The 144,179-nt window shown below is 42.7% G+C and overlaps 1 protein-coding gene across 1 annotated transcript; it reads left to right on the plus strand.

Annotated features, from left to right (window-relative positions):
- Positions 1-621: 621 nt before the first annotated feature.
- LOC142657470 (phosphatidylinositol polyphosphate 5-phosphatase type IV-like) lies at positions 622-118,001 on the plus strand. The gene is made up of 3 exons (XM_075832504.1): positions 622-1,098; positions 1,471-1,562; positions 117,848-118,001. Exons 1-3 carry the CDS (start codon positions 784-786, stop codon positions 117,999-118,001), a joined length of 561 nt encoding a protein of 186 aa, XP_075688619.1. The 5' UTR covers positions 622-783.
- Positions 118,002-144,179: the final 26,178 nt, after the last annotated feature.

The following is a 144,179-nucleotide window of genomic DNA, read 5'->3' on the forward strand; positions in this document are numbered from 1 at the left end:
GTAAATTGATAAAGCAACCTCAAAAAAAAGGGAATGTGAATGTCCTGCAGCCCTGAGAACTTATTATTGGAACCCTTCAGTTTATAACAGGAGTAATTCACATAATAAATATTTACTAGGGAATTACTAATTATGTATTTGAGGTTTTCTATTTGTGTAAAATACACAATTCTTATTATTATTAATAATAATAATTACTAGTATAAAAATGTTAGGGAAGTGATTTCTTAAGAACAGCCCTGACCCCCTGAATCCTGTATCCTCAAAAGCAATTGTCATTTTTCATTAATATATATATATGTAAATATAAAATGTAATAATGTCTATAACAAATTACAGAGGTTCTAAATTATAGTTAGTATCTCATATAAAAATTACATAAACCCCCGAAATGTCATACCGTATGGTCAATTCAACAACCAATGCATTGTTCCAACATCCAAACCCCAAGCAATGTCATTCACAGGGGGTCCAAACCCCAAGACCCCAAGCAATGTGATCTTCAACCACTTCTGATTGTCCAGATCATGTACTTGGAATACCCCTTTTATAACTAATTTCTCCAGCTGGTTTCCTTTAAGTTTTCCCTAACTATTTCTTTTTCTGGTCATTCTAGATCTTGCTGTTGGATTGACACTGTTGGATTACTGTGTTGCTTTTATGGTCAGCGATTTGTCCTATTTTCAGAGAACTAGAGGCGATTAGTTAAATTCAATCTTTACTGTCGCCTGGTTTTCTACCACGGACATTGGTGCAGTTTTGCACCCGGGTTATTAAACAACCATGCCCTTTTGGAAAAAAACAAAAAAATATCATGTCTCTCAGATTCCAGATAAAGGAAATCTGATGAAAGAGATACCAACTATGGAGGAGCCTAACATCTCGCTCCAGAAGTTTTCTATCATCAAAGATATGCCAGCCGAAAAATGCAGCGATCCAAGTCACAGCAAACCTTGTGACATTGGCTCAAAGAACGCCAAGAAGAGCGCAATCAGGAGCTTGGGCAGCAGCGCTGTGATTGGCGCTAAAGAACTGGATCGCTGTTTCCCAAATAGACGGCTGAGATTATATGTTGCCACCTGGAATATGGAGGGAAAGGTGAGAAGTAATGTACAATATCTATTGTGACCCATCAGTGTGTCTGATCTAAAGTTGGATAAATTGGGTCAGTAATCATGTCTCTTTAGTTTGTAGTGGGATATCACATAGACATATTATATACTACCCTAGGCCCAAATTTTCTAAACATTTGGGCCAATCAATCTTGCTGCACACACTGCAAACTGTCAAAATAATAACCTATGTCTTTTGAATGGCAATGCGTCTGATCCTAAGATTGCAGCCCTAGCCATAGTCTATAAAGACTAAAATCCAATTCGATCAGATATAATTTTTTGTAGGTGATATAGAAGATGTCAGTTTGGTTGGTACTCTGTGTATACATTATTAATATCTTCATATTTTGAGCAGGAGTTCCCACAAAATCTAGAGGATCTGCTGTTGCCATCAGATGACACCAAAGATATTTACGTAATTGGCGTTCAAGAAGGATGTCCAAACAGGTAAGTCTTCTCAGGTTGTCTTACAACAGTCTATATCTGCAGATGGACTACAGGTCGACTGATTGAAATTCTCTCTTGACCTACTACTTATTGTAGGATCGCTCCTTAGTTTTCCTATTTAGCCCCAGAGGTTATAATATTGATTGTTTAATAGATGAGTTGAGTATTTTAATCTGGAGTAATTTATTAATATGTAAACTTGAAATTGTGTCTTCTTGTAGACGGGAATGGGAGATAAAATTACAGGAGACGCTTGGTCCACACTACGTGCTATACCATTCATCCGGGCTCGGAGTCCTGTATCTCACCATCTTTATTCGACGGGAACTGATCTGGTTCTGCTCAGGTAAGATTCACTTTCTAACATTTACATAATAAGTTCTAATTGAAGTCATTAGTTGGAACTTCTTATTTAGTCATTAGAACTAGATGTCTGAGATCTTGACTCTCAGATTCTTGACTGTGAAGTACTGGAGATCTTGGAGATCAATCCACAGTTACAAAGTGTGAAATGATGTTGTAGTAATATCTCCAGAGTTTTAGAGGAATCTATCTCTGTTTCATTGTTGCATGTTGTACCATTAACCACTGACCCTTCTTCTTGTGTTTAATTTCATATACAGAGGTAGAGCACACCCATGTAACAACCAGGCTATTCCACCATGTCAAAACTAAAGGAGCCTTGGGTGTTGCCTTCACCGTCTTTGGGACATCTTTCCTTTTTATTAATTCCCATATGAGATGTAAGTATGTCTGTTTTTAATATATGACTATCTACAGTGTTATTGTGTATAAAAATATCTGCTGTTTAATAATAAGCTGGAATATATGAGATGATATGAAAAGATCTGTACTATTAATGTTTTGGTGTAAAATTAAAAGCTCTTACTCATTTGGTCAAACTTCTTCTAATCTATCAAACTTATACTATTTAATGAGAGACAAGTAATGGAAGGATTAACGGCCTAATGTCCTCTACAGACTGGTATAGAAATACATTATCCTCTGTCATGAAAATGATTGTGTCTTAGATTTACAGTAACAGAAATATCAGTGTGTCTGGTGTACAGAGTGCGGACCCAGATCATGGAACTCCACCAGTCACATCTTCTAAAATGTCAATAGAAATCCTATTAAAATAAATACTATTTGTAGAAAATTAATTGTTGAGGGAACATTCAGACTACACACCCCAAGAAGTAGATATGATACCTAGATAATATAAGATAAAGAAACCTATTGTCAAAGAAAACTTAAAGAGGCTCTGTCACCAGATTTTGCAACCCCTATCTGCTATTGCAGCAGATAGGCGCTGCAATGTAGATTACAGTAATGTTTTTATTTTAAAAAAACGAGCATTTTTGGCCAAGTTATGACCATTTTTGTAGTTATGCAAATGAGGCTTGCAAAAGTCCAAGTGGGTGTGTTTAAAAGTAAAAGTCCAAGTGGGCGTGTATTATGTGCGTACATCGGGGCGTTTTTAATACTTTTACTAGCTGGGCGTTCTGATGAGAAGTATCATCCACTTCTCTTCAGAACGCCCAGCTTCTGGCAGATCACGCTGTGACGTCACTCACAGGTCCTGCATCGTGTCAGACGAGCGAGGACACATCGGCACCAGAGGCTACAGTTGATTCTGCAGCAGCCATCAGCGTTTGCAGGTAAGTAGCTACATCGACTTACCTGCTAACGCCGATGCTGCTGCAGAATCAACTGTAGCCTCTGGTGCCGATGTGTCCTCGCTCGTCTGACACGATGCAGGACCTGTGAGTGACGTCACAGATCTGCACTGCCAGAAGCTGGGCGTTCTGAGGAGAAGTGTATGATACTTCTCATCAGAGCGCCCAGCTAGTAAAAGTATTAAAAACGCCCCGATGTACGCACATAATACACGCCCACTTGGACTTTTACTTTTAAACACACCCACTTGGACTTTTGCAAGCCTCATTTGCATAACTACAAAAATGGTCATAACTTGGCCAAAAATGCTCGTTTTTTAAAAATAAAAACGTTACTGTAATCTACATTGCAGCGCCTATCTGCTGCAATAGCAGATAGGGGTTGCAAAATCTGGTGACAGAGCCTCTTTAAATATGGTGGTTGACCTAAATTCCAGCAGGTCACATTTACTGATATGTATATTTTTGTTGGCAGTTGGGGCAGTCTACAAGAGGATCCAGGACTATAAAACTATCACTGAGGGTCTCCGTCTGCCTCAAATTATTCCGGAAAGAATCAACTCCAATGCCTGTGAGCATTACTTATGTGGTTGAACCTATCGATTCCTTTATCTCTCTATTTATCTCCATTGAGTCTAATGCAGTCACGTGGTCTAATTGTGTCCTGTGTTTATCTCATTCTACAGTGGACGTCACCAGCCGCTTTGATCGAGTTTTTTGGTTTGGGGACCTTAATTTTCAACTGAAAGAGGACAGAAAAAACGTGGAATCTCTTCTGAAGAACATTAAAGGAAGAGATATGTCCAGTCTCCTCAAACACGACCATCTGAATGACGCCAAGAACAACGGTACATTTACTAGTAGACAGATCTCTATCACTCCTCAGCCTGTATTATTACCACATACACCTCAATAGATCAATACAAATTACTGTCATGATGGTTGATATGTTCCCCACATTCTTATATAGTCCTACATCTCTTGCGCATGTTTTTAATACTGACATGTTTTTTTTGTCTTTTAACTTAAGGGTCCATATTTGTAGGGTTTAAGGAGCACACCATTGAATTCCTTCCTACATATAAGTTCGACATTGGCACAGACACCTACGATACATCAGAAAAGCAGAGAGTCCCATCATATACGGTAAGATATCTTATTTCCAGGTCTACAGAGCTAAAGAAAGAATACATTTCATGAATAGATTTTCATATAATAAATCCCCTCGCCCAAGGTAATGAATTGTTATTATAGATGGAGGAATAATTCTTACGAACAAAGTGTCCAGGCAATTTAATTGTAGTGAGTTTCTCATCGTCTCCCAGTGTAATATGTCTTTGCCTAGCATGGCTCAAAGATACTTATTTCATTAAATCTGTGTGACCAAGTCAAACCTTAAATGCAACAAAGTCTCAAAATTTATATTACTTAAATAAAATATGTTCAGTCTATGATGCTATGAGTTTTATAAATAAATGATAATATGAATGCACTGATGATATTTGTTATTTTTATGACCTCTACAGGACAGGGTGTTGTTTAAAAGCCAATATGAGGGAGATGTGCGAGTCCTGAAATACGACTCTTGCCCTGTTTTGAAGACCTCAGACCACCGACCCGTTTTTGGCATCTTCGAAGTAAAGCTCAGACCTGGTTCAGATAAGTAAGTCATGATTTCCTCCATGTTGTTGGTATGATCCTTTCAGTAGCCGCCATTACTACATGGGCCTTATAGCCAGAGCTCACACTTTGGGGCAGGTGGCTGTATACCTGGGTGACAGTACTGGAGTAATCTAGGATGTGAAACAAAACAATTATTTTTGTGGTTACCTGCTAACATTATCATATGTCTTACATCAATGTATTTCTCATTCCAGCATCCCATTGGCTGGTGGACGCTTTGACCGCAAGATCTATTTGAAGGGCATTTGGAGGAAAGGACAAAAAAAGTAGCTGCGTCTGTTCATGTCCTTACAGCACATAAGGTGAGAGCATTGTACTTGTCTATTATGTTTGCTGTGAGAATGTTCTTCCATCTCTTAAGTCTTCCTCTGTATCAGTAATTTATTTTATCAACCAACATAAAGAAATTGTAAATAAGTCATTCTATCTTCTAGTTCAATTTTCTTGTATTCAGATATTTATTTAATTTCTAAATGAAGGTTATGGGTTTTAGAAGAAAACTGTAAGCATGTATGTAGTATAATAGATTGGTGGGAATTCATTAAGACTGACGTTTCATACACCGGTCTTAATATAAAAAAACTTGGAGTAAAATGTGCCTAATTTATTAAAAGGCCCACACCTTAATAATTAATAATCCATGTTATTATGATAAATGTGTCGGCCGCTGGTGGCTCTGCTCCTTCAGCTACTCTCTGTCCACTGTTTAGAAAAGTGCCGTAAGCGGCAGAAACTACATGATAGATACAAGGAACATTGTTATTGATGTAAGACATTACTTGGCATCTTGCAGGACTCCTAAGGAACATTTACCATCTCAGGTGCATAAAATAATGATTCTACCTTTGTGAACATCAGGAAGTTCCTGTAACATCCTGAACAGCGCAGCTTTAGATCAAAGCCATTGCTTGGATCAACCATCTTCAAGGTTTGTAGTGTAACCGCCAGGATCAAATAGGAAAATCCGCAATAAAACATCTATATTTTGTGCCTGCTAAGAAACACACATTAGTAGAGCATTAATTGCAAATATTTCTCTTGCAGCATAAACATAAATTCCGCAGTATATCTGGCGAGAACTGCGCTCCCTGTGACCGGAGGAGCCGCCATCATTGCTGATAGAAAGGTAAGTTCCTCTAGATATGTCCCCTCTATATTTGGTAAGCAGCCTGAATAATGAATATCTAATAGGATTGTGTGCTTCTCCCCCCAGAACAAGTCAGCAGATACAAACAGACCATCAACATCAATGCCAATAACAACCGAGGGCAGAACCCGCCATCTTACAAGTATTCCAATGGCGAGACTTAAAATTTTCTACATCTGTCACAGAAGAGATATCAGTGTGGTTACCGGGGCATCAATGTCACCCAGAAGACCAGGCCCAGAACAGCAGAACATGTCATCTCTTCCTGTGTCTCTGGAATACAGATTTCCCACCCCTTACTGATACTACATTATATACTGTGACATCTTCCATTGTTTTTGCAGGATCTTGTTTAACATCATCTTTACCATTATATATTTTGATCCACAAAAACCTTAAATAAATCTTTAATATCAATCCATAAGTGTGACTGGTATTTATTAGTGTGTTCAGTGCTACAACTTACCACAGTGTATACAATTCACTTATCCGACCCTTCAGAGCGCTATTTGTGTGACATCGCGTTTAATCCAGTGGTAGGTGACAGGACATTGTATCATATGTACACAATACAGAGAGTATGGAACGTGCCGCCCTATGTACTGGATTAGATCCTGTGTTGGACAAAAAGTGACAGGAGGGCATTCACTCACTGCAGCCAGCAGAGACACGTGTGAGCGCCCCCTGCGAACGTCGATTTCAGTTATATCTCTTAGCCTTTGACAAAATGAAGGCAAAAAAGAAGAGAAATAATTTAGAGAAAGAAGGAGAGAAGGAGGAGAGAAAAGAAGGAGAACAAAAAGAGAAGAATGGTGGAGATGATGGCCAGAAGAAGCCAAGTAAAGCTAAGAAACCAAGAGTCATCCGGTTGTTAGCTCGCCTACAAAAAACCTGGGCGAGAATTGCTGGACATAAGGGGAGGAGGACTTCCATCCAAAAAAAGACAAGTTCAGAACTCCCAGGACCCAGCGGCATGGTGGACAGCAAAGTCAACTTGTCATCTAAAGAAAAGCAGGATGACATGGAGGAAAATAAAAACATCAAGACTGCTGACAAGGAGACAGAACTGGAGACAGAGAATTTTGGGGGACAGCATATTCTCGAAGAATACCAACAAATTCATGACCTGATCCACAGCTTGGAAGACCTGTATATCCAGTACTATGGTGGGCACGATGACATGGAGGAAAATCAAAGCATCAAGACCGATGACAAGGAGACAGAAACTGGTGACAGACAGTTTTGGAGAACAACATATACTAGAAGAACACCAACAAATTCATGACCTGATCCACAGCTTGGAAGACCTGTACATCCAGTACTATGGTGGACATGATGACATCGAGAAAAATCAAAGCATCAAGACCGATGACAAGGAGACAGAACTGGTGACAAACAGTTTTGGGGAACAGGAAATACTAAAAGGAGGAAAAGGAAAGGCAGGTATAAATAGACAGAGGGCGGGAGCTAGCTGAGTCTGGCCAGGCTGCGATAGGCTCTCCCACTCCTAAGCCTGCCAGCCTGAGTGGTGGAAGCTGGAGTCAGTCTCAGAGAGATAGACTCAGGTGAAGACTGATTACCTAAGGAAGTTAACCCTGAAGCTGTGCCTGGCAGATCCTTTACAGTACCCCTCCTTTTATGAGGGGCCACCGGACCCTTTCTAAGCGGACCTGGTTTACTGGGGAAACAAAGGTGGAACTTCCTGACCAATACCCCAGCGTGAACATCCCGGGCGGGTACCCAAGTCCTCTCCTCAGGCCCGTATCCTCTCCAATGGACCAGGTACTGGAGGGAGCCTTGGACCATCTTGCTGTCCACAATCTTGGCCACCTGAATTCCACCCCCTCAGGGGTGAGAACGGGAACAGGAGGTTTCCTCGAGGGAGCCAAGGACGGGGAGCAGCGTTTAAGGAGGGAGGCATGAAACACGTCATGTATACGAAAAGATGGGGGTAACTCCAGCCGGAAGGAGACAGGATTGAGGACTTCAATGACCTTATACGGCCCAATAAACTGGGGAGCAAACTTCTTGGACGGGACCTTAAGACGCAAGTTCCTAGATGATAATCACACCAGATCCCCGACCATAAACAAGGGGTTAGCAGAACGTTTTCTATCAGCCTGAGTTTTTTGTACGCTCTCGGTTCTTCTGAACCTGGGCCCAGACTGTGCACAGTTCCCGATGAACGACCTCTACCTCGGGATTGTTGGAACTACCAGGTGAAACGGAGGAGAACCGTGGATTAAACCCAAAATTACAGAAAAAGGGGGAGACCCCTGACGAGTTACTGACCCGGTTATTAAGGGAAAATTCAGCGAGGGGAATGAATGAGACCCAATCATATTGACAGTCAGAGATAAAGCACCTTAAATATTGTTCTAGAGATTGATTAGTCCTCTCAGTTTGGCCATTGGTTTCAGGATGGAAAGCAGAGGAGAAGGACAGATCAATCTCCAACTTCTTACAGAAAGCTCTCCAAAACAAAGAAACAAATTGTACCCCTCTGTCCGAAACAATATTGACAGGGACCCCATGGAGATGCAGGATGTGTTTGACAAACAAGGTAGCTAACGTCTTGGCGTTGGGTAGTTTCTTGAGGGGCACAAAGTGGCACATCTTACTGAAGCGGTCTACTACCACCCACACCACCGACTTGACTTGGGATGGAGGCAAATCGGTGATAAAATCCATGGAGATATGTGTCCAAGGTCTCTGGGGAATGGGCAACAAACGTAGTAAGCCCTGCTGGTCGGGACCTGGGAGTCTTGGACCTAGCACAAACCTCACAAGCGGCGACGTAGGCCTTAACGTCTTTAGGCAAGCCAGGCCACCAATAGTTTATGGCAATGAGGTGTTTGGTACCCAGGATGCCTGGATGACCAGATAGTGCGGAGTCATGATTTTCCCTAAGTACCCTTAGCCGGCATTGCAGGGGAACAAACAGCTTGTCCTCAGGAAGGTTCCCGGGGGCTGAACCTTGATCAGCTGCAATTTCAGAGACTAAATCAGAATCAATAGAACAAAATGATTATACCGGGAGGCAAAATACAAGCAGGATCTTCCTCCGAAGGAGGGCTGGCCATGAAGCTACGCGACAGTGCATCAGCCTTAATATTTTTAGACCCAGCCCTATAGGTAACTAAAAAGTTGAATCTGGTAAAAAATAGCGCCCATCGAGCTCGTCTCGGGTTTAGCCTCCGGGCAGATTCTAGGAAAACCAGATTCTTGTGGTCGGTAAGGACCGTTACCTGGTGCCTAGCCCACTCCAGGAAGTGGCGCCACTCTTCAAATGCCCATTTAATGGCTAAGAGTTTGCAGTTGCCAATATCATAGTTACTCTCAGTGGGCGAAAACTTCCTGGAGAAGTAGGCACAGGGGCGGCGATGGGTGAGGGACCTGGTACCCTGGGACAAGACAGCCCCCACTCCCACCTCGGATGCGTCAACTTCCACGATAAATGGCTCCATTTGGTTGGGCTGAACCAGCACTGGGGCCGAGATAAAGCACTTCTTAAGGACCTCAAAAGCCTGGACAGCCTCTGGAGACCAGTGGAGGAGATCAGCACCTTTGCGAGTGAGGTCCGTAAGAGGCTTAGCGATGACCAAGAAGTTAGCAATGAATCTCCTGTAATAATTAGCGAACCCCAAAAAACACTGTAACGCCTTAAGGGAGGCAGGTTGGACCCATTCTGCCACTGCCTGAACCTTGGCGGGGTCCATGCGGAATTCATGAGGAGTGAGGATTTGACCCAAAAATGGTATCTCCTGTACCCCAAACACACATTTTTTGGTTTTTGCAAACAGTTTGTTTTCCCGAAGGACCTGGAGCACCTTCCTGACATGCTCAATGTGGGAGGGCCAGTCCTTGGAAAACACCAGTATGTCATCAAGGTACACTACAAGAAATATCCCCAGGTAATCTCTCAAAATCTCATTTATGAAATTCTGGAAGACCGTCGGCGCATTACACAACCCAAAGGGCATGACGAGGTATTCGAAATGACCTTCGGGCGTGTTAAACGCAGTCTTCCACTCATCCCCCTCTTTGATGCGGATAAGGTTATACGCCCCCCGTAAATCAAACTTAGAGAACCATTGGGCCCCCTGAACCTGATTAAAGAGATCAGGAATCAAAGGAAGGGGATACTGGTTCCTTACAGTGACCTTATTCAGGTTACGGTAGTCAATGCATGGCCTAAGACCACCATACTTCTTCCCTACGAAGAAGAAGCCAGCACCTACCGGAGAAGTAGAGGGGCGAATGTAACCCTTGGCCAGGCATTCCTGGATATACTCTCTCATGGCTTCACGTTCGGGACAAGAAAGATTAAATATCCTACCCTTAGGAAGCTTAGCTCCTGGTACCAATTCGATAGCGCAATCGTATTCTCTATGAGGAGGTAACACTTCGGAGGCCTCCTTAGAGAAAACATCAGCGAAGTCCCGAACAAACTCAGGTAGCGTGTTCACCTCCTCAGGGGGAGAAATAGAATTAACAGAAAAACATGACGTCAAACATTCATTACCCCATTTGGTAAGCTCCCCAGTATTCCAGTCAAACGTGGGATTATGCAACTGCAACCAGGGAAGGCCTAAAACCAAATCGGACGATAATCCCTGCATCAACAGTACAGAGCACTGCTCCAAATGCATGGAGCCAACAAGGAGTTCAAAAGCAGGGGTATGCTGTGTAAAATAACCATTAGCAAGAGGAGTGGAGTCGATACCCACTACCGGGACAGGTTTAGGCAAATCAATCAAAGGCATAGCAAGAGACATAGCAAATTCCACAGACATGATATTAGCAGAGGACCCTGAATCCACGAAGGCGCTGCCGGTAGCAGACCTACCACCAAAAGAGACCTGAAAGGGAAGCAAGATCTTATTACGTTTCATATTTACGGGAAATACCTGTGCGCCCAAGTGACCTCCCCGATGATCACTTAGGCGCGGAAGTTCTCCGGCTGCATTCTTACGCTTAGGACAGTTGTTCACTTGATGCTTGTCATCCCCACAGTAGAAGCAGAGACCATTCTTCCTGCGGAAATCTCTACGTTGTTGGGGGGACACGAAGGCCCCGACTTGCATAGGTACCTCTGAGTCTTCCGGGGAAGAACGAAGCAACGGAACCTCGGGAGGCATCATGGGGGAGTCGGAGGAGAAAACACATAAACGTTCGCGTTGTCGTTCCCTGAGACGTCGGTCAAGTCGTACCGCTAAAGCCATAACCTGGTCTAGGGAGTCAGAAGAGGGATAGCTAACTAGCATGTCTTTCAGGGCATTCGACAGACCCAACCTAAACTTGCACCTTAAGGCAGGGTCATTCCACCGAGAAGCTACGCACCACTTCCTAAAGTCAGAACAATACTCCTCAACAGGTCTCTTACCCTGACGTAAGGTCACCAGCTGACTCTCGGCAAAGGCAGTCTTGTCAGTCTCGTCATAAATGAGTCCGAGAGCAGAAAAGAAAAGATCAACGGAGGAAAGTTCAGGGGCGTCAGGAGCCAAGGAGAAGGCCCATTCTTGGGGCCCGTCCTGGAGCCGGGACATAATTATACCCACTCGCTGGCTCTCAGAACCTGAGGAGTGGGGCTTTAAGCGAAAGTAAAGCCTGCAACTCTCCCGAAAGGAGAGAAAAGCCCTCCGGTCCCCTGAGAACCGGTCGGGCAACTTGAGGTGAGGTTCAGGAGTTGAGGTGAGGGGAACCACCAAGGTAGCCTCAGGCTGGTTGACCTTCTGAGCCAGGGCCTGGACCTGTAGGGAGAGACCCTGCATTTGCTGAGCCAGGGTCTCAAGGGGGTCCATAGTAGTGTCAGGGACCAGGGTAGACTAGGTATATGGGCTTGTGATTATGTAATGATAGGGGTAGGGAAACGGACAAGTGAGCCCTAATCTACCCGCCACTCTGTCCCTGCCTACTTGCAACGACCCGCCCTAGGCGACGGGGTACAACTGGGTGGCGGTCCCTACGCTCAGTAAGTGCACGAGACAAAACATACAAGGGAATATAAAGCAAAGGGAAAGGGGCAGTTGCCCACGGCAACACCGTGAGCAACAGAGTGGTGAACGAGCCAAGTCAAACCAGGAGAGCACGAGGTACCAAACGCAGAGCAGAAGAATAGTCAGAAAGCCAGGGTCAGAATGGAGCAGGATCAAATTGTTAGGAGCTGTAGCTGGGCCAGGAAACCACACGGAAAGAATCACAAGCAAGGAGGAAAAGGAAAGGCAGGTATAAATAGACAGAGGGCGGGAGCTAGCTGAGTCTGGCCAGGCTGCGATAGGCTCTCCCACTCCTAAGCCTGCCAGCCTGAGTGGTGGAAGCTGGAGTCAGTCTCAGAGAGATAGACTCAGGTGAAGACTGATTACCTAAGGAAGTTAACCCTGAAGCTGTGCCTGGCAGATCCTTTACAAAAAAACTTTCCTCTTGATTAGAGATGAGCGAACCGGGACAACCGAACCCGGTTTCGGTCCGAACTTCCGGAAAAGTTCGGTTCGCAGCGAATCCGAACTTCACCGGGTTCGGCCGAACCCGTTTTGACCGAACCCGGTCAAAAATATTATACAAATCGGCAGCCACTTGTCTCTATCAATCACTGATAGAGAAAAGAGGCTGCTGAGTAAAAATAAAATAAAAAGCATTTCATACGTACCTGGTCGTTGTCTTGCGGACGAGTCCCTCTTCTTCCTCCAGTCCGACCTTCTTTTCTGACGCGGCAGCCTGTGATTGGCTGCAGAGGCCTCTGCAGCCCGTGATTGGCTGCAGAGGCCTCTGCAGCCCGTGATTGGCTGCAGAGGCCTCTGCAGCCCGTGATTGGCTGCAGCGCTCACATGGGCTGCATCGTCATCAAGGAATGTCGGGCCGGATGTCGCGAGGGACGCGTCACCAAGGCAACGGCCAGGAGACCGGACTGGAGGAAGCAGGGAGTTCCCGGTAAGTATGAACGTCTTTTTTTTTTACAGGTACTCTATATTGTGATCGGTAGTCACTGTCCAGGGTGCTGACACAGTTACTGCCGATCAGTTAACTCTTTTAGCACCCTGAAGAGTGACTATTTACTGACGTCGCCTAGCAACGCATTGGTAATGACGGGTGCACACATGTAGCCACCCGTCATTACGGGGCCTCATGCACACGACCGTAAAAACACCCGTTATTAAGGGTCGTAATTACGACCCGAAATAGCGGGCCCATAGACTTCTGTTAGCCACGGGTACCTTCCCGTTTTCTCACGGGAAGGTGCCCGTGCCGTTAAAAAGATAGAACATGTTCTATTTTTTTATTTTACGGGTCGTGCTCGTAATTACGACTCGTAATTACGAGCACGGCCAGCCACGGGCAGCCGGACGCTTTTACGAGCCGTGCTGTCATTATAAGGGTATGTTCACACGACAGCGTCCGTTACGGCTGAAATTACGGGGATGTTTCCGCCTGAAAACATCCCCGTAATTTCAGCCGTTACGGCATATGCAGGCGCTTGAACGCCGCGTCCATTACGGACGTAATTGGCGCTGCTATTAATTGGAGTCAATGAATAACGGCTCCAATTACGGCCAAAGAAGTGACAGTTCACTTCTTTGACGCAAGCGTCTATTTACGCGCCGTCATTTGACAGCGGTGCGTAAATTACGCCTCGTGTGAACAGACAAACGTCTGCCCATTGCTTTCAATGGGCAGATGTTTTTTGTCAGCGCTATCGAGGCGCTATTTTTGGACGTAATTCGGGGCAAAAACGCCCGAATTACGTTCGTAATTAGTGCGTGTGAACATACCCTGTGTTCACACGCACTAATTACGGATGTAATTCGGGATTTTTTGCCCCGAATTACGCCCGAAAATAGCGCCTCGATAGCGCTGACAAACATCTGCCCATTGAAAGCAATGGGCAGACGTTTGTCTGTTCACACGAGGCGTAATTTACGCGCCACTGTCAAATGACGGCGCGTAAATAGACGCCCGCGTCAAAGAAGTGAACTGTCACTTCTTTGGCCGTAATTGGAGCCGTTATTCATTGACTCCAATGAATAGCAGCGCCAATTACGTCCGTAATGGACGCGGCGTTCAAGCGCCTGCACATGCCGTTACGGCTGAAATTACGGGGATGTTTTCAGGCGGAAACATCCCCGTAATTTCAGCCGTTACGGACGCTGTCGTGTGAACATACCCTAAATTTTATAGCAGCATGGCCCGTAAAATAGAAAAATAGAACATGTTCTATTTTTTTAACGGCACGGGCACCTTCCCGTGAGAAAACGGGAAGGTACCCGTGGGTAACAGAAGTCTATGAGCCCGTTATTGCGGGTCGTAATTACGACCCGCAATAACGGGTGTTTTTACGGTCGTGTGCATAATGGGAGCACGGCTTGGAAAAACGACCGGCTGCCTGTGGCCGGCCGTGCTCCTCTCCTGAAATACTCTGTGCTGCCTTAAACTCTGAGGACAGGTCAGGATCCTGTTTCTTTTAAATGCTGCTAGGGAACCCGCTCGATCCACTATATAAGGCTGCGCTACAGTGCAGCATTTAAAAGAAACAGGATCCTGACCTGTCCACAGAGTTTAAGGCAGCACAGAGTATTTCAGGAGATGAGCGTGCAGATTCAGTGCTGCTGTGAACTCTGCTCTTACCATTACGTAGCTCTCAGTCTGTTACCTCTCCTCCACTCCTGTCCTCAAGAACACCTTCACATGATTGGCAAGTCACCACGTAATGGTAAGAGCAGAGTTCACAGCAGCACAGAGTATTTCAGGAGATGAGCGTGCGGATCTTGTGCGGGGTGGTGACTTGCCAATCATGTGAAGGTGTTATTGAGGACAGGAGTGGAGGAGAAGTAACAGACTGAGCTACGTAATGGTAAGAGCAAAGTCCACAACAGCACAGAATCTGCACGCTCCTCTCCTGAAATATTCTGTGCTGCTGTGAACTCTGCTCTTACCATTACGTAGCTCTCAGTCTGTTACCTCTCCTCCACTCCTGTCCTCAAGAACACCTTCACATGATTGGCAAGTCACCACTGCGCACAAGATCTGCACGCTCATCTCCTGAAATACTCTGTGCTGCTGTGAACTCTGCCCTTACCGTTACGTGGTGACTTGCCAATCATGAAGGTGTTATTGAGGACAGTAGTGGAGGAGAGGTAACAGACTGAGAGCTACGTAATGGTAAGAGCAGAGTTCACAGCAGCACTGAATCTGCACGCTCATCTCCTGAAATACTCTGTGCTGCCTTAAACTCTATGGACAGGTCAGGATCCTGTTTCTTTTAAATGCTGCACTATAGCGCAGCCTTATATAGTGGATCGAGCGGGTTCCCCAGCAGCATTTAAAAGAAACAGTGTGTGTGTTTGGGTATGTGTCTTTGTCTGTTTTTGTTTTTATATGTGTGTTTGTGTATATATGGGTGTGTTTGTGTATATGTGTTTGTGTATATATGTGTGTGTATATATGGGTGTATGTGTATATGTTTGTGTGTAGATGTTTGTGTGTGTGTGTTTTTGTATATGTGTGTGTTTGTGTATATGTGTGTATATGGGTGTGTGTTTATGTGTGTGTTTGTGTATATATGGGTGTGTTTGTGTATATATATGGGTGTATTTGTATATATGTTTGTGTGTAGATGTTTGTGTGTGTGTGTGTGTGTGTGTGTGTGTGTGTTTTTGTATATGTGTGTGTTTGTGTATATATGGGTGTGTTTGTTTATATGTGTGTATATGTGTTTGTGTATATGTGTGTGTTTGTGTATGGTTGTTTGTGTGTGTGTGCGTGTATATATGTGTGTAGGTGAGTAGAAGTATTGTTATTGTTCACATTGATAACTGTTTTTTTATGTTGTTGCAGATTTTGATGTACCGATTGGACTACATCTTCAATTCGTTTGACTACTGCGTAGATCTACGTTTTTTCAAATTTTAATAAAATGGTTAACGAGGGTTTTGTTGGGGATTTCTTATTTCAATAAAAAAGAATTGTCTTTGTGTTTTTTTTTAAACTTTATTAGTGCCTAGATAATGGCAGTTGGCTGATTGACAGCGTCCATTATTAAGGCGGTACTTAGTGTTAGCCGGTGCAGAGGCTAGCACTAACCACCCATTATTACCCCGGTACCCACCACCACCAGGGGTGCCGGGAAGAGCTTGGTACGATCCAGTACCCGACCATCTGTTGTGATGGTCGGGTACTGGGGCGGCCGTAGGCTGGTATTATGAGGCTGGGAAGGGCCAAAAACAGTGGACCTTCCCACCCTTGTAATGCTAGGCTGCTGCTGCTGTGTTGTATCGGGCTGGTTATAAAAATGGGGGGGACCCCACGTCGTTTTTTTTTTTTATTTAACAATAGACGTTGGGTCCCCCACATTTTTAATAACCAGCCATATACAAGGCCGCAGCAGTCCGGCATTACATGGGTGGGAAGGGCCACTGGTTTTGTCCATTCCCAGGCTAATAACACTGTGTTGTATGTGGCTGGTTATGATAAATTGGGTGGAACCCCATGTCTTTTTTAAAAATAAAAAAATAAAAATAATTAAAAAAAAATGACGTGGGGGTACCCCCCACTTTTATAACCAGCCAGATACAACACAGCAGCAGCAGCCTAGCATTACAAGGGTGGGAAGGTCCACTGTTTTTGGCCCTTCCCAGCCTCATAATACCAGCCTGCGGCCGCCCCAGAGCCCGACCATCACAACAGATGGTCGGGTACTGGATCGTACCTGGCTCTTCCCGGCACCCCTGGTGGTGGTGGGTACCGGGGTAATAATGGTGGTTAGTGTTATACTCTGCACCGGCTAACACTAAGCCTTGCCTTAGTAATGGATGTTGTCACTCAGACAGAGGCCATTACTAAAGTGGTAGTAATAAAATTTGAAAAGACAAAGATATAGATAAAATATTTTATTGAAATAAATCACCCCCAACACAACCCTCATTAACCATTTTATTGTAGAAAAAAAAACCGTCATCGAAGTAGTCCTCGAAACCGACGTAGTCCAAACACCAAACCTGTAAAAAAAATAAAAAATGAAATAAAACATGTCGTAGGCTTAGATTCAGTTTAATGTGTGATACTGACTGTTATACCATGTATAGAAGCCTGCCACGAAGTTGACTTAGATACAGGGCGCCAGCAGACAGTATCATACATGGCCATACAGACATATATACAAACAAACATACATGCAAACATACATACATACATGCATACACACACACATGAAACCATACATACAAACATGCAAAGATACATACATACATATATACAAGCATGCACAAATATACATGCAAACATAAATACATGCAAACATAATTACATACATGCACATATATATAAACATACATGCAAAAATAAAAACATGCAAACATACATGACAACATACATACATACATACAAACATGTATACATACATGCCAACATACATGACAACATACATACATGACAACATACATACATACATACATACATACATGCAAATATACATTCATGCAAACATACATAAATGCAAACATACATACATACATACATGCAAATATATACATGCAAATATACATACAAACATGCACATATATACATACATGACAACATACATACATGACGACATACATACATTAATGCAAACATACATACATACATACATACATACATGCAAACATACATAAAATGCAAACATACATACATTCATGCAAACATACATACATACATGCAAATATATACATGCAAATATACATGCACATATATACATACATGTCAACATACATACATACATGCAAACATACACACATGCAAACATACATACATGCAAATATATACATGCAAATATACATACAAACATACATGCACATATATACATACATACATGACAACATACATACATACATACATACATTCATGCAAACATACATACATGCAAACATACATACATACATGCAAATATATACATGCAAATATACATACAAACATGCACATATATACATACATGACACCATACATACATGACAACATACATACATGCAAACATACATTCATGCAAACATACATACATGCAAACATACATACATACATGCAAATATATACATGCAAATATACATACACACATGCACATATATACATACATGCCAACATACATGCACATATATACATACATACATGACAACATACAACATACATGCCAAAAAAATAAATAATACGTTCATACTTACTTTCCTCCTGTCCGGCCTCCAGCGATGACGTTTCATCCATGTCGCCGCTGCAGCCTGTGATTGGCTGCAGAGGCGGTCACGTGGGATGAAGCGTCATCCTGACGTGCGTGACCGCCACTACAGCCTGTGATTGGCTGCAGCGGCGAAAGGGATGAAACGTCATCGCTGGAGGCCGGACTGGAGGAAAGTAAGTACGAACGTATAATTTTTATTTTTTTATTGCATTAAATTGTATTTTCCGCGCGCCGAGCTTGTACTGTCAAGGTTGCTGAAAGAGTTAGTGCAGCCCATTAACTCTATCAGCACCCGAGACAGTAGCATGCTCGGTGCACGTAAGTGACAGGTTCGGTCCGAACTAGTTCGGTCCGAATCAAACTTTTTTGTGAAATTCGGCGAACTAGCCGAACCGAACTTTTGAAAAGTTCGCTCATCTCTACTCTTGATACTCCCATAATACAATTCATCTCAGCAGAAGTGGTCTGTGGCACAGAGTTCCTGCATAACAAAGGCATTCTACACCGGGACCTGAAGATGGAAAACATCCTTCTGACCACAGACAGCCATGTCAAAATAACTGAAGCAAGGAAGAAGAAGAGGAGTATTGGGTCCAGCGCTGCGTGTAGTTAAAAGCGGAAGCAAATTCCAAGTTTAATGGTTCTTGATTTAAAAGATAGTCCAGAAGTATAAAGTCCAGGTGTGAAGGTAAGCGGGCGGTGATGTCCTCAGAGCCTACGCGTTTCGGACGCTTCTGCGTCCTTAGTCTTGGCTGTAAAGACATTACAGCCAAGACTAAGGACGCAGAAGCGTCCGAAACGCGTAGGCTCTGAGGACATCACCGCCCGCTTACCTTCACACCTGGACTTTATACTTCTGGACTATCTTTTAAATCAAGAACCATTAAACTTGGAATTTGCTTCCGCTTTTAACTACACGCAGCGCTGGACCCAATACTCCTCTTCTTCTTCCTTGCTTCAGACCGTGTGCCGACACGAGGATCCGGGCGCTATTGTGACACAACCCACAGTGTCAGGTGAGCTGGAGGATTCCTCCCCCCTCTTCTCAAAATAACTGACTTTGGCCTTGCTGTAACAGGCGTGTATAAGAAGACCACAGAAACATGTAAAGGTACACCTGGATACGCAGCCCCAGAAATGGTGAAAGACAAGGCACATGGACGAGGGGTAGATTATTTTGCAATTGGTTTTATTCTTTATCAATTGTTTACAGGAGAGACAGCTTTTCGTGGAAAACATCCCAGAGAAATTGAGTGCTCTGTCCTCTACCATGCTCCACCCTACCCAAAGTATCTAACACCTGACCAAGTAAACATCTTAGAAGGGCTGCTGTGTAAAGATCAGTTTCAGCGGCTGGGAGTAAAAGGAGACATCAAGAAACATCGATTTTTCTCAAGTATCAATTGGGAAAATGTGGATGCCAGGAAAATGGCACCACCAGCGAGCCTGATGGCAGTTTCTGTTGACCTGAATGTTAACCAAACTCTGGAATATACTGAAATGCCAAATAGAATAAGAACCAAAGACCAGAAGATCTTCAATAAATTCAGCTTTGTGTGCCCAGAGTGGTCAAAGCACTATCATCCTGTCATCACTCAGACCAGAACTTGGATGGCCAAACCGTTTACCAAGCGGTCATTCAGGAAGAACAAAAAGTAACTGGTCAATGGAAAAAGCTAGTGGATGGCCAGATCAAACCAGCAGAACTAAATCTCCATCTACAAATTCCTACTACATTCCATAACCTACCTGATACCATGAAATAGCTCCTGTAATAGACAGCACTGCCACCACTAACACCAGTGGATTAGGCAATGCCTACAAAACTCCATGAAGCCATCTGTCAATATCCTCGTCCTATAGATCCAACCTGTGCATCCACTCAGTAGACTCGGCGAGCTTGCATCTTGCAGAACCCACCCACGATTCTATTTAGACACTCAACCACCGGATGAGACAACTCTTTGAAGAGGAATTTCATCTTTACCGGACTGTGACAAACTTACCAAGCTTCCACCACTGAACATCCAAGTAGATTTGAGCACCAACGATCCAGGGATATATTCCGATCGCCATATTTGGGATCAGGAAGGAATTTTTTCCCCTTATACAAGGACAAGCCAACAAGTAGTCCTCAGGGGTTATTTTTCGCCTTCCTCTGGATCACCATAGCAAGTAATTAAGAGGTTGAAATTGAAGGACTTCTTTCAACCATACTTGCTATGTAACCAACTGGACAACTCATCTACCAATGTGGTGGCAAAGACAAACAGAAGGAAGCTGCTAAGATAGAAAGCAGCTCCTTCTCCTACCGATAATGGTCAGACAGTAGGATGCTGAAGAAACAGAAAACAAAACACCTCCTACTGACCATAGACACATAGAAGGACGCTGCTGAGACAGAAAGCAGCTCCTTCTCCTACCGACAATGGTCACCACGGAAGAAAGCTGTGTTGACAAAAAACAGCTCCTTTTCCAATCGACCATAGACACACAGAAGGAAGCTGCTCAAATAGAAAGCAGCTCCTTCACTTACCGACCATAAGCAGATAGAAGGAAACTGCTAAAAAAGAAGACAGCTCCTTCACCTACTGCCCATAGACAAAACTTCATCTTCAGTCTTTATTTTTCTTGATTGTGTGATGGTAAGATCTATAATGCATAATTAAATAAAAATGAAAAAAAAATAAAAAAAGTGCCAGGAGATGTAAAATATTGATATATTTGATAGTTGTTTCAATTTCAGCTCCATAAAATGTAATGTTGGGCGGAGACAATCACATTAAGCAGGGAAGCCGCTAGGGTGACACAATCCCCACAGATCTCAGATTGGACAAACGGGCAGGATGAGAGCTGCCAGTTGAGATTGCCAGTTAGGGCAGAAGTTACAAAGTGACTGATCAACCAAAAATACTTTGTATTGCTAGCCTGAATGGCGTATCGCTAGCTCAGCATTTCATATGAGAACAAAGACCCTCTGCAGCACAAGTTTAAGTTGAGACTGAACCATAGCAAACACATTGTCCCATTCTCACAAGTTAAATCAGAAACCGCCTAGTATAAAGCCTATTTATTAGTGAAACCGTCAAGCTTATGTACTAAATATTATAACCGAGAAGACTGTGCCTCTGTTGGAGTAAAGTTCTGTTCAGCATCTTATACCTGTGTCGTCTGAAGTTCTTGCTGTGCAATTTCCTCTGCGGGGCAGTAACCATCCTAAACCCCCTCCCACCTGTTACATTTGTCCATACTAAAGTCCATTACTCCATTGAAGTCGCCAATTAGTAGCAGTGGATAATCTGCAAGGGCTTTTTATCAATAAACTCCTGTACCACACCCAAGACATAAGAATTAAAGGGTGGCGGTAAATAAATTGAGACAATGATACATTGAAGATTTTGTATTGTACAGTCCAGGAGCACAAACTTTCCTTCTTTTTCTTCCCAATATGTATGGCAGGCTAATTTGCAGTTAGGGTATGTTCACACGCAAACTCAAAAACGTCTGAAAATACAGAGCTGTTTTCAAGGGAAAACAGCTCCTGATTTTCAAACGTTTTTTAAGCCACTTGCGATTTTCGCTGCGTTTTTCGCTGCGTTTTTTATGGCCGTATTTGGAGCTGTTTTCAATGGAGTCTATGTAAATGGCTCCAAAAACGTCCCAAGAAGTGACCTGCACTTCTTCTTCGCTGCCGTTTTTTTACGCGGCCATTTTTCAAAAAGGCTGCGTTAAAAAAAACGGCCCGTCGGAACAGAACGCCGTTTTCCCTATTGAAATAAATGGGCAGATGTTTGAAGAAGAGGACTTACTCCTAAAGCAAAGCAGGGATGAGTTAATGCTCCGTCCAACAAACAAAAGAAGCTGGTGTGCCACCCATGCCGCATTGCGCCATTATTTGTGTAATGTTTGAAAGAGATTGTGCCTCTTTTTTGTAGAGTAGTGTTTACATCCCCTTGTGTATGTTTATACACCACTGGTCAGTAAAGAATTTGTTGTTTGCATTACTTGGGTCTACTGTATTTTATTGCTTGCGACTAACCCTGCGGTCCTTGCCGGTACTTGGCCTTACATAGGGATACATTCTATCAGGGGCGTAGCTAGAGGCTCATGGGCCCCGATGCAAAAATTATTACTGGGCCCCCCCCCCCGCAAACTTCTCATGGCCGACGGTCCGCTTTCAGCTGCATCGCTGGGTCTCCTAAGTGACCCAACAATGCAGCACTAGCAGCCGGGGCGTCACTAAGGCTGGGTTCACACACCCTATTTACGGACGTAATTCGGGCGTTTTAGCATTGAATTACGTCCGAAAATGCGGCTCAAAAGCGTCGGCAAACATCTGCCCATTCATTTGAATGGGTCTTACGATGTTCTGTGCCGACGGTCATTTTTTTTTACGCGCCGCTGTCAAAAGGCGGCGCGTAAAAAAGTGCCTGTCACTTCTTCAGACGTAAATGGAGCCGTTTTCCATGGACTCCATGGAAAACCAGCTTCAATTACTTCCGTAATGGACGCAGCAAAAGACGCCTGCACATGCCATTACGGCTGAAATTACGGTGCTGTTTTCTCCTGAAAACAGCACAGTAATTTCAGCCGTAACGGACGCTGCCGTGTGAACATACCCTCAGGGCTTAAAATGTCCGGGAAATAGCCCCAATACATATGTGTCCGCCCAAAAAAAAGTGTGTATATGAGATAGCATAGCATATCTATAGCACTACGACCCTATAAACTATGGATAGGATTAGATACAGTGGCTGAGCAGACAGTATCACACATGATAGGATTAGATACAGTGGCTCAGAAGGCAGTATCACACATGATAGGATTAGATACACAGCTCAGCAGACAGTATCACACATGATAGGATTAGATACAGTGGCCCAGCAGACAGTATCACACATGATAGGATTAGATACAGTGGCTCAGCAGACAGTACCACACATGATAGGATTAGACACAGTGGCTCAGCAGACAGTATCACACATGATAGGATTAGATACAGTGGCTCAGCAGACAGTACCACACATGATAGGATTAGATACAGTGGCTCAGCAGACAGTATCACACATGATAGGATTAGATACAGTGGCTCAGCAGACAGTATCACACATGATTGGATTAGATATAGGGCCCAGCAGACAGTATAATACATGATTGGATTAGATACACAGCTCAGCAGACTGTATCACACATGATAGGATTAGATACAGGGCTCAGCTCGCTGACATTGCGGCTCCAGCGCTGGACCCAGGATAGGTAAGAATAATAATTTTGCTTCTTTATGTGTTACTGATTATTTTTGTGTGTTTGTGTTTTTTTTACAGGTTCGGTTGTTGGACTTCGGATACGAGGACTTCAATGACAGCGTTTTTTTTATTCTCAATAAAATGGTTAATGAGGGTTGTGTTTTTTTATTTCAATAAAATATTTTTTCTATGTGCTTGTATCTTTTTAAACTTTATTATCACCGCCTTAGTAATGGCCGCTGGCTGATTGACAACCTCCATTACTAAGGCGAGACTTAATGTTAGCCGGTGCAGAGGCTACACTAACCCCCATTATTACCCCGGTACACACCGCCACCAGGGGTACTGGGAAGAGCCGGGTACAAACCAGTACCCGACCATCTGTAGTGACGGGCAGGCACCGGGGTGGCCGCAGGCTGGTAGTATTAGGCTGGGGAAGGCCAAAAACAGTGACCCTTCCCACCCTTGTAATGCTGCCTGCTGCTGCTGTGTTGTATCTGGCTGGTTATGAAAATTGGGGGGGGGACCCGACATCGTTCTTTCCAATTATTTTTTTTTTTTTTTTTTTTTTAAATGACGTGGGGTCCCCCCCATTTTCATAACCAGCCAGATACAATAAAGCAGCAGCAGCAGGCCGCATTACCAGGATGGGAAGGGCCACTGTTTTTGGCCTTTCCCCTCCTGATAATACCAGCCTGCGGCCACCCCAGTGGCCGACCATCACTACAGATGGTCAGGTACTGGATCATACCCGGCTCTTCCCAGCACCCCTGGTGGCGGTGGGTACCGGGGTAATAAAGGGGGTTAGTGTTAGCCTCTGCATCCGCTAACACTAAGCCCCGCCTTAGCAATGGATGCTGTCAATCAGCCGGCGGCCATTACTAAGGCGGTAGTAATATAGTTTAAAAAAAAACCACAAAGACATAGAAAAAATATTTTATTGAAATAAAAAAAAAAAACACACAACCCTCATTAACCATTTTATTAATAAAAAAAAAGCTGTCATCGAAGTAGTCCTGGAATCCGACGTAGTCCAACGACCGAACCTGTAAGAAAACACACAAAAAATGATTAGTAACACATGTGTTAGGGTATGTGCACACACACTAATTACGTCCGTAATTGACGGACGTATTTCGGCCACAAGTACCGGACCGAACACAGTGCAGGGAGCCGGGCTCCTAGCATCATACTTATGTACGACGCTAGGAGTCCCTGCCTCGCTGCCGGACAACTGTCCCGTACTGAAAACATGTTTACAGTATGGGACAGTTGTCCTGCAGCGAGCCAGGGACACCTAGCATCGTACATAAGTATGATGCTAGGAGCCCGGCTCCCTGCACTGTGTTCGGTCCGGTACTTGCGGCCGAAATACGTCCGTCAATTACGGACGTAATTAGTGTCTGTGCACATACCCTAAGGCTTAGATACAGGGCCCATGTGTGATATTGTCTGTGGGACCCTGTATTTAAGCCTACCACAAGGTAGGCTTAGATACAGGGTCCAGCAGACAGTAATCTTATACAGTATAAGATTACTATGTGCTGGGGCCCTGTATCTAAACCTACAGTGTGGTAGGCTTAGATAAAGGGCCCAGCAGACAGGATCACGCATGGGCCATGTATCTAAGCCTACCATGTGATTGGCTTAGATACAGGGCCCAGCAGACAGGATCACACAATCTGTGATCCTGTCTCATGGGCCCCCTAAGCCTTCTACATCGTAGTCTTAGGGGTTGTGCAGTCCCTAAACATTGATGGCCTATCCACAGGATAGGCCATCAATAGCTGATGTGTCGCCCGGGACCCGCAAATCAGCTGTTTTGAAGGGGCCGCAGCACTCGTACGAGAGCTGCTTCCCCTTCATTTCACTACTCGCCCACACTGTGAATCGCCGACACCGATTCACAGTGTGACCGGAATGAAGTGACAGGAATGAAGGGGAGCAGTGACAGGAATGAAGGGGAGCAGCTCTCGTACGAGTGCTGCGGCCCCTTCAAAACAGCTGATTGGCGGGTCCCGGTAGTCAGACCCCGCCAGTCAGGGCTAACCTTACCTTCCTCTTCGGCCGCGGCGGGAGTTCTGTCGTCTCGATGCTGTGCGCTGCGCACAGCGCTTGACGTCAGGACCTCCGCTGCGATCCGGAACCAGGAAGGTAAGTAAAGTATGTTACTATAGTAACAGGGGCCCGCGGCCCGAGTTACTATAGTAACTTTTTATTGATGTGGTGCGGGGGGCCATGGGCCCCCCTGGCTTCGGGGCCCGGTCGCAATTGCGACCGCTGCGACCCCTATAGCTACGCCAGTGCATTCTATAGACAAGATGAATGCTAACACTCAATTGCTATTTAGGCTGGGACTTCACAGAGACTGATTGATTTTAATTGATCTTATTTTTAAATTCTATTACTTATTTAAGGGTTGCATGCAACTCCATGTATAGCTTTGTACTGCGGCTGTTGATTTGTAGCTAAAATCAATTAGTTGCATGCCAATGCGTTTCCATGATGGCCTTATTTTCACATTTCCAGGAAAAGTAACAGAAGACCATCACAACACAGAGTTCTGAGTAAAGATGCTCCATATCATAAGGCTGACAGGTCCGCCTTAAAATGGGTAAATCACAGGTGACGTCTTTTCTGATTGTAGACTTTCTCTTTCCATTTTATCTCCACCCAGCCAGGACCGCTATTATGACTTCTACTGACATAACATTACAGAGTTTGCTGCTGAGATATCTTTAGATCTTCACTTCTGCAGCCATCTTCAGCTTCTAGAGCAACGTAAAGAATTCAGACCACAAAATAGACCCCTTAATTCATGCAGACCAGACCACCAAATAAATTTAGACACCAGCCTAAACCCCTATATAAATTCAGACCCTAGACCAGACCCCAGAACAGACCCAATTAACTGCAGACCCCAGGCAAGACTCCAAAATGTAAACCCCAAAACAGAGTAAATAAAATGAATGCAGACCCTAGACCAGACATCTAAATAATGTCAGACCTCAGACCAGACCCCTCAATTAATTGCAGACCACAGACCAGACCGTTAAATTCAGACCCCAAACCAGAGTAAAGAAAATGGATTTAGATACCTGACCAAGACCTCTAAATAAATTCAAATTCCAGAACAGACCCTTAAATTCATGCAGATCCCAGATAAATGAGTTGGTCGATTGCAAGCAGCTTGTAATGAGGGCGAGCCGTATAACCTCCATTTCCAGCTTATAAACTGATTATCTTATTAAGTTGGTTGCCTGTTTCTTTATATTAACTGTTTAGGGGCTCACTGTTAATGTATATTTGTGTATCTGTTGAGTTTCACTGTATAGAAGGTTTTGTCTTACAGGTTGGCAGGAGGACAGGCCGCAGTTCCCAGTGGCACTGTCTTATGTGCGGTGCTGTCACTGTACATAGCAATGAGAGGCTGCTGGACAGTGACAGGGGAGGTACAGGGGGTTTGGAAAGAAAGAGCCTGGTGCTGGCTGGGATCAGAGTGTAACGTCACTGATGCGCTGCGCCACCATGAAGTCAGGTGAGACGGTGAGAGTCAATAACAAAGCAGAAAATAAGCTAACAAAATGACCTCTTATGGTCTGTAGGCTGATAGAGAAGGCCTATCCTACGTAGGGGTAGGCCTATAAGTGTAGGCTGTCACTGAAACATGCGTGGCTGAAGAGTACCGTTAGCCTAGAGTGGTTCGCTCTGAGGAGTCTACTGGGGCTGTGAGAATAGTCAGCCTGGCATGGGAACCAGTGGTCAGTAGAGCAGTACTGTGCTCAAACCCAGGAGAGGCTGTAACTAGGTCCTGATTAGGATAAAGAATGTTCCATGTATTAGAGGGCCGCTTAGATAGCTGCAGTGATGAATGGTTGCCCTGCAGCAGGGGCGTAACTAGGAAAGACTGGGCCCCATAGCAAACTTTTGACTGGGGCCCCCCCTCTGCTGGGTATCACACAACCCCCCCCCCCCCTTGTAGATAGTGCCTCCCTATAGATTCCACCACACAGCGCCCCCCTATAGATAGCACCATACACAGCCCCTGCAGATAACGCCATACAGCCCCCCTGTAGATAACGCCATACAGACTCCCTCTGTAGATAACGCCATACAGCCCCCCTGTAGATAACGCCATACAGCCCCCCTGTAGATAACGCCATACAGCCCCCCCTGTAGATAACGCTATATAGCCCCCCCCCCCCAAAAAAAAACGTCCTATAGTTTGTCCTACAAAAGACATGCATCCCCTATCCACAGGATAGGGGATACATGTGTGATCACTGGCAGCGATAAGGAGAACGGGGGACCGAAAGTCCCCCGAAGTTCTCCATGACTAACCTCGGACTTCCGGCGTCTGCGCAGTTCAATAAAAATGAAAGGAGCGCTGGTCACGCATGCGCACAAGCGCGACCGGCGCTCCATTCATTTCTACGGAGCTGCCGACACAGACCCCGGAAGTCCGAGGTTTGTCATGGAGAACTTAGGGGGGACTTTCGGTCCCCCGTTCTCCTCATCGCTGCCAGCGATCACACATGTATCCCCTATCCTGTGGATAGGGGATACATGTCTTATGTAGGAACAACCCCTTCAGTGGCGTCGCGCTGTAGCAGCCATAGCGGCTGCTAGCGGAGCCTGCGGCCATGGGAGGGGGCCGTGCCGGCGGGTGGCACGGGCCCCCTCATGCTGCAGGCCCTGTAGAAGTCACTACGGCTGCTATAGCGGTAGTTACGCCACTGCGTATAAGTTTGTACGGCGTAAAACTACAGCTCCCAGCATGGCCGGAACAATGGTAAGGATATGCTGGGAGATGCGGTTTCACAAAAAAAATCCTATCACCATCATCTCGCTGCAGATCATACAGTGACTACATTACTGATTAGAGGCAGAATAAACATTTACATTAAGTGACTCACCGGTGACGTCTCAGATTCTAGTTCTTTTCTTCTCCCTCCGGTTCAGACATCTATGATGGATTTCTCCCGGCCATGACCCATTTCTGCAGTTTTCCGTTTAGATGTCTTCAGCTTCTCACTTTTAAAACATTTCTGCACCTATAAAACGAAGTTAAAATTCTCAACACATCTAAATATAACTGTCACAAACACACAACATGTCCCCTGTAGATAGTGACCTACATAGAAGCCCCTGTAGATAGTGCCCACATATGGACTCCAGAGCTGCAAGGCAATAGTGCTAACCACTGAGCCACCGTGCTGCCCTACATATAGCTTCCCCTATAGTTAGTGCTCCACGTATAGCCCACCTCTGTAGATAGTGTCTCACATATAGCTCCCCCTGTATATAGTGTCCCACATATAGCCCACCCCTGTAGACTGTGCACTACATATAGCCACCCTGTTGCTAGTGCCCCACAGGTAACCCACCCCTGTATATAGTGTCCCACATATAGACCCCCCTGTATATAGTGTCCCACATATAGACCCCCCTGTATATAGTGGCCCACATATAGACCCCCCTGTATATAGTGGCCCACATATAGAGCCCCCTGTATATAATGGCCCACATATAGAGCCCCCTGTATATAGTGGCCCACACCCCCACATATAGACCCCCCTGTATATAATGGCCCACATATAGAGCCCCCTGTATATAATGGCCCACACCCCCACATATAGACCCCCCTGTAGCTACTGCCCCACATATAGACCCCCTATATATAATAGCCCACATAAAGATGACACCCCCCCCCCCCATAGATAATGCCATTCACATTTTTATGAGGGGAAAAAAAAAAAAAACTTGACATACTCACATTCTCCGGTTCCCACGCTGTTCACTGGCGATGCAGACATGCTCTCTTCTGAGCATGTCTGCAGGAGCTGAACGAGCGTCCTCCAATGACGCTGATTGGCGGGGCAGAATGACTTGCCCCGCCAATCAGCACCTTCCAAGCATGGAAGCGGCGCGATGATGTCATCGCGCCGCTAGCCAATCAGTGTCATTGTAAGGCACTGGATGGTCAGGCACGGAACATGCCCGGCCATTCATGTATTTGGCTGCCGCTAGCACTGGGGCCCCCTCCGGTGCTAGCGACACCTACAGGCATGAGATGGCCTGTGTAAGGCTCGGCGTCGCGGGCCCCACAGTAGCGACGCTACCGCTGTAGTAGCCATAACGGCTGCTAGCGGCGCCACCGGGCCCCCTCAAGCCCCGGGCCCCGTAGCAGCCGCTACTGCTGCTACCGCGGTAGTTACGCCACTGCCCTGCAGGCCTGAGATGTGGCCTAGTAGTACACTCCTGAATTGTACTGGACTGGGTGCAGTAGTCACTAGGACGAGTGGTGTGGTAGGAGCCCTTCAGCGTCAGGACCCTAGTAAGAGTGCATAGGAGCAGATATTTAATATAGTAAAAAGTATTAAAACTTATAAAACCCACTGTGTCAGTTGTATCGGGGCAGCCCCCTTCATCAGGAATACTATGTTTCACAGCATTGAAACAATTTAAATGTCTCTATATTATATAAACAAACCTTTCTACGTTTACTCACGCAATACCGGAAGTGACGTTCCGAACTCTAAGGCCCTGTTCACACAGAGTGTTTTTGCAGGCAGAAAAATTTTGAGGCAGACTTTGACCTGCCTGCGATTTGCGCAGCATTTACCATTGCGTTTTTCGCCCGTGGCCACTGCGTGCCGGGTGCAAAAAACACTGTGAAAAACACTTTCTCTGCCTCTCATTGATTTCAATGGGAGGTCAGAGGCGGAACAGCGAGCCGCTAAAAGCTGCAGCAGAAAAGAAACGCCTCCGCCTTCCATTGAAATTAATAGAAGACAGTTTCGGCCGTTTTTTGGTGCTGATTCCAATGCGGTTTCCGTGTCAAAATCAGCATAAAAAAACTCAGTGTGATCTGGGCCTAAATCTCTTTATACTTCCTATAATGGACATATCTCTCTATGGCAGATGTTTCGGAACAGGTTCTTTCTCGCTCTTTTACCCTTTCTATTCCTCTTAGGGTATGTTCACACGGCGGGGGTCCGTAACGGCTGAAATTACGGGGATGTTTCAGCCTGAAAACATCCCCGTAAATTCAGCCGTACCGGCATGTGCAGGCGCTTGAACGCCGCGTCAATTACGGCCGTAATTAGCGCTGCTATTCATTGGAGTCAATGAATAGCGGCTCCAATTACGCCCCAAGAAGTGACAGGTCACTTCTTCTACGCGGGCGTCTATTTACGCGCCGTCATTTGACAGCGGCGCGTAAATATACGCCTCGTGTGAACAGACAAACGTCTGCCCATTGCTTTCAATGGGCAGATGTTTGTCAGCGCTATTGAGGCGCTATTTTCAGACGTAATTCGGGGCAAAAACGCCCGAATTACGTCCGTAAATAGGCCGTGTGAACATACCCTAATACTTCATCCCAATTACATTATTTAATACAGGGAATTTCTTATATTTCTTTTTCCATGCAAAAATACATATATTAATAAAATAGGATAAAAACAACCAATATGAATCTATGGGGAATAGTAAAGACTCATTTACTTTACTCGTTCTTAAACTCTACTATTATTCGCAAACCCCATTCCTTTCTTTAGTATTTCTTATTTTTTGGATAGGATGGTGCGACTATATAATTTATTATCCTTGGTCTTTTTACGATCATTTGTGGGGACCTTCTTACTTCATCTTTCAAAAACAGATCACTTAATAGTATTTCCCAATTTCTCTTTAGGATTCTTTTAATTTCTTCAATATTACCATTATATTTAGCAAAATAATGTCAGTCCAAATTTATATTTCTCTTTTTTCCATCTTGCTTTTTTACAAGGTATAACTTTTCCCTGTTCCTTGTTATCTAGGCAGTCTTTCTGTTTCATTTTTGACACCTTTTTCTTTACTCCCTCTATAATATTTTTTTTGCTATTTTTTATCCTTCTGTCTGCCTGATATAACCTCCTTTGACTTATACAGTATCAGCATCCCCATGATATGCTGAGAGTATATTTCCAAGTTTCTATACCACTTATTTGTGAAATAAAAGTAAACCAATATATATATTAGTCCATAATGGACAAGATTGTGGTATGCGACGTGAGCATTTACCGATGCATATGCCAATTGTGCACTGCAAATGCAGTGTGAATGGACCTTTAGACAACCTACTTACACAACCCCTCAGTTGGCTAAAGCAGAAAGCCAGTGTAAGGAGCGACTCTACCTTTGCAGGACTTTTCATATTTGTGTCTTACACTGACGGCCCATTTGCTGTCCGATTCCCCCATTGATAACAGCAGATTGTGGTAGAAGCTCGACAGAAGGCCCCCTGTGGTTAGCACATTGCTGAGGTTGTCCTTAACCCCTTCCCGCTCTGCTCATTACTATTACAACGAGCTGAGCACATTGTTCGTGCTCAGCTCAGTAATAGTATGGTACCGCTGAAATCCAGCGCCATTCCCAACCACCGACACATTTATGAGCTGTGATAACTGCTGTATCGTCGTACAACAGTTATCACAGCTCATACCTCCGGGACCGATCGCAGTGGTTTACGCCGATTTACCCCTTAAATGCAGCGGTCAATAGCGATCACCACACTTAAGGGGTTACAACGCCATTGGCGACCTTGCGACGCAATCGCAGGGTGCCGATGGTTGCTATGGTAACCGGAGGCCTAACAATAGCCACCGGGTCTGACATCTACAGAAGGTGATTACATAAGTATTGCAGGATATTATAACAGAAATCGGACAGTTGGACCTTTGGGGTCCTGTGGTGGTGGTGGTGGTTATTTGTTGTTGCTGTATCTTGGACTGTTTATGGGTCAGTTTAGTGGTGCTTTTTACTCCATGTGTCCTTAGGACATGTTTATTATGTCATTACGAACTTGAGGTTTGTGTCCCATATTTTTTGTGAAGGCTTTTTCTTTAGTAGTGTATCCAGCCTTATAGGGGATCTTGTTCCCAGTAAAATATGTTTTTGTCCCACTTGGGAAATCTCTTGACTAGCCTAAGTAGAGTCATGTGCTATTTTACCTTTTATTTCCCTTTTCCACCCATCCACCAAATAAGGACACGTGACAACCGAGGTTGGATGTGAAATGGCCACAGCAGCCGTTTATTAATTTACATTATTTTTTAAATACAATTTAATCCGAAACATTCGGATAACTACTTTAGGAATTCGACCAGAGAATTCCTCCTATAATTCACATGACCCAACATGGGTCAGAATCATAAATAACAATCAACATTTTAACACTAAACAGAGCAGGGGAAGTCCTTGAAGCCATTTTTTACAGATTTTACATTTAAGTTAGCCATCTGCAAACCACCAACAACTATTTACCTCCAGCCGTAAACTAGCTCGGAGGCACAGCTCACCTCTGCAGATGGCTCCAACCATAAGAAGAACACTTCAAAGGGATAACACCCTATGAAGTCTTCAAATGATATACCTTTTTGGGGGACGCATGCCCCGATGATACCTCCCCACCATTTTGTACTGACCAACCTCAAGGACTCCCCCCGCCAGCCGCCATGACACCTAGACCTACTCCAAAGAAAAGAGAAACACAAGTTACGCAAGCATACATCATAAGCACAAGAAAATAGACAAACGCACAAAAAACAAACCCAATCCCAAAAGACACAACCCAATTCAGGGCGGAAGGGTGGGAGCTAACCTTTTTACCTGTTATTCCTCCCGCAACTTCCGGCTCAATGCTAAAAACAGCGGGAGGAACAGATACCGAACCCCAACCCCAACCCCAACCCCAACCTTCTGCATGGAATACAATAAATAACCGCAAATAGGGGAACCGCTAGGGCCGACGCACAAAAAATCGTCAAGATAATGTATTAACGAATCCACCCCAGCTACGCCCTTCGTCACCCATTCCACAAAGCTACTAAATGCCTCGAAGTATGCGCAAGAAAGGGAGTACCCCATTGGAAGACACCTATCGACATAAAACCCCCCGTTCCAGAAGCAACCCAACAGCCGTTGGCTCTCCGGATGGACCAGCAGCAAGCGAAAAGCCACCTGAATGTCACTTTTTGCCAACAACGCCCCAGGCCCCGCCTCACGCACTAACACCACCGCTTTGTCAAATGACGTGTAAACAACCGAGCATAAATCGTGATCTATCCCATCATTTACCGACGACCCCTGCGAAAAGACAAATGCTGAATCAAACTGAATTTATGGGGCTCCCGCTTCGGCACAATTCCCAAGGGGGATACCACTAGATTTTCTATCGGCGGCTCGACAAAAGGCCCGACCATGCGACCCAACGAAACTTCCTTCAAAAGTTTTTGCAAAACGACCGCCGAGTGCAAATAAGCTGACTTAAGATTGCGCCGTGTAAGCGGAACCTCATACGGAGGAGGGGGAATAACAAAACCAAACAAAAACTCCTCATAAATTAACTTGGCTGCAACCCTATTCGGATATTCATTTAGATACGGGGCCATCCTTTCCACCCTCACCGGCGACAGCCCCTTGACCAACGGAGGAGGACTGAGTGTCTGACCGCTTCCCTTTTCGCATACATTTTGCAGCCCCATGCGAGGAGCCGTTGCACTCCGAACAGACATGCTTAAATTTACAAGTGGCCCCGAACTTGGCCATCATTGAATTGCCAGCAGAACCCGAGTTTTGACCCAGAGCCCTGTCCGGACTGACTAGACTGACCTCCTTGGCCAACGCTCCCGAGAAAGGACTGCTTAACCGGGGCCGTCACCCGCAACCAAAGCGCAATATCTTTCTGATCCCACCGAATCGCCGGCCGGACCGCCTTCCGCTGGCGAAACTGCTCATCATACCGCAACCACACCTGACCCCCGTACGCCCGATGAGCCTCCCCGATGGCATCGAAATAACAAAACAACGCCGAGCAATTTTCAGGTGCCTTTTCCCCAATCACACTCGCCAAAATAGCAAAAGCTTGCGACCAATTCACGAACGTCTGCGGCCTATACTGCCGACGCTCCTTTTCCTCCTTCTTACTCTCATCCCGCTTGCCCTTATCCAAGTTGAACTTCGCAAGTGGCAGAAGGGAAAAAATTTCCACGTACTCGTCCTTACAAATCCGTTCCCGAACCTCCTGTTTAAGGTGGGCCCCTAAAGGACCCTCAAAACAGACGTAAACCTCGCCCCGAGCACGATCATCAAGCCGAATTCTATCCCTGTCCTTCTGCGCCTCGGTTTGAACAGACACTGCCACTGCTTCCTTGGATGCCCCCGAAACTTCCCCAACCAGGGACCGTGACTGTACATCACGAGGACCTTCCCAGACCACCGCCGGGGACCCCGCCGGAACTACAGGTGCCGCAGCCCTATCTAAGCGCCCGACTAACTTGCGCAAACAACCCACTAAATCCGATAAGCCATCTCGCCCGGCAACACCACTGCCGACAGCCGATACTTCCGCGCTCGCTGCCCCACCCCCAAAACCCGACATGAAAATTGCTGGATACGGCAAAGTAGGAGTTACGCACTCACCAGGCTGCCCAGGCGCTGTATTCCCACCAGCCGGAAAATTCTGACCGCGCTGCGACTCGTCCAGCTCTCCATCTTCCAGATCCTCTCTGGCTGACGACTGGCACTCGCACCAACATCTCCGACACGGGGACCCTGGCATGCTGACAGAGGGGCCGGCAACCTGCCGCCCGACCGCAGGGACCCAGACTTCCGACCGGACCTGTTGCCTCGTCGTCGTCGCTGATCTTGGCGTCCTCACCGAAGACCTCAAGGAAGCCTGCCCCATGGCCGGCACATCACCATGCGGGGCGGCCGTGGACTGCACCCTGGAAACTGCATATAAAGGCGGTGGCGTAACAGGGAGCCCAGCCTGCGACTCCCTGTGAACCGCCGAGCCCCGTCGCGGCTGGGGATTCCTGCCAGGACGCAGGCCCTGGGAGGAGGCGGCCGTCCCAGCAGCCTGGCCTGCAGCGTCCTTAGAAGGGCTCCCCCTGTGACGCCGAGCCCACGGGACCACATCCGGACTCAACCATTCAGGTGGGCGGGACCGCTAGGAGCGGCGGGGTGACCGAGCCTGAGCAACCGCCGCTCCCGATGACGCCCTCTTCTTTATTTCAGCAGGGGCAGCAATAAGCAACTCTCCCCCCACCGCCATGTCATCAGCGCCAGAAAGGGGGGAGGGGAGCGCATCCGGGCTAGCAGCCGACACAGAGCGCCGATCTAGGCGCGAAGACTGGCCCGCCTGATGGATACTGGCCAGCGCTGCCACCGTCTCCTCCAGCCACCCCGGACCGTGGAACTCAGCTGCCGCGCGCAGCTGATCAAGCATGCTTACTGGAGACGCCATACTTGCAGGTAAGCAGGGCAGTGGGAGCTAACTTTTTTACCTGTTATTCCTCCTGCTGCTTCAGGCTCAATGTCGAAAACAGCGGGAGGAACAGATACCGAACCCCAACTCCTGCCATCTCCATCTCCTCCCTCTCCCTGCCTCCACTAACCCTTTCCCCCCTCATTGGCTAACCTTCCCTCCTATGGCAGTTATGGAGGCTTTCCCTTAAGCCCTCCGTGCTGCCGTCCAGCCTCATCTTTACTTTGTGACTATTGCCTGATCAAACCGAGTTGTGATACATTGTTTGCACCATATAAATAACTATATATTTGATGTTGTGTATTTTCTGACCACCACTGCAATCCTTTGTTTTAGATGATTTTAACTGTTTTTATGAGATTATATTATTTTGTCTGTATTTATTGCAATAATAAAGATATTTTGTTATTGACCATGTGTCGTTTTGCTATATGGTTTTGTGGTATACATTTGTAGCTATCTGACAGGTATAATACGCTGCAATACATAAGTATTGTAGGATATTATAACAGCGATCGGACAGTTGGATATTCAAGTCCCTAGTGAGACGGAAAAAAAAGTAAATAAAAAGTTAAAAAAAATGTTATACAAAAATAAAAAAGTAAGAATTTAAAGTAATAAATTTAAAACTCACCCTTTTTCCATTATCAACAACTTAATTATTAGAAAAAATAATAAACTATACAGAATTGGTATTGCCGCATCCGTAATGGCCTGAACTATATAAATATTATGTAATTTATCCAATGCAGTGAATGCCATAAAAATAAATAATAAAAAAACGATACCAGAATTGCTATGTTTTTGGTCACCTAAGAATAAAAAGTGATCAAAAAGTTGCATGTATCCAAAAATGGTACCACCAAAAAAACATATAGCTCGTCTTGCAAAAAACATGCCCTCATACAGCTCTGTCGACCAAAAATTTTCTTTAAAGTTGTGGTTCTCAGATTGTGGCAACAGAAAAAATACATTCTTTTTACAAAATAAATGTTATTGTGCAAATAGTTGTAAAACATAAAAAACAATATAAATTTGGTATCACCAGAATCGTACTGACCCACAGAATAAAGTAAATATGTCAATTATAGTACACGGTGAACGCTGTAAAAAAAAAAAAAAGGATAAAAACAATAGCAGAATTGCTGTTTTTTGTCACCACGCTTCTCAAAAAATAGAATAAAAAATGATCAAGAAGTTGCATGTATCCAAAAATGGTGCCGATAAAAACTACAGATTGTCCCGCAAAAAACAAGCCCTCACACCGCTCTGTCACAAAAAAAAAGTTATGGCTCTCAGAATATGGCGACACAAAATGTGCAGAGTGCGATCCAAAAGGGGGATAAGATCGGGCACCATTTGTCAGTGCGACACAGGCCACAGAACTGCGGATTATTATTTATTTATCGCATTATTATATCCTCTTATTATGTACTGATGTACTCCGCACAGTTTACATATGCCCCCAGATTATAAACTGAAATACCAGCAAAACCCCAAACAGAAAAATTACCAAGCAAAATCTGTGCTTCATAAGCCAAATGGCGCTCCCTCCATTCTGAACCCTTCAGTGTGCCCAAACAGCAGTTTACATCCACATATATGGAATCGCCATACCCGGGAGAACCCGCTTAACAGTTTATGATGTATTTGTCTTCAGGGGCACAATATGGGTATAACATATCGTGCACTTAAATGGCATATCAGCGGAAAATCCACTGCACATTTTTCTAGTAAAAATAGTAGTATTGGTTCATACGCACTGCACCCTTTAATAAATGCCTTGAGGGGTATATTTTAAAAAATGGGGTCACTTCTTGGAAGTTTTTGTTTTACTATTTGACCTCAGAGCCCTGCAATTGGGGACAAATGCTATGGAAAAATCACTAAAATAGACCTCAAATGCGCATGGTGCTCTTTCACTCCTTTAATCTAACACCAATCCAGCAAAATCTGCGCTCCTACAGACAAATGACGCTCCTTCTCTTCAGAGCCCTGCCGTGTGCCCAAACAGCTGTTTAGGGCCACATATGGGATATTGCTGTACTCAGGAGAAATTGAGTAAAAAATTGTGTGGTGTTTTTTTCTCCAATTACCCCTTGTAAAAATAAAACATTTAGAGCTAAAACAGGATTATAATGGAATTTCTTAAAAAAATAAAAAATAAAAAATAAAAAAATATATATATATTTGTAAATTTCACCTCCAAAATGTTAACTAGTAACTATTTTGTGTTGTATTACTATCTGTCTTACAAGCAGATACACTCAAATTTAGAAAAATCTAAAATTTTCAAAAATGTCTCTAAATGTAGGTGTTTTTCACAAATAAACACTAAAGGTATTGACCAAATTTTACTACTAACATAAAGTACAATGTGTCACGAGAAAAAATTCTCAGAATCGCTTGGATAAAAGAATAGCATTCCAAAGTTATTACCAGCTAAAGTGACACAGGTCAGATTTGAAAAATGGTGTCTGAGCCTTAAGGCCCAAACTAGGCTGCACCATTAAGGGGTTAAAGTGGTTTTACATCTTATAAAGTGGGGGGAATACAATTAGGATTTGTCATCACTTTCTGATCGTGGAGTTCTGACTGCCATGACTACTTGATGTTTAGTAAAGCCAATCCCTGTCTTTACAGTTTACCAAATGTGCCATCAATGGTCTTAGAAATGACCCAGATGAAGAGACTATGAAGGAATTCTTCGGTTCTCTTGACTATAAATGCAGCAGAGATTGTGGTATCCATAAAAATATAATGCAGCCATTTTTAATGAATACATATGGATGTTGGCCTTCTACCCTCTCTGGGAGGCTTATGATATGTATAATTTACGCTGCATTCGTTCACATCAGGTATGACCATCTTGTCTCAGGATGTCTAGATCGATTCTTACCACCTCTATTACCTTTCCAGGACATGGTACATGAGGTAATGGCTGCCCACAGCTGTTCTGATGCCTATTACAAGCTGGTAGGGGAATTGTGAAGCAGTATGTATTCAGGATTGTAAGGAGTAAGAGGGCTGAGCACAGGAGATGCAGCATGTAGCGTGTTCTTACTGGTGCAGAGTCACATCCTCTAATGGGGGTCTTTAGGGTTTATTAAAATTCAAAACTAAAATTATATATTTTAAGATAATATAAATGATTTCCCCCATGTCACACAGACAGAAATGATCATTTATCCCCTATAAAGAATTCATCAGAGAACGTTCCCATTAAAAACTTCAATTTTATTATTTTCAATAAAAAAATACTCTATACAGTAAAGCAATTGATGAAAACACCCGGAAAAATTACAGATCACACTAAACTTTTCTAGAGGTACAAATCATACAATATCATCAAATTCATATTCCCAATGGTAAAGCCATACTGATATATGTAAATTATGGGTGTGGTCATAAAAGCAGCTCAAACCGGTTATAGCTATTGTGATGTCACAGAGCTTGGGTATACACAATGATGTTGGTCACAGAGCTGTCACTATCAGTTGGATGTGACCGGTAAGTTCTCTATCAATGCTACTACATCTGTACTTCACATTAATTAATTTGTTTTATTAGGAACATTGAATTATTCCATCTCAAGAAGATATTGTGTGATAGTGGTAGTAATATGGTATTAGTATTAGTGTGCAATTAAATTGCTCAAGTATCTTAGATTTGCAGGGTAAGTGGCCAAAATTTGAGCTCCCTTATTATCATTATGTTTACCACTTGTAAAAGAGAAATTTCAATATGCTCATATTAGAGGACTGTATATTAGGGGACTATAATTCCTTATATTATTTAGGTTCACCAGAAATAATTACAATTTAATTCAATTCTGAATTTTGATCAATTGATATAAAAATTATTAGTGGGGAATTGATACTGGTCTGGGGCTACTTATCATGGTTTGGGCTAGGCCCTTTATTTCCAGTGAATGGTAATGTAAAGACTACTTAGACCATTGCATGCTTCCGACTTTGTGGGACTAGTTTGGTAAAGACCCTTCCCTGTTTCTGTATGACGTTGCCCCTTTGCACAAAGCAAGGTCCATAAAGACATGGAGTGATAAGTTTGGTGTGGAGGAACTTGACACTCTGCACAGAGCCCTGACCCCAACATCAGAGCCTGAACTCACAAATGCTCTTTTAATTAAATGGGCAAAAATTCCAACAAACACGCTACAAAATCTTGCGGAAAGCCTTGTCAGAAGAAGTTATAGCCACAAAAGGGGGCCCAACTTCATATTAACATCCATGGCTTTGTAATGGGAAGTACCACAAGCTTATAATGGTGTAAAGAGTCAGCTGTCCACATCTTTTGGCCACATAGTGTATTTTGGGCTTATGTATTGTGATGTCACTACTATTAAAAATAATGATAAATCCATATTGAAATATGCAAATTAAGGGTGAGGTCATAAAAGCAGCTCACCCCGGGTATAGCTATTGTGATGTCACCGAGCGTGGGTGTATACTATGGTGCTGGCCACAGAGCTGTCACTCATCAGTTGGATGTGACCGGTAAGTACTCTATCAGCGCTACGTCTCTAGATGAGTCTCACCTATCAGTTTCTTTATGAATATTTTATTCTTAGGCATAATTCTGCTGTGTCTGCCATTTAAAGTTTAGTTTATATTTGGAATAGTTATACTAATATACTAAGAAGTTGCTAAGTGGCAATATGGCGGCCTGTGACTTCTGCTCCAGAGACAGAATGCAGCTTGCAGACAAAAATTGCCATCTGTATTCTGCTGGTAAATTGATAAAGCAACCTCAAAGAAAGGGAATGTGAATGTCCTGCAGCCCTGAGAACTTATTATTGGAACCCTTCAGTTTATAACAGGAGTAATTCACGTAATAAATATTTACTAGGGAATTACTAATTATGTATTTGAGGTTTTCTATTTGTGTAAAATACACAATTATTATTATTATTAATAATAATAATAATTACTAATATAAAAATGTTAGGGAAGTGATTTCTTAAGAACAGCCCTGACCCTGTAATCCTGTATCCTCAAAAGCAATTGTCATTTTTCATTAATATATATATATATATATATATATATATATATATATATATATATATATATATATATATATATATATATATATATATATATATATAACATGTAATAATGTCTATAACAAATTACAGAGGTTCTAAATTATAGTTAGTATCTCATATAAAAATTACATAAACCCCGGAAATGTCATACCGTATGGTCAATTCAACAACCAATACATTGTTCCAAAATCCAAACCCCAAGCAATGTCATTCACAGGGGGTTCAAACCCCAAGACCCCAAGCAATGTGATCTTCAAACACTTCTGATTGTCCAGTTCCTGTACTTGGAATACCCCTTTTAGAACTAATTTCTCCAGCTAGTTTTCTTTAAGTTTTCCCTAACTATTTCTTTTTCTGGTCATTCTAGATCTTGCTGTTGGATTGACACTGTTGGATTACTGTGTTGCTTTTATGGTCAGCGATTTGTCCTATTTTCAGAGAACTAGAGGCGATTAGTTAAATTAAATCTTTACTGTCGCCTGGTTTTCTACCACGGACATTGGTGCAGTTTTGCACCCGGGTTATTAACCAACCATGCCCTTTTGGAAAAAATCAAAAAAATATCATGTCTCTCAGATTCCTGATAAAGGAAATCTGATGAAAGAGATACCAACTATGGAGGAGCCTAACATCTCGCTCCAGAAGTTTTCCAACATCAAAGATATGCCAGCCGAAAAATGCAGCGATCCAAGTCACAGCAAACCTTGTGACATTGGCTCAAAGAACGCCAAGAAGAGCGCAATTAGGAGCTTTGGCAGCAGCGCTGTGATTGGCGCTAAAGAACTGGATCGCTGTTTCCCAAATAGACGGCTGAGATTATACGTTGCCACCTGGAATATGGAGGGAAAGGTGAAAAGTAATATACAATATCTATTGTGAACCATGAGTGTATCTGATCTAAGGCTATGTTCACACAGAGTGTTTTGCCAAGTTTTTTGACGTGGAAACCGCATCGCAAAACTCGGCAAAAACGGCCCGAAAATGCCTCCCATTGATTTCAATGGGAGGCATCGGCGTCTTTTTCCCGCGAGCAGTAAAACTTCCTCGCGGTAAAAAGAAGCGACATGCCCTATCTTCGGGCGCTTCCGCCTCTGACCTCCCATTGACTTCAATAGGAGGCAGAGATAGCGTATTTCGCTGTGTTTTATGCCCGCGGCGCTCAATGGCCGCGTGCGAAAAATGCAGCGAAAAACTCTGCGAAAATCGGCGTGCAGGGATAGGAAAATCTGCCTAAAACTTCCAAACTGAATTTTGAGGCAGATATTCCTCCTGCAAAATACTCCGTGTGAACATAGCCTAAAGTTGGATACATTTGTAGTTGGATATGAGATAGACATATTATAAACTACCCTAGGCCCAAATTTTCTAAACATTTGGGCCAATCAATGTTGCTGCACACACTGCAAACTGTCAAACTAATAATCTATGTCTTTTGAATGGTAATGCCTCTGATCCTAAGACTGCAGCACTGGCCATAGTCTATAAAGACTAAAATCCAATTCGATCAGATATAATTTTTTGTAGGTGATATAGAAGATGTCAGTTTGGTTGGTGCTCTGTGTATACATTATTAATATCTTCATATTTTGAGCAGGAGTTCCCACAAAATCTAGAGGATCTGCTGTTGCCATCAGATGACACCAAAGACATTTACGTAATTGGCGTTCAGGAAGGATGTCCAAACAGGTAAGTCTTCTTAGGTTGTCTTACAACAGTCTTTGTCTGCAGATGGACTACAGGTCGGCTGATTGAAATTCTCTCTTGACCTACTACTTATTGTAGGATCACTCCTAAATTTTCCTATTTAACCCCAGAGGTTATAATATTGATTATTTAATAAATGAGTTCAATATTTTAATCTGGAGTAATTTATTAATATGTAAACTTGAAATTGTGTCTTCTTGTAGACGGGAATGGGAGATAAAATTACAGGAGACGCTAGGTCCACACTACGTGCTATACCATTCATCCGGGCTCGGAGTCCTGTATCTCACCATCTTTATTCGACGGGAACTGATCTGGTTCTGCTCAGGTAAGATTCACTTTCTTACATTTACATAATAAGTCCTAATTGAAGTCATTAGTTTGAACTTATTATTTAGTCATTAGAACTAGATGTCTAAGAACCCAACTCTCAGATTCTTCACTGTGGAGTATTGGAGATCTGATAGTTTACTCCACAGGTTACAAAGTGTGAAATGGTGTTGTAGTAATATTTCCAGCGTTTAATAGGAAACTATCTCTGTTTCATTGTTGCATGTTGTACTATTAACCACTAACCCTTCTTCTTGTGTTTCATTTCTTATACAGAGGTAGAGCACACCCATGTAACAACCAGGCTATTCCACCATGTCAAAACTAAAGGAGCCTTGGGTGTTGCCTTCACCGTCTTTGGGACATCATTCCTGTTTATTAATTCCCATATGAGATGTAAGTGTTTTTAATATATGACTATGTACAGTGTTATTGTGTATAAAAGTGCTGCTGTTTAATAATAATAAGCTGGAATATATGAGATGACATGAAAAGATTTGTACTATTGATGTTTTGGTGTAAAATTAAAAGTTCTTCCTCATTTGGTCAAACTTCTTCTAATCCATCAAACTTATTCTATATAATGAGAGAATAATAGTGGAAGGATAAACGGCCTAATGTCCTCTACAGACTGCTATAGAAATACATTATCCTCTGTCATGAAAATGATTGTGTCTTAGATTTACAGTAACAGAAATATCAGTGTGTCTGGTGTACAGAGTGCGGACCCAGATCATGGAACTCCACCAGTCTCATCATCTAAAATGTCAATAGAAATCCAATTAATATAAATACTATTTGTAAAAAATTGATTGTTGAGGGAACATTCAGAATACACAGCCCAAGAAGTAGATATGATACCTACATAATATAAGATAAAGAAACCTATTGTCAAAGAAAACTTAAATATGGTGGTTGTCCTAAATTCCAGGAGGTCACATTTACTGATATGTAGATTTTTGTTGGCAGTTGGGGCAGTCTACAAGAGGATCCAGGACTATAAAACTATCACTGAGGGTCTCCGTCTGCCTCAAATTATTCCGGAAAGAATAAACTCCAATGCCTGTGAGTATTACTTATGTGGTTGAACCTATCGATTCCTTTATCTCTCTATTTATCTCCATTGACTCTAATGCAGTCACGTGGTCTAATTGTGTCCTGTGTTTATCTCATTCTACAGTGGACGTCACCAGCCGCTTTGATCGAGTTTTTTGGTTTGGGGACCTCAATTTTCAACTGAAAGAGGACAGAAAAAACGTGGAATCTCTTCTGAAGAACATTAAAGGAAGAGATATGTCCAGTCTCCTCAAACATGACATTCTGAATGAAGCCAAGAACAACGGTACATTTACTAGTAGACAGATCTCTATCACTCCTCAGCCTGTATTATTACCACATACACCTTGACAGATCAATACAAATCACTGTCATGATGGTTCATATGTTCTCCACATTCTTATATAGTCCTACATCTCTTGCACATGTTTTTAATACTGACATGTTTTTTTTTCTTTTAACTTAAGGGTCCATATTTGTAGGGTTTAAGGAGCACACCATTGAATTCCTTCCTACATATAAGTTCGACATTGGCACAGACACCTACGATACATCAGAAAAGCAGAGAGTCCCATCATATACGGTAAGATATCTTATTTCCAGGTCTACAGAGCTAAAGAAAGAATACATTTCATGAATAGATTTTCATATAATAAATCCCCTCGCCCAAGGTAATAAATTGTTATTATAGATGGAGGAATAATTCTTAAGAACAAAGCATCCAGTCCATTTTACTTGTAGTGAGTTTGTCATCGTCTCCCAGTGTAATATGTCTTCGCCTAGCATGGCTCAAAGATACTTATTTCATTAAATCTGTGTGACCAAGTCAAACCTTAAATGCAAGAAAGTCTTAAAATTTATATTTCTTAAAGAAAATAGGCCGAAATGTTCAGTCTATGATGCTATGAGGTTTATAAATAAATTATAATATGATTGCACTGATGATATTTGTTATTTTTATAACCTCTACAGGACAGGGTGTTGTTTAAAAGCCAATATGAGGGAGATGTGCGAGTCCTGAAATACGACTCTTGCCCTGTTTTGAAGACCTCAGACCACCGACCCGTTTTTGGTATCTTTGAAGTAAAGCTCAGACCTGGTTCAGATAAGTAAGTCATGATTTCCTCCATGTTGTTGGTATGATCCTTTCAGTAGCCGCCATTACTACATGGGCCTTATAGCCAGAGCTCACATTTTGGGGCAGGTGGCTGTATACCTGGGTGACAGTACTGGAGTAATCTAGGATGTGAAACAAAACAATTATTTTTGTGGTTACCTGCTAACATTATCATATGTCTTACATCAATGTATTTCTCATTCCAGCATCCCATTGGCTGGTGGACGCTTTGACCGCAAGATCTATTTGAAGGGCATTAGGAGGTTAGGACAAAAAAAGTAGCTGCGTCTGTTCATGTCCTTACAGCACATAAGGTGAGAGCATTGTACTTGTCTATTATGTTTGCTGTGAGAATGTTCTTCCATCTCTTAAGTCTTCCTCTGTATCAGTAATTTATTTTATCAACCAACATAAAGAAATTGTAAATAAGTCATTCTATCTTCTAGTTCAATTTTCTTGTATTCAGATATTTATTTAATTTCTAAATGAAGGTTATGGGTTTTAGAAGAAAACTGTAAGCATGTATGTAGTATAATAGATTGGTGGGAATTCATTAAGACTGACGTTTCATACACCGGTCTTAATATAAAAAAACTTGGAGTAAAATGTGCCTAATTTATTAAAAGGCCCACACCTTAATAACTAATAATCCATGTTATTATGATAAATGTGTCGGCCGCTGGTGGTTCTGCTGCTTCAGCTACTCTCTGTCCACTTTTTTAGAAAAGTGCCGTAAGCGGCAGAAACTACATGATAGATACAAGGAACATTGTTATTGATGTAAGACATTACTTGGCATCTTGCAGGACTCCTAAGGAACATTTACCATCTCAGGTGCATAAAACATTGATTCCACCTTTGTGAACATCAGAAAGTTCCTGTAACATCCTGAACAGCGCAGCTTTAGATCAAAGCCATTGCTTGGATCAACCATCTTCAAGGTTTGTAGCGTAACCCCTAGGATCAAATAGGAAAATCCACAATAAAACCTCTTCTAGATTTTGTGACTGCCAAGAAACACACATTAGTAGAGCATTAATAGCAAATATTTCTTTTGCAGCATAAACATCAATTCCGCAGTATATCTGGCGAGAACTGCGCTCCCTGTGACCGGAGGAGCCGCCATCGTTGCTGATAGAAAGGTAAGTTCCTCTAGATATGTCCCCTCTATATTTGGTAAGCAGCCTGAATAATGAATATCTAATAGGATTGTGTGCTTCTCCCCCCAGAAAAAGTCAGCAGATACAAACAGACCATCAACATCAATGCCAATAACAACCGAGGGCAGAACCCGCCATCTTACAAGTATTCCAATGGCGAGACTTAAAATTTTCTACATCTGTCACAGAAGAGACATCAGTGTGGTTACCGGTGCATCAATGTTACCCAGAAGACCAGGCCCAGAACAGGAGAACATGTCATCTCTTCCTGTGTCTCTGGAATACAGATTTCCCACCACTTACTGATACTACATTATATACTGTGACATCTTCCATTGTTTTTGCTGGATCTTGTATAACATCATCTTTACCATTATATATTTTGATCCACAAAAACCTTAAATAAATCTTTAACATCAATCCATAAGTGTGACTGGTATTTATTAGTGTGTTCAGTGCCCGGCTACAACTTACCACAGTGTATACAATTCACTTATCCGACCCTTCACAGCGCTATTTGTGTGACATCGCGTTTAATCCAGTGGTAGGTGACAGGACATTGTATCATATGTACACAATACAGAGAGTATGGAACGTGCCGCCATATGTAATGGATTAGATCCTGTGTTGGACAAAAAGTGACAGGAGATGTAAAATATTGATATATTTGATAGTCGTTTAAATTTCAGTTCCATAAAATGTAATGTTGGGCTCTCTTTACAAGTGGAGACAATCACATTAAGCAGGGAAGCCGCTAGGGTGACACAATCCCCACAGATCTCAGATTGGACAAATGGGCAGAATGAGAGCTGCCAGTTGAGATTGCCAGTTAGGGCAGAAGTTACAAAGTGACTGATCAACCAAAAATACTTTGTATTGCTAGCCTGAATGGCGTATCGCTAGCTCAGCATTTCATATGAGAACAAAGACCCTCTGCAGCACAAGTTTAAGTTGAGACTGAACCATAGCAAACACATTGTCCCATTCTCACAAGTTAAATCAGAAACCGCCAAGTATAGAGCCTATTTATTAGTGAAACCGTCAAGCTTATGTACTAAATATTATAACCGTGAAGACTGTGCCTCTGTTGGAGTAAAGTTCTGTTCAGCATCTTATACCTGTGTCGTCTGAAGTTCTTGCTGTGCAATTTCCTCTGCGGGGCAGTAACCATCCTAAACCCCCTCCCACCTGTTACATTTGTCCATACTAAAGTCCATTACTCCATTGAAGTCGCCAATTAGTAGCAGTGGATAATCTGCAAGGGCTTTTTATCAATAAACTCCTGTACCACACCCAAGACATAAGAATTAAAGGGTGGCGGTAAATAAATTGAGACAATGATACATTGAAGATTTTGTATTGTACAGTCCAGGAGCACAAACTTTCCTTATTTTTCTTCCCAATATGTATGGCAGGTTAATTTGCAGTTAGGGTATGTTCACATGCAAACTCAAAAACGTCTGAAGATACAGAGCTGTTTTCAAGGGAAAACAGCTCCTGATTTTCAAACGTTTTTTAAGCCACTTGCAATTTTCGCTGCGTTTTTCGCTGCGTTTTTTACGCCCGTATTTGGAACTGTTTTCAATAGAGTCTATGTAAATGGCTCCAAAAACGTCCCAAGAAGTGACCTGCGCTTCTTTTTCGCTGCCATTTTTAAAAAAAACGGCCCGTCGAAACAGAACGCCGTTTTTCCTATTGAAATAAATGGGCAGATGTTTGAAGAAGAGGACTTACTCCTAAAGCGAAGCAGGGATGAGTTAAAGCTCCGTCCAACAAACAAAAGAAGCTGGTGTGCCACCCATGCCGCATTGCGCCATTATTTGTGTAATGTTTGAAAGAGATTGTGCCTCTTTTTTGTAGAGTAGTGCTTACATCCCCTTGTGTATGTTTATATACCACTGGTCAGTAAAGAATTTGTTGTTTGAATTACTTGGGTCTACTGTATTTTATTGCTTGCGACTAACCCTGCGGTCCTTGCCGGTACTTGGCCTTACATAGGGATACATTCTATAGACAAGATGAATGCTAACACTCAATTGCTATTTAGGCTGGGACTTCACAGAGACTGGTTGATTTTAATTGATCTTATTTTTAAATTCTATTACTTATTTAAGGGTTACATGCAACTCAATGTATAGCTTTGTACTGCGGCTGTTGATTTGTAGCTAAAAATCAATTCGTTGCATGCCAATGCGTTTCCATGATGGCCTTATTTTCACATTTCCAGGAAAAATAACAGAAGACCATCACAACACAGAGTTCTGAGTAAAGATGCTCCATATCATAAGGCTGACAGGTCCGCCTTAAAATGGGTAAATCACAGGTGACGTCTTTTCTGATTGTAGACTTTCTCTTTCCATTTTATCTCCACCCAGCCAGGACCGCTATGATGACTTCTCCTGACATAACATTACAGAGTTTGCTGCTGAGATATCTTTAGTTGTTCACTTCTGCAGCCATCTTCAGCTTCTAGAGCAACGTAAAGAATTCAGACAACAAAATAGACCCCTTCATTCATGCAGACCCCAGACCAGACCACCAAATAAATTTAGACACCAGCCTAAACCCCTATATAAATTCAGACCCTAGACCAGACCCCAGAACAGACCCAATTAACTGCAGACCCCAGGCAAGACTCCAAAATGTAAACCCCAAAACAGAGTAAATAAAATTAGACCAGACATCTAAATAATGTCAGACCTCAGACCAGACCCCTCAATTAATTGCAGACCACAGACCAGACCGTTAAATTCAGACCCCAAATCAGAGTAAAGAAAATGGATTTAGATACCTGACCAAGACCTCTAAATAAATTCAAATCCCAGAACAGACCCTTAAATTCATGCAGATCCCAGATACATGAGTTGGTCGATTGCAAGCAGCTTGTAATGAGGGCGAGCCGTATAACCTCCATTTCCAGCTTATAAACTTGGTTGCCTGTTTCTTTATATTAACTGTTTAGGTGCTCACTGTTAATGTATATTTGTGTATCTGTTGTGTTTCACTGCATAGAAGGTTTTGTCTTACAGGTTGGCAGGAGGACAGGCTGCAGTTCCCAGTGGCACTGTCTTATGTGCGGTGCTGTCACTGTACATAGCAATGAGAGGCTGCTGGACAGTGACAGGGGAGGTACAGGGGGTTTGGAAAGAAAGAGCCTGGTGCTGGCTGGGATCAGAGTGTAATGGCAGTGATGCGCTGCGCCATCATGAAGTCAGGTGAGACGATGAGAGTCAATAACAAAGCAGAAAATAAGCTAACAAAATGACCTCTTATGGTCTGTAGGCTGATAGAGAAGGCCTATCCTACGTAGGGGTAGGCCTATAAGTGTAGGCTGTCACTGAAACATGCGTGGCTGAAGAGTACCGTCAGCCTAGAGTGGTTCGCTCTGAGGAGTCTACTGGGGCTGTGAGAATAGTCAGCCTGGCATGGGAACCAGTGGTCAGTAGAGCAGTACTGTGCTCAAACCCAGGAGAGGCTGTAACTAGGTCCTGATTAGGATAAAGAACGTTCCATGTATTAGAGGGCCGCTTAGATAGCTGCAGTGATGAATGGTTGCCCTGCAGGCCTGAGATGTGGCCTAGTAGTACACTCCTGAATTGTACTGGACTGGGTGCAGTAGTCACTAGGACGAGTGGTGTGGTAGGAGCCCTTCAGCGTCAGGACCCTAGTAAGAGTGCATAGGAGCAGATATTTAATATAGTAAAAAGTATTAAAACTTATAAAACCCACTGTGTCAGTTGTATCGGGGCAGCCCCCTTCATCAGGAATACTATGTTTCACAGCATTGAAACAATTTAAATGTCTCTATATTATATAAACAAACCTTTCTACGTTTACTCACGCAATACCAGAAGTGACGTTCCGAACTCTAAGGCCCTGTTCACACAGAGTGTTTTTGCAGGCAGAAAAATTTTGAGGCAGACTTTGACCTGCCTGCGATTTGCGCAGCATTTACCATTGCATTTTTCGCCCGTGGCCACTGCGTGCCGGGTGCAAAAAACACTGTGAAAAACACTTTCTCTGCCTCTCATTGATTTCAATGGGAGGTCAGAGGCGGAACAGCGAGCCGCTAAAAGCTGCAGCAGAAAAGAAACGCCTCCGCCTTCCATTGAAATTAATAGAAGACAGTTTCGGCCGTTTTTTGGTGCTGATTCCAATGCGGTTTCCGTGTCAAAATCAGCATAAAAAAACTCAGTGTGATCTGGGCCTAAATCTCTTTATACTTCCTATAATGGACATATCTCTCTATGGCAGATGTTTCGGAAGAGGTTCTTTCTCGCTCTTTTACCCTTTCTATTCCTCTAATACTTCATCCCAATTACATTATTTAATACAGGGAATTTCTTATATTTCTTTTTCCATGCAAAAATACATATATTAATAAAATAGGATAAAAACAACCAATATGAATCTATGGGGAATAGTAAAGACTCGTTTACTTTACTCGTTCTTAAACTCTACTATTATTCGCAAACCCTATTCCTTTCTTTAGTATTTCTTATATTTTGGATAGGATGGTGCGACTATATCATTTATTATCCTTGGTCTTTTTACGATCATTTGTGGGGACCTTCTTACTTCATCTTTCAAAAACAGATCACTTAATAGTATTTCCCAATTTCTCTTTAGGATTCTTTTAATTTCTTCAATATTACCATTATATTTAGCAAAATAATGTCAGTCCAAATTTATCTTTCTCTTTTTTCCATCTTGCTTTTTTACAAGGTATAACTTTTCCCTGTTCCTTGTTATCTAGGCAGTCTTTCTGTTTGGTTTTTTACACCTTTTTCTTTACTCCCTCTATAATATTTTTTTTGCTATTTTTTATCCTTCTGTCTGCCTGATATAACCTCCTTTGACTTATACAGTATCAGCATCCCCATGATATGCTGAGAGTATGTTTCCAAGTTTCTATACCACTTATTTGTGAAATAAAAGTAAACCAATATATATATTAGTCCATAATGGACAAGATTGTGGTATGCGACGTGAGCATTTACCGATGCATATGCCAATTGTGCACTGCAAATGCAGTGTGAATGGACCTTTAGACAACCTACTTACACAACCCCTCAGTTGGCTAAAGCAGAAAGCCAGTGTAAGGAGCGACTCTACCTTTGCAGGACTTTTCATATTTGTGTCTTACACTGACGGCCCATTTGCTGTCCTATTCCCCCATTGATAACAGCAGATTGTGGTAGAAGCTCGACAGAAGGCCCCCTGTGGTTAGCACATTGCTGAGATTGTCCTTAACCCCTTCCCGCTCTGCTCATTACTATTACAACGAGCTGAGCACATTGTTCGTGCTCAGCTCAGTAATAGTATGGTACCGCTGAAATCCAGCGCCATTCCCAACCACCGACACATTTATGAGCTGTGATAACTGCTGTATCGTCGTACAACAGTTATCACAGCTCATACCTCCGGGACCGATCGCAGTGGTTTACGCCGATTTACCCCTTAAATGCAGCGGTCAATAGCGATCACCACACTTAAGGGGTTACAACGCCATTGGCGACCTTGCGACGCAATCGCAGGGTGCCGATGGTTGCTATGGTAACCGGAGGCCTAACAATAGCCACCGGGTCTGACATCTACAGAAGGTGATTACATAAGTATTGCAGGATATTATAACAGAAATCGGACAGTTGGACCTTTGGGGTCCTGTGGTGGTGGTGGTTATTTGTTGTTGCTGTATCTTGGACCGTTTATGGGTCAGTTTAGTGGTGCTTTTTACTCCATGTGTCCTTAGGACATGTTTATTATGTCATTACGAACTTGAGGTTTGTGTCCCATATTTTTTGTGAAGTCTTTTTCTTTAGTAGTGTATCCAGCCTTATAGGGGATCTTGTTCCCAGTAAAATATGTTTTTGTCCCACTTGGGAAATCTCTTGACTAGCCTAAGTAGAGTCATGTGCTATTTTACCTTTTATTCCCCTTTTCCACCCATCCACCAAATAAGGACACGTGACAACCGAGGTTGGATGTGAAATGGCCACAGCAGCCGTTTATTAATTTACATTATTTTTGAAATACAATTTAATCCGAAACATTCGGATAACTACTTTAGGAATTCGACCAGAGAATTCCTCCTATAATTCACATGACCCAACATGGGTCAGAATCATAAATAACAATCAACATTTTAACACTAAATAGAGCAGGGGAAGTCCTTGAAGCCATTTTTTACCGATTTTACATTTAAGTTAGCCATCTGCAAACCACCAACAACTATTTACCTCCAGCCGTAAACTAGCTCGGAGGCACAGCTCACCTCTGCAGATGGCTCCAACCATAAGAAGACCACTTCAAAGGGATAACACCCTATGAAGTCTTCAAATGATATACCTTTTTGGGGGACGCATGCCCCGATGATACCTCCCCACCATTTTGTACTGACCAACCTCAAGGACTCCCCCCGCCAGCCGCCATGACACCTAGACCTACTCCAAAGAAAAGAGAAACACAAGTTACGCAAGCATACATCATAAGCACAAGAAAATAGACAAACGCACAAAAAACAAACCCAATCCCAAAAGACACAACCCAATTCAGGGCGGAAGGGTGGGAGCTAACCTTTTTACCTGTTATTCCTCCCGCAACTTCCGGCTCAATGCTAAAAACAGCGGGAGGAACAGATACCGAACCCCAACTCCTCCCCTCTCCATCTCCTCCCTCTCCCTGCCTCCACTAACCCTTTCCCCCCTGATTGGCTAACCTTCCCTCCTACGGCAGTCATGGAGGCTTTCCCTTAAGCCCTCCGTGCTGCCGTCCAGCCTCGTCTTGACTGGCCTGAGTAGAGTCATGTGCTATTTTACCTTTTATTCCCCTTTTCCACCCATCCACCAAATAAGGACACGTGACAACCGAGGTTGGATGTGAAATGGCCACAGCAGCCGTTTATTAATCTACATTATTTTTGAAATACAATTTAATCCGAAACATTCGGATAACTACTTAAGGAATTCGACCAGAGAATTCTTCCTATAATTCACATGACCCAACATGGGTCAGAATCATAAATAACAATCAACATTTTAACACTAAACAGAGCAGGGGAAGTCCTTGAAGCCATTTTTTACCGATTTTCCTTTTAAGTTAGCCATCTGCAAACCACCAACAACTATTTACATCCATTCGTAAACCAGCTCGGAGGCTCCAACCACCAGAAGACCACTTCAAATGGAAAAACACCCTATGAAGTCTTCAAATTATATACCTTTTTGGGGGACGCATACCCCCGATGCGACCCCCCCCACCATTTTGTACTGACAAACCTCAAGGACTCCCCCCACCACAGCGAAACAGGCATTGACCACCTTAAGCCTGTGAGTCCCTCCAAACCACCACCGCCCTCTCAATTCCTTCTGCTAAGGACAGGCTCCACAAATCAATTCCAACCTCGGTCAAATGTACTCCATCACTCCGCCAATATCTTCCAACTCCTGACTCCAAATCCCTGTGTCGAACACAAATGCCCCCGTTCTTGGCAACAAAACGTGACACCGCCCGGTTTACTTTGATGCAGGCTTTATTAACCCTCTCCACTGATCTTGCCAAGCGCCAAAACTTCCTCGGAACTATGTTCGACCAAACTATAACTAAGCGTAGATAAGACACCCATAAGCGTAACAAATCGTGTTTTATATCCCGCACTAACTCACGAAAAGGGCGCACACCTAGATCGTCCCCCCCCCCCCCCCACATGTAAAGCCAGAACCTCCGGACCCTATCTAACTGAGAGTATGTTTGAAACTCGGTCAATACCCAGCTCCATAACATACCTCGGAATCCCAGCCAATGTAAAACCGCATCTTGCCGCGGAATGCGAAGCTGACGGCCATCTGGGCGAACGTCCGCCCGCAGTGCCCCCCAGTGCACATAAGAGTGTCCTAAAAGCCAAACTAAGCAGGGGCGATGATCTGAAATGAAAGGACAAGCAAACGCACATGTAAGCCATCAAAGCACAAGTTACAAACTCACAACAAATGAGGGCGCACGTAAGTCCTAAACCTATTGGACTTCCAACTGTCAATGCGACGCACACCCTCGTCATCCAACCCCCAACGCCCAGCTTCAGTAGCAGCGCCGATCCTAAACGTGTGAGACGAGTAATACTCATACCCAACTCCGACCTCAGCCAAGCATTTTTTAAATACAGCACCAAATTGATACCTGGACAAAAACGAGCCATTCTCATGACGGAGCAATGGCGACTCAGGCACCCCACCCCGTAGCTTGAAAGCAACCATACAAGCAACCGGACACATCGCCGACCCCGGGAGGGCAAACAACACTATCCGCTTACCCCGTCCTACTTGATCAGTCTTGGACCGCCACAAAAACAACTCGAGTCTATCCCCATATAGACCCACATCCGCCTGTCGCAATTCCCCAGCCCTCACCGCACTAGGAGAAACCAACTCACCAATTCTGAGTGCTCCAAAAAACGCTAGAGAAAAAGCCAATTGAAGCAACTCTACCTCATAAGGCGAATTACAAACAGCCCCCAGCGATGCGCCCAACGAACCAAGAAGGGTAAAAGACATGGGTCGCCTCTGATCTGCTTCAGCCCTGCCGCGATGCAAACCCTTCAAAGCTTGCCTTACCAAAAAATTCTTGGACACATCCTGAAAACCCCGTAATTTAAATCCAAACGCCAACCCAGCAACGAAACGATTCACCTTAGCCAGAGAAAACCCCGCCTCCCAAGCATCCCAAAACCAGTATAACAATGCCACCAACCTGTCTTGATCCGTGCTGACGTTACCCAACACTCTTACCCACTCCTCCCACTGCTGCCAACAAGCCGAATAAGTACTCCAAGTCGCACTAGCCAACGACTGTTCGATCAACCGTTCCACGGGACCGAAACCAGATCCCATAGATGTCCCGGGCAAGCCAAACCGAACAGCTCCGATCCCGGTGCCAATTGACAAAATCGATCCCACTGCGAGCGAGAAAGAGCATCAGCGATACAATTGTAAACCCCCGGTACATGCACCGCAACCATTCACGTGTTTAAGGACAAGCACACCAAGACTAAGTGACGCAACAACTGAACCACAGGCGGAGAAGATGCCGATACGTTATTAATCGCTAACACCACTCCCATGTTATCGCGGTGGAAACTAATGTTTTTATCCCTGAGCCTGTCCCCCCAAATGGTCACCACAACCACGATGGGGAACAGCTCGAGCAGGGCCATATTCCGTGTAAGACCACTGATCACCCAGCTGTCCGGCCAGTCCCCCGCACACCATTGACCTCCTGCATACGCACCAAAACCACCAGACCCCGCCACGTCAGTAAACAGCTCCAACTCGCTCATATCCTGTACCGGCGACATCCACAACAATCTACCATTATATTGCCCGGGAAACGCGTCCCAGACCTGCAGATCCGCCCTGTGTTCCACCCCAATCCTCACGAAATTATGGGATGCCCGGATACCCGCCATCGCTGCCGCCAATCACCTACTAAAAACTCTACCCATTGGTATAATCCGACAGGCAAAGTTCAACTTCCCCAGCAGAGACTGGAGATCGCGCAAAGTGATCTTCTTCAATCGGCAGGCACGCCTCACCTCTTGACGCAATGACAGTAATTTATCCTCAGGAAGCCTGCACTCGAATTGCACTCGAATTGCATTGCAACCGAATCAATTTAGATCCCTAAAAAACAGATGGTAGGGACAGGGCCCTCAGTTTTACCAGGCGCCAGAGGAATTCCAAAATCCGTCGCAACCTTCTGCAAGGAATACAATAAATAACCGCAAATAGGGGAACCGCTAGGGCCGACGCACAAAAAATCGTCAAGATAATGTATTAACGAATCCACCCCAGCTACGCCCTTCGTCACCCATTCCACAAAGCTACTAAATGCCTCGAAGTATGCGCAAGAAAGGGAGTACCCCATTGGAAGACACCTATCGACATGAAACCCCCCGTTCCAGAAGCAACCCAACAGCCGTTGGCTCGCCGGATGGACCAGCAGCAAGCGAAAAGCCGCCTGAATGTCACTTTTTGCCAACAACGCCCCAGGCCCCGCCTCACGCAATAACACCACCGCTTTGTCAAATGACGTGTAAACAACCGAGCATAAATCGTGATCTGTCCCATCATTTACCGACGACCCCTGCGAAAAGACAAATGCTGAATCAAACTGAATTTATGGGGCTCCCGCTTCGGCACAATTCCCAAGGGGGATACCACTAGATTCTCTATCGGCGGCTCGACAAAAGGCCCGACCATGCGACCCAACGAAACTTCCTTCAAAAGTTTTTGCAAAACGACCGCCGAGTGCAAATAAGCTGACTTAAGATTGCGCCGTGTAAGCGGAACCTCATACGGAGGAGGGGGAATAACAAAACCAAACAAAAACTCCTCATAAATTAACTTGGCTGCAACCCTATTCGGATATTCATTTAGATACGGGGCCATCCTTTCCACCCTCACCGGCGACAGCCCCTTGACCAACGGAGGAGGACTGAGTGTCTGACCGCTTCCCTTTTCGCATACATTTTGCAGCCCCATGCGAGGAGCCGTTGCACTCCGAACAGACATGCTTAAATTTACAAGTGGCCCCGAACTTACACTGGCCATCATTGAATTGCCAGCAGAACCCGAGTTTTGACCCAGAGCCCTGTCCGGACTGACTAGACTGACCTCCTTGGCCAACGCTCCCGAGAAAGGACTGCTTAACCGGGGCCGTCACCCGCAACCAAAGCGCAATATCTTTCTGATCCCACCGAATCGCCGGCCGGACCGCCTTCCGCTGGCGAAACTGCTCATCATACCGCAACCACACCTGACCCCCGTACGCCCGATGAGCCTCCCCGATGGCATTGAAATAACAAAACAACGCCGAGCAATTTTCAGGTGCCTTTTCCCCAATCACACTCGCCAAAATAGCAAAAGCTTGCGACCAATTCACGAACGTCTGCGGGATAAGCCTATACTGCCGACGCTCCTCTTCCTCCTTCTTACTCTCATCCCGCTTGCCCTTATCCAAGTTGAACTTCGCAAGTGGCAGAAGGGAAAAAATTTCCACGTACTCGTCCTTACAAATCCGTTCCCGAACCTCCTGTTTAAGGTGGGCCCCTAAAGGACCCTCAAAACAGACGTAAACCTCGCCCCGAGCACGATCATCAAGCCGAATTCTATCCCTGTCCTTCTGCGCCTCGGTTTGAACAGACACTGCCACTGCTTCCTTGGATGCCCCCGAAACTTCCCCAACCAGGGACCGTGACTGTACATCACGAGGACCTTCCCAGACCACCGCCGGGGAACCCGCCGGAACTACAGGTGCCGCAGCCCTATCTAAGCGCCCGACTAACTTGCGCAAACAACCCACTAAATCCGATAAGCCATCTCGCCCGGCAACACCACTGCCGACAGCCGATACTTCCGCGCTCGCTGCCCCACACCCAAAACCCGACATGAAAATTGCTGGATACGGCAAAGTAGGAGTTACGCACTCACCAGGCTGCCCAGGCGCTGTATTCCCACCAGCCGGAAAATTCTGACCGCGCTGCGACTCGTCCAGCTCTCCATCTTCCAGATCCTCTCTGGCTGACGACTGGCACTCGCACCAACATCTCCGACACGGGGACCCTGGCATGCTGACAGAGGGGCCGGCAACCTGCCGCCCGACCGCAGGGACCCAGACTTCCGACCGGACCTGTTGCCTCATCGTCGTCGCTGATCTTGGCGTCCTCACCGAAGACCTCAAGGAAGCCTGCCCCATGGCCGGCACATCACCATGCGGGGCGGCCGTGGACTGCACCCTGGACACTGCATATAAAGGCGGTGGCGTAACAGGGAGCCCAGCCTGCGACTCCCTGTGAACCGCCGAGCCCCGTCGCGGCTGGGGATTCCTGCCAGGACGCAGGCCCTGGGAGGAGGCGGCCGTCCCAGCAGCCTGGCCTGCAGCGTCCTTAGAAGGGCTCCCCCTGTGACGCCGAGCCCACGGGACCACATCCGGACTCAACCATTCAGGTGGGCGGGACCGCTGGGAGCGGCGGGGTGACCGAGCCTGAGCAACCGCCGCTCCCGATGACGCCCTCTGCTTTATTTCAGCAGGGGCAGCAATAAGCAACTCTCCCCCCACCGCCATGTCATCAGCGCCAGAAAGGGGGGAGGGGAGCGCATCCGGGCTAGCAGCCGACACAGAGCGCCGATCTAGGCGTGAAGACTGGCCCGCCTGATGGATACTGGCCAGCGCTGCCACCGTCTCCTCCAGCCACCCCGGACCGTGGAACTCAGCTGCCGCGCGCAGCTGATCAAGCATGCTTACTGGAGACGCCATACTTGCAGGTAAGCAGGGCAGTGGGAGCTAACTTTTTTACCTGTTATTCCTCCTGCTGCTTCAGGCTCAATGTCGAAAACAGCGGGAGGAACAGATACCGAACCCCAACTCCTGCCATCTCCATCTCCTCCCTCTCCCTGCCTCCACTAACTCTTTCCCCCCTCATTGGCTAACCTTCCCTCCTATGGCAGTCATGGAGGCTTTCCCTTAAGCCCTCCGTGCTGCCGTCCAGCCTCATCTTTACTTTGTGACTATTGCCTGATCAAACCGAGTTGTGATACATTGTTTGCACCATATAAATAACTATATATTTGATGTTGTGTATTTTCTGACCACCACTGCAATCCTTTGTTTTAGATGATTTTAACTGTTTTTATGAGATTATATTATTTTGTCTGTATTTATTGCAATAATAAAGATATTTTGTTATTGACCATGTGTCGTTTTGCTATATGGTTTTGTGGTATACATTTGTAGCTATCTGACAGGTATAATACGCTGCAATACATAAGTATTGTAGGATATTATAACAGCGATCGGACAGTTGGATATTCAAGTCCCTAGTGAGACGGAAAAAAAAGTAAATAAAAAGTTAAAAAAAATGTTATACAAAAATAAAAAAGTAAGAATTTAAAGTAATACATTTAAAACTCACCCTTTTTCCATTATCAACAACTTAATTATTAGAAAAAATAATAAACTATACAGAATTGGTATTGCCGCATCCGTAATGGCCTGAACTATATAAATATTATGTAATTTATCCAATGCAGTGAATGCCATAAAAATAAATAATAAAAAAACGATACCAGAATTGCTATGTTTTTGGTCACCTAAGAATAAAAAGTGATCAAAAAGTTGCATGTATCCAAAAATGGTACCACCAAAAAAACATATAGCTCGTCTTGCAAAAAACAAGCCCTCATACAGCTCTGTCGACCAAAAATTTTCTTTAAAGTTGTGGTTCTCAGATTGTGGCAACAGAAAAAATACATTCTTTTTACAAAATAAATGTTATTGTGCAAATAGTTGTAAAACATAAAAAAGCAATATAAATTTTGTATCACCAGAATCGTACTGACCCACAGAATAAAGTAAATATGTCAATTATAGTACACGGTGAACGCTGTAAAAAAAAAAAAAAAGGATAAAAACAATAGCAGAATTGCTGTTTTTTGTCACCACGCTTCTCAAAAAATAGAATAAAAAATTATCAAGAAGTTGCATGTATCCAAAAATGGTGCCGATAAAAACTACAGATTGTCCCGCAAAAAACAAGCCCTCACACCGCTCTGTCACAAAAAAAAGTTATGGCTCTCAGAATATGGCGACACAAAATGTGCAGAGTGCGATCCAAAAGGGGGATAAGATCGGGCACCATTTATCAGTGCGACACAGGCCACAGAACTGCGGATTATTATTTATTTATTGCATTATTATATCCTCTTATTATGTACTGATGTACTCCGCACAGTTTACATATGCCCCCAGATTATAAACTGAAATACCAGCAAAACCCCAAACAGAAAAATTACCAAGCAAAATCTGTGCTTCATAAGCCAAATGGCGCTCCCTCCATTCTGAACCCTTCAGTGTGCCCAAACAGCAGTTTACATCCACATATATGGAATCGCCATACCCGGGAGAACCCGCTTAACAGTTTATGATGTATTTGTCTTCAGGGGCACAATATGGGTATAACATATCGTGCACTTAAATGGCATATCAGCGGAAAATCCACTGCACATTTTTCTAGTAAAAATAGTAGTATTGGTTCATACGCACTGCACCCTTTAATAAATGCCTCGAGGGGTATATTTTAAAAAATGGGGTCACTTTTTCGAAGTTTTTGTTTTACTATTTGACCTCAGAGCCCTGTAATTGGGGACAAATGCTATGGAAAAATTACTAAAATAGACCTCAAATGCGCATGGTGCTCTTTCACTCCTTTAATCTAACACCAATCCAGCAAAATCTGCGCTCCTACAGACAAATGACGCTCCTTCTCTTCAGAGCCCTGCCGTGTGCCCAAACAGCTGTTTAGGGCCACATATGGGATATTGCTGTACTCAGGAGAAATTGAGTAAAAAATTGTGTGGTGTTTTTTTCTCCAATTACCCCTTGTAAAAATAAAACATTTAGAGCTAAAACAGCATTGTTTTGGGAAAAATGTAATTTGTCATTTTCACTGCCTAATTCTAATAAAATCTATGAAACAGCTGTGGGGTCAAACTATTCACTACCCCCCTAAGTGAATGCCTTGAGGGTTTTATTTTCCAAAATGGAGTCACTTCTCAAAAGGTTTTTACGGTACTGGTACCTAAGGAACTCTGCAAATACGACTTGCCACCTTTAAACAAAACCAGCAAAATCTGCATGCCAAACGGTGCTCCTGCCATTCTGAGCCCTACCGTGTGTCCAAACAGCAGTTTATGACAACATATGGGGTATTATCGTACTTGAGAGAACTTGATTTACAAATGTTGGTGTTCTTTTTCTCTTTCATTCTTTGTGAAAATGAAAAAAAATCGGAGCTGAAACTACTTTTTGTGTGAAAAATGTTTAGATTTTAATTTCTATGACCTAATTTCAATAAATTCAGCAGAACACCTGTAGTGTTAAAATGCTCACTATACCCATAGATTAATTCCTTGGGAGTGTAGTCCCGAAATGGCGTCTTTTTGGGGATGTTTCCTATGTTTTGGCACCACAAGACCTCTTCAAACATGACAGGGTGCCTAAAATATATTGTAATAAAAAGGAGGCCCCAAAAACCTAGTAGGTGTTCCTGAGGCCTGTGCTTCAGTCCACCAGGGCCACATGTGGGACATTTTTAAAAGCTGCAGAATCTGAACAATAAATATTGAGCTGAGTTTCGCTGCTAAAACCTTCTGTGTTACAGAAATAAAATGGATTATAATGGAATTTCTTAAAAAAATAAAAAATAAAAAAATATATATATATTTGTAAATTTCACCTCCAAAATGTTAACTAGTAACTATTTTGTGTTGTATTACTATCTGTCTTACAAGCAGATACACTCAAATTTAGAAAAATCTAAAATTTTCAAAAATGTCTCTAAATGTAGGTGTTTTTCACAAACAAACACTAAAGGTATTGACCAAATTTTACTACTAACATAAAGTACAATGTGTCACGAGAAAAAATTCTCAGAATCGCTTGGATAAAAGAATAGCATTCCAAAGTTATTACCAGCTAAAGTGACACAGGTCAGATTTGAAAAATGGTGTCTGAGCCTTAAGGCCCAAACTAGGCTGCATCATTAAGGGGTTAAAGTGGTTTTACATCTTATAAAGTGGGGGGAATACAATTAGGATTTGTCATCACTTTCTGATCGTGGAGTTCTGACTGCCATGACTACTTGATGTTTAGTAAAGCCAATCCCTGTCTTTACAGTTTACCAAATGTGCCATCAATGGTCTTAGAAATGACCCAGATGAAGAGACTATGAAGGAATTCTTCGGTTCTCTTGACTATAAATGCAGCAGAGATTATGGTATCCATAAAAATATAATGCAGCCATTTTTAATGAATACATATGGATGTTGGCCTTCTACCCTCTCTGGGAGGCTTATGATATGTATAATTTACGCTGCATTCGTTCACATCAGGTATGACCATCTTGTCTCAGGATGTCTAGATCGATTCTTACCACCTCTATTACCTTTCCAGGACATGGTACATGAGGTAATGGCTGCCCACAGCTGTTCTGATGCCTATTACAAGCTGGTAGGGGAATTGTGAAGCAGTATGTATTCAGGATTGTAAGGAGTAAGAGGGCTGAGCACAGGAGATGCAGCATGTAGCGTGTTCTTACTGGTGCAGAGTCACATCCTCTAATGGGGGTCTTTAGGGTTTATTAAAATTCAAAACTAAAATTATATATTTTAAGATAATATAAATGATTTCCCCCATGTCACACAGACAGAAATGATCATTTATCCCCTATAAAGAATTCATCAGAGAACGTTCCCATTAAAAACTTCAATTTTATTATTTTCAATAAAAAAATACTCTATACAGTAAAGCAATTGATGAAAACACCCGGAAAAATTACAGATCACACTAAACTTTTCTAGAGGTACAAATCATACAATATCATCAAATTCATATTCCCAATGGTAAAGCCATACTGATATATGTAAATTATGGGTGTGGTCATAAAAGCAGCTCAAACCGGTTATAGCTATTGTGATGTCACAGAGCTTGGGTATACACAATGATGTTGGTCACAGAGCTGTCACTATCAGTTGGATGTGACCGGTAAGTAATCTATCAATGCTACTACATCTGTACTTCACATTAATTAATTTGTTTTATTAGGAACATTGAATTATTCCATCTCAAGAAGATATTGTGTGATAGTGGTAGTAATATGGTATTAGTATTAGTGTGCAATTAAATTGCTCAAGTATCTTAGATTTGCAGGGTAAGTGGCCAAAATTTGAGCTCCCTTATTATCATTATGTTTACCACTTGTAAAAGAGAAATTTCAATATGCTCATATTAGAGGACTGTATATTAGGGGACTATAATTCCTTATATTATTTAGGTTCACCAGAAATAATTACAATTTAATTCAATTCTGAATTTTGATCAATTGATATAAAAATTATTAGTGGGGAATTGATACTGGTCTGGGGCTACTTATCATGGTTTGGGCTAGGCCCTTTATTTCCAGTGAATGGTAATGTAAAGACTACTTAGACCATTGCATGCTTCCGACTTTGTGGGACTAGTTTGGTAAAGACCCTTCCCTGTTTCTGTATGACGTTGCCCCTTTGCACAAAGCAAGGTCCATAAAGACATGGAGTGATAAGTTTGGTGTGGAGGAACTTGACACTCTGCACAGAGCCCTGACCCCAACATCAGAGCCTGAACTCACAAATGCTCTTTTAATTAAATGGGCAAAAATTCCAACAAACACGCTACAAAATCTTGCGGAAAGCCTTGTCAGAAGAAGTTATAGCCACAAAAGGGGGCCCAACTTCATATTAACATCCATGGCTTTGTAATGGGAAGTACCACAAGCTTATAATGGTGTAAAGGGTCAGCTGTCCACATCTTTTGGCCACATAGTGTATTTTGGGCTTATGTATTGTGATGTCACTACTATTAAAAATAATGATAAATCCATATTGAAATATGCAAATTAAGGGTGAGGTCATAAAAGCAGCTCACCCCGGGTATAGCTATTGTGATGTCACCGAGCGTGGGTGTATACTATGGTGCTGGCCACAGAGCTGTCACTCATCAGTTGGATGTGACCGGTAAGTACTCTATCAGCGCTACGTCTCTAGATGAGTCTCACCTATCAGTTTCTTTATGAATATTTTATTCTTAGGCATAATTCTGCTGTGTCTGCCATTTAAAGTTTAGTTTATATTTGGAATAGTTATACTAATATACTAAGAAGTTGCTAAGTGGCAATATGGCGGCCTGTGACTTCTGCTCCAGAGACAGAATGCAGCTTGCAGACAAAAATTGCCATCTGTATTCTGCTGGTAAATTGATAAAGCAACCTCAAAGAAAGGGAATCTGAATGTCCTGCAGCCCTGAGAACGTATTATTGGAACCCTTCAGTTTATAACAGGAGTAATTCACGTAATAAATATTTACTAGGGAATTACTAATTATGTATTTGAGGTTTTCTATTTGTGTAAAATACACAATTATTATTATTATTATTAATAATAATAATAATTACTAATATAAAAATGTTAGGGAAGTGATTTCTTAAGAACAGCCCTGACCCCGTAATCCTGTATCCTCAAAAGCAATTGTCATTTTTCATTAATATATATATATATATATATATATATATATATATATATATATATATATATATAACATGTAATAATGTCTATAACAAACTACAAAGGTTCTAAATTATAGTTAGTATCTCATATAAAAATTACATAAACCCCGGAAATGTCATACCGTATGGTCAATTCAACAACCAATACATTGTTCCAAAATCCAAACCCCAAGCAATGTCATTCACAGGGGGTCCAAACCCCAAGACCCCAAGCAATGTGATCTTCAAACACTTCTGATTGTCCAGTTCCTGTACTTGGAATACCCCTTTTATAACTAATTTCTCCAGCTAGTTTTCTTTAAGTTTTCCCTAACTATTTCTTTTTCTGGTCATTCTAGATCTTGCTGTTGGATTGACACTGTTGGATTACTGTGTTGCTTTTATGGTCAGCGATTTGTCCTATTTTCAGAGAACTAGAGGCGATTAGTTAAATTAAATCTTTACTGTCGCCTGGTTTTCTACCACGGACATTGGTGCAGTTTTGCACCCGGGTTATTAACCAACCATGCCCTTTTGGAAAAAATCAAAAAAATATCATGTCTCTCAGATTCCTGATAAAGGAAATCTGATGAAAGAGATACCAACTATGGAGGAGCCTAACATCTCGCTCCAGAAGTTTTCCAACATCAAAGATATGCCAGCCGAAAAATGCAGCGATCCAAGTCACAGCAAACCTTGTGACATTGGCTCAAAGAACGCCAAGAAGAGCACAATTAGGAGCTTTGGCAGCAGCGCTGTGATTGGCGCTAAAGAACTGGATCGCTGTTTCCCAAATAGACGGCTGAGATTATACGTTGCCACCTGGAATATGGAGGGAAAGGTGAAAAGTAATATACAATATCTATTGTGAACCATGAGTGTATCTGATCTAAGGCTATGTTCACACAGAGTGTTTTGCCAAGTTTTTTGACGTGGAAACCGCATCGCAAAACTCGGCAAAAACGGCCCGAAAATGCCTCCCATTGATTTCAATGGGAGGCATCGGCGTCTTTTTCCCGCGAGCAGTAAAACTTCCTCGCGGTAAAAAGAAGCGACATGCCCTATCTTCGGGCGCTTCCGCCTCTGACCTCCCATTGACTTCAATAGGAGGCAGAGATAGCGTATTTCGCTGTGTTTTATGCCTCAACGGCCGCGAGCGAAAAATGCAGCGAAAAACTCTGCGAAAATCGGCGTGCAGGGATAGGAAAATCTGCCTAAAACTTCCAAACTGAATTTTGAGGCAGATATTCCTCCTGCAAAATACTCCGTGTGACAATAGCCTAAAGTTGGATACATTTGTAGTTGGATATGAGATAGACATATTATAAACTACCCTAGGCCCAAATTTTCGAAACATTTGGGCCAATCAATGTTGCTGCACACACTGCAAACTGTCAAACTAATAATCTATGTCTTTTGAATGGTAATGCCTCTGATCCTAAGACTGCAGCACTGGCCATAGTCTATAAAGACTAAAATCCAATTCGATCAGATATAATTTTTTGTAGGTGATATAGAAGATGTCAGTTTGGTTGGTGCTCTGTGTATACATTATTAATATCTTCATATTTTGAGCAGGAGTTCCCACAAAATCTAGAGGATCTGCTGTTGCCATCAGATGACACCAAAGACATTTACGTAATTGGCGTTCAGGAAGGATGTCCAAACAGGTAAGTCTTCTTAGGTTGTCTTACAACAGTCTTTGTCTGCAGATGGACTACAGGTCGGCTGATTGAAATTCTCTCTTGACCTACTACTTATTGTAGGATCACTCCTAAATTTTCCTATTTAACCCCAGAGGTTATAATATTGATTATTTAATAAATGAGTTCAATATTTTAATCTGGAGTAATTTATTAATATGTAAACTTGAAATTGTGTCTTCTTGTAGACGGGAATGGGAGATAAAATTACAGGAGACGCTAGGTCCACACTTCGTGCTATACCATTCATCCGGGCTCGGAGTCCTGTATCTCACCATCTTTATTCGACGGGAACTGATCTGGTTCTGCTCAGGTAAGATTCACTTTCTTACATTTACATAATAAGTCCTAATTGAAGTCATTAGTTTGAACTTATTATATAGTCATTAGAACTAGATGTCTAAGAACCCAACTCTCAGATTCTTCACTGTGGAGTATTGGAGATCTGATAGTTTACTCCACAGTTACAAAGTGTGAAATGGTGTTGTAGTAATATTTCCAGCGTTTAATAGGAAACTATCTCTGTTTCATTGTTGCATGTTGTACTATTAACCACTAACCCTTCTTCTTGTGTTTCATTTCTTATACAGAGGTAGAGCACACCCATGTAACAACCAGGCTATTCCACCATGTCAAAACTAAAGGAGCCTTGGGTGTTGCCTTCACCGTCTTTGGGACATCATTCCTGTTTATTAATTCCCATATGAGATGTAAGTGTTTTTAATATATGACTATGTACAGTGTTATTGTGTATAAAAGTGCTGCTGTTTAATAATAATAAGCTGGAATATATGAGATGACATGAAAAGATTTGTACTATTGATGTTTTGGTGTAAAATTAAAAGTTCTTCCTCATTTGGTCAAACTTCTTCTAATCCATCAAACTTATTCTATATAATGAGAGAATAATAGTGGAAGGATAAACGGCCTAATGTCCTCTACAGACTGCTATAGAAATACATTATCCTCTGTCATGAAAATGATTGTGTCTTAGATTTACAGTAACAGAAATATCAGTGTGTCTGGTGTACAGAGTGCGGACCCAGATCATGGAACTCCACCAGTCTCATCATCTAAAATGTCAATAGAAATCCAATTAATATAAATACTATTTGTAAAAAATTGATTGTTGAGGGAACATTCAGAATACACAGCCCAAGAAGTAGATATGATACCTACATAATATAAGATAAAGAAACCTATTGTCAAAGAAAACTTAAATATGGTGGTTGTCCTAAATTCCAGGAGGTCACATTTACTGATATGTAGATTTTTGTTGGCAGTTGGGGCAGTCTACAAGAGGATCCAGGACTATAAAACTATCACTGAGGGTCTCCGTCTGCCTCAAATTATTCCGGAAAGAATAAACTCCAATGCCTGTGAGTATTACTTATGTGGTTGAACCTATCGATTCCTTTATCTCTCTATTTATCTCCATTGACTCTAATGCAGTCACGTGGTCTAATTGTGTCCTGTGTTTATCTCATTCTACAGTGGACATCACCAGCCGCTTTGATCGAGTTTTTTGGTTTGGGGACCTCAATTTTCAACTGAAAGAGGACAGAAAAAACGTGGAATCTCTTCTGAAGAACATTAAAGGAAGAGATATGTCCAGTCTCCTCAAACATGACATTCTGAATGAAGCCAAGAACAACGGTACATTTACTAGTAGACAGATCTCTATCACTCCTCAGCCTGTATTATTACCACATACACCTTGACAGATCAATACAAATCACTGTCATGATGGTTCATATGTTCTCCACATTCTTATATAGTCCTACATCTCTTGCACATGTTTTTAATACTGACATGTTTTTTTTTCTTTTAACTTAAGGGTCCATATTTGTAGGGTTTAAGGAGCACACCATTGAATTCCTTCCTACATATAAGTTCGACATTGGCACAGACACCTACGATACATCAGAAAAGCAGAGAGTCCCATCATATACGGTAAGATATCTTATTTCCAGGTCTACAGAGCTAAAGAAAGAATACATTTCATGAATAGATTTTCATATAATAAATCCCCTCGCCCAAGGTAATAAATTGTTATTATAGATGGAGGAATAATTCTTAAGAACAAAGCATCCAGTCCATTTTACTTGTAGTGAGTTTGTCATCGTCTCCCAGTGTAATATGTCTTCGCCTAGCATGGCTCAAAGATACTTATTTCATTAAATCTGTGTGACCAAGTCAAACCTTAAATGCAAGAAAGTCTTAAAATTTATATTTCTTAAAGAAAATAGGCAGAAATGTTCAGTCTATGATGCTATGAGGTTTATAAATAAATTATAATATGATTGCACTGATGATATTTGTTATTTTTATAACCTCTACAGGACAGGGTGTTGTTTAAAAGCCAATATGAGGGAGATGTGCGAGTCCTGAAATACGACTCTTGCCCTGTTTTGAAGACCTCAGACCACCGACCCGTTTTTGGTATCTTTGAAGTAAAGCTCAGACCTGGTTCAGATAAGTAAGTCATGATTTCCTCCATGTTGTTGGTATGATCCTTTCAGTAGCCGCCATTACTACATGGGCCTTATAGCCAGAGCTCACACTTTGGGGCAGGTGGCTGTATACCTGGGTGACAGTACTGGAGTAATCTAGGATGTGAAACAAAACAATTATTTTTGTGGTTACCTGCTAACATTATCATATGTCTTACATCAATGTATTTCTCATTCCAGCATCCCATTGGCTGGTGGACGCTTTGACCGCAAGATCTATTTGAAGGGCATTAGGAGGTTAGGACAAAAAAAGTAGCTGCGTCTGTTCATGTCCTTACAGCACATAAGGTGAGAGCATTGTACTTGTCTATTATGTTTGCTGTGAGAATGTTCTTCCATCTCTTAAGTCTTCCTCTGTATCAGTAATTTATTTTATCAACCAACATAAAGAAATTGTAAATAAGTCATTCTATCTTCTAGTTCAATTTTCTTGTATTCAGATATTTATTTAATTTCTAAATGAAGGTTATGGGTTTTAGAAGAAAACTGTAAGCATGTATGTAGTATAATAGATTGGTGGGAATTCATTAAGACTGACGTTTCATACACCGGTCTTAATATAAAAAAACTTGGAGTAAAATGTGCCTAATTTATTAAAAGGCCCACACCTTAATAACTAATAATCCATGTTATTATGATAAATGTGTCGGCCGCTGGTGGTTCTGCTGCTTCAGCTACTCTCTGTCCACTTTTTTAGAAAAGTGCCGTAAGCGGCAGAAACTACATGATAGATACAAGGAACATTGTTATTGATGTAAGACATTACTTGGCATCTTGCAGGACTCCTAAGGAACATTTACCATCTCAGGTGCATAAAACATTGATTCCACCTTTGTGAACATCAGAAAGTTCCTGTAACATCCTGAACAGCGCAGCTTTAGATCAAAGTCATTGCTTGGATCAACCATCTTCAAGGTTTGTAGCGTAACCCCTAGGATCAAATAGGAAAATCCACAATAAAACCTCTTCTAGATTTTGTGACTGCCAAGAAACACACATTAGTAGAGCATTAATAGCAAATATTTCTCTTGCAGCATAAACATCAATTCCGCAGTATATCTGGCGAGAACTGCGCTCCCTGTGACCGGAGGAGCCGCCATCGTTGCTGATAGAAAGGTACGTTCCTCTAGATATGTCCCCTCTATATTTGGTAAGCAGCCTGAATAATGAATATCTAATAGGATTGTGTGCTTCTCCCCCCAGAAAAAGTCAGCAGATACAAACAGACCATCAACATCAATGCCAATAACAACCGAGGGCAGAACCCGCCATCTTACAAGTATTCCAATGGCGAGACTTAAAATTTTCTACATCTGTCACAGAAGAGACATCAGTGTGGTTACCGGTGCATCAATGTTACCCAGAAGACCAGGCCCAGAACAGGAGAACATGTCATCTCTTCCTGTGTCTCTGGAATACAGATTTCCCACCACTTACTGATACTACATTATATACTGTGACATCTTCCATTGTTTTTGCTGGATCTTGTATAACATCATCTTTACCATTATATATTTTGATCCACAAAAACCTTAAATAAATCTTTAACATCAATCCATAAGTGTGACTGGTATTTATTAGTGTGTTCAGTGCCCGGCTACAACTTACCACAGTGTATACAATTCACTTATCCGACCCTTCACAGCGCTATTTGTGTGACATCGCGTTTAATCCAGTGGTAGGTGACAGGACATTGTATCATATGTACACAATACAGAGAGTATGGAACATGCCGCCATATGTACTGGATTAGATCCTGTGTTGGACAAAAAGTGACAGGAGATGTAAAATATTGATATATTTGATAGTCGTTTAAATTTCAGTTCCATAAAATGTAATGTTGGGCTCTCTTTACAAGCGGAGACAATCACATTAAGCAGGGAAGCCGCTAGGGTGACACAATCCCCACAGATCTCAGATTGGACAAACGGGCAGGATGAGAGCTGCCAGTTGAGATTGCCAGTTAGGGCAGAAGTTACAAAGTGACTGATCAACCAAAAATACTTTGTATTGCTAGCCTGAATGGCGTATCGCTAGCTCAGCATTTCATATGAGAACAAAGACCCTCTGCAGCACAAGTTTAAGTTGAGACTGAACCATAGCAAACACATTGTCCCATTCTCACAAGTTAAATCAGAAACCGCCAAGTATAGAGCCTATTTATTAGTGAAACCGTCAAGCTTATGTACTAAATATTATAACCGTGAAGACTGTGCCTCTGTTGGAGTAAAGTTCTGTTCAGCATCTTATACCTGTGTCGTCTGAAGTTCTTGCTGTGCAATTTCCTCTGCGGGGCAGTAACCATCCTAAACCCCCTCCCACCTGTTACATTTGTCCATACTAAAGTCCATTACTCCATTGAAGTCGCCAATTAGTAGCAGTGGATAATCTGCAAGGGCTTTTTATCAATAAACTCCTGTACCACACCCAAGACATAAGAATTAAGGGGTGGCGGTAAATAAATTGAGACAATGATACATTGAAGATTTTGTATTGTACAGTCCAGGAGCACAAACTTTCCTTCTTTTTCTTCCCAATATGTATGGCAGGTTAATTTGCAGTTAGGGTATGTTCACATGCAAACTCAAAAACGTCTGAAGATACGGAGCTGTTTTCAAGGGAAAACAGCTCCTGATTTTCAAACGTTTTTTAAGCCACTTGCAATTTTCGCTGCGTTTTTCGCTGCGTTTTTTACGCCCGTATTTGGAACTGTTTTCAATAGAGTCTATGTAAATGGCTCCAAAAACGTCCCAAGAAGTGACCTGCGCTTCTTTTTCGCTGCCATTTTTCAAAAAAACGGCCCGTCGAAACAGAACGCCGTTTTTCCTATTGAAATAAATGGGCAGATGTTTGAAGAAGAGGACTTACTCCTAAAGCGAAGCAGGGATGAGTTAAAGCTCCGTCCAACAAACAAAAGAAGCTGGTGTGCCACCCATGCCGCATTGCGCCATTATTTGTGTAATGTTTGAAAGAGATTGTGCCTCTTTTTTGTAGAGTAGTGTTTACATCCCCTTGTGTATGTTTATATACCACTGGTCAGTAAAGAATTTGTTGTTTGAATTACTTGGGTCTACTGTATTTTATTGCTTGCGACTAACCCTGCGGTCCTTGCCGGTACTTGGCCTTACATAGGGATACATTCTATAGACAAGATGAATGCTAACACTCAATTGCTATTTAGGCTGGGACTTCACAGAGACTGGTTGATTTTAATTGATCTTATTTTTAAATTCTATTACTTATTTAAGGGTTACATGCAACTCAATGTATAGCTTTGTACTGCGGCTGTTGATTTGTAGCTAAAAATCAATTAGTTGCATGCCAATGCGTTTCCATGATGGCCTTATTTTCACATTTCCAGGAAAAATAACAGAAGACCATCACAACACAGAGTTCTGAGTAAAGATGCTCCATATCATAAGGCTGACAGGTCCGCCTTAAAATGGGTAACTCACAGGTGACGTCTTTTCTGATTGTAGACTTTCTCTTTCCATTTTATCTCCACCCAGCCAGGACCGCTATGATGACTTCTCCTGACATAACATTACAGAGTTTGCTGCTGAGATATCTTTAGTTGTTCACTTCTGCAGCCATCTTCAGCTTCTAGAGCAACGTAAAGAATTCAGACAACAAAATAGACCCCTTCATTCATGCAGACCCCAGACCAGACCACCAAATAAATTTAGACACCAGCCTAAACCCCTATATAAATTCAGACCCTAGACCAGACCCCAGAACAGACCCAATTAACTGCAGACCCCAGGCAAGACTCCAAAATGTAAACCCCAAAACAGAGTAAATAAAATTAGACCAGACATCTAAATAATGTCAGACCTCAGACCAGACCCCTCAATTAATTGCAGACCACAGACCAGACCGTTAAATTCAGACCCTAAATCAGAGTAAAGAAAATGGATTTAGATACCTGACCAAGACCTCTAAATAAATTCAAATCCCAGAACAGACCTTTAAATTCATGCAGATCCCAGATACATGAGTTGGTCGATTGCAAGCAGCTTGTAATGAGGGCGAGCCGTATAACCTCCATTTCCAGCTTATAAACTGATTATGTTATTAAGTTGGTTGCCTGTTTCTTTATATTAACTGTTTAGGTGCTCACTGTTAATGTATATTTGTGTATCTGTTGTGTTTCACTGTATAGAAGGTTTTGTCTTACAGGTTGGCAGGAGGACAGGCCGCAGTTCCCAGTGGCACTGTCTTATGTGCGGTGCTGTCACTGTACATAGCAATGAGAGGCTGCTGGACAGTGACAGGGGAGGTACAGGGGGTTTGGAAAGAAAGAGCCTGGTGCTGGCTGGGATCAGAGTGTAATGGCAGTGATGCGCTGCGCCATCATGAAGTCAGGTGAGACGATGAGAGTCAATAACAAAGCAGAAAATAAGCTAACAAAATGACCTCTTATGGTCTGTAGGCTGATAGAGAAGGCCTATCCTACGTAGGGGTAGGCCTATAAGTGTAGGCTGTCACTGAAACATGCGTGGCTGAAGAGTACCGTCAGCCTAGAGTGGTTCGCTCTGAGGAGTCTACTGGGGCTGTGAGAATAGTCAGCCTGGCATGGGAACCAGTGGTCAGTAGAGCAGTACTGTGCTCAAACCCAGGAGAGGCTGTAACTAGGTCCTGATTAGGATAAAGAACGTTCCATGTATTAGAGGGCCGCTTAGATAGCTGCAGTGATGAATGGTTGCCCTGCAGGCCTGAGATGTGGCCTAGTAGTACACTCCTGAATTGTACTGGACTGGGTGCAGTAGTCACTAGGACGAGTGGTGTGGTAGGAGCCCTTCAGCGTCAGGACCCTAGTAAGAGTGCATAGGAGCAGATATTTAATATAGTAAAAAGTATTAAAACTTATAAAACCCACTGTGTCAGTTGTATCGGGGCAGCCCCCTTCATCAGGAATACTATGTTTCACAGCATTGAAACAATTTAAATGTCTCTATATTATATAAAGAAACCTTTCTACGTTTACTCACGCAATACCAGAAGTGACGTTCCGAACTCTAAGGCCCTGTTCACACAGAGTGTTTTTGCAGGCAGAAAAATTTGAGGCAGACTTTGACCTGCCTGCGATTTGCGCAGCATTTACCATTGCGTTTTTCGCCCGTGGCCACTGCGCGCCGCGTGCAAAAAACACTGTGAAAAACACTTTCTCTGCCTCTCATTGATTTCAATGGGAGGTCAGAGGCGGAACAGCGAGCCGCTAAAAGCTGCAGCAGAAAAGAAACGCCTCCGCCTTCCATTGAAATTAATAGAAGACAGTTTCGGCCGTTTTTTGGTGCTGATTCCAATGCGGTTTCCGTGTCAAAATCAGCATAAAAAAACTCAGTGTGATCTGGGCCTAAATCTCTTTATACTTCCTATAATGGACATATCTCTCTATGGCAGATGTTTCGGAAGAGGTTCTTTCTCGCTCTTTTACCCTTTCTATTCCTCTAATACTTCATCCCAATTACATTATTTAATACAGGGAATTTCTTATATTTCTTTTTCCATGCAAAAAGACATATATTAATAAAATAGGATAAAAACAACCAATATGAATCTATGGGGAATAGTAAAGACTCATTTACTTTACTCGTTCTTAAACTCTACTATTATTCGCAAACCCTATTCCTTTCTTTAGTATTTCTTATATTTTGGATAGGATGGTGCGACTATATCATTTATTATCCTTGGTCTTTTTCCGATCATTTGTGGGGACCTTCTTACTTCATCTTTCAAAAACAGATCACTTAATAGTATTTCCCAATTTCTCTTTAGGATTCTTTTAATTTCTTCAATATTACCATTATATTTAGCAAAATAATGTCAGTCCAAATTTATCTTTCTCTTTTTTCCATCTTGCTTTTTTACAAGGTATAACTTTTCCCTGTTCCTTGTTATCTAGGCAGTCTTTCTGTTTCGTTTTTTACACCTTTTTCTTTACTCCCTCTATAATATTTTTTTTGCTATTTTTTATCCTTCTGTCTGCCTGATATAACCTCCTTTGACTTATACAGTATCAGCATCCCCATGATATGCTGAGAGTATGTTTCCAAGTTTCTATACCACTTATTTGTGAAATAAAAGTAAACCAATATATATATTAGTCCATAATGGACAAGATTGTGGTATGCGACGTGAGCATTTACCGATGCATATGCCAATTGTGCACTGCAAATGCAGTGTGAATGGACCTTTAGACAACCTACTTACACAACCCCTCAGTTGGCTAAAGCAGAAAGCCAGTGTAAGGAGCGACTCTACCTTTGCAGGACTTTTCATATTTGTGTCTTACACTGACGGCCCACTTGCTGTCCAATTCCCCCATTGATAACAGCAGATTGTGGTAGAAGCTAGACAGAAGGCCCCCTGTGGTTAGCACATTGCTGAGGTTGTCCTTAACCCCTTCCCGCTCTGCTCATTACTATTACAACGAGCTGAGCACATTGTTCGTGCTCAGCTCAGTAATAGTATGGTACCGCTGAAATCCAGCGCCATTCCCAACCACCGACACATTTATGAGCTGTGATAACTGCTGTATCGTCGTACAACAGTTATCACAGCTCATACCTCCGGGACCGATCGCAGTGGTTTACGCCGATTTACCCCTTAAATGCAGCGGTCAATAGCGATCACCACACTTAAGGGGTTACAACGCCATTGGCGACCTTGCGACGCAATCGCAGGGTGCCGATGGTTGCTATGGTAACCGGAGGCCTAACAATAGCCACCGGGTCTGACATCTACAGAAGGTGATTACATAAGTATTGCAGGATATTATAACAGAAATCGGACAGTTGGACCTTTGGGGTCCTGTGGTGGTGGTGGTGGTTATTTGTTGTTGCTGTATCTTGGACCGTTTATGGGTCAGTTTAGTGGTGCTTTTTACTCCATGTGTCCTTAGGACATGTTTATTATGTCATTACGAACTTGAGGTTTGTGTCCCATATTTTTTGTGAAGGCTTTTTCTTTAGTAGTGTATCCAGCCTTATAGGGGATCTTGTTCCCAGTAAAATATGTTTTTGTCCCACTTGGGAAATCTCTTGACTAGCCTAAGTAGAGTCATGTGCTATTTTACCTTTTATTCCCCTTTTCCACCCATCCACCAAATAAGGACACGTGACAACCGAGGTTGGATGTGAAATGGCCACAGCAGCCGTTTATTAATTTACATTATTTTTGAAATACAATTTAATCCGAAACATTCGGATAACTACTTTAGGAATTCGACCAGAGAATTCCTCCTATAATTCACATGACCCAACATGGGTCAGAATCATAAATAACAATCAACATTTTAACACTAAATAGAGCAGGGGAAGTCCTTGAAGCCATTTTTTACCGATTTTACATTTAAGTTAGCCATCTGCAAACCACCAACAACTATTTACCTCCAGCCGTAAACTAGCTCGGAGGCACAGCTCACCTCTGCAGATGGCTCCAACCATAAGAAGACCACTTCAAAGGGATAACACCCTATGAAGTCTTCAAATGATATACCTTTTTGGGGGACGCATGCCCCGATGATACCTCCCCACCATTTTGTACTGACCAACCTCAAGGACTCCCCCCGCCAGCCGCCATGACACCTAGACCTACTCCAAAGAAAAGAGAAACACAAGTTACGCAAGCATACATCATAAGCACAAGAAAATAGACAAACGCACAAAAAACAAACCCAATCCCAAAAGACACAACCCAATTCAGGGCAGAAGGGTGGGAGCTAACCTTTTTACCTGTTATTCCTCCCGCAACTTCCGGCTCAATGCTAAAAACAGCGGGAGGAACAGATACCGAACCCCAACTCCTCCCCTCTCCATCTCCTCCCTCTCCCTGCCTCCACTAACCCTTTCCCCCCTGATTGGCTAACCTTCCCTCCTATGGCAGTCATGGAGGCTTTCCCTTAAGCCCTCCGTGCTGCCGTCCAGCCTCGTCTTGACTGGCCTGAGTAGAGTCATGTGCTATTTTACCTTTTATTCCCCTTTTCCACCCATCCACCAAATAAGGACACGTGACAACCGAGGTTGGATGTGAAATGGCCACAGCAGCCGTTTATTAATCTACATTATTTTTGAAATACAATTTAATCCGAAACATTCGGATAACTACTTAAGGAATTCGACCAGAGAATTCTTCCTATAATTCACATGACCCAACATAGGTCAGAATCATAAATAACAATCAACATTTTAACACTAAACAGAGCAGGGGAAGTCCTTGAAGCCATTTTTTACCGATTTTCCTTTTAAGTTAGCCATCTGCAAACCACCAACAACTATTTACCTCCATTCGTAAACCAGCTCGGAGGCTCCAACCACCAGAAGACCACTTCAAATGGAAAAACACCCTATGAAGTCTTCAAATTATATACCTTTTTGGGGGACGCATACCCCCGATGCGACCCCCCCCACCATTTTGTACTGACAAACCTCAAGGACTCCCCCCACCACAGCGAAACAGGCATTGACCACCTTAAGCCTGTGAGTCCCTCCAAACCACCACCGCCCTCTCAATTCCTTCTGCTAAGGACAGGCTCCACAAATCAATTCCAACCTCGGTCAAATGTACTCCATCACTCCGCCAATATCTTCCAACTCCTGACTCCAAATCCCTGTGTCGAACACAAATGCCCCCGTTCTTGGCAACAAAACGTGACACCGCCCGGTTTACTTTGATGCAGGCTTTATTAACCCTCTCCACTGATCTTGCCAAGCGCCAAAACTTCCTCGGAACTATGTTCGACCAAACTATAACTAAGTGTAGATAAGACACCCATAAGCGTAACAAATCGTGTTTTATATCCCGCACTAACTCACGAAAAGGGCGCACACCTAGATCGTTCCCCCCCCCCCACATGTAAAGCCAGAACCTCCGGACCCTATCTAACTGAGAGTATGTTTGAAACTCGGTCAATACCCAGCTCCATAACATACCTCGGAATCCCAGCCGATGTAAAACCGCATCTTGCCGCGGAATACGAAGCTGACGGCCATCTGGGCGAACGTCCGCCCGCAGTGCCCCCCAGTGCACATAAGAGTGTCCTAAAAGCCAAACTAAGCAGGGGCGATGATCTGAAATGAAAGGACAAGCAAACGCACATGTAAGCCATCAAAGCACAAGTTACAAACTCACAACAAATGAGGGCGCACGTAAGTCCTAAACCTATTGGACTTCCAACGGTCAATGCGACGCACACCCTCGTCATCCAACCCCCAACGCCCAGCTTCAGTAGCAGCGCCGATCCTAAATGTGTGAGACGAGTAATACTCATACCCAACTCCGACCTCAGCCAAGCATTTTTTAAATACAGCACCAAATTGATACCTGGACAAAAACGAGCCATTCTCATGACGGAGCAATGGCGACTCAGGCACCCCACCCCGTAGCTTGAAAGCAACCATACAAGCAACCGGACACATCGCCGACCCCGGGAGGGCAAACAACACTATCCGCTTACCCCGTCCTACTTGATCAGTCTTGGACCGCCACAAAAACAACTCGAGTCTATCCCCATATAGACCCACATCCGCCTGTCGCAATTCCCCAGCCCTCACCGCACTAGGAGAAACCAACTCACCAATTCTGAGTGCTCCAAAAAACGCTAGAGAAAAAGCCAATTGAAGCAACTCTACCTCATAAGGCGAATTACAAACAGCCCCCAGCGATGCGCCCAACGAACCAAGAAGGGTAAAAGACATGGGTCGCCTCTGATCTGCTTCAGCCCTGCCGCGATGCAAACCCTTCAAAGCTTGCCTTACCAAAAAATTCTTGGACACATCCTGAAAACCCCGTAATTTAAATCCAAACGCCAACCCAGCAACGAAACGATTCACCTTAGCCAGAGAAAACCCCGCCTCCCAAGCATCCCCCAACCAGCATAACAATGCCACCAACCTGTCTTGATCCGTGCTGACGTTACCCAACACTCTTTCCCACTCCTCCCACTGCTGCCAACAAGCCGAATAAGTACTCCAAGTCGCACTAGCCAACGACTGTTCGATCAACCGTTCCACGGGACCGAAACCAGATCCCATAGATGTCCCGGGCAAGCCAAACCGAACAGCTCCGATCCCGGTGCCAATTGACAAAATCGATCCCACTGCGAGCGAGAAAGAGCATCAGCGATACAATTGTAAACCCCCGGTACATGCACCGCAACCATCCACGTGTTTAAGGACAAGCACACCAAGACTAAGTGACGCAACAACTGAACCACAGGCGGAGAAGATGCCGATACGTTATTAATCGCTAACACCACTCCCATGTTATCGCGGTGGAAACTAATGTTTTTATCCCTGAGCCTGTCCCCCCAAATGGTCACCACAACCACGATGGGGAACAGCTCGAGCAGGGCCATATTCCGTGTAAGACCACTGATCACCCAGCTGTCCGGCCAGTCCCCCGCACACCATTGACCTCCTGCATACGCACCAAAACCACCAGACCCCGCCACGTCAGTAAACAGCTCCAACTCGCTCATATCCTGTACCGGCGACATCCACAACAATCTACCATTATATTGCCCGGGAAACGCGTCCCAGACCTGCAGATCCGCCCTGTGTTCCACCCCAATCCTCACGAAATTATGGGATGCCCGGATACCCGCCATCGCTGCCGCCAATCGCCTACTAAAAACTCTACCCATTGGTATAATCCGAGAGGCAAAGTTCAACTTCCCCAGCAGAGACTGGAGATCGCGCAAAGTGATCTTCTTCAATCGGCAGGTACGCCTCACCTCTTGACGCAATGACAGTAATTTATCCTCAGGAAGCCTGCACTCGAATTGCACTCGAATTGCATTGCAACCGAATCAATTTAGATCCCTAAAAAACAGATGGTAGGGACAGGGCCCTCAGTTTTACCAGGCGCCAGAGGAATTCCAAAATCCGTCGCAACCTTCTGCAAGGAATACAATAAATAACTGCAAATAGGGGAACCGCTAGGGCCGACGCACAAAAAATCGTCAAGATAATGTATTAACGAATCCACCCCAGCTACGCCCTTCGTCACCCATTCCACAAAGCTACTAAATGCCTCGAAGTATGCGCAAGAAAGGGAGTACCCCATTGGAAGACACCTATCGACATAAAACCCCCCGTTCCAGAAGCAACCCAACAGCCGTTGGCTCGCCGGATGGACCAGCAGCAAGCGAAAAGCCGCCTGAATGTCACTTTTTGCCAACAACGCCCCAGGCCCCGCCTCACGCACTAACACCACCGCTTTGTCAAATGACGTGTAAACAACCGAGCATAAATCGTGATCTATCCCATCATTTACCGACGACCCCTGCGAAAAGACAAATGCTGAATCAAACTGAATTTATGGGGCTCCCGCTTCGGCACAATTCCCAAGGGGGATACCACTAGATTCTCTATCGGCGGCTCGACAAAAGGCCCGACCATGCGACCCAACGAAACTTCCTTCAAAAGTTTTTGCAAAACGACCGCCGAGTGCAAATAAGCTGACTTAAGATTGCGCCGTGTAAGCGGAACCTCATACGGAGGAGGGGGAATAACAAAACCAAACAAAAACTCCTCATAAATTAACTTGGCTGCAACCCTATTCGGATATTCATTTAGATACGGGGCCATCCTTTCCACCCTCACCGGCGACAGCCCCTTGACCAACGGAGGAGGACTGAGTGTCTGACCGCTTCCCTTTTCGCATACATTTTGCAGCCCCATGCGAGGAGCCGTTGCACTCCGAACAGACATGCTTAAATTTACAAGTGGCCCCGAACTTACACTGGCCATCATTGAATTGCCAGCAGAACCCGAGTTTTGACCCAGAGCCCTGTCCGGACTGACTAGACTGACCTCCTTGGCCAACGCTCCCGAGAAAGGACTGCTTAACCGGGGCCGTCACCCGCAACCAAAGCGCAATATCTTTCTGATCCCACCGAATCGCCGGCCGGACCGCCTTCCGCTGGCGAAACTGCTCATCATACCGCAACCACACCTGACCCCCGTACGCCCGATGAGCCTCCCCGATGGCATTGAAATAACAAAACAACGCCGAGCAATTTTCAGGTGCCTTTTCCCCAATCACACTCGCCAAAATAGCAAAAGCTTGCGACCAATTCACGAACGTCTGCGGGATAAGCCTATACTGCCGACGCTCCTCTTCCTCCTTCTTACTCTCATCCCGCTTGCCCTTATCCAAGTTGAACTTCGCAAGTGGCAGAAGGGAAAAAATTTCCACGTACTCGTCCTTACAAATCCGTTCCCGAACCTCCTGTTTAAGGTGGGCCCCTAAAGGACCCTCAAAACAGACGTAAACCTCGCCCCGAGCACGATCATCAAGCCGAATTCTATCCCTGTCCTTCTGCGCCTCGGTTTGAACAGACACTGCCACTGCTTCCTTGGATGCCCCCGAAACTTCCCCAACCAGGGACCGTGACTGTACATCACGAGGACCTTCCCAGACCACCGCCGGGGAACCCGCCGGAACTACAGGTGCCGCAGCCCTATCTAAGCGCCCGACTAACTTGCGCAAACAACCCACTAAATCCGATAAGCCATCTCGCCCGGCAACACAACTGCCGACAGCCGATACTTCCGCGCTCGCTGCCCCACACCCAAAACCCGACATGAAAATTGCTGGATACGGCAAAGTAGGAGTTACGCACTCACCAGGCTGCCCAGGCGCTGTATTCCCACCAGCCGGAAAATTCTGACCGCGCTGCGACTCGTCCAGCTCTCCATCTTCCAGATCCTCTCTGGCTGACGACTGGCACTCGCACCAACATCTCCGACACGGGGACCCTGGCATGCTGACAGAGGGGCCGGCAACCTGCCGCCCGACCGCAGGGACCCAGACTTCCGACCGGACCTGTGGCCTCATCGTCGTCGCTGATCTTGGCGTCCTCACCGAAGACCTCAAGGAAGCCTGCCCCATGGCCGGCACATCACCATGCGGGGCGGCCGTGGACTGCACCCTGGACACTGCATATAAAGGCGGTGGCGTAACAGGGAGCCCAGCCTGCGACTCCCTGTGAACCGCCGAGCCCCGTCGCGGCTGGGGATTCCTGCCAGGACGCAGGCCCTGGGAGGAGGCGGCCGTCCCAGCAGCCTGGCCTGCAGCGTCCTTAGAAGGGCTCCCCCTGTGACGCCGAGCCCACGGGACCACATCCGGACTCAACCATTCAGGTGGGCGGGACCGCTGGGAGCGGCGGGGTGACCGAGCCTGAGCAACCGCCGCTCCCGATGACGCCCTCTGCTTTATTTCAGCAGGGGCAGCAATAAGCAACTCTCCCCCCACCGCCATGTCATCAGCGCCAGAAAGGGGGGAGGGGAGCGCATCCGGGCTAGCAGCCGACACAGAGCGCCGATCTAGGCGCGAAGACTGGCCCGCCTGATGGATACTGGCCAGCGCTGCCACCGTCTCCTCCAGCCACCCCGGACCGTGGAACTCAGCTGCCGCGCGCAGCTGATCAAGCATGTTTACTGGAGACGCCATACTTGCAGGTAAGCAGGGCAGTGGGAGCTAACTTTTTTACCTGTTATTCCTCCTGCTGCTTCAGGCTCAATGTCGAAAACAGCGGGAGGAACAGATACCGAACCCCAACTCCTGCCATCTCCATCTCCTCCCTCTCCCTGCCTCCACTAACTCTTTCCCCCCTCATTGGCTAACCTTCCCTCCTATGGCAGTCATGGAGGCTTTCCCTTAAGCCCTCCGTGCTGCCGTCCAGCCTCATCTTTACTTTGTGACTATTGCCTGATCAAACCGAGTTGTGATACATTGTTTGCACCATATAAATAACTATATATTTGATGTTGTGTATTTTCTGACCACCACTGCAATCCTTTGTTTTAGATGATTTTAACTGTTTTTATGAGATTATATTATTTTGTCTGTATTTATTGCAATAATAAAGATATTTTGTTATTGACCATGTGTCGTTTTGCTATATGGTTTTGTGGTATACATTTGTAGCTATCTGACAGGTATAATACGCTGCAATACATAAGTATTGTAGGATATTATAACAGCGATCGGACAGTTGGATATTCAAGTCCCTAGTGAGACGGAAAAAAAAAGTAAATAAAAAGTTAAAAAAAATGTTATACAAAAATAAAAAAGTAAGAATTTAAAGTAATAAATTTAAAACTCACCCTTTTTCCATTATCAACAACTTAATTATTAGAAAAAATAATAAACTATACAGAATTGGTATTGCCGCATCCGTAATGGCCTGAACTATATAAATATTATGTAATTTATCCAATGCAGTGAATGCCATAAAAATAAATAATAAAAAAACGATACCAGAATTGCTATGTTTTTGGTCACCTAAGAATAAAAAGTGATCAAAAAGTTGCATGTATCCAAAAATGGTACCACCAAAAAAACATATAGCTCGTCTTGCAAAAAACAAGCCCTCATACAGCTCTGTCGACCAAAAATTTTCTTTAAAGTTGTGGTTCTCAGATTGTGGCAACAGAAAAAATACATTCTTTTTACAAAATAAATGTTATTGTGCAAATAGTTGTAAAACATAAAAAAGCAATATAAATTTGGTATCACCAGAATCGTACTGACCCACAGAATAAAGTAAATATGTCAATTATAGTACACGGTGAACGCTGTAAAAAAAAAAAAAAAGGATAAAAACAATAGCAGAATTGCTGTTTTTTGTCACCACGCTTCTCAAAAAATAGAATAAAAAATTATCAAGAAGTTGCATGTATCCAAAAATGGTGCCGATAAAAACTACAGATTGTCCCGCAAAAAACAAGCCCTCACACCGCTCTGTCACAAAAAAAAAGTTATGGCTCTCAGAATATGGCGACACAAAATGTGCAGAGTGCGATCCAAAAGGGGGATAAGATCGGGCACCATTTATCAGTGCGACACAGGCCACAGAACTGCGGATTATTATTTATTTATCGCATTATTATATCCTCTTATTATGTACTGATGTACTCCGCACAGTTTACATATGCCCCCAGATTATAAACTGAAATACCAGCAAAACCCCAAACAGAAAAATTACCAAGCAAAATCTGTGCTTCATAAGCCAAATGGCGCTCCCTCCATTCTGAACCCTTCAGTGTGCCCAAACAGCAGTTTACATCCACATATATGGAATCGCCATACCCGGGAGAACCCGCTTAACAGTTTATGATGTATTTGTCTTCAGGGGCACAATATGGGTATAACATATCGTGCACTTAAATGGCATATCAGCGGAAAATCCACTGCACATTTTTCTAGTAAAAATAGTAGTATTGGTTCATACGCACTGCACCCTTTAATAAATGCCTTGAGGGGTATATTTTAAAAAATGGGGTCACTTCTTGGAAGTTTTTGTTTTACTATTTGACCTCAGAGCCCTGCAATTGGGGACAAATGCTATGGAAAAATCACTAAAATAGACCTCAAATGCGCATGGTGCTCTTTCACTCCTTTAATCTAACACCAATCCAGCAAAATCTGCGCTCCTACAGACAAATGATGCTCCTTCTCTTCAGAGCCCTGCCGTGTGCCCAAACAGCTGTTTAGGGCCACATATGGGATATTGCTGTACTCAGGAGAAATTGAGTAAAAAATTGTGTGGTGTTTTTTTCTCCAATTACCCCTTGTAAAAATAAAACATTTAGAGCTAAAACAGCATTGTTTTGGGAAAAATTTAATTTGTCATTTTCACTGCCTAATTCTAATAAAATCTATGAAACAGCTGTGGGGTCAAACTATTCACTACCCCCCTAAGTGAATGCGTTGAGGGTTTTATTTTCCAAAATGGAGTCACTTCTCAAGAGGTTTTTACGGTACTGGTACCTAAGGAACTCTGCAAATACGACTTGCCACCTTTAAACAAAACCAGCAAAATCTGCATGCCAAACGGTGCTCCTGCCATTCTGAGCCCTACCGTGTGTCCAAACAGCAGTTTATGACAACATATGGGGTATTATCGTACTTGAGAGAACTTGATTTACAAATGTTGGTGTTCTTTTTCTCTTTTTTTCTCTTTTCTCTTTCTGAAACTACTTTTTGTGTGAAAAATGTTTAGATTTTAATTTCTATGACCTAATTTCAATAAATTCAGCAGAACACCTGTAGTGTTAAAATGCTCACTATACCCATAGATTAATTCCTTGGGAGTGTAGTCCCGAAATGGCGTCTTTTTGGGGATGTTTCCTATGTTTTGGCACCACAAGACCTCTTCAAACATGACAGGGTGCCTAAAATATATTGTAATAACAAGGAGGCCCCAAAAACCTAGTAGGTGTTCCTGAGGCCTGTGCTTCAGTCCACCAGGGCCACATGTGGGACATTTTTAAAAGCTGCAGAATCTGAACAATAAATATTGAGCTGAGTTTCGCTGCTAAAACCTTCTGTGTTACAGAAATAAAATGGATTATAATGGAATTTCTTAAAAAAATAAAAAATAAATATATATATATATTTGTAAATTTCACCTCCAAAATGTTAACTAGTAACTATTTTGTGTTGTATTACTATCTGTCTTACAAGCAGATACACTCAAATTTAGAAAAATCTAAAATTTTCAAAAATGTCTCTAAATGTAGGTGTTTTTCACAAATAAACACTAAAGGTATTGACCAAATTTTACTACTAACATAAAGTACAATGTGTCACGAGAAAAAATTCTCAGAATCGCTTGGATAAAAGAATAGCATTCCAAAGTTATTACCAGCTAAAGTGACACAGGTCAGATTTGAAAAATGGTGTCTGAGCCTTAAGGCCCAAACTAGGCTGCATCATTAAGGGGTTAAAGTGGTTTTACATCTTATAAAGTGGGGGGAATACAATTAGGATTTGTCATCACTTTCTGATCGTGGAGTTCTGACTGCCATGACTACTTGATGTTTAGTAAAGCCAATCCCTGTCTTTACAGTTTACCAAATGTGCCATCAATGGTCTTAGAAATGACCCAGATGAAGAGACTATGAAGGAATTCTTCGGTTCTCTTGACTATAAATGCAGCAGAGATTATGGTATCCATAAAAATATAATGCAGCCATTTTTAATGAATACATATGGATGTTGGCCTTCTACCCTCTCTGGGAGGCTTATGATATGTATAATTTACGCTGCATTCGTTCACATCAGGTATGACCATCTTGTCTCAGGATGTCTAGATCGATTCTTACCACCTCTATTACCTTTCCAGGACATGGTACATGAGGTAATGGCTGCCCACAGCTGTTCTGATGCCTATTACAAGCTGTTAGGGGAATTGTGAAGCAGTATGTATTCAGGATTGTAAGGAGTAAGAGGGCTGAGCACAGGAGATGCAGCATGTAGCGTGTTCTTACTGGTGCAGAGTCACATCCTCTAATGGGGGTCTTTAGGGTTTATTAAAATTCAAAACTAAAATTATATATTTTAAGATAATATAAATGATTTCCCCCATGTCACACAGACAGAAATGATCATTTATCCCCTATAAAGAATTCATCAGAGAACGTTCCCATTAAAAACTTCAATTTTATTATTTTCAATAAAAAAATACTCTATACAGTAAAGCAATTGATGAAAACACCCGGAAAAATGACAGATCACACTAAACTTTTCTAGAGGTACAAATCATACAATATCATCAAATTCATATTCCCAATGGTAAAGCCATACTGATATATGTAAATTATGGGTGTGGTCATAAAAGCAGCTCAAACCGGTTATAGATATTGTGATGTCACAGAGCTTGGGTATACACAATGATGTTGGTCACAGAGCTGTCACTATCAGTTGGATGTGACCGGTAAGTTCTCTATCAATGCTACATCTGTACTTCACATTAATTAATTTGTTTTATTAGGAACATTGAATTATTCCATCTCAAGAAGATATTGTGTGATAGTGGTAGTAATATGGTATTAGTATTAGTGTGCAATTAAATTGCTCAAGTATCTTAGATTTGCAGGGTAAGTGGCCAAAATTTGAGCTCCCTTATTATCATTATGTCTACCACTTGTAAAAGAGAAATTTCCATATGCTCATATTAGAGGACTGTATATTAGGGGACTATAATTCCTTATATTATTTAGGTTCACCAGAAATAATTACAATTTAATTCAATTCTGAATTTTGATCAATTGATATAAAAATTATTAGTGGGGAATTGATACTGGTCTGGGGCTACTTATCATGGTTTGGGCTAGGCCCTTTATTTCCAGTGAATGGTAATGTAAAGACTACTTAGACCATTGCATGCTTCCGACTTTGTGGGACTAGTTTGGTAAAGACCCTTCCCTGTTTCTGTATGACGTTGCCCCTTTGCACAAAGCAAGGTCCATAAAGACATGGAGTGATAAGTTTGGTGTGGAGGAACTTGACACTCTGCACAGAGCCCTGACCCCAACATCAGAGCCTGAACTCACAAATGCTCTTTTAATTAAATGGGCAAAAATTCCAACAAACACGCTACAAAATCTTGTGGAAAGCCTTGTCAGAAGAAGTTATAGCCACAAAAGGGGGCCCAACTTCATATTAACATTCATGGCTTTGTAATGGGAAGTACCACAAGCTTATAATGGTGTAAAGAGTCAGCTGTCCACATAGTGTATTTTGGGCTTATGTATTGTGATGTCACTACTATTAAAAATAATGATAAATCCATATTGAAATATGCAAATTAAGGGTGAGGTCATAAAAGCAGCTCACCCCGGGTATAGCTATTGTGATGTCACCGAGCGTGGGTGTATACTATGGTGCTGGCCACAGAGCTGTCACTCATCAGTTGGATGTGACCGGTAAGTACTCTATCAGCGCTACGTCTCTAGATGAGTCTCACCTATCAGTTTCTTTATGAATATTTTATTCTTAGGCATAATTCTGCTGTGTCTGCCATTTAAAGTTTAGTTTATATTTGGAATAGTTATACTAATATACTAAGAAGTTGCTAAGTGGCAATATGGCGGCCTGTGACTTCTGCTCCAGAGACAGAATGCAGCTTGCAGACAAAAATTGCCATCTGTATTCTGCTGGTAAATTGATAAAGCAACCTCAAAGAAAGGGAATGTGAATGTCCTGCAGCCCTGAGAACTTATTATTGGAACCCTTCAGTTTATAACAGGAGTAATTCACGTAATAAATATTTACTAGGGAATTACTGATTATGTATTTGAGGTTTTCCTATTTGTGTAAAATACACAATTATTATTATTATTATTAATAATAATAATAATAATAATTACTAATATAAAAATGTTAGGGAAGTGATTTCTTAAGAACAGCCCTGACCCCGTAATCCTGTATCCTCAAAAGCAATTGTCATTTTTCATTAATATATATATATATATATATATATATATATATATATATATATATATATATATATATATATATATAACATGTAATAATGTCTATAACAAATTACAGAGGTTCTAAATTATAGTTAGTATCTCATATAAAAATTACATAAACCCCGGAAATGTCATACCGTATGGTCAATTCAACAACCAATACATTGTTCCAAAATCCAAACCCCAAGCAATGTCATTCACAGGGGGTCCAAACCCCAAGACCCCAAGCAATGTGATCTTCAAACACTTCTGATTGTCCAGTTCCTGTACTTGGAATACCCCTTTTATAACTAATTTCTCCAGCTAGTTTTCTTTAAGTTTTCCCTAACTATTTCTTTTTCTGGTCATTCTAGATCTTGCTGTTGGATTGACACTGTTGGATTACTGTGTTGCTTTTATGGTCAGCGATTTGTCCTATTTTCAGAGAACTAGAAGCGATTAGTTAAATTCAATCTTTACTGTCGCCTGGTTTTCTACCACGGACATTGGTGCAGTTTTGCACCCGGGTTATTAACCAACCATGCCCTTTTGGAAAAAATCAAAAAAATATCATGTCTCTCAGATTCCTGATAAAGGAAATCTGATGAAAGAGATACCAACTATGGAGGAGCCTAACATCTCGCTCCAGAAGTTTTCCAACATCAAAGATATGCCAGCCGAAAAATGCAGCGATCCAAGTCACAGCAAACCTTGTGACATTGGCTCAAAGAACGCCATGAAGAGCGCAATTAGGAGCTTTGGCAGCAGCGCTGTGATTGGCGCTAAAGAACTGGATCGCTGTTTCCCAAATAGAAGGCTGAGATTATACGTTGCCACCTGGAATATGGAGGGAAAGGTGAGAAGTAATATACAATATCTATTGTGAACCATGAGTGTATCTGATCTAAGGCTATGTTCACACAGAGTGTTTTGCCAAGTTTTTTGACGTGGAAACCGCGTCGCAAAACTCGGCAAAAACGGCCCGAAAATGCCTCCCATTGATTTCAATGGGAGGTGTCGGCGTCGTTTTCCCGCGAGCAGTAAAACTTCCTCGCGGTAAAAAGAAGCGACATGCCCTATCTTCGGGCGCTTCCGCCTCTGACCTCCCATTGACTTCAATAGGAGGCAGAGATAGCGTATTTCGCTGTGTTTTATGCCCGCGGCGCTCAATGGCCGCGGGCGAAAAACGCCGCGAAAAACTCTGCGAAAATCGGCGTGCAGGGATAGGAAAATCTGCCTAAAACTTCCAAACTGAATTTTGAGGCAGATATTCCTCCTGCAAAATACTCCGTGTGAACATAGCCTAAAGTTGGATAAATTTGTAGTTGGATATGAGATAGACATATTATATACTACCCTAGGCCCAAATTTTCTAAACATTTGGGCCAATCAATGTTGCTGCACACACTGCAAACTGTCAAACTAATAATCTATGTCTTTGGAATGGTAATGCCTCTGATCCTAAGACTGCAGCACTGGCCATAGTCTATAAAGACTAAAATCCAATTCGATCAGATATAATTTTTTGTAGGTGATACAGAAGATGTCAGTTTGGTTGGTGCTCTGTGTATACATTATTAATATCTTCATATTTTGAGCAGGAGTTCCCACAAAATCTAGAGGATCTGCTGTTGCCATCAGATGACACCAAAGACATTTACGTAATTGGCGTTCAGGAAGGATGTCCAAACAGGTAAGTCTTCTTAGGTTGTCTTACAACAGTCTTTGTCTGCAGATGGACTACAGGTCGGCTGATTGAAATTCTCTCTTGACCTACTACTTATTGTAAGATCACTCCTAAATTTTCCTATTTAACCCCAGAGGTTATAATATTGATTATTTAATAAATGAGTTCAATATTTTAATCTGGAGTAATTTATTAATATGTAAACTTGAAATTGTGTCTTCTTGTAGACGGGAATGGGAGATAAAATTACAGGAGACGCTTGGTCCACACTACGTGCTATACCATTCATCCGGGCTCGGAGTTCTGTATCTCACCATCTTTATTCGACGGGAACTGATCTGGTTCTGCTCAGGTAAGATTCACTTTCTTACATTTACATAATAAGTCTTAATTGAAGTCATTAGTTTGAACTTATTATTTAGTCATTAGAACTAGATGTCTAAGAACCCAACTCTCAGATTCTTCACTGTGGAGTATTGGAGATCTGATAGTTTACTCCACAGTTACAAAGTGTGAAATGGTGTTGTAGTAATATTTCCAGCGTTTAATAGGAAACTATCTCTGTTTCATTGTTGCATGTTGTACTATTAACCACTAACCCTTCTTCTTGTGTTTCATTTCTTATACAGAGGTAGAGCACACCCATGTAACAACCAGGCTATTCCACCATGTCAAAACGAAAGGAGCCTTGGGTGTTGCCTTCACCGTCTTTGGGACATCATTCCTGTTTATTAATTCCCATATGAGATGTAAGTATGTCTGTTTTTAATATATGACTATGTACAGTGTTATTGTGTATAAAAGTGCTGCTGTTTAATAATAATAAGCTGGAATATATGAGATGACATGAAAAGATTTGTACTATTGATGTTTTGGTGTAAAATTAAAAGTTCTTCCTCATTTGGTCAAACTTCTTCTAATCCATCAAACTTATTCTATATAATGAGAGAATAATAGTGGAAGGATAAACGGCCTAATGTCCTCTACAGACTGCTATAGAAATACATTATCCTCTGTCATGAAAATGATTGTGTCTTAGATTTACAGTAACAGAAATATCAGTGTGTCTGGTGTACAGAGTGCGGACCCAGATCATGGAACTCCACCAGTCTCATCATCTAAAATGTCAATAGAAATCCAATTAATATAAATACTATTTGTAAAAAATTGATTGTTGAGGGAACATTCAGAATACACAGCCCAAGAAGTAGATATGATACCTACATAATATAAGATAAAGAAACCTATTGTCAAAGAAAACTTAAATATGGTGGTTGTCCTAAATTCCAGGAGGTCACATTTACTGATATGTATATTTTTGTTGGCAGTTGGGGCAGTCTACAAGAGGATCCAGGACTATAAAACTATCACTGAGGGTCTCCGTCTGCCTCAAATTATTCCGGAAAGAATAAACTCCAATGCCTGTGAGTATTACTTATGTGGTTGAACCTATCGATTCCTTTATCTCTCTATTTATCTCCATTGACTCTAATGCAGTCACGTGGTCTAATTGTGTCCTGTGTTTATCTCATTCTACAGTGGACGTCACCAGCCGCTTTGATCGAGTTTTTTGGTTTGGGGACCTCAATTTTCAACTGAAAGAGGACAGAAAAAACGTGGAATCTCTTCTGAAGAACATTAAAGGAAGAGATATGTCCAGTCTCCTCAAACATGACATTCTGAATGAAGCCAAGAACAACGGTACATTTACTAGTAGACAGATCTCTATAACTCCTCAGCCTGTATTATTACCACATACACCTCGACAGATCAATACAAATCACTGTCATGATGGTTCATATGTTCTCCACATTCTTATATAGTCCTACATCTCTTGCACATGTTTTTAATACTGACATGTTTTTTTTTCTTTTAACTTAAGGGTCCATATTTGTAGGGTTTAAGGAGCACACCATTGAATTCCTTCCTACATATAAGTTCGACATTGGCACAGACACCTACGATACATCAGAAAAGCAGAGAGTCCCATCATATACGGTAAGATATCTTATTTCCAGGTCTACAGAGCTAAAGAAAGACTACATTTCATGAATAGATTTTCATATAATAAATCCCCTCCCCCAAGGTAATGAATTGTTATTATAGATGGAGGAATAATTCTTAAGAACAAAGCATCCAGTCCATTTTACTTGTAGTGAGTTTGTCATCGTCTCCCAGTGTAATATGTCTTCGCCTAGCATGGCTCAAAGATACTTATTTCATTAAATCTGTGTGACCAAGTCAAACCTTAAATGCAAGAAAGTCTTAAAATTTATATTTCTTAAAGAAAATAGGCCGAAATGTTCAGTCTATGATGCTATGAGGTTTATAAATAAATTATAATATGATTGCACTGATGATATTTGTTATTTTTATGACCTCTACAGGACAGGGTGTTGTTTAAAAGCCAATATGAGGGAGATGTGCGAGTCCTGAAATACGACTCTTGCCCTGTTTTGAAGACCTCAGACCACCGACCCGTTTTTGGTATCTTTGAAGTAAAGCTCAGACCTGGTTCAGATAAGTAAGTCATGATTTCCTCCATGTTGTTGGTATGATCCTTTCAGTAGCCGCCATTACTACATGGGCCTTATAGCCAGAGCTCACACTTTGGGGCAGGTGGCTGTATACCTGGGTGACAGTACTGGAGTAATCTAGGATGTGAAACAAAACAATTATTTTTGTGGTTACCTGCTAACATTATCATATGTCTTACATCAATGTATTTCTCATTCCAGCATCCCATTGGCTGGTGGACGCTTTGACCGCAAGATCTATTTGAAGGGCATTAGGAGGTTAGGACAAAAAAAGTAGCTGCGTCTGTTCATGTCCTTACAGCACATAAGGTGAGAGCATTGTACTTGTCTATTATGTTTGCTGTGAGAATGTTCTTCCATCTCTTAAGTCTTCCTCTGTATCAGTAATTTATTTTATCAACCAACATAAAGAAATTGTAAATAAGTCATTCTATCTTCTAGTTCAATTTTCTTGTATTCAGATATTTATTTAATTTCTAAATGAAGGTTTTGGGTTTTAGAAGAAAACTGTAAGCGTGTATGTAGTATAATAGATTGGTGGGAATTCATTAAGACTGACGTTTCATACACCGGTCTTAATATAAAAAAACTTGGAGTAAAATGTGCCTAATTTATTAGAAGGCCCACACCTTATTAACTAATAATCCATGTTATTATGATAAATGTGTCGGCCGCTGGTGGCTCTGCTCCTTCAGCTACTCTCTGTCCACTGTTTAGAAAAGTGCCGTAAGCGGCAGAAACGACATGATTAGATACAAGGAAAATTGTTATTGATGTAAGACATTACTTGACATCTTGCAGGACTCCTAAGGAACATTTACCATCTTAGGTGCATAAAACAATGATTCTACCTTTGTGAACATCAGAAAGTTCCTGTAACATCCTGAACAGCGCAGCTTTAGATCAAACCCATCGCTTGGATCAATCATCTTCAAGGTTTGTAGCGTAACCCCTAGGATCAAATAGGAAAATCCACAATAAAACCTCTTCTAGATTTTGTGACTGCCAAGAAACACACATTAGTAGAGCATTAATAGCAAATATTTCTTTTGCAGCATAAACATCAATTCCGCAGTATATCTGGCGAGAACTGCGCTCCCTGTGACCGGAGGAGCCGCCATCGTTGCTGATAGAAAGGTAAGTTCCTCTAGATATGTCCCCTCTATATTTGGTAAGCAGCCTGAATAATGAATATCTAATAGGATTGTGTGCTTCTCCCCCCAGAACAAGTCAGCAGATACAAACAGACCATCAACATCAATGCCAATAACAACCGAGGGCAGAACCCGCCATCTTACAAGTATTCCAATGGCGAGACTTAAAATTTTCTACATCTGTCACAGAAGAGACATCAGTGTGGTTACCGGTGCATCAATGTTACCCAGAAGACCAGGCCCAGAACAGGAGAACATGTCATCTCTTCCTGTGTCTCTGGAATACAGATTTCCCACCACTTACTGATACTACATTATATACTGTGACATCTTCCATTGTTTTTGCTGGATCTTGTATAACATCATCTTTACCATTATATATTTTGATCCACAAAAACCTTAAATAAATCTTTAACATTAATCCATAAGTGTGACTGGTATTTATAGTGTGTTCAGTGCCTGGCTACAACTTACCACAGTGTATACAATTCACTTATCCGACCCTTCACAGCGCTATTTGTGTGACATTGCGTTTAATCCAGTGGTAGGTGACAGGACATTGTATCATATGTACACAATACAGAGAGTATGGAACGTGCCGCCATATGTACTGGATTAGATCCTGTGTTGGACAAAAAGTGACAGGAGATGTAAAATATTGATATATTTGATAGTTGTTTAAATTTCAGTTACATAAAATGTAATGTTGGGCTCTCTTTACAAGCGGAGACAATCACATTAAGCAGGGAAGCCGCTAGGGTGACACAATCCCCACAGATCTCAGATTGGACAAACGGGCAGGATGAGAGCTGCCAGTTGAGATTGCCAGTTAGGGCAGAAGTTACAAAGTGACTGATCAACCAAAAATACTTTGTATTGCTAGCCTGAATGGCGTATCGCTAGCTCAGCATTTCATATGAGAACAAAGACCCTCTGCAGCACAAGTTTAAGTTGAGACTGAACCATAGCAAACACATTGTCCCATTCTCACAAGTTAAATCAGAAACCGCCAAGTATAGAGCCTATTTATTAGTGAAACCGTCAAGCTTATGTACTAAATATTATAACCGTGAAGACTGTGCCTCTGTTGGAGTAAAGTTCTGTTCAGCATCTTATACCTGTGTCGTCTGAAGTTCTTGCTGTGCAATTTCCTCTGTGGGGCAGTAACCATCCTAAACCCCCTCCCACCTGTTACATTTGTCCATACTAAAGTCCATTACTCCATTGAAGTCGCCAATTAGTAGCAGTGGATAATCTGCAAGGGCTTTTTATCAATAAACTCCTGTACCACACCCAAGACATAAGAATTAAAGGGTGGCGGTAAATAAATTGAGACAATGATACATTGAAGATTTTGTATTGTACAGTCCAGGAGCACAAACTTTCCTTATTTTTCTTCCCAATATGTATGGCAGGTTAATTTGCAGTTAGGGTATGTTCACATGCAAACTCAAAAACGTCTGAAGATACGGAGCTGTTTTCAAGGGAAAACAGCTCCTGATTTTCAAACGTTTTTTAAGCCACTTGCAATTTTCGCTGCGTTTTTCGCTGCGTTTTTTACGCCAGTATTTGGAACTGTTTTCAATAGAGTCTATGTAAATGGCTCCAAAAACGTCCCAAGAAGTGACCTGCGCTTCTTTTTCGCTGCCATTTTTAAAAAAAACGGCCCGTCGAAACAGAACGCCGTTTTTCCTATTGAAATAAATGGGCAGATGTTTGAAGAAGAGGACTTACTCCTAAAGCGAAGCAGGGATGAGTTAAAGCTCCGTCCAACAAACAAAAGAAGCTGGTGTGCCACCCATGCCGCATTGCGCCATTATTTGTGTAATGTTTGAAAGAGATTGTGCCTCTTTTTTGTAGAGTAGTGTTTACATCCCCTTGTGTATGTTTATATACCACTGGTCAGTAAAGAATTTGTTGTTTGAATTACTTGGGTCTACTGTATTTTATTGCTTGCGACTAACCCTGCGGTCCTTGCCGGTACTTGGCCTTACATAGGGATACATTCTATAGACAAGATGAATGCTAACACTCAATTGCTATTTAGGCTGGGACTTCACAGAGACTGGTTGATTTTAATTGATCTTATTTTTAAATTCTATTACTTATTTAACCCCTTAAGGACGCAGCCTAGTTTTGGCCTTAAGGCTCAGAGCCCATTTTTCAAATCTGACATATTTCACTTTATGTGGTAATAACGTCGGAATGCTTAAACCTACCCAAGCGATTCTGAGATTATTTTCTCGTGACACATTGGGCTTCATGTTCGTGGTAAAATTTGGTCGATATATTCAGTGTTTATTGGTGAAAAATTGCAAAATGTAGAGAAAATTTTGAAAAAATTGCATTTTTCAGAATTTAAATGCATCTGCTTGTAAAACAGACGGTTATACCACCCAAAATAGTTACTAGTTCACATTTCCCATATGTCTACTTTGGATTGGCATCGTTTTTTGAACATTATTTTATTTTTCTTGGACGTTACAAGGCTTAGAACATAAACAGCAATTTCTCATATTTTTAAGAAAATTTCAAAAGCCTTTTTTTTAAGGTACCTCTTGAGTTCTGAAGTGGCTTTGTGGGGCCTATGTACTAGAAACCCTGATAAAACACCCCATTTTAAAAACTAGACCCCTCAAAGTATTCAAAACAGCAGTTAGAAAGTTTTTTAACCCTTCAGGCATTTCACAGGAATTAAAGCAAAGTGGAGGTGAAATTTGCAAATTTCATTTTTCTTGCTGAATTTCAATTTTATTCATTTTTTTTTCTGTAACAGAGAAGGTTTTACCAGAGAAACAATACTAAATATGTATTGTGCAGATTCCGCAGTTTTTAGAAATGTCCCACATGTGGCCCTACTGCGCTCGTGGACTAAAACACAAGCCCTAGAAGCAAAGAAGCACCTAGTGCATTTTGAGTCCTCTTTTTTATTAGAATATATTTTAGACAGCATGCCAGGTTTGAAGAGGTGTTGAGGTGCCAAAACAGTAGGAATCTCCCAAAAGGGACCCCATTTTGGAAACTACACCCCTCAAGGAATTCATTTAGGGTTGTTGTTACCATTTTGACCGCACAGTTATTTCACAGCACGTATTTGAATTGGGCTCTGAAATGAAAAAAATTTCATTTTTCCCAATAAAATGTCATTTGTGATCAAAATTTCTTATTTTCACAGGGAACAAAATACCCCATTTTGTTGCCCAATTTGTCCTTAGTGTGGCAATACCCCATTTGTGGTGATAAACTGCCGTTTGGGCCCATGGGAGGGCTCAGAAGGAAAGGAGCGCTATATGTTTGTTGGAGTCCAGATTTTGTTGGATTGGTTTTCGGGTGCCATGTCGCATTTGCAGAGCCTCAGAGGTATCAAAGCAATGGAAACCCACCAAAAGTGACCCCATTTTGGAAACTACACCCCTCAAGGAATTCATTTATGGTTGTTGTTAGCATTTTGACCACACAGTTTTTTCACAGCACCTATTTCAATTGGGCTGTGACATTAAAAAAATGACATTTTTTCCAATAAGATGTAATTTTTTACCAAAATTTCTTATTTTCACAGGGAACAAAATACTCAATTTTGTTGCCCAATTTCTCCTGAGTGCATCAATACCCCATTTGTGGCAATAAACTGCCGTTTGGGCCCATGGGAGGCCTCAGAAGGGAAGGAGCGCTGTGTGTTCTTTGGAGTACAGATTTTGCTGGATTGGTTTTCGGGTGCCATGTCGCATTTGCAGAGCCCCAGAGGTATCAAAGCAATAGAAACCAATCACAAATGACCCCATTTTGGAAACTACACCCCTCAAGGAATTCATTTATGGGTGTTGTGACCATTTTGACCCCATAGTTTTTTCACAGAACTTATTTGAATTGGGCTGGGAATGAAAACAAAATTATTTTTTTCAAATAATATGTAGTTTTGGCTGAAAATTTCTTATTTTCACAAGAAACAAAATACCCCATTCTGTTGCGCAATTTGTCCTGAGTGCGGCAATACCCCATTTGTTGTGATAAACTGCCGTTTGGGCCCATGGGAGGGCTCAGAAGGAAAGGACCACCATTTGGCCTACTGGGGATTTTCTAGTGCGAAGTCATGTATGCAGAAGCCCCTGAGGTACCAGTACAGTTGAAACCCGCAAGAAGTGACCCCGTTTTAATAACTACACCCTTAAGGCATTCATCTAGAGGTGTAGTGAGCATTTTGACCGGAGACCTACACCCCATAAACTGTAATGTGGGTTCTCCCGGGTATGGCAATACCCTACATGTGGCTGTTATCAGCTGCCTGGACACACAGCAGGGCCCAGAGGGGAAAGACGAGGGGGGATAAGCTGTGCGGAGTGCATCAGGGTAAGTAAAATTGGGGTAAATTATAAACCAAGGGATGTATGATAAATTTTAAAACACTTTCATACAGAGCTCAGGTTATTCGGGACACGTGTCACATTGATATATTGTGTCCTCCCTTATCCCCCTCTTATAGCAGACTTTGCGCCTCTTTTGACTTTTTCCCTTCTTGCCAGTTTGGGGAACTTCTCCTGGAAAGTGTTGCCCTGGTACGATGCGTGTGGGCTCGCTTCCAGAAGTACTGGGTGCCCCCCCTTCTTGGTCCCTAAAGATTAGGTTCTTGATAATCACCTCTTGAAATTCCAGGAAAGTTCCCGTCTGGCCTGCACATCGACGTAGCATGTACACATTGTACAATGCCATCTGTATGATGTGCCCGGCCAGCTTCTTATACCACACCGCATGGCGCTGTAGGGCTTCAGGGCTTGATCTTACAAGTCCATCCCTCCCATGTACCTATTGTAGTCCAGGATGCAGTCTGGTTTGGGGGTGGCCTTTCCTTCATATATCCTAAACCTGTAGGTATACCCTGATGCACTCTCACAGCTTATACATCTTCACGCCATACCTTGCCCTCTTACCCGGCAGGTACTGGTGGAATTGAACCCTCCCTTTAAAATGTACCAAGGACTCATCAATAGAAATACACTTCTCGGGGGTGTATGCTTGGGAAAACCGGGCACTGGAACGGTCTAATAGGGGTCTCCGTTTATACAAACTGTCAAAACTGGGGTCATCTCGGGGTGGGCACGGCTCATTATCAGTATAATGTAAGAAGCAAAGTATTGCCTCATTTATTTATTTTTTTAGGTTACAGTTCAGTTCTGAAGTTGCTTTGAGGGGCCCATATATTAGAAACCCCTATCAAATACCCCATTTTAGAAACTAGACCCCTCAAAGTATTCACAACAGCATTTAGAAAGTTTATGAACCCTTTAGGTGTTTCACAGAAATTTAGAGCAAAGTAGAGGTGAAATTTACATATTTTTTTTGTCAGTAAATCCTCTTTATACCATTTTTTTTATAACACAAAAGGATTTATCAGAGAAACGCAACTTAATACGTATTGCCCAGATTCTGCAGTTTTGAGAAATATCCCACATGTGGCCCTCGGGCGGTAATGGACTGAAGCACCGGCCTCCGAAGCAAAGGAGCACCTAGTGGATTTTGAGCCCTCCTTTTTATTAGGCACCATGTCCGGTTTGAAGAGGTCTTGTGGTGCCAAAACATTGGGAACCCCCCAAAAGTGACCCCAATTTGGAAACTAGACCCCTTGAGGAATCCATTGTAGTTTTCTTGCGGTGCATGCGGCTTTTTGATCAGTTTTTATTCTATTTTTAGGTGGCGTGGTGACTAAAAAACAGCAATTGTACTATTGTTTTTTTATTCTATTTTTTTTACAGCGTTCACCGTGCGCTATAAATGACATTCACTTTATTCTGCGGGGCGATACGATTATGGCGATACCAGATGTTTATAGGTTTTTTTTATGTCTTATGGCGTTTGCACAATAAAATACGTTTTGTAAACAATCATTCACTTTTTGTGTTGCCTTATTCTAAGAGACATAACGGTTTTATTTTTCAATCAATAAAGCCGTGCGAGGACTTATTTTTTGCGTAACGAACTGTAGTTTCGATCAATACCATTTTTCGGTACATGCGACTTTTTGATCTCTTTTTATTCCATTTTTTGGGAGGTGAAGTGACCAAAGAATTGTGATTGTGGTTCGGTTTATTATTATTTTATTTTACGGCGTTCACCGTGCGGGATAAATAATGAAATAATTTTGTAGATCAGGCCGTTACGGACGCGGCGATACCAATTATGTATAGTTTATTTGTTTGTTTATATATTTCTATTAATAATAAAGGACTGATAAGGGAAAAGGGGGGATTTTTACTTTTAATACTTTTAAATCTTTTATTTTCTTATTTTTACACAACTTTTTTTAACTTTTTTTTAACTTTATTACTTTGTCCCACTAGGGGACATGAAGGCAGGAGGCCCTGATCGCTATTCTAATACACTGCACTACATGCGTAGTGCAGTGTATTAGAACTGTCAGCTACTCACTGACAGCAAGCATAGTGGGTCCTGACGTTGTCAGGACCCACTAGGCTTCCGTCTATGGCATAGCCGGACACCATCGCCGGCCGCTATCGCGTAGCAGGCCGGCGATGGCAGCTTAACCCCTAAAAAGCCGCGATCTCTATAGAACGCGGCTTTTAAGGGGTTAATCAGCGGGGACACAGCGATCGGTCCCCGCTGTAGGAGCTGTGACAGCTGCTGAACAACACAGCAGCTGTCACAGCTCCTGTATGTGTCGGGAGGACGGCCGAAACGGCCGTTACTCCCGAGACGTACTATTACGGCATGGAGCGCGAACGATACAGCTGCCATGACGTAATAGTACGTCAAGGAGCGGGAAGGGGTTAAGGGTTACATGCAACTCAATGTATAGCTTTGTACTGAGGCTGTTGATTTGTAGCTAAAAATCAATTAGTTGCATGCCAATGCGTTTCCATGATGGCCTTATTTTCACATTTCCAGGAAAAATAACAGAAGACCATCACAACACAGAGTTCTGAGTAAAGATGCTCCATATCATAAGGCTGACAGGTCCGCCTTAAAATGGGTAAATCACAGGTGACGTCTTTTCTGATTGTAGACTTTCTCTTTCCATTTTATCTCCACCCAGCCAGGACCGCTATGATGACTTCTCCTGACATAACATTACAGAGTTTGCTGCTGAGATATCTTTAGTTGTTCACTTCTGCAGCCATCTTCAGCTTCTAGAGCAACGTAAAGAATTCAGACAACAAAATAGACCCCTTCATTCATGCAGACCCCAGACCAGACCACCAAATAAATTTAGACACCAGCCTAAACCCCTATATAAATTCAGACCCTAGACCAGACCCCAGAACAGACCCAATTAACTGCAGACCCCAGGCAAGACTCCAAAATGTAAACCCCAAAACAGAGTAAATAAAATTAGACCAGACATCTAAATAATGTCAGACCTCAGACCAGACCCCTCAATTAATTGCAGACCACAGACCAGACCGTTAAATTCAGACCCCAAATCAGAGTAAAGAAAATGGATTTAGATACCTGACCAAGACCTCTAAATAAATTCAAATCCCAGAACAGACCCTTAAATTCATGCAGATCCCAGATACATGAGTTGGTCGATTGCAAGCAGCTTGTAATGAGGGCGAGCCGTATAACCTCCATTTCCAGCTTATAAACTGATTATGTTATTAAGTTGGTTGCCTGTTTCTTTATATTAACTGTTTAGGTGCTCACTGTTAATGTATATTTGTGTATCTGTTGTGTTTCACTGTATAGAAGGTTTTGTCTTACAGGTTGGCAGGAGGACAGGCCGCAGTTCCCAGTGGCACTGTCTTATGTGCGGTGCTGTCACTGTACATAGCAATGAGAGGCTGCTGGACAGTGACAGGGGAGGTACAGGGGGTTTGGAAAGAAAGAGCCTGGTGCTGGCTGGGATCAGAGTGTAATGGCAGTGATGCGCTGCGCCATCATGAAGTCAGGTGAGACGATGAGAGTCAATAACAAAGCAGAAAATAAGCTAACAAAATGACCTCTTATGGTCTGTAGGCTGATAGAGAAGGCCTATCCTACGTAGGGGTAGGCCTATAAGTGTAGGCTGTCACTGAAACATGCGTGGCTGAAGAGTACCGTCAGCCTAGAGTGGTTCGCTCTGAGGAGTCTACTGGGGCTGTGAGAATAGTCAGCCTGGCATGGGAACCAGTGGTCAGTAGAGCAGTACTGTGCTCAAACCCAGGAGAGGCTGTAACTAGGTACTGATTAGGATAAAGAACGTTCCATGTATTAGAGGGCCGCTTAGATAGCTGCAGTGATGAATGGTTGCCCTGCAGGCCTGAGATGTGGCCTAGTAGTACACTCCTGAATTGTACTGGACTGGGTGCAGTAGTCACTAGGACGAGTGGTGTGGTAGGAGCCCTTCAGCGTCAGGACCCTAGTAAGAGTGCATAGGAGCAGATATTTAATATAGTAAAAAGTATTAAAACTTATAAAACCCACTGTGTCAGTTGTATCGGGGCAGCCCCTTTCATCAGGAATACTATGTTTCACAGCATTGAAACAATTTAAATGTCTCTATATTATATAAACAAACCTTTCTACGTTTACTCACGCAATACCGGAAGTGACGTTCCGAACTCTAAGGCCCTGTTCACACAGAGTGTTTTTGCAGGCAGAAAAATTTTGAGGCAGACTTTGACCTGCCTGCGATTTGCGCAGCATTTACCATTGCGTTTTTCGCCCGTGGCCACTGCGCGCCGCGTGCAAAAAACACTGTGAAAAACACTTTCTCTGCCTCTCATTGATTTCAATGGGAGGTCAGAGGCGGAACAGCGAGCCGCTAAAAGCTGCAGCAGAAAAGAAACGCCTCCGCCTTCCATTGAAATTAATAGAAGACAGTTTCGGCCGTTTTTTGGTGCTGATTCCAATGCGGTTTCCGTGTCAAAATCAGCATAAAAAAACTCAGTGTGATCTGGGCCTAAATCTCTTTATACTTCCTATAATGGACATATCTCTCTATGGCAGATGTTTCGGAAGAGGTTCTTTCTCGCTCTTTTACCCTTTCTATTCCTCTAATACTTCATCCCAATTACATTATTTAATACAGGGAATTTCTTATATTTCTTTTTCCATGCAAAAATACATATATTAATAAAATAGGATAAAAACAACCAATATGAATCTATGGGGAATAGTAAAGACTCTTTTACTTTACTCGTTCTTAAACTCTACTATTATTCGCAAACCCTATTCCTTTCTTTAGTATTTCTTATATTTTGGATAGGATGGTGCGACTATATCATTTATTATCCTTGGTCTTTTTACGATCATTTGTGGGGACCTTCTTACTTCATCTTTCAAAAACAGATCACTTAATAGTATTTCCCAATTTCTCTTTAGGATTCTTTTAATTTCTTCAATATTACCATTATATTTAGCAAAATAATGTCAGTCCAAATTTATCTTTCTCTTTTTTCCATCTTGCTTTTTTACAAGGTATAACTTTTCCCTGTTCCTTGTTATCTAGGCAGTCTTTCTGTTTCGTTTTTTACACCTTTTTCTTTACTCCCTCTATAATATTTTTTTTGCTATTTTTTATCCTTCTGTCTGCCTGATATAACCTCCTTTGACTTATACAGTATCAGCATCCCCATGATATACTGAGAGTATGTTTCCAAGTTTCTATACCACTTATTTGTGAAATAAAAGTAAACCAATATATATATTAGTCCATAATGGACAAGATTGTGGTATGCGACGTGAGCATTTACCGATGCATATGCCAATTGTGCACTGCAAATGCAGTGTGAATGGACCTTTAGACAACCTACTTACACAACCCCTCAGTTGGCTAAAGCAGAAAGCCAGTGTAAGGAGCGACTCTACCTTTGCAGGACTTTTCATATTTGTGTCTTACACTGACGGCCCATTTGCTGTCCGATTCCCCCATTGATAACAGCAGATTGTGGTAGAAGCTTGACAGAAGGCCCCCTGTGGTTAGCACATTGCTGAGGTTGTCCTTAACCCCTTCCCGCTCTGCTCATTACTATTACAACGAGCTGAGCACATTGTTCGTGCTCAGCTCAGTAATAGTATGGTACCGCTGAAATCCAGCGCCATTCCCAACCACGACACATTTATGAGCTGTGATAACTGCTGTATCGTCGTACAGCAGTTATCACAGCTCATCCCTCCGGGACCGATCGCAGTGGTTTACGCCGATTTACCCCTTAAATGCAGCGGTCAATAGCGATCATCACACTTAAGGGGTTACAACGCCAGTGGCGATCTTGCGACGCAATCGCAGGGTGCCGATGGTTGCTATGGTAACCGGAGGCCTAACAATAGCCACCGGGTCTGACATCTACAGAAGGTGATTACATAAGTATTGCAGGATATTATAACAGAAATCGGACAGTTGGACCTTTGGGGTCCTGTGGTGGTGGTGGTTATTTGTTGTTGCTGTATCTTGGACCGTTTATGGGTCAGTTTAGTGGTGCTTTTTACTCCATGTGTCCTTAGGACATGTTTATTATGTCATTACGAACTTGAGGTTTGTGTCCCATATTTTTTGTGAAGGCTTTTTCTTTAGTAGTGTATCCAGCCTTATAGGGGATCTTGTTCCCATTAAAATATGTTTTTGTCCCACTTGGGAAATCTCTTGACTGGCCTAAGTAGAGTCATGTGCTATTTTACCTTTTATTCCCCTTTTCCACCCATCCACCAAATAAGGACACGTGACAACCGAGGTTGGATGTGAAATGGCCACAGCAGCCGTTTATTAATTTACATTATTTTTTAAATACAATTTAATCCGAAACATTCGGATAACTACTTTAGGAATTCGACCAGAGAATTCCTCCTATAATTCACATGACCCAACATGGGTCAGAATCATAAATAACAATCAACATTTTAACACTAAACAGAGCAGGGGAAGTCATTGAAGCCATTTTTTACCGATTTTACATTTAAGTTAGCCATCTGCAAACCACCAACAACTATTTACCTCCAGCCGTAAACTAGCTCGGAGGCACAGCTCACCTCTGCAGATGGCTCCAACCATAAGAAGACCACTTCAAAGGGATAACACCCTATGAAGTCTTCAAATGATATACCTTTTTGGGGGACGCATACCCCGATGCAACCTCCCCACCATTTTGTACTGACCAACCTCAAGGACTCCCCTCGCCAGCCGCCATGACACCTAGACCTACTCCAAAGAAAAGAGAAACACAAGTTACGCAAGCATACATCATAAGCACAAGAAAATAGACAAACGCACAAAAAACAAACCCAATCCCAAAAGACACAACCCAATTCAGAGCGGAAGGGTGGGAGCTAACTTTTTTACCTGTTATTCCTCCCGCTACTTCCGGCTCAATGCTAAAAACAGCGGGAGGAACAGATACCGAACCCCAACTCCTCCCCTCTCCATCTCCTCCCTCCCCCTGCCTCCACTAACCCTTTCCCCCCTGATTGGCTAACCTTCCCTCCTATGGCAGTCATGGAGGCTTTCCCTTAAGCCCTCCGTGCTGCCGTCCAGCCTCGTCTTGACTGGCCTGAGTAGAGTCATGTGCTATTTTACCTTTTATTCCCCTTTTCCACCCATCCACCAAATAAGGACACGTGACAACCGAGGTTGGATGTGAAATGGCCACAGCAGCCGTTTATTAATCTACATTATTTTTGAAATACAATTTAATCCGAAACATTCGGATAACTACTTAAGGAATTCGACCAGAGAATTCCTCCTATAATTCACATGACCCAACATAGGTCAGAAACATAAATAACAATCAACATTTTAACACTAAACAGAGCAGGGGAAGTCCTTGAAGCCATTTTTTACCGATTTTCCTTTTAAGTTAGCCATCTGCAAACCACCAACAACTATTTACCTCCATTCGTAAACCAGCTCGGAGGCACCGCTCACCTCTGCAGATGGCTCCAACCACCAGAAGACCACTTCAAATGGAAAAACACCCTATGAAGTCTCCCCACCATTTTGTACTGACAAACCTCAAGGACTCCCCCCCCAACAAAACGTGACACCGCCCGGTTTACTTTGATGCAGGCTTTATTAACCCTCTCCACTGATCTTGCCAAGCGCCAAAACTTCCTCGGAACTATGTCCGACCAAACTATAACTAAGCGTAGATAAGACGCCCATAAGCACAACAAATCGTGTTTTATATCCCGCACTAACTCACGAAAAGGGCGCACACCTAGATCGTTCCCCCCCCCACATGTAAAGCCAGAACCTCCGGAACCCTATCTAACTGAGAGTATGTTTGAAACTCGGTCAATACCCGGCTCCATAACATACCTCAGAATCCCAGCCAATGTAAAACCGCATCTTGCCGCGGAATGCGAAGCTGACGGCCATCTGGGCGAACGTCCGCCCGCAGTGCCCCCCAGTGCACATAAGAGTGTCCTAAAAGCCAAACTAAGCAGGGGCGATGATCTGAAATGAAAGGATAAGCAAACGCACATGTAAGCCATCAAAACACAAGTTACAAACTCACAACAAATGAGGGCGCACGTAAGTCCTAAACCTATTGGACTTCCAACGGTCAATGCGACGCACACCCTCGTCATCCAACCCCCAACGCCCAGCTTCAGTAGCAGCGCCGATCCTAAACGTGTGAGACGAGTAATACTCATACCCAACTCCGACCTCAGGCAAGCATTTTTTAAATACAGCACCAAATTGATACCTGGACAAAAACGAGCCATTCTCATGACGGAGCAATGGCGACTCAGGCACCCCACCCCGTGGCTTGAAAGAAACCTTACAAGCAACCGGACACATCGCCGACCCCGGGAGGGCAAACAACACTATCCGCTTACCCCGTCCTACTTGATCAGTCTTGGACCGCCACAAAAACAACTCGAGTCTATCCCCATATAGACCCACATCCGCCTGTCGCAATCCCCCAGCCCTCACCGCACTAGGAGAAACCAACTCACCAATTCTGAGTGCTCCAAAAAACGCTAGAGAAAAAGTCAAACGAAACAACTCTACCTCATAAGGCGAATTACAAACAGCCCCCAGCGATGCGCCCAACGAACCAAGAAGGGTAAAAGACATGGGTCGCCTCTGATCTGCTTCAGCCCTGCCGCGATGCAAACCCTTCAAAGCTTGCCTGACCAAAAAATTCTTGGACACATCCTGAAAACCCCGTAATTTAAATCCAAACGCCAACCCAGCAACGAAACGATTCACCTTAGCCAGAGAAAACCCCGCCTCCCAAGCATCCCCCAACCAGTATAACAATGCCACCAACCTGTCTTGATCCGTGCTGACGTTACCCAACACTCTTACCCACTCCTCCCACTGCTGCCAACAAGCCAAATAAGTACTCCAAGTCGCACTAGCCAACGACTGTTCGATCAACCGTTCCACGGGACCGAAACCAGATCCCATAGATGTCCCGGGCAAGCCAAACCGAACAGCTCCGCTCCCGGTGCCAATTAACACAATCGATTCCACTGCGAGCGAGAAAGAGCATCAGCGATACAATTGTAAACCCCCGATACATGCACCGCAACCATCCACGTGTTTAAGGACAAGCACACCAAGACTAAGTGACGCAACAACTGAACCACAGGCGGAGAAGATGCCGATACGTTATTAATCGCTAACACCACTCCCATGTTATCGCGGTGGAAACTAATGTTTTTATCCCTGAGCCTGTCCCCCCAAATGGTCACCGCAACCACGTTGGGGAACAGCTCGAGCAGGGCCAGATTCCGTGTAAGACCACTGATCACCCAGCTGTCCGGCCAGTCCCCCGCACACCATTGACCTCCTGCATACGCACCAAAACCACCAGACCCCGCCGCGTCAGTAAACAGCTCCAACTCGCTCATATCCTGTACCGGCGACACCCACAACAATCTACCATTATATTGCCCGGGAAACGCGTCCCAGACCTGCAGATCCGCCCTGTGTTCCACCCCAATCCTCACGAAATGATGGGATGCCCGGATACCCGCCGTCGCTGCCGCCAATCGCCTACTAAAAACTCTACCCATTGGTATAATCCGACAGGCAAAGTTCAACTTCCCCAGCAGAGACTGGAGATCGCGCAAAGTGATCTTCTTCAATCGGCAGGCACGCCTCACCTCTTGACGCAATGACAGTAATTTATCCTCAGGAAGCCTGCACTCGAATTGCACTCGAATTGCATTGCAACCGAATCAATTTCGATCCCTAAAAAACAGATGGTAGGGACAGGGCCCTCAGTTTTTCCAGGCGCCAGAGGAATTCCAAAATCCGTCGCAACCTTCTGCAAGGAATACAATAAATAACCGCAAATAGGGGAACCGCTAGGGCCGACGCACAAAAAATCGTCAAGATAATGTATTAACGAATCCACCCCAGCTACGCCCTTCGTCACCCATTCCACAAAGCTACTAAATGCCTCGAAGTATGCGCAAGAAAGGGAGCACCCCATTGGAAGACACCTATCGACATAAAACCCCCCATTCCAGAAGCAACCCAACCGCCTTTGGCTCTCCGGATGGACCAGCAGCAAGCTAAAAGCCGCTTGAATGTCACTTTTTGCCAACAACGCCCCAGGCCCTGCCTCACGCACTAACACCACCGCTTTGTCAAATGACGTGTAAACAACCGAGCATAAATCGTGATCTATCCCATCATTTACCGACGACCTCTGGGAAAAGACAAATGCTGAATCAAACTGAATTTATGGGGCTCCCGCTTCGGCACAATTCCCAAGGGGGATAGCACTAGATTCTCTATAGGCGGCTCGACAAAAGGCCCGCCCATGCGACCCAACGAAACTTCCTTCAAAAGTTTTTTCAAAACGACCGCCGAGTGCAAATAAGCTGACTTAAGATTGCGCCGTGTAAGCGGAACCTCATACGGAGGAGGGGGAATAACAAAACCAAACAAAAACCCCTCATAAATTAACTTGGCTGCAACCCTATTCGGATATTCATTTAGATACGGGGCCATCCTTTCCACCCTCACCGGCGACAGCCACTTGACCAACGGAGGAGGACTGAGTGTCTGACGCTTCCCTTTTCGCATACATTTTGCAGCCCCATGCGAGGAGCCGTTGCACTCCGAATAGACATGCTTAAATTTACAAGTGGCCCCGAACTTACACTGGCCATCATTGAATTGCCAGCAGAACCCGAGTTTTGACCCAGAGCCCTGTCCGGACTGACTAGACTGACCTCCTTGGCCAATGCTCCCGAGAAAGGACTGCTTAACCGGGGCCGTCACCCGCAACCAAAGCGCAATATCTTTCTGATCCCACCGAATCGCCGGCCGGACCGCCTTCCGCTGGCGAAACTGCTCATCATACCGCAACCACACCTGACCCCCGTATGCCCGATGAGCCTCCCCGATGGCATCGAAATAACAAAACAACGCCGAGCAATTTTCAGGTGCCTTTTCCCCAATCACACTCGCCAAAATAGCAAAAGCTTGCGACCAATTCACGAACGTCTGCGGGATAAGCCTATACTGCCGACGCTCCTCTTCCTCCTTCTTACTCTCATCCCGCTTGCCCTTATCCAAGTTGAACTTCGCAAGTGGCAGAAGGGAAAAAATTTCCACGTACTCATCCTTACAAATCCGTTCCCGAACCTCCTGTTTAAGGTGGGCCCCTAAAGGACCCTCAAAACAGACGTAAACCTCGCCCCGAGCACGATCATCAAGCCGAATTCTATCCCTGTCCTTCTGCGCCTCGGTTTTAACAGACACTGCCACTGCTTCCTTGGATGCCCCCGAAACTTCCCCAACCAGGGACCGTGACTGTACATCACGAGGACCTTCCCAGACCACCGCCGGGGACCCCGCCGGAACTACAGGTGCCGCTGCCCTATCTAAGCGCCCGACTAACTTGCGCAAACAACCCACTAAATCCGATAAGCCATCTCGCCCGGCAACACCACTACCGACAGCCGATACTTCCGCGCTCGCTGCCCCACCCCCAAAACCTGACATGAAAATTGCTGGATACGGCAAAGTAGGAGTTACGCACTCACCAGGCTGCCCAGGCGCTGTATTCCCGCCAGCCGGAAAATTCTGACCGCGCTGCGACTCGTCCAGCTCTCCATCTTCCAGATCCTCTCTCGCTGACGACTGGCACTCGCACCAACATCTCCGACACGGGGACCCTGGCATGCTGACAGACAGGCCGGCAACCTGCCGCCCGACCGCAGGGACCCAGACTTCCGACAGGACCTGTTGCCTCGTCGTCGTCGCTGATCTTGGTGTCCTCACCGAAGACCTCAAGGAAGCCTGCCCCATGGCCGGCACATCACCATGCGGGGCGGCCGTGGACTGCACCCTGGACACTGCATATAAAGGCGGTGGCGTAACAGGGAGCCCAGCCTGCGACTCCCTGTGAACCGCCGAGCCCCGTCGCGGCTGGGGATTCCTGCCAGGACGCAGGCCCTGGGAGGAGGCGGCCGTCCCAGCAGCCTGGCCTGCAGCGTCCTTAGAAGGGCTCCCCCTGTGACGCCGAGCCCGCGGGACCACATCCGGACTCAACCATTCAGGTGGGCGGGACCGCTGGGAGCGGCGGGGTGACCGAGCCTGAGCAACCGCCGCTCCCGTTGACGCCCTCTGCTTTATTTCAGCAGGGGCAGCAATAAGCAACTCTCCCCCCACCGCCATGTCATCAGCGCCAGAAAGGGGGGAGGGGAGCGCATCCGGGCTAGCAGCCGACACAGAGCGCCGATCTATGCGCGAAGACTGGCCCACCTGATGGATACTGGCCAGCGCTGCCACCGTCTCCTCCAGGCACCCCGGACCGTGGAACTCAGCTGCCGCGCGCAGCTGATCAAGCATGCTGACTGGAGACGCCATACTTGCAGGTAAGCAGGGCAGTGGGAGCTAACTTTTTTACCTGTTATTCCTCCCGCTGCTTCAGGCTCAATGTCGAAAACAGCGGGAGGAAAAGATACCGAACCCCAACTCCTGCCCTCTCCATCTCCTCCCTCTCCCTGCCTCCACTAACCCTTTCCCCCCTGATTGGCTAACCTTCCCTCCTATGGCAGTCATGGAGGCTTTCCCTTAAGCCCTCCGTGCTACCGTCCAGCCTCATCTTTACTTTGTGGCTATTGCCTGATCAAACCGAGTTGTGATACATTGTTTGCACCATATAAATAACTATATATTTGATGTTGTGTATTTTCTGACCACCACTGCAATCCTTTGTTTTAGATGATTTTATCTGTTTTTATGAGATTATATTATTTTGTCTGTATTTATTGCAATAATAAAGATATTTTGTTATTGACCATGTGTCGTTTTGCTATACAGAATTGGTATTGCCGCATCCGTAATGGCCTGAACTATATAAATATTATGTAATTTATCCAATGCAGTGAATGCCATAAAAATAAATAATAAAAAAACGATACCAGAATTGCTATGTTTTTGGTCACCTAAGAATAAAAAGTGATCAAAAAGTTGCATGTATCCAAAAATGGTACCAATAAAAAAACATATAGCTCGTCTTGCAAAAAACAAGCCCTCATACAGCTCTGTCGACCAAAAATTTTCTTTAAAGTTGTGGTTCTCAGATTGTGGCAACAGAAAAAATACATTCTTTTTACAAAATAAATGTTATTGTGCAAATAGTTGTAAAACATAAAAAAGAAATATAAATTTGGTATCACCAGAATCGTACTGACCCACAGAATAAAGTAAATATGTCAATTATAGTACACGGTAAACGCTGTAAAAAAAAAAAAAGGATAAAAACAATAGCAAAATTGCTATTTTTTGTCACCACGCTTCTCAAAAAATAGAATAAAAAATGATCAAGAAGTTGCATGTATCCAAAAATGGTGCCGATAAAAACTACAGATTGTCCCGCAAAAAACAAGCCCTCACACCGCTCTGTCACAAAAAAAAAGTTATGGCTCTCAGAATATGGCGACACAAAATGTGCAGAGTGCGATCCAAAAGGGGGATAAGATCGGGCACCATTTATCAGTGCGACACAGGCCACAGAACTGCGGATTATTATTTATTTATCGCATTATTATATCCTCTTATTATGTACTGATGTACTCCGCACAGTTTACATATGCCCCCAGATTATAAACTGAAATAAATGGCCTATTTGTACATTCAGGGACAAACCAATTGAAAAACTGGTAACCAGAAACAATTGGTTTAAATAAAAAACCAAGTAATGAACTTGGTGCATTGACCTATGAAATCATAAGTCTATCCTATAGAGAGAGGTCAATTAACACACAGTATATTAGAAACATGAAACAACTTTATTGCACATAAATACACAGGATATATCAATAAAAGTTAGAACCATGCAATGCAAAACGTGTCCTGCAGGTTGAAGCAACATATGGGGAGACATAATGACATATAATATAAAAACCAGGGCAATATGATATATGTATAATAAATATGTTCACCTGAAATGATAGTATTGCCATATAGCTACCTGGAATGATTGTATATAAATGCGATGATACAAGCTAAGGCCAAAATGTATGGCCATATATCAGCTTACCCATGTGTAGTTGCTCCTGCTACCTGCAGAGACACCGAACCCGACGCGCGTTTCGGCAGGAATGCCTTCGTCCGGGGGTGGTGTCTCTCCAGCGGAACAGGATATTTAAAGGGCATTGCATGGTTCTAACTTTTATTGATATATCCTGTGTATTTATGTGTATTTATGTGCAATAAAGTTGTTTCATGTTTCTAATATACTGTGTGTTAATTGACCTCTCTCTATAGGATAGACTTATAAACTGAAATACCAGCAAAACCCCAAACAGAAAAATTACCAAGCAAAATCTGTGCTTCATAAGCCAAATGGCGCTCCCTCCATTCTGAACCCTTCAGTGTGCCCAAACAGCAGTTTACATCCACATATATGGCATCGCCATACCCGGGAGAACCCGCTTAACAGTTTATGCTGTATTTGTCTTCAGGGGCACAATCTGGGTATAACATATCGTGCACTTAAATGGCATATCAGCGGAAAATCCACTGCACATTTTTCTAGTAAAAATAGTAGTATTGGTTCATACGCACTGCACCCTTTAATAAATGCCTTGAGGGGTATATTTTAAAAAATGGGGTCACTTCTTGGAAGTTTTTGTTTTACTATTAGACCTCAGAGCCCTGCAATTGGGGGCAAATGCTATGGAAAAATCACTAAAATAGACCTCAAATGCGCATGGTGCTCTTTCACTCCTTTAATCTAACACCAATCCAGCAAAATCTGCGCTCCTACAGACAAATGACGATCCTCAAACTATTCACTACCCCCCTAAGTGAATGCCTTGAGGGTTTTATTTTCCAAAATGGAGTCACTTCTCAAGAGGTTTTTACGGTACTGGTACCTAAGGAACTCTGCAAATACGACTTGCCACCTTTAAACAAAACCAGCAAAATCTGCATGCCAAACGGTGCTCCTGCCATTCTGAGCCCTACCGTGTGTCCAAACAGCAGTTTATGACAACATATGGGGTATTATCGTACTTGAGAGAACTTGATTTACAAATGTTGGTGTTCTTTTTCTCTTTTTTTCTCTTTTCTCTTTCTGAAACTACTTTTTGTGTAAAAAATGTTTAGATTTTAATTTCTATGACCTAATTTCAATAAATTCAGCAGAACACCTGTAGTGTTAAAATGCTCACTATACCCATAGATTAATTCCTTGGGAGTGTAGTCCCGAAATGGCGTCTTTTTGGGGATGTTTCCTATGTTTTGGCACCACAAGACCTCTTCAAAAATGACAGGGTGCCTAAAATATATTGTAATAAAAAGGAGGCCCCAAAAACCTAGTAGGTGTTCCTGTGCTTCAGTCCACCAGGGCCACATGTGGGACATTTTTAAAAGCTGCAGAATCTGAACAATAAATATTGAGCTGAGTTTCGCTGCTAAAACCTTCTGTGTTACAGAAATAAAATGGATTATAATGGAATTTCTTAAAAAAATAAAAAATAAATATATATATATATATATATATATATTTGTAAATTTCACCTCCAAAATGTTAACTAGTAACTATTTTGTGTTGTATTACTATCTGTCTTACAAGCAGATACACTCAAATTTAGAGAAATCTAAAATTTTCAAAAATGTCTCTAAATGTAGGTGTTTTTCACAAATAAACACTAAAGGTATTGACCAAATTTTACTACTAACATAAAGTACAATGTGTCACGAGAAAAAATTCTCACAATCGCTTGGATAAAAGAATAGCATTCCAAAAATATTACCAGCTAAAGTGACACAGGTCAGATTTGAAAAATGGTGTCTGAGCCTTAAGGCCCAAACTAGGCTGCATCATTAAGGGGTTAAAGTGGTTTTACATCTTATAAAGTGGGGGGAATACAATTAGGATTTGTCATCACTTTCTGATCGTGGAGTTCTGACTGCCATGACTACTTGATGTTTAGTAAAGCCAATCCCTGTCTTTACAGTTTCCCAAATGTGCCATCAATGGTCTTAGAAATGACCCAGATGAAGAGACTATGAAGGAATTCTTCGGTTCTCTTGACTATAAATGCAGCAGAGATTGTGGTATCCATAAAAATATAATGCAGCCACTTTTAATGAATACATATGGATGTTGGCCTTCTACCCTCTCTGGAAGGCTTATGATATGTATAATTTACGCTGCATTCGTTCACATCAGGTATGCCCATCTTGTCTCAGGATGTCTAGATCGATTCTTACCACCTCTATTACCTTTCCAGGACATGGTACATGAGGTAATGGCTGCCCACAGCTGTTCTGATTCCTATTACAAGCTGGTAGGGGAATTGTGACGCAGTATGTATTCAGGATTGTAAGGAGTAAGAGGGCTGAGCACAGGAGATGCAGCATATAGCGTGTTCTTACTGGTGCAGAGTCACATCCTCTAATGGGGGTCTTTAGGGTTTATTAAAATTCAAAACTAAAATTATATATTTTAAGATAATATAAATGATTTCCCCCATGTCACACAGACAGAAATGATCATTTATCCCCTATAAAGAATTCATCAGAGAACGTTCCCATTAAAAACTTCAATTTTATTAATTTCAATAAAAAAATACTCTATACAGTAAAGCAATTGATGAAAACACGCGGAAAAATTACAGATCACACTAAACTTTTCTAGAGGTACAAATCATACAATATCATCAAATTCATATTCCCAATGGTAAAGCCATACTGATATATGTAAATTATGGGTGTGGTCATAAAAGCAGCTCAAACCGGTTATAGCTATTGTGATGTCACAGAGCTTGGGTATAAACAATGATGTTGGTCACAGAGCTGTCACTATCAGTTGGATGTGACCGGTAAGTAATCTATCAATGCTACATCTGTACTTCTTGCTAATCAATTTGTTTTATTAGGAACATTGAATTATTCCATCTCTAGAAGATATTGTGTGATAGTGGTAGTAATATGGTATTAGTATTAGTGTGCAATTAAATTGCTCAAGTATCTTAGATTTGCAGGGTAAGTGGCCAAAATTTGAGCTCCCTTATTATCATTATGTTTACCACTTGTAAAAGAGAAATTTCCATATGCTCATATTAGAGGACTGTATATTAGGGGACTATAATTCCTTATATTATTTAGGTTCACCAGAAATAATTTCAATTTAATTCAATTCTGAATTTTGATCAATTGATATAAAAATTATTAGTGGGGAATTGATACTGGTCTGGGGCTACTTATCATGGTTTGGGCTAGGCCCTTTATTTCCAGTGAATGGTAATGTAAAGACTACTTAGACCATTGCATGCTTCTGACTTTGTGGGACTAGTTTGGTAAAGACCCTTCCCTGTTTCTGTATGACGTTGCCCCTTTGCACAAAGCAAGGTCCATAAAGACATTGAGTGATAAATTTGGTGTGGAGGAACTTGACTCTCTGCACAGAGCCCTGACCCCTAACCTGAACTCACAAATACTCTTTTAATTAAATGGGCAAAAATTCCAACAAACACGCTACAAAATCTTGTGGAAAGCCTTGTCAGAAGAAGTTATAGCCACAATAGGGGGCCCAACTTCATATTAACATCCATGGCTTTGTAATGGGAAGTACCACAAGCTTATAATGGTGTAAAGGGTCAGCTGTCCACATCTTTTGGCCACATAGTGTATTTTTGGTTTATGTATTGTGATGTCACTACTATTAAAAATAATGATAAATCCATATTGAAATATGCAAATTATGGGTGAGGTCATAAAAGCAACTCACCCAGGGAATAGCTATTGTGATGTCACAGAGGGTGGGTGTATACTATGGTGCTTGCCTTAGATCTGTCACTCAGTTGGATGTGACTGGTAAGTACTCTATCAGCGCTACGTCTCTAGATGAGTCTCACCTATCAGTTTCTTTATAAATATTTTATTCTTCGGTATAATTCTGCTGTGTCTGCCATTTAAAGTTTAGTTTATATTTGGAATAGTTATACTAATTTACTAAGAAGTTGCTAAATGGCAATATGGCGGCCTGTGACTTCTGCTCCAGAGACAGAATGCAGCTTGCAGACAAAAATTGGCATCTGTATTCTGCTGGTAAATTGATAAAGCAACCTCAAAAAAAAGGGAATGTGAATGTCCTGCAGCCCTGAGAACTTATTATTGGAACCCTTCAGTTTATAACAGGAGTAATTCACATAATAAATATTTACTAGGGAATTACTAATTATGTATTTGAGGTTTCCTATTTGTGTAAAATACACAATTCTTCTTATTATTATTAATAATAATAATTACTAGTATAAAAATGTTAGGAAAGTGATTTCTTAAGAACAGCCCTGACCCCCTAATCCTGTATCCTCAAAAGCAATTGTCATTTTTCATTAATATATATATATATGTAAATATAAAATGTAATAATGTCTATAACAAATTACAGAGGTTCTAAATTATAGTTAGTATCTCATATAAAAATTACATAAACCCCGGAAATGTCATACCGTATGGTCAATTCAACAACCAATGCATTGTTCCAACATCCAAACCCCAAGCAATGTCATTCACAGGGGGTCCAAGCCCCAAGACCCCAAGCAATGTGATCTTCAAACACTTCTGATTGTCCAGTTCCTGTACTTGGAATACCCCTTTTATAACTAATTTCTCCAGCTGGTTTCCTTTAAGTTTTCCCTAACTATTTATTTTTCTGGTCATTCTAGATCTTGCTGTTGGATTGACACTGTTGGATTACTGTGTTGCTTTTACGGTCAGCGATTTGTCCTATTTTCAGAGAACTAGAGGCGATTAGTTAAATTCAATCTTTACTGTCGCCTGGTTTTCTACCACGGACATTGGTGCAGTTTTGCACCCGGGTTATTAACCAACCATGCCCTTTTGGAAAAAATCCAAAAAATATCATGTCTCTCAGATTCCTGATAAAGGAAATCTGATGAAAGAGATACCAACTATGGAGGAGCCTAACATCTCGCTCCAGAAGTTTTCCAACATCAAAGATATGCCAGCCGAAAAATTCAGCGATCCAAGTCACAGCAAACCTTGTGACATTGGCTCAAAGAACACCAAGAAGAGCGCAATCAGGAGCTTGGGCAGCAGCGCTGTGATTGGCGCTAAAGAACTGGATCGCTGTTTCCCAAATAGACGGCTGAGATTATACGTTGCCACCTGGAATATGGAGGGAAAGGTGAGAAGTAATTTCCAATATCTATTGTGAACCATGAGTGTATATGATCTAAGGCTATGTTCACACAGAGTATTTTGCCAAGTTTTTTGACGTGGAAACCGCGTCGCAAAACTCGGCAAAAACGGCCCGAAAATGCCTCCCATTGATTTCAATGGGAGGCGTCGGCGTCTTTTTCCCGCCAGCAGTAAAACTGCCTCGCGGTAAAAAGAAGCGGCATGCCCTATCTTCGGGCGCTTCCGCCCCTGACCTCCCATTGACTTCAATAGGAGGCAGAGATAGCGTATTTCGCTGTGTTTTATGCCCGCGGCGCTCAATGGCCGCGGGCGAAAAACGCTGTGAAAAAAATTGGTGTGCAGGGAGAGGAAAATCTGCCTAAAACTTCCAAACGGAATTTTGAGGCAGATATTCCTCCTGCAAAATACTCCGTGTGAACATAGCCTAAAGTTGGATAAATTTGTAGTTGGATATGAGATAGACATATTATATACTACCCTAGGCCCAAATTTTCTAAACATTTGGGCCAATCAATGTTGCTGCACACACTGCAAACTGTCAAACTAATAATCTATGTCTTTGGAATGGTAATGCCTCTGATCCTAAGACTGCAGCACTGGCCATAGTCTATAAAGACTAAAATCCAATTCGATCAGATATAATTTTTTGTAGGTGATATAGAAGATGTCAGTTTGGTTGGTGCTCTGTGTATACATTATTAATATCTTCATATTTTGAGCAGGAGTTCCCACAAAATCTAGAGGATCTGCTGTTGCCATCAGATGACACCAAAGACATTTACGTAATTGGCGTTCAGGAAGGATGTCCAAACAGGTAAGTCTTCTTAGGTTGTCTTACAACAGTCTTTGCAGATGGACTACAGGTCGGCTGATTGAAATTCTCTCTTGACCTGCTACTTATTGTAGGATCACTCCTAAATTTTCCTATTTAACCCCAGAGGTTATAATATTGATTATTTAATAAATGAGTTCAATATTTTAATCTGGAGTAATTTATTAATATGTAAACTTGAAATTGTGTCTTCTTGTAGACGGGAATGGGAGATAAAATTACAAGAGACTCTTGGTCCACACTACGTGCTATACCATTCATCCGGGCTCGGAGTCCTGTATCTCACCATCTTTATTCGACGGGAACTGATCTGGTTCTGCTCAGGTAAGATTCACTTTCTTACATTTACATAATAAGTCCTAATTGAAGTCATTAGTTGGAACATCTTATTTAGTCATTAGAACTAGATGTCTAAGAACCCAACTCTCAGATTCTTCACTGTGGAGTATTGGAGATCTGATAGTTTACTCCACAGTTACAAAGTGTGAAATGGTGTTGTAGTAATATTTCCAGCGTTTAATAGGAAACTATCTCTGTTTCATTGTTGCATGTTGTACTATTAACCACTAACCCTTCTTCTTGTGTTTCATTTCTTATACAGAGGTAGAGCACACCCACGTAACAACCAGGCTATTCCACCATGTCAAAACTAAAGGAGCCTTGGGTGTTGCCTTCACCGTCTTTGGGACATCATTCTTGTTTATTAATTCCCATATGAGATGTAAGTATGTCTGTTTTTAATATATGACTATGTACAGTGTTATTGTGTATAAAAGTGCTGCTGTTTAATAATAATAAGCTGGAATATATGAGATGACATGAAAAGATTTGTACTATTTATATTTTGGTGTAAAATTAAAAGTTCTTCCTCATTTGGTCAAACTTCTTCTAATCCATCAAACTTATTCTATATAATGAGAGAATAATAGTGGAAGGATAAACGGCCTAATGTCCTCTACAGACTAGTATAGAAATACATTATCCTCTGTCATGAAAATGATTGTGTCTTAGATTTACAGTAACAGAAATATCAGTGCGTCTGGTGTACAGAGTGCGGACCCAGATCATGGAACTCCACCAGTCTCATCTTCTAAAATGTCAATAGAAATCCAATTAATATAAATACTATTTGTAAAAAATTGATTGTTGAGGGAACATTCAGAATACACAGCCCAAGAAGTAGATATGATACCTACATAATATAAGATAAAGAAACCTATTGTCAAAGAAATTTAAATATGGTGGTTGTCCTAAATTCCAGGAGGTCACATTTACTGATATGTATATTTTTGTTGGCAGTTGGGGCAGTCTACAAGAGGATCCAGGACTATAAAACTATCACTGAGGGTCTCCGCCTGCCTCAAATTATTCCGGAAAGAATAAACTCCAATGCCTGTGAGTATTACTTATGTGGTTGAACCTATCGATTCCTTTATCTCTCTATTTATCTCCATTGACTCTAATGCAGTCACGTGGTCTAATTCTGTCCTGTGTTTATCTCATTCTACAGTGGACGTCACCAGCCGCTTTGATCGAGTTTTTTGGTTTGGGGACCTCAATTTTCAACTGAAAGAGGACAGAAAAAACGTGGAATCTCTTCTGAAGAACATTAAAGGAAGAGATATGTCCAGTCTCCTCAAACACGACCATCTGAATGACGCCAAGAACAACGGTACATTTACTAGTAGACAGATCTCTATCACTCCTCAGCCTGCATTATTACCACATACACCTCGACAGATCAATACAAATCACTGTCATGATGGTTCATATGTTCTCCACATTCTTATATAGTCCTACATCTCTTGCACATGTTTTTAATACTGACATGTTTTTTTTTTCTTTTAACTTAAGGGTCCATATTTGTAGGGTTTAAGGAGCACACCATTGAATTCCTTCCTACATATAAGTTCGACATTGGCACAGACACCTACGATACATCAGAAAAGCAGAGAGTCCCATCATATACGGTAAGATATCTTATTTCCAGGTCTACAGTGCTAAAGAAAGAATACATTTCATGAATAGATTTTCATATAATAAATCCCCTCGCCCAAGGTAATAAATTTTTATTATAGATGGAGGAATAATTCTTAAGAACAAAGCATCCAGTCCATTTTACTTGTAGTGAGTTTGTCATCGTCTCCCAGTGTAATATGTCTTCGCCTAGCATGGCTCAAAGATACTTATTTCATTAAATCTGTGTGACCAAGTCAAACCTTAAATGCAAGAAAGTCTTAAAATTTATATTTCTTAAAGAAAATAGGCCGAAATGTTCAGTCTATGATGCTATGAGGTTTATAAATAAATTATAATATGATTGCACTGATGATATTTGTTATTTTTATAACCTCTACAGGACAGGGTGTTGTTTAAAAGCCAATATGAGGGAGATGTGCGAGTCCTGAAATACGACTCTTGCCCTGTTTTGAAGACCTCAGACCACCGACCCGTTTTTGGTATCTTTGAAGTAAAGCTCAGACCTGGTTCAGATAAGTAAGTCATGATTTCCTTCCATGTTGTTGGTATGATCCTTTCAGAAGCCGCCATTACTACATGGGCCTTATAGCCAGAGCTCACACTTTGGGGCAGGTGGCTGTATACCTGGGTGACAGTACTGGAGTAATCTAGGATGTGAAACAAAACAATTATTTTTGTGGTTACCTGCTAACATTATCATATGTCTTACATCAATGTATTTCTCATTCCAGCATCCCATTGGCTGGTGGACGCTTTGACCGCAAGATCTATTTGAAGGGCATTAGGAGGTTAGGACAAAAAAAGTAGCTGCGTCTGTTCATGTCCTTACAGCACATAAGGTGAGAGCATTGTACTTGTCTATTATGTTTGCTGTGAGAATGTTCTTCCATCTCTTAAGTCTTCCTCTGTATCAGTAATTTATTTTATCAACCAACATAAAGAAATTGTAAATAAGTCATTCTATCTTCTATTTCAATTTTCTTGTATTCAGATATTTATTTAATTTCTAAATGAAGGTTATGGGTTTTAGAAGAAAACTGTAAGCGTGTATGTAGTATAATAGATTGGTGGGAATTCATTAAGACTGACGTTTCATACACCGGTCTTAATATAAAAAAACTTGGAGTAAAATGTGCCTAATTTATTAAAAGGCCCACACCTTAATAACTAATAATCCATGTTATTATGATAAATGTGTCGGCCGCTGGTGGTTCTGCTGCTTCAGCTACTCTCTGTCCACTTTTTTTAGAAAAGTGCCGTAAGCGGCAGAAACTACATGATTAGATACAAGGAACATTGTTATTGATGTAAGACATTACTTGGCATCTTGCAGGACTCCTAAGGAACATTTACCATCTTAGGTGCATAAAACAATGATTCCACCTTTGTGAACATCAGAAAGTTCCTGTAACATCCTGAACAGCGCAGCTTAAGATCAAAGCCATTGCTTGGATCAACCATTATCAAGGTTTGTAGCGTAACCCCTAGGATCAAATAGGAAAATCCACAATAAAACCTCTTCTAGATTTTGTGACTGCCAAGAAACACACATTAGTAGAGCATTAATAGCAAATATTTCTCTTGCAGCATAAACATCAATTCCGCAGTATATCTGGCGAGAACTGCGCTCCCTGTGACCGGAGGAGCCGCCATCGTTGATGATAGAAAGGTAAGTTCCTCTAGATATGTCCCCTCTATATTTGGTAAGCAGCCTGAATAATGAATATCTAATAGGATTGTGTGCTTCTCCCCCCAGAACAAGTCAGCAGATACAAACAGACCATCAACATCAATGCCAATAACAACCGAGGGCAGAACCTGCCATCTTACAAGTATTCCAATGGCGAGACTTAAAATTTTCTACATCTGTCACAGAAGAGACATCAGTGTGGTTACCGGTGCATCAATGTTACCCAGAAGACCAGGCCCAGAACAGGAGAACATGTCATCTCTTCCTGTGTCTCTGGAATACAGATTTCCCACCACTTACTGATACTACATTATATACTGTGACATCTTCCATTGTTTTTGCTGGATCTTGTATAACATCATCTTTACCATTATATATTTTGATCCACAAAAACCTTAAATAAATCTTTAACATCAATCCATAAGTGTGACTGGTATTTATTAGTGTGTTCAGTGCCCGGCTACAACTTACCACAGTGTATACAATTCACTTATCCGACCCTTCACAGCGCTATTTGTGTGACATCACGTTTAATCCAGTGGTAGGTGACAGGACATTGTATCATATGTACACAATACAGAGAGTATGGAACGTGCCGCCATATGTACTGGATTAGATCCTGTGTTGGACAAAAAGTGACAGGAGATGTAAAATATTGATATATTTGATAGTTGTTTAAATTTCAGTTCCATAAAATGTAATGTTGGGCTCTCTTTACAAGCGGAGACAATCACATTAAGCAGGGAAGCCGCTAGGGTGACACAATCCCCACAGATCTCAGATTGGACAAACGGGCAGGATGAGAGCTGCCAGTTGAGATTGGCAGTTAGGGCAGAAGTTACAAAGTGACTGATCAACCAAAAATACTTTGTATTGCTAGCCTGAATGGCGTATCGCTAGCTCAGCATTTCATATGAGAACAAAGACCCTCTGCAGCACAAGTTTAAGTTGAGACTGAACCATAGCAAACACATTGTCCCATTCTCACAAGTTAAATCAGAAACCGCCTAGTATAGAGCCTATTTATTAGTGAAACCGTCAAGCTTATGTACTAAATATTATAACCGTGAAGACTGTGCCTCTGTTGGAGTAAAGTTATGTTCAGCATCTTATACCTGTGTCGTCTGAAGTTCTTGCTGTGCAATTTCCTCTGCGGGGCAGTAACCATCCTAAACCCCCTCCCACCTGTTACATTTGTCCATACTAAAGTCCATTACTCCATTGAAGTCGCCAATTAGTAGCAGTGGATAATCTGCAAGGGCTTTTTATCAATAAACTCCTGTACCACACCCAAGACATAAGAATTAAAGGGTGGCGGTAAATAAATTGAGACAATGATACATTGAAGATTTTGTATTGTACAGTCGAAGAGCACAAACTTTCCTTCTTTTTCTTCCCAATATGTATGGCAGGTTAATTTGCAGTTAGGGTATGTTCACATGCAAACTCAAAAACGTCTGAAGATACGGAGCTGTTTTCAAGGGAAAACAGCTCCTGATTTTCAAACGTTTTTTAAGCCACTTGCAATTTTCGCTGCGTTTTTCGCTGCGTTTTTTACGCCCGTATTTGGAGCTGTTTTGAAAAGAGTCTATGTAAATGGCTCCAAAAACGTCCCAAGAAGTGACCTGCGCTTCTTTTTCGCTGCCGTTTTTCAAAAAAACGGCCCGTCGAAACAGAACGCCGTTTTTCCTATTGAAATAAATGGGCAGATGTTTGAAGAAGAGGACTTACTCCTAAAGCGAAGCTGGGATGAGTTAAAGCTCCGTCCAACAAATAAAAGAAGCTGGTGTGCCACCCATGCCGCATTGCGCCATTATTTGTGTAATGTTTGAAAGAGATTGTGCCTCTTTTTTGTAGAGTAGTGTTTACATCCCCTTGTGTATGTTTATACACCACTGGTCAGTAAAGAATTTGCTGTTTGCATTACTTGGGTCTACTGTATTTTATTGCTTGCGACTAACCCTGCGGTCCTTGCCGGTACTTGGCCTTACATAGGGATACATTCTATAGACAAGGTGAATGCTAACACTCAATTGCTATTTAGGCTAGGACTTCACAGAGACTGATTGATTTTAATTGATCTTATTTTTAAATTCTATTACTTATTTAAGGGTTGCATGCAACTCAATGTATAGCTTTGTACTGAGGCTGTTGATTTGTAGCTAAAATCAATTAGTTGCATGCCAATGCGTTTCCATGATGGCCTTATTTTCACATTTCCAGGAAAAATAATAGAGGACCATCACAACACAGAGTTCTGAGTACAGATGCTCCATATCATAAGGCTGACAGGTCCGCCTTAAAATGGGTAAATCACAGGTGACGTCTTTTCTGATTGTAGACTTTCTCTTTCCATTTTATCTCCACCCAGCCAGGACCGCTATGATGACTTCTCCTGACATAACATTACAGAGTTTGCTGCTGAGATATCTTTAGTTCTTCCCTTCTGCAGCCATCTTCAGCTTCTAGAGCAACATAAAGAATTCAGACCACAAAATAGACCCCTTAATTCATGCAGACCCCAGACCAGACCACCAAATAAATTTAGACACCAGCCTAAACCCCTATATAAATTCAGACCCTAGACCAGACCCCAGAACAAACCCAATTAACTGCAGACCCCAGACAAGACTCCAAAATGTAAACCCCAAAACAGAGTAAATAAAATGAATGCAGACCCTAGACCAGACATCTAAATAATGTCAGACCTCAGACCAGACCCCTCAATTAATTGCAGACCACAGACCAGACCGCTAAATTCAGACCCCAAACCAGAGTAAAGTAAATGGATTTAGATACCTGACCAAGACCTCTAAATAAATTCAAATCCCAGAACAGACCCTTAAATTCATGCAGATCCCAGATAAATGAGTTGGTCGATTGCAAGCAGCTTGTAATGAGGGCGAGCCGTATAACCTCCATTTCCAGCTTATAAACTGATTATGTTATTAAATTGGTTGCCTGTTTCTTTATATTAACTGTTTAGGTGCTCACTGTTAATGTATATTTGTGTATCTGTTGTGTTTCACTGCATAGAAGGTTTTGTCTTACAGGTTGGCAGGAGGACAGGCTGCAGTTCCCAGTGGCACTGTCTTATGTGCGGTGCTGTCACTGTACATAGCAATGAGAGGCTGCTGGACAGTGACAGGGGAGGTACAGGGGGTTTGGAAAGAAAGAGCCTGGTGCTGGCTGGGATCAGAGTGTAACGTCACTGATGCGCTGCACCACCATGAAGTCAGGTGAGACGGTGAGAGTCAATAACAAAGCAGAAAATAAGCTAACAAAATGACCTCTTATGGTCTGTAGGCTGATAGAGAAGGCCTATAAGTGTAGGCTGTCACTGAAACATGCGGGCTGAAGAGTACCGTCAGCCTAGAGTGGTTCGCTCTGAGGAGTCTACTGGGGCTGTGAGAATAGTCAGCCTGGCATTGGAACCAGTGGTCAGTAGAGCAGTACTGTGCTCAAACCCAGGAGAGGCTGTAACTAGGTCCTGATTAGGATAAAGAATGTTCCATGTATTAGACGGCCGCTTAGATAGCTGCAGTGATGAATGGTTGCCCTGCAGGCCTGAGATGTGGCCTAGTAGTACACTCCTGAATTGTACTGGACTGGGTGCAGTAGTCACTAGGACGAGTGGTGTGGTAGGAGCCCTTCAGCGTCAGGACCCTAGTAAGAGTGCATAGGAGCAGATATTTAATATAGTAAAAAGTATTAAAACTTATAAAACCAACTGTGTCAGTTGTATCGGGGCAGCCCCCTTCATCAGGAATACTATGTTTCACAGCATTGAAACAATTTAAGGCTATGTTCACACGGAGTATTTTGGGGGAGGAATATCTGCCTCAAAATTCCGTTTGGAACTTTGAGGCAGATATTCCTCTCCCTGCACGCCGATTTTCGCTGCAATTATCGCGCCGTTTTTCGCCCGCGGCCATTGAGCGCCGCGGGCATAAAACAGCGAGATATACGCTTTCTCCTGCCTCCCATTGAAGTCAATGGGAGGTCGGAGGCGGAAGTGCCCGAAGATAGGGCATGTCGCTTCTTTTTCCCGCGAGGCAGTTTTACTGCTCGCGGGAAAAAGACGCCGACGCCTCCCATTGAAATCAATGGGAGGCGTTCTCGGGCCGTTTCTGCCGAGTTTTGCGACGCGGTTTCCGCGTCAAAAAACTCGGCAAAATACCCCGTGTGAACATAGCGTAAATGTCTCTATATTATATAAACAAACCTTTCTACGTTTACTCACGCAATACCGGAAGTGACGTTCCGAACTCTTAGGCCCTGTTCACACAGAGTGTTTTTGCAGGCAGAAAAATTTTGAGGCAGACTTTGACCTGCCTGCGATTTGCGCAGCATTTCCCATTGCGTTTTTCGCCCGTGGCCACTGCGCGCCGCGTGCAAAAAACACTGTGAAAAACACTTTCTCTGCCTCTCATTGATTTCAATGGGAGGTCAGAGGCGGAACAGCGAGCCGCTAAAAGCTGCAGCAGAAAAGAAACGCCTCCGCCTTCCATTGAAATTAATAGAAGACAGTTTCGGCCATTTTTTGGTGCTGATTCCAATGCGGTTTCCGTGTCAAAATCAGCATAAAAAAAACTCAGTGTGATCTGGGCCTAAATCTCTTTATACTTCCTATAATGGACATATCTCTCTATGGCAGATGTTTCGGAAGAGGTTCTTTCTCGCTCTTTTACCCTTTCTATTCCTCTAATACTTCATCCCAATTACATTATTTAATACAGGGAATTTCTTATATTTCTTTTTCCATGCAAAAAGACATATATTAATAAAATAGGATAAAAACAACCAATATGAATCTATGGGGAATAGTAAAGACTCATTTACTTTACTCGTTCTCAAACTCTAATATTATTCCCAAACCCTATTCCTTTCTTTAGTATTTCTTATTTTTTGGATAGGATGGTGCGACTATATGATTTATTATCCTTGGTCTTTTTACGATCATTTGTGGGGCCCTTCTTACTTCATCTTTCAAAAACAGATCACTTAATAGTATTTCCCAATTTCTCTTTAGGATTCTTTTAATTTCTTCAATATTACCACTATATTTAGCAAAATAATGTCAGTCCAAATTTGTCTTTCTCTTTTTTCCATCTATCTAGGCAGTCTTTCTGTTTCGTTTTTGACACCTTTTTCTTTACTCCCTCTATAATATTTTTTTTGCTATTTTACGCAAGCATACATCATAAGCACAAGAAAATAGACAAACGCACAAAAAACAAACCCAATCCCGAAAGACACAACCCAATTCAGGGCGGGAGGGTGGGAACTAACTTTTTTACCTGTTATTCCTCCCGCTGCTACCGGCTCAATGTCGAAAACAGCGGGAGGAACAGATACCGAACCCCAACTCCTCCCCTCTCCATCTCCTCCCTCTCCCTGCCTCCACTAACCCTTTCCCCCCTGATTGGCTAACCTTCCCTCCTATGGCAGTCATGGAGGCTTTCCCTTAAGCCCTCCGTGCTGCCGTCCAGCCTCGTCTTGACTGGCTTAAGTAGGGTCATGTGCTATTTTACCTTTTATTCCCCTATTCCACCCATCCACCAAATAAGGACATGTGACAACCGAGATTGGATGTGAAATGGCCACAGCAGCCGTTTAATAATTTACATTATTTTTGAAATACAATTTAATCCGAAACATTCGGATAACTACTTTAGGAATTCGACCAGAGAATTCCTCCTATAATTCACATGACCCAACATAGGTCAGAAACATAAATAACAATCAACATTTTAACACTAAACAGAGCAGGGGAAGTCCTTGAAGCCATTTTTTACCGATTTTACATTTAAGTTAGCCATCTGCAAACCACCAACAACTATTTACCTCCAGCCGTAAACTAGCTCGGAGGCACAGCTCACCTCTGCAGATGGCTCCAACCATAAGAAGACCACTTCAAAGGGATAACACCCTATGAAGTCTTCAAATGATATACCTTTTTGTGGGACGCATACCCCGATGATACCTCCCCACCATTTTGTACTGACCAACCTCAAGGACTCCCCCCGCCAGCCGCCATGACACCTAGACCTACTCCAAAGAAAAGAGAAACACAAGTTATGCAAGCATACATCATAAGCACAAGAAAATAGACAAACGCACAAAAAACAAACCCAATCCCAAAAGACACAACCCAATTCAGGGCGGAAGGGTGGGAGCTAACTTTTTTACCTGTTATTCCTCCCGCAACTTCCGGCTCAATGCTAAAAACAGCGGGAGGAACAGATACCGAACCCCAACTCCTCCCCTCTCCATCTCCTCCCTCTCCCTGCCTCCACTAACCCTTTCCCCCCTGATTGGCTAACCTTCCCTCCTATGGCAGTCATGGAGGCTTTCCCTTAAGCCCTCCGTGCTGCCGTCCAGCCTCGTCTTGACTGGCCTGAGTAGAGTCATGTGCTATTTTACCTTTTATTCCCCTTTTCCACCCATCCACCAAATAAGGACACGTGACAACCGAGGTTGGATGTGAAATGGCCACAGCAGCCGTTTATTAATCTACATTATTTTTGAAATACAATTTAATCCGAAACATTCGGATAACTACTTAAGGAATTCGACCAGAGAATTCCTCCTATAATTCACATGACCCAACATAGGTCAGAAACATAAATAACAATCAACATTTTAACACTAAACAGAGCAGGGGAAGTCCTTGAAGCCATTTTTTACCGATTTTCCTTTTAAGTTAGCCATCTGCAAACCACCAACAACTATTTACCTCCATTCGTAAACCAGCTCGTAGGCTCCAACCACCAGAAGACCACTTCAAATGGAAAAACACCCTATGAAGTCTTCAAATTATATACCTTTTTGGGGGACGCATACCCCCGATGCGACCCTCCCCACCATTTTGTACTGACAAACCTCAAGGACTCCCCCCACCACAGCGAAACAGGCATTGACCACCTTAAGCCTGTGAGTCCCTCCAAACCACCACCGCCCTCTCAATTCCTTCTGCTAAGGACAGGCTCCACAAATCAATTCCAACCTCGGTCAAATGTACTCCATCACTCCGCCAATATCTTCCAACTCCTGACTCCAAATCCCTGTGTCGAACACAAATGCCCCCGTTCTTGGCAACAAAACGTGACACCGCCCGGTTTACTTTGATGCAGGCTTTATTAACGCTCTCCACTGATCTTGCCAAGCGCCAAAACTTCCTCGGAACTATGTTCGACCAAACTATAACTAAGCGTAGATAAGACGCCCATAAGCGCAACAAATCGTGTTTTATATCCCGCACTAACTCACGAAAAGGGCGCACACCTAGATCGTTCCCCCCCCCCCACATGTAAAGCCAGAACCTCCGGAACCCTATCTAACTGAGAGTATGTTTGAAACTCGGTCAATACCCAGCTCCATAACATACCTCGGAATCCCAGCCAATGTAAAACCGCATCTTGCCGCGGAATGCGAAGCTGACGGCCATCTGGGCGAACGTCCGCCCCCAGTGCCCCCCAGTGCACATAAGAGTGTCCTAAAAGCCAAACTAAGCAGGGGCGATGATCTGAAATGAAAGGACAAGCAAACGCACATGTAAGCCATCAAAGCACAAGTTACAAACTCACAACAAATGAGGGCGCATGTAAGTCCTAAACCTATTGGACTTCCAACGGTCAATGCGACGCACACCCTCGTCATCCAACCCCCAACGCCCAGCTTCAGTAGCAGCGCCGATCCTAAACGTGTGAGACGAGTAATACTCATACCCAACTCCGACCTCAGCCAAGCATTTTTTAAATACAGCACCAAATTGATACCTGGACAAAAACGAGCCATTCTCATGACGGAGCAATGGCGACTCAGGCACCCCACCCCGTGGCTTGAAAGCAACCATACAAGCAACCGGACACATCGCCGACCCCGGGAGGGCAAACAACACTATCCGCTTACCCCGTCCTACTTGATCAGTCTTGGACCGCCACAAAAACAACTCGAGTCTATCCCCATATAGACCCACATCTGCCTGTCGCAATCCCCCAGCCCTCACCGCACTAGGAGAAACCAACTCACCAATTCTGAGTGCTCCAAAAAACGCTAGAGAAAAAGCCAAACGAAGCAACTCTACCTTATAAGGCGAATTACAAACAGCCCCCAGCGATGCGCCCAACGAACCAAGAAGGGTAAAAGACATGGGTCGCCTCTGATCTGCTTCAGCCCTGCCGCGATGCAAACCCTTCAAAGCTTGCCTTACCAAAAAATTCTTGGACACATCCTGAAAACCCCGTAATTGAAATCCAAACGCCAACCCAGCAACGAAACGATTCACCTTAGCCAGAGAAAACCCCGCCTCCCAAGCATCCCCCAACCAGTATAACAATGCCACCAACCTGTCTTGATCCGTGCTGACGTTACCCAACACTCTTACCCACTCCTCCCACTGCTGCCAACAAGCCGAATAAGTACTCCAAGTCGCACTAGCCAACGACTGTTCGATCAACCGTTCCACGGGACCGAAACCAGATCCCATAGATGTCCCGGGCAAGCCAAACCGAACAGCTCCGATCCCGGTGCCAATTGACAAAACTGCGAGCGAGAAAGAGCATCAGCGATACAATTGTAAACCCCCGGTACATGCACCGCAACCATCCACGTGTTTAAGGACAAGCACACCAAGACTAAGTGACGCAACAACTGAACCACAGGCGGAGAAGATACCGATACGTTATTAATCGCTAACACCGCACCCATGTTATCGCGGTGGAAACTAATGTTTTTATCCCTGAGCCTGTCCCCCCAAATGGTCACCGCAACCACGATGGGGAACAGCTCGAGCAGGGCCATATTCCGTGTAAGACCACTGATCACCCAGCTGTCCGGCCAGTCCCCCGCACACCATTGACCTCCTGCATACGCACCAAAACCACCAGACCCCGCCACGTCAGTAAACAGCTCCAACTCGCTCATATCCTGTACCGGCGACATCCACAACAATCTACCATTATATTGCCCGGGAAACGCGTCCCAGACCTGCAGATCCGCCCTGTGTTCCACCCCAATCCTCACGAAATTATGGGATGCCCGGATACCCGCCATCGCTGCCGCCAATCGCCTACTAAAAACTCTACCCATTGGTATAATCCGACAGGCAAAGTTCAACTTCCCCAGCAGAGACTGGAGATCGCGCAAAGTGATCTTCTTCAATCGGCAGGCACGCCTCACCTCTTGACGCAATGACAGTAATTTATCCTCAGGAAGCCTGCACTCGAATTGCACTCGAATTGCATTGCAACCGAATCAATTTCGATCCCTAAAAAACAGATGGTAGGGACAGGGCCCTCAGTTTTACCAGGCGCCAGAGGAATTCCAAAATCCGTCGCAACCTTCTGCAAGGAATACAATAAATAACCGCAAATAGGGGAACCGCTAGGGCCGACGCACAAAAAATCGTCAAGATAATGTATTAACGAATCCACCCCAGCTACGCCCTTCGTCACCCATTCCACAAAGCTACTAAATGCCTCGAAGTATGCGCAAGAAAGGGAGTACCCCATTGGAAGACACCTATCGACATAAAACCCCCCGTTCCAGAAGCAACCCAACAGCCGTTGGCTCGCCGGATGGACCAGCAGCAAGCGAAAAGCCGCCTGAATGTCACTTTTTGCCAACAACGCCCCAGGCCCCGCCTCACGCACTAACACCACCGCTTTGTCAAATGACGTGTAAACAACCGAGCATAAATCGTGATCTATCCCATCATTTACCGACGACCCCTGCGAAAAGACAAATGCTGAATCAAACTGAATTTATGGGGCTCCCGCTTCGGCACAATTCCCAAGGGGGATACCACTAGATTCTCTATCGGCGGCTCGACAAAAGGCCCGACCATGCGACCCAACGAAACTTCCTTCAAAAGTTTTTTCAAAACGACCGCCGAGTGCAAATAAGCTGACTTAAGATTGCGCCGTGTAAGCGGAACCTCATACGGAGGAGGGGGAATAACAAAACCAAACAAAAACTCCTCATAAATTAACGTGGCTGCAACCCTATTCGGATATTCATTTAGATACGGGGCCATCCTTTCCACCCTCACCGGCGACAGCCCCTTGACCAACGGAGGAGGACTGAGTGTCTGACCGCTTTTCTTTTCGCATACATTTTGCAGCCCCATGCGATGAGCCGTTGCACTCCGAACAGACATGCTTAAATTTACAAGTGGCCCCGAACTTACACTGGCCATCATTGAATTGCCAGCAGAACCCGAGTTTTGACCCAGAGCCCTGTCCGGACTGACTAGACTGACCTCCTTGGCCAACGCTCCCGAGAAAGGACTGCTTAACCGGGGCCGTCACCCGCAACCAAAGCGCAATATATTTCTGATCCCACCGAATCGCCGGCCGGACCGCCTTCCGCTGGCGAAACTGCTCATCATACCGCAACCACACCTGACCCCCATACGCCCGATGAGCCTCCCCGATGGCATCGAAATAACAAAACAACGCCGAGCAATTTTCAGATGCCTTTTCCCCAATCACACTCGCCAAAATAGCAAAAGCTTGCGACCAATTCACGAACGTCTGCGGGATAAGCCTATACTGCCGACGCTCCTCTTCCTCCTTCTTACTCTCATCCCGCTTGCCCTTATCCAAGTTGAACTTCGCAAGTGGCAGAAGGGAAAAAATGTCCACGTACTCGTCCTTACAAATCCGTTCCTGAACCTCCTGTTTAAGGTGGGCCCCTAAAGGACCCTCAAAACAGACGTAAACCTCGCCCCGAGCACGATCATCAAGCCGAATTCTATCCCTGTCCTTCTGCGCCTCGGTTTGAACAGACACTGCCACTGCTTCCTTGGATGCCCCCGAAACTTCCCCAACCAGGGACCGTGACTGTACATCACGAGGACCTTCCCAGACCACCGCCGGGGACCCCGCCGGAACTACAGGTGCCGCAGCCCTATCTAAGCGCCCGACTAACTTGCGCAAACAACCCACTAAATCCGATAAGCCATCTCGCCCGGCAACACCACTGCCGACAGCCGATACTTCCGCGCTCGCTGCCCCACACCCAAAACCCGACATGAAAATTGCTGGATACGGCAAAGTAGGAGTTACGCACTCACCAGGCTGCCCAGGCGCTGTATTCCCGCCAGCCGGAAAATTCTGACCGCGCTGCGACTCGTCCAGCTCTCCATCTTCCAGATCCTCTCTGGCTGACGACTGGCACTCGCACCAACATCTCCGACACGGGGACCCTGGCATGCTGACAGAGGGGCCGGCAACCTGCCGCCCGACCGCAGGGACCCAGACTTCCGACCGGACCTGTTGCCTCGTCGTCGTCGCTGATCTTGGTGTCCTCACCGAAGACCTCAAGGAAGCCTGCCCCATGGCCGGCACATCACCATGCGGGGCGGCCGTGGACTGCACCCTGGACACTGCATATAAAGGCGGTGGCGTAACAGGGAGCCCAGCCTGCGACTCCCTGTGAACCGCCGAGCCCCGTCACGGCTGGGGATTCCTGCCAGGACGCAGGCCCTGGGAGGAGGCGGCCGTCCCAGCAGCCTGGCCTGCAGCGTCCTTAGAAGGGCTCCCCCTGTGACGCTGTGCCCGCGGGACCACATCCGGACTCAACCATTCAGGTGGGCGGGACCGCTGGGAGCGGCGGGGTGACCGAGCCTGAGCAACCGCCGCTCCCGATGACGCCCTCTGCTTTATTTCAGCAGGGGCAGCAATAAGCAACTCTCCCCCCACCGCCATGTCATCAGCGCCAGAAAGGGGGGAGGGGAGCGCATCCTCGCTAGCAGCCGACACAGAGCGCCGATCTAGGCGCGAAGACTGGCCCGCCTGATAGATACTGGCCAGCGCTGCCACCGTCTCCTCCAGCCACCCCGGACCGTGGAACTCAGCTGCCGCACGCAGCTGATCAAGCATGCTTACTGGAGAAGCCATACTTGCAGGTAAGCAGGGCAGTGGGAGCTAACTTTTTTACCTGTTATTCCTCCTGCTGCTTCAGGCTCAATGTCGAAAACAGCAGGAGGAACAGATACCGAACCCCAACTCCTGCCATCTCCATCTCCTCCCTCTCCCTGCCTCCACTAACCCTTTCCCCCCTCATTGGCTAACCTTCCCTCCTATGGCAGTCATGGAGGCTTTCCCTTAAGCCCTCCGTGCTGCCGTCCAGCCTCATCTTTACTTTGTGACTATTGCCTGATCAAACCGAGTTGTGATACATTGTTTGCACCATATAAATAACTATATATTTGATGTTGTGTATTTTCTGACCACCACTGCAATCCTTTGTTTTAGATGATTTTAACTGTTTTTATGAGATTATATTATTTTGTCTGTATTTATTGCAATAATAAAGATATTTTGTTATTGACCATGTGTCGTTTTGCTATATGGTTTTGTGGTATACATTTGTAGCTATCTGACAGGTATAATACGCTGCAATACATAAGTATTGTAGGATATTATAACAGCGATCGGACAGTTGGATATTCAAGTCCCTAGTGAGACGGAAAAAAAAAGTAAATAAAAAGTTAAAAAAAATGTTATACAAAAATAAAAAAGTAAGAATTTAAAGTAATAAATTTAAAACTCACCCTTTTTCCATTATCAACAACTTAATTATTAGAAAAAATAATAAACTATACAGAATTGGTATTGCCGCATCCGTAATGGCCTGAACTATATAAATATTATGTCATTTATCCAATGCAGTGAATGCCATAAAAATAAATAATAAAAAAACGATACCAGAATTGCTATGTTTTTGGTCACCTAAGAATAAAATGTGATCAAAAAGTTGCATGTATCCAAAAATGGTACCACCAAAAAAACATATAGCTCGTCTTGCAAAAAACAAGCCCTCATACAGCTCTGTCGACCAAAAATTTTCTTTAAAGTTGTGGTTCTCAGATTGTGGCAACAGAAAAAATACATTCTTTTTACAAAATAAATGTTATTGTGCAAATAGTTGTAAAACATAAAAAAGCAATATAAATTTGGTATCACCAGAATCGTACTGACCCACAGAATAAAGTAAATATGTCAATTATAGTACACGGTGAACGCTGTAAAAAAAAAAAAAAGGATAAAAACAATAGCAGAATTGCTGTTTTTTGTCACAACGCTTCTCAAAAAATAGAATAAAAAATTATCAAGAAGTTGCATGTATCCAAAAATGGTGCCGATAAAAACTACAGATTGTCCCGCAAAAAACAAGCCCCCACACCGCTCTGTCACAAATAAAAAGTTATGGCTCTCAGAATATGGCGACACAAAATGTGCAGAGTGCGATCCAAAAGGGGGATAAGATCGGGTACCATTTATCAGTGCGACACAGGCCACAGAACTGCGGATTATTATTTATTTATCGCATTATTATATCCTCTTATTATGTACTGATGTACTCCGCACAGTTTACATATGCCCCCAGATTATAAACTGAAATACCAGCAAAACCCCAAACAGAAAAATTACCAAGCAAAATCTGTGCTTCATAAGCCAAATGGCGCTCCCTCCATTCTGAACCCTTCAGTGTGCCCAAACAGCAGTTTACATCCACATATATGGCATCGCCATACCCGGGAGAACCCGCTTAACAGTTTATGATGTATTTGTCTTCAGGGGCACAATATGGGTATAACATATCGTGCACTTAAATGGCATAGCAGCGGAAAATCCACTGCACATTTTTCTAGTAAAAATAGTAGTATTGGTTCATACGCACTGCACCCTTTAATAAATGCCTTGAGGGGTATATTTTAAAAAATGGGGTCACTTCTTGGAAGTTTTTGTTTTACTATTTGACCTCAGAGCCCTGTAATTGGGGACAAATGCTATGGAAAAATCACTAAAATAGACCTCAAATGCGCATGGTGCTCTTTCACTCCTTTAATCTAACACCAATCCAGCAAAATCTGCGCTCCTACAGACAAATGACGCTCCTTCTCTTCAGAGCCCTGCCGTGTGCCCAAACAGCTGTTTAGGGCCACATATGGGATATTGCTGTACTCAGGAGAAATTGAGTAAAAAATTGTGTGGTGTTTTTTTCTCCAATTACCCCTTGTAAAAATAAAACATTTAGGGTATGTTCACACGGCCAAATTTCAGACGTATACGAGGCGTATTATGCCTCGTTTTACGTCTGAAAATATGGCTACAATACGTCGGCAAACATCTGCCCATTCATTTGAATGGGTTTGCCGACGTACTGTGCAGACGACCTGTTATTTACGAGTCGTCGTTTGATAGCTGTCAAACGACGACCCGTAAATTTACTGCCTCGGCAAAGAAGTGCAGGGCACTTCTTTGCCACGTAATTTGAGCCGTTCTTCATTGAAATCAATGAAGCACGGCTCAAGGTTTACGAGCGTCTCAGACGCCTCGTAAATTACGAGGAGGAGCTTTTACGTGTGAAACGAGGCAGCTGTTAACAGTCTGTCTTTTCACACGTAACTGCCTCTCAGCGTGTGAACATACCCTAAGAGCTAAAACAGCATTGTTTTGGGAAAAATGTAATTTGTCATTTTCACTGCCTAATTCTAATAAAATCTATGAAACAGCTGTGGGGTCAAACTATTCACTACCCCCCTAAGTGAATGCCTTGAGGGTTTTATTTTCCAAAATGGAGTCACTTCTCAAGAGGTTTTTACGGTACTGGTACCTAAGGAACTCTGCAAATACGACTTGCCACCTTTAAACAAAACCAGCAAAATCTGCATGCCAAACGGTGCTCCTGCCATTCTGAGCCCTACCGTGTGTCCAAACAGCAGTTTATGACAACATATGGGGTATTATCGTACTTGAGAGAACTTGATTTACAAATGTTGGTGTTCTTTTTCTCTTTTTTTCTCTTTTCTCTTTCTGAAACTACTTTTTGTGTGAAAAATGTTTAGATTTTAATTTCTATGACCTAATTTCAATAAATTCAGCAGAACACCTGTAGTGTTAAAATGCTCACTATACCCATAGATTAATTCCTTGGGAGTGTAGTCCCGAAATGGCGTCTTTTTGGGGATGTTTCCTATGTTTTGGCACCACAAGACCTCTTCAAACATGACAGGGTGCCTAAAATATATTGTAATAAAAAGGAGGCCCCAAAAACCTAGTAGGTGTTCCTGAGGCCTGTGCTTCAGTCCACCAGGGCCACATGTGGGACATTTTTAAAAGCTGCAGAATCTGAACAATAAATATTGAGCTGAGTTTCACTGCTAAAACCTTCTGTGTTACAGAAATAAAATGGATTATAATGGAATTTCTTAAAAAAATAAAAAATAAATATATATATATATATTTGTAAATTTCACCTCCAAAATGTTAACTAGTAACTATTTTGTGTTGTATTACTATCTGTCTTACAAGCAGATACACTCAAATTTAGAAAAATCTAAAATTTTCAAAAATGTCTCTAAATTTAGGTGTTTTTCACAAATAAACACTAAAGGTATTGACCAAATTTTACTACTAACATAAAGTACAATGTGTCACGAGAAAAAATTCTCAGAATCGCTTGGATAAAAGAATAGCATTCCAAAGTTATTACCAGCTAAAGTGACACAGGTCAGATTTGAAAAATGGTGTCTGAGCCTTAAGGCCCAAACTAGGCTGCATCATTAAGGGGTTAAAGTGGTTTTACATCTTATAAAGTGGGGGGAATACAATTAGGATTTGTCATCACTCTCTGATCGTGGAGTTCTGACTGCCATGACTACTTGATGTTTAGTAAAGCCAATCCCTGTCTTTACAGTTTACCAAATGTGCCATCAATGGTCTTAGAAATGACCCAGATGAAGAGACTATGAAGGAATTCTTCGGTTCTCTTGACTATAAATGCAGCAGAGATTGTGGTATCCATAAAAATATAATGCAGCCATTTTTAATGAATACATATGGATGTTGGCCTTCTACCCTCTCTGGGAGGCTTATGATATGTATAATTTACGCTGCATTCGTTCACATCAGATATGACCATCTTGTCTCAGGATGTCTAGATCGATTCTTAGCACCTCTATTACCTTTCCAGGACATGGTACATGAAGTAATGGCTGCCCACAGCTGTTCTGATGCCTATTACAAGCTGGTAGGGGAATTGTGAAGCAGTATGTATTCAGGATTGTAAGGAGTAAGAGGGCTGAGCACAGGAGATGCAGCATGTAGCGTGTTCTTACTGGTGCAGAGTCACATCCTCTAATGGGGGTCTTTAGGGTTTATTAAAATTCAAAACTAAAATTATATATTTTAAGATAATATAAATGATTTCCCCCATGTCACACAGACAGAAATGATCATTTATCCCCTATAAAGAATTCATCAGAGAACGTTCCCATTAAAAACTTCAATTTTATTATTTTCAATAAAAAAATACTCTATACAGTAAAGCAATTGATGAAAACACCCGGAAAAATTACAGATCACACTAAACTTTTCTAGAGGTACAAATCATACAATATCATCAAATTCATATTCCCAATGGTAAAGCCATACTGATATATGTAAATTATGGGTGTGGTCATAAAAGCAGCTCAAACCGGTTATAGCTATTGTGATGTCACAGAGCTTGGGTATACACAATGATGTTGGTCACAGAGCTGTCACTATCAGTTGGATGTGACCGGTAAGTTGTCTATCAATGCTACATCTGTACTTCACATTAATTAATTTGTTTTATTAGGAACATTGAATTATTCCATCTCAAGAAGATATTGTGTGATAGTGGTAGTAATATGGTATTAGTATTAGTGTGCAATTAAATTGCTCAAGTATCTTAGATTTGCAGGGTAAGTGGCCAAAATTTGAGCTCCCTTATTATCATTATGTCTACCACTTGTAAAAGAGAAATTTCCATATGCTCATATTAGAGGACTGTATATTAGGGGACTATAATTCCTTATATTATTTAGGTTCACCAGAAATAATTACAATTTAATTCAATTCTGAATTTTGATCAATTGATATAAAAATTATTAGTGGGGAATTGATACTGGTCTGGGGCTACTTATCATGGTTTGGGCTAGGCCCTTTATTTCCAGTGAATGGTAATGTAAAGACTACTTAGACCATTGCATGCTTCCGACTTTGTGGGACTAGTTTGGTAAAGACCCTTCCCTGTTTCTGTATGACGTTGCCCCTTTGCACAAAGCAAGGTCCATAAAGACATGGAGTGATAAGTTTGGTGTGGAGGAACTTGACACTCTGCACAGAGCCCTGACCCCAACATCAGAGCCTGAACTCACAAATGCTCTTTTAATTAAATGGGCAAAAATTCCAACAAACACGCTACAAAATCTTGTGGAAAGCCTTGTCAGAAGAAGTTATAGCCACAAAAGGGTGCCCAACTTCATATTAACATCCATGGCTTTGTAATGGGAAGTACCACAAGCTTATAATGGTGTAAAGGGTCAGCTGTCCACATCTTTTGGCCACATAGTGTATTTTGGGCTTATGTATTGTGATGTCACTACTATTAAAAATAATGATAAATCCATATTGAAATATGCAATTAAGGGTGAGGTCATAAAAGCAGCTCACCCCGGGTATAGCTATTGTGATGTCACCGAGCGTGGGTGTATACTATGGTGCTGGCCACAGAGCTGTCACTCATCAGTTGGATGTGACCGGTATGTACTCTATCAGCGCTACGTCTCTAGATGAGTCTCACCTATCAGTTTCTTTATGAATATTTTATTCTTAGGTACAATTCTGCTGTGTCTGCCATTTAAAGTTTAGTTTATATTTGGAATAGTTATACTAATATACTAAGAAGTTGCTAAGTGGCAATATGGCGGCCTGTGACTTCTGCTCCAGAGACAGAATGCAGCTTGCAGACAAAAATTGCCATCTGTATTCTGCTGGTAAATTGATAAAGCAACCTCAAAGAAAGGGAATGTGAATGTCCTGCAGCCCTGAGAACTTATTATTGGAACCCTTCAGTTTATAACAGGAGTAATTCACGTAATAAATATTTACTAGGGAATTACTAATTATGCATTTGAGGTTTTCTATTTGTGTAAAATACACAATTATTATTATTAATAATAATAATAATAATAATTACTAATATAAAAATGTTAGGGAAGTGATTTCTTAAGAACAGCCCTGACCCCGTAATCCTGTATCCTCAAAAGCAATTGTCATTTTTCATTAATATATATATATATATATATATATATATATATATATATAACATGTAATAATGTCTATAACAAACTACAAAGGTTCTAAATTATAGTTAGTATCTCATATAAAAATTACATAAACCCCGGAAATGTCATACCGTATGGTCAATTCAACAACCAATACATTGTTCCAAAATCCAAACCCCAAGCAATGTCATTCACAGGGGGTCCAAACCCCAAGACCCCAAGCAATGTGATCTTCAAACACTTCTGATTGTCCAGTTCCTGTACTTGGAATACCCCTTTTATAACTAATTTCTCCAGCTAGTTTTCTTTAAGTTTTCCCTAACTATTTCTTTTTCTGGTCATTCTAGATCTTGCTGTTGGATTGACACTGTTGGATTACTGTGTTGCTTTTACGGTCAGCGATTTGTCCTATTTTCAGAGAACTAGAGGCGATTAGTTAAATTCAATCTTTACTGTCGCCTGGTTTTCTACCACGGACATTGGTGCAGTTTTGCACCCGGGTTATTAACCAACCATGCCCTTTTGGAAAAAATCAAAAAAATATCATGTCTCTCAGATTCCTGATAAAGGAAATCTGATGAAAGAGATACCAACTATGGAGGAGCCTAACATCTCGCTCCAGAAGTTTTCCAACATCAAAGATATGCCAGCCGAAAAATGCAGCGATCCAAGTCACAGCAAACCTTGTGACATTGGCTCAAAGAACGCCAAGAAGAGCGCAATCAGGAGCTTGGGCAGCAGCGCTGTGATTGGCGCTAAAGAACTGGATTGCTGTTTCCCAAATAGACGGCTGAGATTATACGTTGCCACCTGGAATATGGAGGGAAAGGTGAGAAGTAATATACAATATCTATTGTGAACCATGAGTGTATATGATCTAAGGCTATGTTCACACAGAGTATTTTGCCAAGTTTTTTGACGTGGAAACCGCGTCGCAAAACTCGGCAAAAACGGCCCGAAAATGCCTCCCATTGATTTCAATGGGAGGCGTCGGCGTCTTTTTCCCGCGAGCAGTAAAACTGCCTCGCGGTAAAAAGAAGCGACATGCCCTATCTTCGGGCGCCTCCGCCCCTGACCTCCCATTGACTTCAATAGGAGGCAGAGATAGCGTATTTCGCTGTGTTTTATGCCCGCGGCGCTCAATGGCCGCGGGCGAAAAACGCCGTGAAAAAAATCGGCGTGCAGGGAGAGGAAAATCTGCCTAAAACTTCCAAACGGAATTTTGAGGCAGATATTCCTCCTGCAAAATACTCCGTGTGAACATAGCCTAAAGTTGGATAAATTTGGAGTTGGATATGAGATAGATATATTATATACTACCCTAGGCCCAAATTTTCTAAACATTTGGGCCAATCAATGTTGCTGCACACACTACAAACTGTCAAACTAATAATCTATGTCTTTTGAATGGTAATGCCTCTGATCCTAAGACTGCAGCACTGGCCATAGTCTATAAAGACTAAAATCCAATTCGATCAGATATAATTTTTTGTAGGTGATATAGAAGATGTCAGTTTGGTTGGTGCTCTGTGTATACATTATTAATATCTTCATATTTTGAGCAGGAGTTCCCACAAAATCTAGAGGATCTGCTGTTGCCATCAGATGACACCAAAGACATTTACGTAATTGGCGTTCAGGAAGGATGTCCAAACAGGTAAGTCTTCTTAGGTTGTCTTACAACAGTCTTTGTCTGCAGATGGACTACAGGTCGGCTGATTGAAATTCTCTCTTGACCTACTACTTATTGTAGGATCACTCCTAAATTTTCCTATTTAACCCCAGAGGTTATAATATTGATTATTTAATAAATGAGTTCAATATTTTAATCTGGAGTAATTTATTAATATGTAAACTTGAAATTGTGTCTTCTTGTAGACGGGAATGGGAGATAAAATTACAAGAGACTCTTGGTCCACACTACGTGCTATACCATTCATCCGGGCTCGGAGTCCTGTATCTCACCATCTTTATTCGACGGGAACTGATCTGGTTCTGCTCAGGTAAGATTCACTTTCTTACATTTACATAATAAGTCCTAATTGAAGTCATTAGTTTGAACTTATTATTTAGTCATTAGAACTAGATGTCTGCAATCTCGACTCTCAGATTCTTCACTGTGGAGTATTGGAGATCTGATAGTTTACTCCACAGTTACAAAGTGTGAAATTATGTTGTAGTAATATTTCCAGCGTTTAATAGGAAACTATCTCTGTTTCATTGTTGCATGTTGTACTATTAACCACTAACCCTTCTTCTTGTGTTTCATTTCTTATACAGAGGTAGAGCACACCCATGTAACAACCAGGCTATTCCACCATGTCAAAACTAAAGGAGCCTTGGGTGTTGCCTTCACCGTCTTTGGGACATCATTCTTGTTTATTAATTCCCATATGAGATGTAAGTATGTCTGTTTTTAATATATGACTATGTACAGTGTTATTGTGTATAAAAGTGCTGCTGTTTAATAATAATAAGCTGGAATATATGAGATGACATGAAAAGATTTGTACTATTGATATTTTGGTGTAAAATTAAAAGTTCTTCCTCATTTGGTCAAACTTCTTCTAATCCATCAAACTTATTCTATATAATGAGAGAATAATAGTGGAAGGATAAACTGCCTAATGTCCTTTACAGACTGGTATAGAAATACATTATCCTCTGTCATGAAAATGATTGTGTCTTAGATTTACAGTAACAGAAATATCAGTGTGTCTGGTGTACAGAGTGCGGACCCAGATCATGGAACTCCAACAGTCACATCTTCTAAAATGTCAATAGAAATCCTATTAAAATAAATACTATTTGTAGAAAATTAATTGTTGAGGGAACATTCAGACTACACACCCCAAGAAGTAGATATGATACCTACATAATATAAGATAAAGAAACCTATTGTCAAAGAAAACTTAAATATGGTGGTTGTACTAAATTCCAGGAGGTCACATTTACTGATATGTATATTTTTGTTGGCAGTTGGGGCAGTCTACAAGAGGATCCAGGACTATAAAACTATCACTGAGGGTCTCCGTCTGCCTCAAATTATTCCGGAAAGAATCAACTCCAATGCCTGTGAGTATTACTTATGTGGTTGAACCTATCGATTCCTTTATCTCTCTATTTATCTCCATTGAGTCTAATGCAGTCACGTGGTCTAATTGTGTCCTGTGTTTATCTCATTCTACAGTGGACGTCACCAGCCGCTTTGATCGAGTTTTTTGGTTTGGGGACCTTAATTTTCAACTGAAAGAGGACAGAAAAAACGTGGAATCTCTTCTGAAGAACATTAAAGGAAGAGATATGTCCAGTCTCCTCAAACACGACCATCTGAATGACGCCAAGAACAACGGTACATTTACTAGTAGACAGATCTCTATCACTCCTCAGCCTGTATTATTACCACATACACCTCAATAGATCAATACAAATCACTGTCATGATGGTTGATATGTTCCCCACATTCTTATATAGTCCTACATCTCTTGCGCATGTTTTTAATACTGACATGTTTTTTTTGTCTTTTAACTTAAGGGTCCATATTTGTAGGGTTTAAGGAGCACACCATTGAATTCCTTCCTACATATAAGTTCGACATTGGCACAGACACCTACGATACATCAGAAAAGCAGAGAGTCCCATCATATACGGTAAGATATCTTATTTCCAGGTCTACAGAGCTAAAGAAAGACTACATTTCATGGATAGATTTTCATATAATAAATCCCCTCGCCCAAGGTAATGAATTGTTATTATAGATGGAGGAATAATTCTTACGAACAAAGTGTCCAGGCAATTTAATTGTAGTGTGTTTGTCATCGTCTCCCAGTGTAATATGTCTTTGCCTAGCATGGCTCAAAGATACTTATTTCATTAAATCTGTGTGACCAAGTCAAACCTTAAATGCAACAAAGTCTCAAAATTTATATTACTTAAATAAAATATGTTCAGTCTATGATGCTATGAGTTTTATAAATAAATGATAATATGATTGCACTGATGATATTTGTTATTTTTATGACCTCTACAGGACAGGGTGTTGTTTAAAAGCCAATATGAGGGAGATGTGCGAGTCCTGAAATACGACTCTTGCCCTGTTTTGAAGACCTCAGACCACCGACCCGTTTTTGGCATCTTTGAAGTAAAGCTCAGACCTGGTTCAGATAAGTAAGTCATGATTTCCTCCATGTTGTTGGTATGATCCTTTCAGTAGCCGCCATTACTACTTGAGCCTTATAGCCAGAGCTCACACTTTGGGGCAGGCCGCTGTATACCTAGGTGACAGTACTGGAGGATTATAGGATGTGAAACTAAGCAATAATTGTGTGGTTACCTGCTAACATTATCATATGTCTTACATCAATGTATTTCTCATTCCAGCATCCCATTGGCTGGTGGACGCTTTGACCGCAAGATCTATTTGAAGGGCATTTGGAGGAAAGGACAAAAAAAGTAGCTGCGTCTGTTCATGTCCTTACAGCACATAAGGTGAGAGCATTGTACTTGTCTATTATGTTTGCTGTGAGAATGTTCTTCCATCTCTTAAGTCTTCCTCTGTATCAGTAATTTATTTTATCAACCAACATAAAGAAATTGTAAATAAGTCATTCTATCTTCTAGTTCAATTTTCTTGTATTCAGATATTTATTTAATTTCTAAATGAAGGTTATGGGTTTTAGAAGAAAACTGTAAGCATGTATGTAGTATAAATAGATTGGTGGGAATTCATTAAGACTGACGTTTCATACACCGGTC

This window comes from Rhinoderma darwinii, chromosome 7 (genome assembly GCF_050947455.1).
Source record: "Rhinoderma darwinii isolate aRhiDar2 chromosome 7, aRhiDar2.hap1, whole genome shotgun sequence".
NCBI lineage: Eukaryota > Metazoa > Chordata > Amphibia > Anura > Rhinodermatidae > Rhinoderma > Rhinoderma darwinii.

What these genes read in the sequence shown, in the direction of transcription:
- LOC142657470 (XM_075832504.1), top strand. Translation starts at nt 784, where the DNA reads ATGCCCTTTTGGAAAAAAACAAAAAAATATCATGTCTCTCAGATTCCA. An exon ending in CCTGGAATATGGAGGGAAAG is followed by an intron (nt 1,099 to 1,470) that starts GTGAGAAGTAAT and finishes TATTTTGAGCAG; the next exon opens with GAGTTCCCACAAAATCTAGA. An exon ending in CAAGAAGGATGTCCAAACAG is followed by an intron (nt 1,563 to 117,847) that starts GTAAGTCTTCTC and finishes GTCTTCTTGTAG; the next exon opens with ACGGGAATGGGAGATAAAAT.